General features: G+C 38.7%; 2 protein-coding genes and 2 pseudogenes across 3 annotated transcripts; 3 read left to right on the forward strand and 1 right to left on the reverse strand.

The window, feature by feature from the left end:
- Positions 1-20, reverse strand: part of LOC143554343 (auxin-responsive protein SAUR72 pseudogene) — a 362-nt pseudogene extending 342 nt beyond the window's left edge.
- Positions 21-40334: 40314 nt separating this feature from the next.
- LOC143554352 (uncharacterized) lies at positions 40335-41333 on the forward strand. Its single transcript, XM_077044124.1, has 4 exons — positions 40335-40703; positions 40758-40830; positions 40901-41071; positions 41185-41333. Exons 1-4 carry the CDS (start codon positions 40335-40337, stop codon positions 41331-41333), a joined length of 762 nt encoding a protein of 253 aa, XP_076900239.1.
- A 20908-nt stretch (positions 41334-62241) lies between these two features.
- Positions 62242-94124, forward strand: LOC143554348 (putative LRR receptor-like serine/threonine-protein kinase At1g56130; annotated as a pseudogene). Its single transcript, XR_013138998.1, has 23 exons — positions 62242-62429; positions 86516-86708; positions 86793-86864; positions 87470-87541; positions 87631-87702; positions 87793-87864; positions 87974-88045; positions 88509-88580; positions 88664-88735; positions 88848-88913; positions 88996-89067; positions 89183-89254; positions 89393-89458; positions 89697-89762; positions 89938-90047; positions 90146-90513; positions 91214-91436; positions 91515-91685; positions 92103-92221; positions 92295-92505; positions 92587-92818; positions 93264-93414; positions 93527-94124. The product of XR_013138998.1 is annotated as a putative LRR receptor-like serine/threonine-protein kinase At1g56130 (transcript).
- Positions 94125-97151: 3027 nt separating this feature from the next.
- LOC143554347 (uncharacterized) lies at positions 97152-98141 on the forward strand. The gene has a single exon (XM_077044121.1). The coding sequence runs from the start codon at positions 97337-97339 to the stop codon at positions 97961-97963; it is 627 nt and encodes a 208-aa protein (XP_076900236.1). The 5' UTR covers positions 97152-97336; the 3' UTR covers positions 97964-98141.
- The last annotated feature ends 46038 nt before the right edge of the window (positions 98142-144179 follow it).

The following is a 144179-nucleotide window of genomic DNA, read 5'->3' on the forward strand; positions in this document are numbered from 1 at the left end:
ACGAATTAGTTTTTTCATGTTGTGTTTGGGGAATGTTGATGGTTTGGGGGTTATGTATAGATGTGGTACATGAAAGGTACAATTGTCAATAGTTTTTGGATTGATAAATGTTATGTATCAACTAATTTACTTCATTGTTTAAAGTAAAAAATGTGATTAAAGAAGATTCCAAAGATAAAAAAATTGTAAACTTATTTTTTATAGCTTTATATATTTTTTTAATATGTTAATTTAAGTATATTAGAATGTTGGAAAAATTCTGAAAATAAACGTTTATGAAAACAAATTTCAAATTTTATGTGTCATTTGCAAGGAACTCCAGAAATATGTTTTTTAAATTAGCGTGACGAGTATATTATGATAACACCTAAAACTTGAAATTTTATAATACCTATTTATAAAACTTGGGTAAATTACTCGTCACAATTAGTTTATAATATCAATTTCTGGAATTTTTTGCAAATGATACCTAAAATTTGAAATTTGTTTGCATAAACGCTTATTTTTTGAATTTTTCCCTAGAATGTTTAGCGCCCATTGACTAATTCTAGTTTTAAATTTAATGGTTTAAGCTAGGACTCAAACCCTCAAACTTGTGGAAACAAATACAACCATTTTACGAGGAAGATAATAAATAATTATTGAAGGATCCAAAACCAAACTTAGATTTAAACGTGAATGTTAATGAATGATAGCTGCTTGGCCTAGTGCCATTTGGTGTTTATTCTTATCAAAATGATGTAGATTAAAATATCATAATTGAGTGTGTTTGTTGTTAAGAAAATATGAATGAATAAACTGAAAGTACATGTAGTAATACAAGTGTTAACAAAGTTTGTTGGTGAAATTGTGAAATGAAATAAACTTGTGATTGATTGGTGAACAATAATAGGAAGCATATACATAATTTCTAAAATATAATTTATAAAAGATTTTTAAAAAGGTACAATAAGTGTTTTCAAAATAGTAAAATTTGAATATTTAGTCATTCTATTCTAGTATAAATAAAACAAATTAGCTTAATGGCTTGTAAGTTGTAACAACCTGAAAACAAATAAAGACATAATTATTTTATTGAATCATCTTATATGTACACACAAATTTGCCAGCAAATTCTTAAATGGACCATAACCTATATTCCCAAATCTATATTTGCATTATTCCTTCTGTCCTGTTTCTTTGTAAATATCAACACCATTCAGTTTAGTACATGGACCCGACGCGTTTAAAGCAAGCAAGTAAGTAATAACTCTGGTCATTAAAATGGGGTCGAAACCGAAAACCAAAAACCACCATAGATTATATCAACGTACGTGGATTAAAACCAACCAATGCTTATATCCACAATCACTGTCTAAGTCTAGCCCAAAACCAAACCTCATGAAAATCTAATGAGTTTGACCGGTCAAAAACACTGCTATTAATTTGCATGTATGAGCCAGTGGTTTTAATATATACGTTGGTTTGTGAGTAGGAATTTGGAGTGGTACGGATGAATACGGGGTAAGAATTAATAATAATAATAATAATAATAATAATAATAATAATAATAATAATAATAATAATATTGTCAAAGAAAGAGGACACATTTGCGGTAACACTTTTGACGGATTCGATACATAAAAGTTGAGGCATGTGACTAAACAAAACGACAAGAAAACATAGGAAGCGTGATTGGCGATTTTTGTGACATAACGTTGTTGTCCTCTTCCCGTACGGAACGGATACAAACTTCGGAATAATTAACCTCCTTGTTTATTATAATTTGTTTATAGAAAAAGTGGCTACATAGTCTATGTATTTATTTAAAGATGGTGGCACTATTTTAAGGCTAAACGTAGTGGGCGAGAAAAGGGGCTATTTTGGGGCGATTTTTGGAGGAACACCCACCCCCCGGCGATAATTAGGCGAAAAGGGGCAGGGGTGGCATATATTTGTCGCTGCGAAGTTGGAAAGAAAATAATATAATAATAATAATGCCGTTACCCAACGGCTATATATAAAAAATAATAATTAAAAACTTAATATATATATATATCAAACTTTATCTAACCATTTTCACCTTATCATACACAAACATAAAAATACCAATCATTTTTATTATTTTCATACTTCTTCAAACTCAATGAGTTCCCCGGATTCCACAAACTCTGCCGAGATTTTGGATCAATTAATAAACGAGAGTCGAAGAATTCATCAGATTCATCGACAAGTGGCGGAAGAGCATTTAGAGGTCACGAACGCGATTCGGGCCGTCGTCAATAACATGGTGTCCGGCTCTGCTCCATCTACGGCACCACGTAGACGGTCATATATCATTCGGGATCGTACGCAAGCAAACACTCGTTTGATGAAGGACTACTTCGACGACTCACCTACATTTAACGACGCTATGTTTCGACGTCGTTTTCGGATGTCCAAGCGTTTATTTTTGTGCATCGTTGGAGATATGGAGCGGGAGTATGAGTATTTTCAACAGAAACCCGATGCAAGAGGATATTTAGGATTCTCCGCCATTCAAAAGTGTACTTCGGCTATACGCATCCTCGCATACGGAAACACGACCGATATCAATGACCAGTATTTAAAGATGGCTGAGAAAACAACGAGAGATGCGTTGGAGAATTTTTGCATCGGTAATATTTAAATTGTTTGTATTAACTATTTTTTTTATATAAATATTGTTTAATAATTTATTTGTATAGGGATAATACAATTATACTCTCGTTGTTATCTGAGGATTCCTACTTCAAATGACCTGACTCGCATATATGATGTACACGAAAGCAAACATTCTTTTCCAGGCGTGATCGGGAGTATAGATTGCATGCATTGGGAGTGGGCCAACTGTCCAACCGCATGGTCAATACACTCGTGGTGACCATGGAGTGCCAACGGTTAGTCTTCAAGCCATTTGTTCACACGACCTCTGGATTTGGTCAGCCTTCTTCGGCTCAGTCGGGTCCAACAACGACATAAACGTTCTCAACGCGTCACCCGTGTTAGATTACATCAGCCGTAGCATACCGGTCTTACCGTTTTATGCCAACGATACCTTCTATCGTCACGGATACTATTTGGGAGATGGGATATATCCAGAGTACTCGATCATCGTCAAGACTTTTCAAGACCCTATCGAAGAAAAAAGATATTATTTTAAGAAGAAGCAAGAGTCCGCGAGAAAGGATATCGAGAGGTGTTTTGGGGTTCTAAAAAAACGTTGGCATTATGTGAAAAACCCTTGTCGTGTATGGACTTTGGCAAAAATGAGCGATGCCATGTATACGTGTATCATATTGCATAATATGATTTTAGAAGACGAGGGAAAAGCAGTATGTCAACACTACATACCAGGAAGCGTTCCAGAACAGTTCTGAACCAACCCAAGACCAACGAACGTATAACATTCAGCAGCTAACATCAAGTGATATACATAACCAATTGAAAGCGGATTTGGTTCAACACGAGTGGGATAATCGTCCCGTTGAGGAGGACGAAGACGAGTACGAGGACGAAGACGAAGACGAGGAGGAGGACAATGACGACGACGGGGACGAAGACGAAGATGAAGACGAATAGATTAGTTTTTTTTATGTATATTTTTATTTCGGTGTGTTTTTTTATTATAATTTATTTTTATTATTCGTGTATTTTTTTTAGTTTATGTATTTTTTTGTATTTATTTTTTAATTTTAATACATTTTTATTTAATTATTTAAATAAATTGGTTTTTATTTAATTAGTTTAGTTATAAAAAGAAAATAATAAAAAAACACACTGTGGGCCAAACTTGTAGCCCCCACACCATTACACCCCAAAAACAAATTACCACTCCACGCTGACTGGGCGCCACATGTAACACCCCGCAACCGCAGCGGAAACGTAAACGGGATGCGACAGACACCTCTGATATCAACCATATTGTTTATAAAGAAAACTGAATGCATTAATATACTTCAAAATTACATTATCTAATCTTTCATTACCGTCTAGGTGATACACCCATCATACAATACGTTTCATAATTCTATCTGTTATAATGTATCCTGCACACAAATCTTACACACATCAAGCACTTAGCACGTAAGCAATCACTTCATCTAAATTGTACCTGAAAAGCATGTGAGAAAACGGGTCAACTACGAATAGTTGGTGAGTTTCATAATTTTAGTAAACCATGATAAAACCATATCATAATATAATATTATCTGGGGACACTGTTAACCCAGTACTGTACTCACTCCTGGGACACTGTTAACCCAGAAACACATCCAATAACCTCTGGGGACACTGTTAACCCAGAAACACATTTAATAACCTCTGGGAACACTGTTAACCCAGAAACACATCTAATAACCTCTGGGGACACTGTTAACCCAGAAACACATTTAATACCCTCTGGGGACACTGTTAACCCAGAAACCCATTTAATAACCTCTGGGGACACTGTTAACCCAGAACACTGTTTCGGGCCTTACAATGTTAACAACTCAGACAATTATCATCTTAATACATTACCGTACGATTCCCGTACAATAAACATTATATAAATACATTCATTTCCATGCGATCAGCATGTACTTAAACATTTTGATAGAAACATGCTTTCCGCCCCGGGAAAATATTTAAAACAGTTCAGTAAAAAGGGGCTCGTGAAACTCACCTTAGCACATGCAAGCAGGTAACAACAATCATTATCAGTTAACACGTCCAATCTGTAATATGATCCCTACGATCGTTACTATACGCTTATTATTAATATAACTTTAACCAAGTTAACCGGTACATCTGGGGGCACTGTTAACCCAGCACTGTACTCGTTCTGGGGGCAAGGTTAACCCAGAAACACTTCTCCGGACTCAGATTGTGATGTCGTTTAGAGTTCCATGGTCACAACTACTATTAGTCGTTTTTTCTCGTTTTGCGTGTCTAGCACGGTTATCCGTTTTTATGTTTCAAAAATGAGTTTGGTCACACACGACCCGAAAATAGTGGTTGTCTGATAATTTAATTAAAGATGTGAAATTATAGCTCGGTTTAGACGTCCCGATTGGCCGCGGGACCCGTTTCCGTCTTTGGCGTACCGGAAACTGTTAAAATAGGTTAAAATTACTCAAATCATCCGAATTATTTTCGGATGATTTATTTTTACTTGTTTAACTCATTTATATGAAAATAGTTCATTTTTAGGGTTTTTATACACCAGTCAGCTCGCTTAAGCGAACTTCACCGGTTTATGCGTTTTAACTTTAAAAGTTTGATAATTAGCACGATTAATTATCCGTTTACTCTCGGATCTTGAAATTTTGCACAAATCACTTTTTAACAGTGGGGAATTTTATAAAAATATTTCCAGAATTAATTTCTATATTTAAAATTTATTTATCTATTTTTAAACACCATTTAAACACTAAATATGTCGTAAATACCAAACGATCTTAGAAAAATCCCAAATTTTTCCTGGATGTCCCCTGCCAATCACATAGTCCACTGTAATTTTTCCAGAACCAAAATCCCCTTTTACAAGCCATTTTCACTAAAACCGAGCTAGAATCCCTAGAACTCGTTTAACCGAAAATCCTACTTAGACTTCTCCAACTGACCTCAAATTTTGTGTGTGACTTATACATGATATAAAAAGCTTATCTGCAATTTTCCAGAATTTTTCATGATATTTAACTATTTTTCACCATTTTTGGCCAAAACCGAGCATTAAATTCACCAAATACTCATCCTTTATCCAAAAATTACCAAAAATTCACAGAACTCTTATTCTCATGTGTAGAACATCCCTGTAAAATTTCATTATCTAACTCTAAACGACCAACAATCTGTCCAAAAACACATACACCGACATAAACCGAATATACCTTTCGTTTTCCGTCATTACAAGCTACAAACTCGTCTTTCCGCCTTATCTACCACTAAACACAGATCCTACAAACAATATACCACAATACCAAGCAAGTCACACTCACGATCAAGCCATTTCTTTCATGGTTACGGTTATGATACAAAAACAAAGATTTAAACCGTAAAAATTCGTTCTTGGTTCGTTTAACCCCTTTCTTGGACCAAGATCCCTTGTATAACCCGTATACATCACTTGATCATGCAAGAATCGGTTTTCATCTTTGAAACCTCATTTTCTTGCAAATAAACTCAAGAAACGAAGATGAAAACGTGATTAACTCGCTTATTTACCTTGTTTTCTTGCTAAAAACTCTCGGTTTTGGGTCATGATCTTGAGAGGATTGGAGATTGTTGGATGAGTTTGTGCGAAAAAAGAAAAATGAAGTGGGTTTGTGGGGGTGGTGGTCCGATCGGTCTCTTGGAGGGGTGGGGTGGGACCCACCTCTTCATTTTAGGCCACATGTTTGGATTCTCGTAATCCGGATAATGTTTTGGATAATCTGGTTCAGTTCGTTTTTCGGTTAAATGTTTAATTCGGCTTAAAACGAGGCTAAAACGGTCGTTTTTCGGCTAAAAAATGAAATTTATATAAAACCGATTTAAGAACTTTAAAAATTAAACCATGACATTTATTAACTTAAAACATCATATCATTAATTATTGCACATCTTTTTCGGCTTGATCGATCGTCTCTTGCTCGGTTTGGTATTAAAGGTTTCGTTTAACGTACCGACGTACATTAAATCGAAATTCTTTTTCTGTGCCGTACTTTACTTATCCCGAAGCATTAATGCTTCGTAAAATCACTACATATCATATATCTCGTCTATAATTGAACCCTAGATTCGTTCGGGTTTTCAATAACTATCGATAGATTGATCGCATATTCAATACGATGAATTATATATTCACGTACAATCCATACAGTGAACCCTGTATTCTCGTATAATTACTATGGTAATTCATGTATCCGACATTAAATATGACGTAACTATTATCTACCGGTTAGGGTATACCGGGTTTCGTCGGAATCGTTACATTCTCCCCCCGTTAAGAAATTTCGTCCTCGAAATTTTACACGCCCACTAACCCCTTCCGAGATAAAGGTGGGGGGGGGGGGTTTCCTTCAGAATTCACCCTCGCGTTACCATGTATAATCTGGTCTTCGCTATGAGTTCCACTTAATCTTAATCAATAAAGCTTGGTGTGTCCAAACTGTTTAGTTTTCCCGTCTACTATCTCAACGGAATTATTTATGATATCAAGTATGTCTTCTATGAGTACTTCCATTACTAGTACTTTCGTTGCCTCATCGTTTAGGTACTTTTTAATCCGTATACATGGCAAAACATCATGTATAGTACTTAGTCCCTGGAGTACTTTGATCGATAAACTAAATGACCTATCGTGGAGATAGTCTCATGAGGTCCAATATATTAAGGGCTATATTCGGTTTTACCAAACCTCATATCACCTCTCTAAGGTGATGCCTTAAAAATGCCTAGTCACCTCTTTCCAGTGACAATGGTTTCCTATGAATGTTGGCATAAATCCTTTGCCAAACTCGCGCTACTTTCAACTTATCTTAAATATTATAAATCCGATTGGTTGATTCTCGAATCAATCCAAATATTATGGCTTGAGTGACGCCCATTTTCGATTTAACAAATTGGTGATAATCACTTTACCCATAGAAAGCTTCAAGCTCTCGATGCTTCCTTCCCCGTCTTCCAATATTGGAAGTAGGATGACTATTTCGATCTGAGATCATTGAAAATGGTACTCCACGACGAGATACCATCTCACCATCAGGAATTTGGGCGAGAATTCTTTGTGGTAATCGTCATAGATTGGAATGAAATGCGAGGATTGGTTAATCGATCCGCGATTACCCAATTTTCCTCATGCCTTTGACATATCTTGGGAATTTGCGTCCCGAAATCCAATGTAATTTATTCCCACTATCATTGGCGAATTTTCTGTCGTTGTGGCGTTCCCAAGGGTTTTCGGTATGCAGCCTTATCTCTTGCATAACTTAAATTTTCACCAACATACGTAGCCATATCTTTCTCCACTCTCGGTCATTAACAAAATCCTTTCCGATATTCGTAACATCAATAGTCCAATCCGATCCCGGATGTATGGAATATTTCGATCTATGCGCTTCGTCCATGATTAATTCACTAAGGTCATGGAGGGTCGGGATCCAAACCCGATTTTTTTGAAGTAGAGAATTTCGTCCACGCGCTGTTCGACATTCTTCTCATTGCCGTAAAGCTCCTCCCTTTCAAATTGTTCCTCTCCCAACGCCTCACGTTAAGCGACTCGAATTAGGTCCGAAAGGTTCGACTGAACTATCATCCCCAGCGCTCGCACTCGCAATTGCTTAACCCGATCTTTCTTACTCAAGGCATCGGCTACGACGATAGCCTTGCCAGGGTGATAACGGATGTCACAGTCATAATCGCTTAACAACTCGATCCATCTTCGTTGCCTCATATTCAGTTCCTTCTGATCAAATATGTGCTGCAAACTTTTATGATCGGTGAAGATGGTGCACTTCGTATCGTAGAGACAATGTCTCCACATTTTAAGTGCGTAGATAACCGCTCCCAGTTCTAAGTCATGAGTAGTGTAATTTTTCTCGTGTATTTTTAACTGTCGGGAAGCATAGTCTATAACCTTATTATTCAGCATTAACACGCATCCTAACCCTCTATGCGATGCGTCACAATACGCGACAAAACCATCGTCTCCATCGGGGAGACTTAAAATCGGCGCTTGGCACAATTTTAATGGTTTCTATCTTATTTGGATCTTTGTGAAATCTTTGTTGCTTTACAACATGACCAAGGGATTATGCCTTCTTTATTCAAAATCACATTTTGAAAACTTCGCGTATAGCTCTTCTTGTTTTAACACTTCCACAATTTTCCTTAATCGTCGTTCGTGCTCTTCTTTACGTTGCGAATATATCAAAATATCATCAATGAATGCTATGACAAATTTGTTAAAGTAAGGTTTACAGACTCGATTCATGAGTTCCATGAATACTGCCTGCGCATTTGTTAACCCGAACGACATGAATAAGAATTCATAATGGCCGTAGCGAGTCCGCAACGCTGTTGCTGCAACGTCCTCCTCTTGGATTTTTTTATTTGGTGATAACTATATATAAGATCAATTTTCTAAAGATAAATCGCCCTTTGCAGTTGGTTAAACAGATCATTTACTTCGAAGAAGTGAATACCTATTCTTGATCGTCACTTTATTCAATTCTCCCTAATCAACACATATCCTAACACTTCCGTCCTTCATTTCCCAATTAAAACTGGTGCACCCCATGGTGACTAACTAGGTCGTATAAAATCTTATCCCACAATTCTTGTGACTGATTGGATAATTCTTGCATCTCGGACGGTGCATGTCGGTAGGGTGCTTTAGCAACAGGGCCAGCTTGAGACATTAATTCGATTATGAATTCGACCTGTCGGGTTGGCGGTAATCCAGGGAGTTCTTCTGGGAAAACTTGTGGAAATTTGCGTACCACCGGGATATCTTCTATATGTTTTCTTTTAAATACTTTGGCAATTACGTTTGTTAAATACACCACGTCTTCTTGTCGTAAATATTATAACATCTCAAGATGAGATTTGAGTGGCAACATAATACCGTACACTTTTCTCTGTATTTAATCGCTTCATCGTCCGAAAGAGAGCTTCTAATCATCTTATTTTCATATTTGATTTCAGCTTCATGTTGAGTTAGCCAATCCATGTTAGCTGTTACGTCAAACTTCTTAACTTTACTGGTCGTAGGTCGATAAGGAAGGATTAATCGTTCAGTATAATAGGGCAATTCCGAACAATTTAGTTAACCATTAGGGATTTACCGTTAGCGATTCTACAGTATAGGGTTCTATAGTTTCACTAATCGGTATCTTTCCAAATGATAGGAGGTTAACAGGAGCTAACTTCTATCGACGACCGTAAAAATATCGCTGAAGTCTATTGATTTAAAACTACAACGTACTTAATACCACTTTTGGATCATAACGTGCTTTATTCGGATTACTCACAAAAGCACGGCTCCTTGCTTGATCAGAGGTTGATGCTTGTCATGAGGTTCATCTTCCAACGACACCTTGGTTCACTTTGGGCAATTTCTCTTGAAACGTTCTGTACTGCCACATTCATAGCAAGTACAACTGTTTGGCATAATTTGATTTCTTTGGATGGATTGTTATTGAAGTTGTTGGGTTCGGAGTGGTTGTACACGAATGGGTTGGGGTTGTCGGTTCACATGGCTTCACTTGGTTCTACAATTGTGGCATTACGTCCATCTTTACTACACCTGTGGCCTACTATCACTCGACATTCTTCTTCCTGCCGATAACCATATTTTCCACATTTAGGGAAGGACCCTTTATGCGGTTCATGTTTTCACACCAAAACTAGTCTTAGTATAATTCTGGGTTGTAGGACTTACCTACTTATTCAAAGGCCTATCTTGCACTATGCCTATCACTTCTCTTCTTTAACACCCGACGTCTCACCTAACGTCCTTCCAGTCCGCTTCCCATAGAGTTAAGTATATCGATGCTGGCTTGTGACACCACCCTTTCAAAGGTTGTATATTTTACCGGATTGACTATACTCCTTATCGATGGAGTTAGTCCCCAATATAGCGCTCACTTCGCTTAGTTTCAGGGGTAATTAGCCATGTTACCAGACATGACAATTCCTTCAAACTATTAGCGTGTTCTAAGTAATCAGCACGCAACATTTCTATTTTTTTTATAGCTCAGTTCCCAATCTCTGAACTTAATTACTCGAATAAAAGTGCTCTAGCACAAGAATTTTAAATTCCGACCATGTCCTCTGAGCAAAAATTTTCTAACAATAATTTTGTACCATCGTGTTCCATCACGATACAACATAATCTACCAACATATCTGTAGCATATTTCACTACACAATGTTCTAGTCTCTTACCAATATCCTTAACCATTTCGAGCTTTTCTATCCACTCGCTAATCTATTCCTCCCTTTACCATCAGTAACTATTATTGATTTCCTTACCACAAACAACAACATATCCTTCATACCGGATCTAATTCATTACGACTACTATTCATGTTTAGTTTATAACTAATACTTGTAGTCACAATAGTATCCGGTGGGACATTATCACTCTTAGTAATAACACTAAGAATTGAAATATTCATAATCATGTGATTGCTCGATCTATAAGTCTGCGATCACATTTGCATCAACACTAGCAGTGATCTGTGATACAACATTCGGTATCATCATCTGCTATCTTTGAGCAATCAACTGAATCATATCAATCTCCATCATTGGAGTTACTCTTTTTATGTCATTCTGCCATACTCATCCCGTACGTAGTAATCAATACTAATCTCACCATATAACTCGTTACCAGCTCAATCATAACAACAGGTACACATACACACCAAATATTATCATATATATTACACATACCGGCATCTAGTATATATGTCCCACAAATATAATAACATATAGACTTAACCTGACGTCGGTTAACGTCTAATTATGGTTCATAACCCTTGTCACCATCTGACATATAGATCTTTCTCAACAAAAATCAATGTTTAATATTCATGATTTCAATATCCTTCTGCATGTCAGCATAACCGATACATGCTCACCGTGAGCACCAAATGATTACGTACCACGGAGTTATAATATCCGTGTCTATTTGTATATCCGGCATACACGGTATACCATCTACGAACGAACAGCCAACTATGCTATAATGACTCCAACACCTCTTTGTGTATGGGTAATCATTCTATCCGAGCATACATGGGCGTAGGCATCTAACGGATATAAGGATAACATAGGGAGTTGCAAGGTTCAAGGTAATCGCGCAACATGGGTTGCCTTCAAATATTATTAATTACTATTATGGGAAATTCTATCACTTGCTCAGTCAATGTCCTCAGGCGTTCTAGGTTCGTTGAAATCGGTAATTCTCGATTTGGAGGTGGTATGACTCATATGTTTGAGAGTGAGAAATACACATATATATTTCTATACATTATTTTTTTATTTTTTTTTATCTGCTGATTTATTATCAAATTTATTATTATTATTATTTTATTTATTTATTTACCTTAATGGAATAAGAATGGGTTCAGGTACAGATCCGTCCGTACGTGAGGGTCGACGGTTCGAGTGAACATCTGGGGTTATTAGGATATACGGTACCGGTGCTGGTAGGGTAAGGGATTCATCAATTTTGGTTGGGAGTGACGGTTACTAGATATTTCTGGTTAATGTCAAACGGAAGATCTAACTTGGTACTATCATAACTATGGCCCGATAAGTCAGACTCATTATCAACCGATGCTCTAGAAATCTCAGCATCCTCGGTACTTTTTATTATTTCCTTCCCCGGTTCCTTATCCGGGTCCTATTTCTCAATACTTGTACCCACAAGATACGCACATATGTATATACACCTTAGCACGTATAAATAATATTATATACTTTACACATATGTTGCCATTTTTACCTATTAATGTACCCCGTGACTTCCCCTGAATTCCCTCGTGCGGACAAGTCTGTTATTATGTTCCGGACCATAACAACTCACTTGTCCATCCAGACCTCGTCACTATAAATTATTAGTTGATATTCAGATCCTCTAATACTTGAGCTACTAGTTATATTTTAGGTATCTTTTAAAGACATCCTAATTCTTATATAACCAATGGCTCTGATACCAAGTTCTGTAACACCCCGCAACCGCAGCGGAAACGTAAACGGGATGCGACAGACACCTCTGATATCAACCACATTGTTTATAAAGAAAACTGAATGCATTAATATACTTAAAAATTACATTATCTAATCTTTCATTACCGTCTAGGTGATACACCCATCATACAATACGATTCATAATTCTATCTGTTATAATGTATCCTAACATCCCGCACACAAATCTTACACACATCAAGCACTTAGCACGTAAGCAATCACTTCATCTAAATTGTACCTGAAAAGCATGTGAGAAAACGGGTCAACTACGAATAGTTGGTGAGTTTCACAATTTTAGTAAACCATGATAAAACCATATCATAATATAATATTATCTGGGGACACTGTTAACCCAGTACTGTACTCACTCCGGGGACACTGTTAACCCAGAAACACATCCAATAACCTCTGGGGACACTGTTAACCCAGAAACACATTTAATAACCTCTGGGAACACTGTTAACCCAGAAACACATCTAATAACCTCTGGGGACACTGTTAACCCAGAAACACATTTAATACCCTCTGGGGACACTGTTAACCCAGAAACCCATTTAATAACCTCTGGGGACACTGTTAACCCAGAACACTGTTTCGGGCCTTACAATGTTAACAACTCAGACAATTACCATCTTAATACATTACCGTACGATTCCCGTACAATAAACATTATATAAATACATTCATTTCCATGCGATCAGCATGTACTTAAACATTTTGATAGAAACATGCTTTCCGCCCATGGAAAATATTTAAAACAGTTCATTAAAAAGGGGCTCGTGAAACTCACCTTAGCACATGCAAGCAGGTAACAACAATCATTATCAGTTAACACGTCCAATCTGTAATATGATCCCTACGATCGTTACTATACGCTTATTATTAATATAACTTTAACCAAGTTAACCGGTACATCTGGGGGCACTGTTAACCCAGCACTGTACTCGTTCTGGGGGCAAGGTTAACCCAGAAACACTTCTCCGGACTCAGATTGTGATGTCGTTTAGAGTTCCATGGTCACAACTACTATTAGTCGTTTTTTCTCGTTTTGCGTGTCTAGCACGGTTATCCGTTTTTATGTTTCAAAAATGAGTTTGGTCACACACGACCCGAAAATAGTGGTTGTCTGATAATTTAATTAAAGATGTGAAATTATTAGCTCGGTTTAGACGTCCCGATTGGCCGCGGGACCCGTTTCCGTCTTTGGCGTACCGGAAACTGTTAAAATAGGTTAAAATTACTCAAATCATCCGAATTATTTTCGGATGATTTATTTTTACTTGTTTAACTCATTTATATGAAAATAGTTCATTTTTAGGGTTTTTAAACACCAGTCAGCTCGCTTAAGCGAACTTCACCGGTTTACGCGTTTTAACTTTAAAAGTTTGATAATTAGCACGATTAATTATCCGTTTACTTTCAGATCTTGAAATTTTGCACAAATCACTTTTTAACAGTGGGGAATTTTATAAAAATATTTCCAGAATTAATTTCTATATTTAAAATTTATTTATCTATTTTTAAACACCATTTAAACACTAAATATGTCGTAAATACCAAACGATCTTAGAAAAATCCCAAATTTTTCCTGGATGTCCCCTGCAATCCACATAGTCCCCTGTAATTTTTCCAGAACCAAAATCCCCTTTTACAAGCCATTTTCACTAAAACCGAGCTAGAATCCCTAGAACTCGTTTAACCGAAAAGCCTACTTAGACTTCTCCAACTGACCTCAAATTTTGTGTGTGACTTATACATGATATAAAAAGGTTATCTGCAATTTTCCAGAATTTTTCATGATATTTAACTATTTTTCACCATTTTTGGCCAAAACCGAGCATTAAATTCACCAAATACTCATCCTTTATCCAAAAATTACCAAAAATTCACAGAACTCTTATTTTCATGTGTAGAACATCCCTGTAAAATTTCATGATCTAACTTTAAACGACCAACAATCTGTCCAAAAACACATACACCGACATAAACCGAATATACCTTTCGTTTTCCGCCACTACAAGCTACAAACTCGTCTTTCCGCCTTATCTACCACTAAACACAGATCCTACAAACAACATACCACAATACCAAGCAAGTCACACTCACGATCAAGCCATTTCTTTCATGGTTACGGTTATGATACAAAAACAAAGATTTAAACCGTAAAAATTCGTTCTTGGTTCGTTTAACCCCTTTCTTGGACCAAGATCCCTTGTATAACCCGTATACATCATTTGATCATGCAAGAATCGGTTTTCATCTTTGAAACCTCATTTTCTTGCAAATAAACTCAAGAAACGAAGATGGAAACGTGATTAACTCGCTTATTTACCTTGTTTTCTTGCTAAAAACTCTCGGTTTTGGGTCATGATCTTGAGAGGATTGGAGATTGTTGGATGTGTTTGTGCGAAAAAAGAAAAATGAAGTGGGTTTTTGGGGGTGGTGGTCCGATCGGTCTCTTGGAGGGGTGGGGTGGGACCCACCTCTTCATTTTAGGCCACATGTTTGGATTCTCGTAATCCGGATAATGTTTTGGATAATCTGGTTCAGTTCGTTTTTCGGTTAAATGTTTAATTCGGCTTAAAACGAGGCTAAAACGGTCGTTTTTCGGCTAAAAAATGAAATTTATATAAAACCGATTTAAGAACTTTAAAAACTTAAACCATGACATTTATTAACTTAAAACATCATATCATTAATTATTGCACATCTTTTTCGGCTTGATCGATCGTCTCTTGCTCGGTTTGGTATTAAAGGTTTCGTTTAACGTACCGACGTACATTAAATCGAAATTCTTTTTCTGTGCCGTAATTTACTTATCCCGAAGCATTAATGCTTCGTAAAATCACTACATATCATATATCTCGTCTATAATTGAACCCTAGATTCGTTCGGGTTTTCAATAACTATCGATAGATTGATCGCATATTCAATACGATGAATTATATATTCACGTACAATCCATACAGTGAACCCTGTATTCTCGTATAATTACTATGGTAATTCATGTATCCGACATTAAATATGACGTAACTATTATCTACCGGTTAGGGTATACCGGGTTTCGTCGGAATCGTTACACCACGTGTCACAATTCGCCCCCAATTGTAGCCCCTCCACTACACATAGCCTAAATAGCATTAGCAACAAGTTAGAAAATATTATAATAAATTATAAAGAGAAGCAAAAAAGATTTCTAGAAGAAGAAATTATTTTTTTATTAGCATTTGTCGAATAAGGTAAGGCCATGGTACATTGGTAATGGTGGTGGTTGTGATGAGACTTTAAAGTTCAAGATAAAGCATTAAGTCGTGTTATAGCCTCACCTCTTTAGTGTCGGGTAGTAGTTTAAAGCTTTTAAAAGCGGCCCCGTCACTTTAACATTTGGGCCATATCATATGTTGAAGCCCTTCTTTTACCCCCTGATGTGGTGTGTTGGGCTTTAAAGTCATACCATATAAGCTTTTGAAGGCTCGAATACCACCCATATGAAGGGTCTAAAGGTTAATGCTCCATAATGGATATTTTTCGCCGCATTATCATATTTTTTTGCCAAAGACATGTGTAATGAATAATGCTTCTTATGCATTCATTACACTTCAAGATACAAATGAGCTTTATTATATAAATGTCCATCCTCTTAATGCTTGAGATGATGGTGTAGGAGTTTTATCCAATCATATAATGTTCCTATAAATGTCTCATTACACATGATCTAATAAATTTTTTAACACTACCAAATTAACCTATTTGAAGTTGTATTTATAGCCTCTTGAACCTATTCCAATCATTATTTTTCTCGAGAAATGAACCAAAAAAGTTCCCTGAGACATCTCATATCCATCTCCGTTGTGTTCCGAATCTCATTTAATGAGAGAAAAGAGATTTTGAAGGATGTCCGTAGAAGTCGTGTTCTGTTATTTTTAAGCTAAAAACATGAAGAGAAACTAAATTAAAAATTTATATTTATTTCCTTCATTTCAAATCCTTTCAAATTAAAGCAATTCATAAGGATATAATTTTTAACATATAAAATCTTTCATCTTCTTTGCCTTTTCTTCAAACTCAACAATCCTCCGCTTCTCGGGTCTCTTTTCCATCAAAGATAATGATATCCCAAAATAAAAATATTAAGTTGATAATGCTTGTAAATAAAAAAAACATTTATGATTGTAAAACGTGCAAGATATTAAAGACGTATAAATATATATAAGCGAGACACAGGTTTTTCTTCATCTTATATGATTCCTGAAAATCACATAATCATTTTGTCACTTCTCACATCTATCATGCTTTATAACCAACTTACGTAATGAACTTGTACTTTACAAACATAATCCTCTACATTTGTTATTTTGCAGGTCACACTTAAAAGGCCCACAAACAAATTGAGAAGAAAAAAAATCGCGTCTTCTATATAAAATTTAGTGTTGGATACTTGATGTATTGACGAGTAACCGAGCTATTATAATATACTTTTAAAAAAGAAGAATCAAATTTGGAAATATAAATAATCAACTGACCCAAATGTAAATGATTCAGATATATTTAACCAGACTGGTTATCCAAACAAACACTGATCCACACGCAGTCTAATCGGTTATATAAAAGAAGATTCGCGGCATGAAAAATCATATACAAACAAAGTCGAAGAAAATGCCAAATTTGAAAATATAAAGTCACGAGTCGTTGTTTCGTTAATTTCTACAAGTCAATAGAGAAGTGGAAAAAGAAATTCTTATTTGAAGATTCAACAATTAACACTCTTTTGAAGGTATATATATAACTTTATAAGCTCTTTTCAAGGTCATCTAAGTCCTAAGATATCGTTTACTTCAACTACTTTATCATTGATAATTCTATGATCATGTATATAAGAAAACCTTGATAGTATATGGGGTTTGTTGATTTTTCTTATTTCTTTTTATAGGTTTCTAAAAGTCGGTAATAACTTGTAACACTAATTAATTTCAAAAAGACTAGTCTTAGTGAGACATCAACATCAATATTCAATCAACATAAAGAGACAATGGGTGTAAGTTGCAAACATTTATTGGCATGGCTTATATATATATTTGTGATAATAACATTTCTTTACAAAATAAAATATTATTTAATCTTTATAGAAAAATAACTTCATATTATCATAGGTAAAACCAAAGAACACTTATGTGCAAAACTCGGCGACATTCCTTCAAGGTCACCAAACATGAGGAACCGGCTCTACGTAGCCAAATTGATAAGTCCGGTTCTACATTCCTTGAAGAATGAAGGAGCACAAATTAAGAAAAACCAACACAAATCTGATAGGACTATTGGTTTTTATTGGTCCCAAGTATTTCATTTTTGTCGGCGCTGGTCCCAACTATCACTTTAACTGCCAACGGTCCCAACTTTCACACATGTGTCTGCCACCAGTCCACGACTAACCGAGTACTAACTCCGTTATGTTTTAGATGACGTGTCCATCCTACGTGTTAAAAAACCTTGACGTGGCTGCCTGCGTGTATATTAATAACAAAAAACCCTTCTCCTCCTTGAATATATAATAATATCAGCAGATGACAATTTAATACAAATCCCCAAATCGATATCTTCAATCGATCGAGAACCCAATCGATCAAGAACAACCCCAGCAGCCTGCGCACACACGAGCCTCGGAATCCTATCAACCAACCCCAACTCTTTACACATATGAAACCCTTTATAAAACGCGTAAATATTCCCCAAATTACCCCCGGGAACAATAACCCAATCCGGCACCTCCCAGTCAAACTGCTGCAAGATCTCGATCGCAGCAGTCTTTTGCCCCTCTAACCTCAAACTATTCAACGAATTCGCTAAATAAATCGGTAACTCAGACGTAACCTCCCTAACCAACTGCATACACCCATCGAAATCCGTATCAAGACTCAACACAAACGCCCCATTCGCAATCGGCTGAACCAACTGCGCCATGGAAATCTTGTTCGCAGGCAAGAAAACAATACTCGGAATACCTGCGGACGCGCAGTAGGCCGACAACGCGGCCGACGTGTCCCCGGTCGACGCGCAGCCCATCCCGACAACGGGCCGGTTCATTTTACGCAAACGATTAACCTGACTAACTAACACAGTCATACCCAAATCCTTAAAACTACCCGTGTGACTAATCCCGCAATGCTTAACCCACAAATCATTCATACCCAAATGTTGTTTCCCAAACCTTTCGGCCCAGAACATATTCGAATTACCTTCGAAAGCCGATACGATATCATCGGAATCGATCTCGGGCAAGACCCATTCTTTTTTGGACCAGACACCCGACCCGTATGGCCAAGTGGTCTTGCCGATGCGTGAATCGAATAAAGACTTCCAGTAGGATCCGTCGAAGGCTTTTAACGCTTCGATGTCGTCTTGGACGTCGAGTAAGCCGCCGGAGCGTGAGCGGTAGACGATCGATTGGGTTGTTCTTGATCGATTGGGTTCTCGATCGATTGGAGATATCGATCGATTGTCATCTGCTGATATTATTATATATTCAAGGAGGAGAAGGGTTTTTTGTTATTAATATACACGCAGGCAGCCACGTCAAGGTTTTTTAACACGTAGGATGGACACGTCATCTAAAACATAACGGAGTTAGTACTCGGTTAGTCGTGGACTGGTGGCAGACACATGTGTGAAAGTTGGGACCGTTGGCAGTTAAAGTGATAGTTGGGACCAGCGCCGGCAAAAATGAAATACTTGGGACCAATAAAAACCAATAGTCCAATCTGATAAGATAAAGGCCACCAAACAGTGGAGTTAGAAAAAACTTTATTTTATGATTGACGAAGTTTTTATTATTAGGATGTCTATGGCTCAATTATATATTGTTTGATCTGATTGATCGGATGGATCAAATTTTTAAGCATTAATCATCTAAATTCTAAACGTGATTATATAAAACCATCAAAATACCAAATAAACTAATTTCCTCCCTTATATTATAATACCTATTAAATATACGTTTTTGGGTGGTCTCTGTTGTAATAGTTTTGCATTTAGCCTTATTTGATGTTGTAGTTGGATAGTTGCTTGTTATTTTGTCCTTGGTTTTTTCCCCCAATATATATTAATTGATCGTTCAAAAAAAGAATATATATATATATAAAAAGAATATATATATATATATACATTCACACACATTTTTGGAACTTTTGCCCAACTTATTGTTAAGGTTTAAATATGAATGGTTCCCCTGGTTTGTTAATCCCATGAAAGGACTACTATCTGGACAGGGGTGGCCGAGTGGGTAAGGTGCCCCCGTTCACCCTAGCTGAATATCAAATGTGGCATACTGTTTCAATTATCAGAGTTTAACACTTAAATAACATTATTTAATAAAAACAGTAGTAGTATAATCAAATAACAAATTATTCTTGATTTTTATAAGTTTTAATTTATGTAGTAAGAAATATTTACATCAGAATAAAAATTCTATGAGGCTATATTAAAAAAAAAAACAACAGTTTTATTATTTTAGCCGGTATTTAACTTTATCTAATTACAATATTTTCTTAGTCATCTTAAATACTAAATTGATAAATAACCATATCCTTTCGTGCCTTTCCAAAACAAAAAAAAACAAAAAAAAAACCATATCCTTTCGTTTCATATGCTTTCTACGCTCAAAAACGTTTTATTATTTTTTTTATTAAAAGGACGGCCCAAACTTTAGTTGGTTTAGTCACAAATTAAATATAGGGGCCGAATCGGCTTTGTAACTTGTATGAAAGTTTTTTCATGGATGGCCCAGAACAATGGAAAGCCTTCTGAAAGTTATGGTTCCTTTTCTATATCGTTGTTTTAAAAATTGTAATAATAGGATATGTGAAGACGGTAGAGGTGAAAAAAAAATCTAATTTGAAAAAAAATCCGGAACCAGTTTTTTTTATATCCGGGTTTTTAATACCCGAACCCCTAACCCTACCCGTAGGGTACGGATAGGGTATACATTTCAGTACCAAAGCCGTACCCGATTTGTTCCCGGCAATACCCGAAAACCAGAAGCGGTTCGTGGCGAAGCTTGGACTGAGGCACCCGGGGGGGAGCTCAAAATGTATACAAAATTTCACAAACGAGGTGGGCGGGGGGGGGGGGGGGGGGCTCAAATTTTCGGCCGAAAAAGGCTAAACTTACACTACGTATAAAAATTTTCGGCCGAAAACGGGTAAATTTACACTACTGCGCAAAAAACAGGCGGCGGAACATGTCGGGGTGCAACGGATTGCCCAAAACACAAGATACTATTAAAGTGACATATTTAATCATCTCATTTATTTCATAAATAAATAAACAAAACATCTTGTTCATACAAATCAAATTGGATAAAAGTAAACAAATATATATTGTTCGTTTTGCTAATATCCTAATTGTCTTGATAACGTTTTTTCGTCAAGTCCTCGAGTCAGCCAAAGTCAAACCTGTAATATTGCATAAAATAAAGTTTGTCAACACAAAGGTTGGTGAGCAATTTCATAGTTTTTGGACAATAAGTATATAATAGGAAATTCCACAACTTGTATATGAAACAATATATAATAGCAACAATTTGGATAAATGAGATCGCTAATAAGCATACATTAGCGACACCGTCTATAAGAGAATACCAAATAGATTCCAATTTCTATGAGATCGTTAATAAGAATACATTAACGACACCTTGCTATAAGGGTTTGCCAAATAGTCTAGGATTTATATGAAATCGTTAATAAGAATACATTAACAACACCTTGCTATAAGGGGATGCCAAATAGTCTAGGATTTATGAATCAACCAACCAAAAGCGGTAAACACATTAGCATATAAACATGTAAGCATAAAATACCAAATCGAGCATTTATTTAAGTAGAGTATACAATAAAGCTTGTTGTTAATTTGCAGTAAGTCTTATATATATATATATATATATATATATATAGGGGAGGGTTATTTTGAGAACCATGGTGAGTTTTAAGAACTTTAAGAACTCAATTTCAAACCACACGTTTAATTAAATGATTTGAAATATGTGGCTGAGATTAAATTTGATTAAAAAATGAAGCAGGAGAGAGAATAAATATTTTTGATAATTACATAAGTTTAAACGTTAGTTACACATGTGTAAAAAGTCGATTCGGTGTGTAAAAAAATACCGTAATTTTTTGTACATCACTTACACTTACGTATTACACATGTGTAAAAAAAATTCGAAAAAAAATTGTTACGTTGAGTTCTTTCGAGTTCTTAAAACTCAAAGTGGTTCTCAAAAGAAATCAATCATATATATATATATATATATATATATATATATATATATATATATATATATTAACATAAAACCCTTTATTATAAAACTTTAACAATTTTAGCAAATATACATATAAATATCTATATATAAGTATACATATACGGTTTAAACCCGATTCGGGAAAGTGTTCAATTGTTATGACGGTTTTATAAAAATACAAGTCATTTAATTATATTTATGATATAATTTAATTATATTAAATAGATTAAAAAATGAATTATATGAATTAAAAATTGATTTAAACCTAAAAACCCTACAAAAACGGGCTTGGGGGGAATCGAACCTGCGCCCCCAGCCGCTCCTGAGTTTTAAACGAGTTGCAACAGCCAACTGAGCTGGTTGTTTATTCAAACATAACATGAAAACAAACATTTAAAGAAACTCTACAAGAAATCCCCATTTCATTAGAATCCCTAGAATCACAATTGGTTTAATCCGTTCCTTATAATCAATTAGATGTTAGGGTTAATGTAATACGATCAAAGGTGATCCTAAAACACCATTTAATTACCTCCAATGAAGAACAGAAGGGGAAGAACGATGCAAGAACAGGCCGGCGCTTGAAGGCTATGAACGGCGATATAAACAGCTATTAAAATCCAATTGAGCAGAGGGTTAAGGACGGCTAGGGTTAGGATATGATAGTTGGGAGTTTAATTGTGTTATTGTAATCGTTTATATTACAACTAATACGAGTTAGGGTCGGCATAGTTAAAAAGGGTAAAAGGAATCATAATTGATTGATTAGCCATAATTATGGTGTCGGTTTAGCCGTAAGTGGAATGTATAATACGATATTGATCCAACTTTCCATATCAATTACGGGAATTGAGGTGCAAGTAACAATAATTATAAACGGGTTTCACTGAGCGGGTATGGATTTGGGTATACGGGTCTGGGTATACCAAATTTTGGTGGGTTATGAAGTAAATTTGCACTTAAGACCCTAATGATTGAAGATGGGTACCTAAGGAGGTAAAAGTTTATATATTGGGTTAAATATGCCAAATTGAGAAAGATATAATTATATATAATTAAATAAATATAATAATAATTAAACAAGTCAACTCGATAAACGAAATACCCCGAACATTGAACCGATTTGGGTAAAAGTATAAGTTTGAAAACCAGAGTTGTTACAGTCTCCCCTACTTTAGGGAATTTCGTCCCAAAATTAAAGGATACTATAACAAATCATTAAATTTTAATGGAAATGAAAATTTTAAAATAAAATTTAAAAATTTATCATAGTAGAGAACTTTGAGTAGTTAAAATAACGCGCCAAATGAAATCCGATAAGGGCACTTATATATAGGATGTATCGGCGACGTATCCACCATGTCCTTATCATTTTACATTTGTACCGTTATCCCAACTACTTTCAATTCTCTATTATGACACACAAGTTTATGCTTCATGCTTTCCATGCGAGGACTTCGATAATTATGTTCCGGACCATAATTATTGTTATCGTCGGATGGTTCACATGATTTGTCTCATCGTGTGGGTTTATAAAACGTTGGTTAAAACATGACTTTAAGGAAACTAAAGTTTTAAGGAGTTTAAATATAGAACACTAGAAAGTCACCAATGTATAATCTCAAAAGTTAGAGTGAATTTTAGTAAAGCAAAGAAATTTTAAGACGACTTTTAAACGTAAAGATATAAGTATTTAAAGTTGAAGAAAGGGTAACTTATAAATAGTTAAGGTTAATGAAGATAAAGAAATAAGATGGAAGTAGGCTTCAATAAACAAATTTTAATCAAAGGAAACTTTATTTATTAGATAAAAGGTAAATAGTTCAAATTGGAAATAATTAAGGCCATGAAGAGGCGTTACAATACGTAATTAAGAAAAAGACAAAATAAGGTAAGATAGATATAGGAAACGACAAAGGTCTTCATGATCGTTGAGTAGCTTATTTGGCGTGACTTGAGGCACCATAAGGAGTTGCAGGATTAAGAGCAGTTGAGGTAGGTTGATTCGATATTGCTTGGAAAGCTGGAGCTTGAACGGTTTGCAAGAGAGTTGTCTGGTGAAAATATGTCTGGTAAACTTGAGCTTGTGGTTGCGGGGTTTGATAGTGTTGGGTTAAGTAAGGTTGACCTTGATTGATGGGAGGAGCTTGAGGGACATGTGGTTGATGGATTTGAGCTTGGTAAGCATGGGTCAAGTAGTATGGTGTAGTCGTGGATTGGGCTTGATGAGTTTGGGTAAGTTGAGGGTACGCATTACTGAGGTGATTAGGGTCCTTACAATGGTAGCAAGCACGAGTATTAGGAACATCAGGTTGAGCATGAGGGGTAGGTTGTTGCGGAACAACTTGTGCAGTAGGCGGGATACGGCAAGTTTTGCAAGGTGGCCATAACGATTACATTAGATGCAACAACGACATAGGGATATAACCGTGTGATGACGGTTACAAATGAAGCATGACGGAAAAGGACCGAGGAAAGGTTCCTTGTTTGAGGAGCCTTGCGGGTGGGTAGGATTTGTTGCAGCAATGTTCTTACGTCTCTTGTTGTGTGGATGAGTCGAGGTAGATGGTTTGTAGTCACTGTTGGGTGTAGATTTTTTATCCTCGGGATTGACTACGATTCGATAATTCCTAGCTATCCTGTTGACACTGATATTCCGAGGATGGTATTTGACTAATTCAGTTGTCCTATATTATTTTTATTTGTTTTGCAAATAAGACAACGTGTTAAATATGCTAATATGAACGTGGGTTTACAACGACTAGTGCTTGAACTTCGTCAACTTGAACGTGGGCAAGCAACGGATTATGGAAGAATTAGTCTAGGGTTTTCGGATTATTCAGGATTTCAGTTGTAACTTTTTCTTATTTAAACGAGTTGATAGATACGTTTAGAACACACACTCTCACTACTTAGCTACTAGCAATCACTGTAACACTTAGCTCTCGATATCCTATCAGCTCCACCATTTGTAATCATCTTTTTACTATTAATAAAAGTGACGGTGATAGTTTTCACCGTCCGGGGGGGTTTTTTGTGCCGGAGATTATCATAATCAAGGGTTTCTCCCTCCTAATCAAATCACGGTGTTCATTCATTTTACCATCAAGCACTCTACCTCACGTACTAATTTGATCAAAAGTTACTTTGTTAATTTTTGACCGAAACAATTTGGCGCCCACCGTGGGGCAAATGGTGCTTTGATCATTATCAATTCTCAAACTAAACCCTACTCGCAACATCCACAACATGTCTTCCCAACTGAAGATTGTTCTTCTTCTGTCGCGGCTTCGGATTCCACTGTGAGGCCTTCTATGCCTCCTCCTCCTGCTGGTGTTATTCTGAAGAAACCGGAAAACACTCAGAAGAAAGCTGCCACTCCGGTGTTTGCGGGAACGAGACCATCTCCCCAGGATCCCATTACGGTATCTAATAATTAACTTTTGTCCATATATAAGCGATTACAGGAACACATGGATCGCCAGAACAAGGCCAACCAGATGCTGGTGAAGGAACTGGAAGATATCATAAAAGTTAAGAAGCCCGGCAGAAGAATTCACACCATTAATCTCGAGATCTCTGGATTTCACTCCACCAGGATCCTCAAGATTGGTACGTCCGGAGTCAACCCCGGATCCTCGATCTTCCAGCACTCAGGGTCTGCAGGATTGTACTCATCCAGATCCCAAGGATACTTGCAAGCATCCTTTGCTGGGCCGTTTCAACATGCAGGATCCTCAGGATTATCGCAGCAGGGAGGATCCTCAGGTTCTTATCAGCAGGCGTTATCCTCAGGTATGTCGCAGCATGGAGGACCCATAGGATCGTTCCAGCAGTCCGGATCCTCAGGATTGTCCCACCAGTCAGGATCCTCGGGTCCTTATCAGTAGGTGGTATCATCAGGATTTCCGCAACAGGCAGGATTCTCAGAAGTGCCTCCATCAGGGTTCTTCAATCCTCAGCAGCTGTTTACTCAGACTCATCAGTTTGCAGGATCCTCTGAGGTGCACCAGGGAGACTTTATCTCGATGCAGGCTAACATTTCTACCACTCCATTTGTCACTCCAGGATATACTATGTTCAGGAATGCAAGCTACAACCCCCAGACAACTCATTAGAATACTAATCAGGGTAACACTTTCAATACAATTCTCTTTAACGCTAATCAAGGATTTTTGCAGGATGCAGGCATAAGTTTAAGTTTAGCCCGGGAATTACAGAAGCTTAAGGACATGATATCAAATGTTCCTGGTGTAATCCGCCCCATAGCTGAAGTTCCCACTGATAGTCACAGAATATCCCGATTTGTGCCATCAATTGGTGATGTACAGATCCCAAAACGGTTTCAAACCCCAAATATGAAACTGTATGATGGTTCAACGGATCCTGAGGAACACGTTGCACAGTATAGAGAGCGTATGGAGATCAACCCAATCCCTATAGAAATCAAAGAAGCATGTATTTGCAAGGGGTTTGGATCTACCTTGACCGGAGCAGCCATGAAATGGCTATTGAGTATTCCTACTAATACTATCACTTCCTTTTCTCATTTAATTAACTTGTTCAATAACCAGTTTTCTTGCAGTAGAACATTTGAGAAAATGACAGGTGATCTTTACAGGGTTACCCAGAATCCTGGGGAATCCTTGAGAGATTTTATTGCCAGAATTAGCAAGGAGTCACTGGAAATTCCAAATCAAAACCCAGCTTCAGCAGTGGAAACTCTTAAGTTGGGGTTAGAAAAAGGGTCATCTTCCTATGATGATCTTGTTATGACTCCATGTAGATCATTAGATGAATCAAGAAGCAGAGCTCTGAGGTTTATCAGGCTAGAAGATGACAAGAAAAACTATAAGATCGGTATCCCGAAGTACGATCAGACGAACAGGAAGGCCGAATCCCCGGGAAAATCATACTGATCAAAGCCTTACTATAAGCCTGATAACCCGAGGATCAATGCAGTAGATGATGAAGAATATCCTAAGGTATCTGAATATTGTTTTTCTGTTGATATTGGTGGATTAATGTGTGCCATGCAGGATTTAGGTGAAAAAGCCAGGTGGCCAAAGAAGATGGAAAAAAAAGGAGACTACAAAGACAAATCAAAGTGGTGTGCCTTCCACGAAGACTTTGGGCACTTGACTGATGATTGCATCGCACTCAGAATGGAGATTAGCTATCTTCTCAGCAAATGCCATTTGAAAGAGCTACTTGGCCGGAAGAAGGGAAAGGAACAAAATCCTGAAAATATTCTTAAAAAGGCTAATCCTCCACCAACAGACGCAAGAACAATCATGTTCATTTCCGGAGGATCTGACATCTGTGGAACCTCTTATTCTGCTGCAAAAAGAAATTCTGATCAAAGGAAGTTAAAAGTGGCTGACAGACCAACAAAGACATCCATTCTCACTCATGAAAAGACCATGACCTTCGATGAAAGCGATAGAGTCGACATTCAGGATCCTCACCATGATAGTTTGGTAATAACATTATATGTGGCTAACCGTTATGTGGAGAGACTAAGAGCACTATTGGGGAAATAAAACTCCCAGTATACGTCGAAGGGGTAAATAAAATACAAAAATTTTGTGTTATTGACTGTTTGTCTTGTTGCAATATTATATTAGGCAGACCCTGGATACACGACATGAAAGCAGTCCCCTCCACCTATCACCAATGTGTGAAACTCCCAAGTCCGTAGGGAGTTATCAAAATCATCAGCGATCAACAAGATGCAAAGAATTGCTACACCTCTTCTATGAAATGTACTGCCAAACCCCAGCAGGCATAGCAATTACAGAAGCCAGCACGAGACGTAATGGAGGCCAGGGAACAAGAAATTAATTATCCCGAGGATCCTGAAGTCAAAGTGCTGGTGGGAACGAGCATTCCTGAGGATATTGAGTCGAAATTGCTCGATTTCCTAAAGTCGAGACTGTCAACATTTTCATGGAAACATGAAGATATGACAGGTATTTCCCAAGATATTATAACACATAAACTTGGAATTGATAATTCTTTCAGGCCAATCCATCAAAAGAGAAGAAAGTTTGCACCTGAGAGAAACACAATTATCCAAGAAGAAATTGAAAGACTTTTGAAGGCAAATATGATTAGGGAAGTCCAATATCCCCGATGGTTAGCAAATGTGGTGGTTGTGCAGAAAAAGAATGGAAAATGGAGAGTTTGTGTGGATTTCACAGACTTGAATAAGGCTTGTCCTAAAGATCCATTCCCTCTACCACACATCGATTCAATAGTAGATGCTACAGTCGGCCACGAGATGCTGACATTTATGGACGCATCCTCAGGATTTCAGCATATCCAAATGGATCCCTCAGATCAAGAAGACACAGCCTTCATGACTCACATAGGTATTTATTGTTATATTGCTATGCCCTTTGGACTTAGAAATACAGGTGCAACCTATCAAAGGTTAGTTAACATGATGTTCAAAGACCAACTGGGGGACACGATGGAAGTATATATTGATGATATGGTGGTGAAGTCCAAGAAAGCTGAGGATCATCTCCAGGATCTCAAGACTGCATTCGATATCCTCGACAAATATAACATGAAGCTGAATCCTACAAAGTGCCATTTCGGAGTAAAGGCTGGCAAATTCTTGGGATACATGGTCACCAAAAGGGGGATAGAGGCGAGTCCAAAGCAGATACCAGCTAACCTAAATCTGAAATCCCCAGCATCAGTCAAGGATGTTCAAAGGCTAACTGACATGATAACGGCACTCAACAGATTCATATCCAAATCCTCAGAAAAGTGCAAAGAATTTTATGATATCCTGAGGAAAAATAAGAAGTTCGAATGGACCAGTAAGCATGAGGAAGCTTTGACGTCCTTAAAAGCTTAACTTTTCTCTGCTCCTCTATTGGTAAAGCCCGAAGAAGGTGAACCTCTATCTCTATATGTAGTTGTATCAAATAATGTTGTGAGTGCAGTTTTAGCCAAGGATCTAGAAGGTCAACAACATCCCATCTATTATGTAAGTAAAAGTCTATTGGATGCTGAAACCAGGTATTCCTATATTGAGAAATTAATTTGAGCACTTATTATGGCATCTACTAAACTTAGACATTATTTTGAAACTCATCCTATTCTTGTTAAAACTAATTACCCTATCAAGTCTGTTTTGAGAAAACCAGATATGTCAGGTAGGATGGCAAAATGGGCTGTAAAGCTGAGTGCATATGATATAACATATGAACCTAGGACTTCCATCAAATCCCAGGCATTAGAAGATTTTGTGGCTGATTTCACCAGTGAACTTAAAGAAGAAGCAGACTTGGAAGTCCAACAACTGGAAGAAACCAAAGATAAGTGTACTCTATACACTGATGGTGCTTCATATGTTACAGGAACAGGTCTCGGAATCCTGCTGAAATCGCCACAGGGGGACATTATAACTCAATCCATATCCTGCGGATTCCAAGCCACAAACAATGAGGCAGAATATGAAGCTTTGATAGCAGGATTACAACTAGCAATCGACATGAAAATCAGGTTTATTCAAGTACATGTTGATTCATTATTATTAACTAATCATTTTAATGGTTTGTATACTGTTAGAGGAGAAAAACTAATGAAATATTTAGAGCTAGTTAAAAAACTAGCAAAGTGTTTTGAAATGTTTAATATTTCACAGGTACATAGAGAAGAAAATATTGAAGCAGATGCCCTAGCATATTTAGCTTCATCCTTCAGGATACCGGAAGGTGTCAAGATTCCTATCATACATATCCTGAGCCCAGCAATAGGAGAGCAAGGTGTCAACGAAATATCAGAAGATGTTGAAGATATGGGAGTCAAAAATCCTGAAGATAATGAAAATTCTTGGATTATCCCAATCAGGAGATATATTCAGGATGGTGTTATCCCCAAGGATGAAAACCCAAGGGCTTTTCGCACAAAGGTAATCCCATATACTATAATGAACAATATATTATACAGAAAATCTCTTGCAGGAACATATTTTAGGTGCTTGGAGAAGACAGAAGCTCAAGAAGTTCGTCAGGATATCCATGAAGGAGACTGTGGGAATCACACTAGGGGCAGAGCACTAATCTCCAAAATCCTGAGGACCAGATACTTTTGTCCAACAATGAAGAGGGATGCTATGACTTATTCCCAGAAATGTGATGCATGCCAGAGACATAGAAACATTTTGCACCAGCCAGCAGAACCCTTGTATCCTATTATATCCCCTTAGCCTTTCATGAAGTGGGGAATGGATATTGTGGGGAAACTACCAAGAGCTCCAGGAGAAAAAGTCTATATGCTGGCCATGGCGGATTATTTCTCGAAGTGGATTGAAGCAGAAGCTTTTGTTCAATTCAGAGAGAAAGAATTTATCTCATTCATCAAGCGCAGTATCCTCACAAGATTTGGAATCCCGGCAGAGATATTGTGTGACAATGGCTCGCAGTTCACTGGAAGGAGAACCACTAACTTCTGTGCCAGTTGGGGAATCAAAATGATCGTTTCAACACCTGTCCATCCTCAGGCTAACGGACAGGCCGAATCAAGCAACAAAGTCATTATCAATAACCTGAAGAAAAAGTTGGGGTCTAGGAAAGGAAAGTGGGCCGAAGAACTACCTTTTGTTCTTTGGGCAGATATGACCACTTCAAAGAATGCTACTGGTCAGACTCCTTTCTCATTGGTATTTGGAGCTGAAGTAGTTATCCCGACAGAGTTGGTTATCCCTACAGCTAGAGTCAGTCATCAAAATCCCGAAGATAACACTCAAAGTCTACTTGAAGATCTAGATGCAGTAGAAGAACTCGGGGATTTAGCAAAGATCAGAATGGCCTCTTATTAGCAGAAAATAGCAAAGTCCTACAACTAGAATATCAGGGTTCGTAGATTTCAAGAGGGAGATTTGGTTCTCCGAAAAGCTTTTCAGAATACTACAAATCCTGCGGATGGAAAGCTCGCACCAAAATGGGAAGGCCCTTACTTGATTGAGTCAGAAGCAGGAAAGGGGGCATATAGATTGTCTACTTTGGATGGTGACTCACTGCCAAGGGCTTGGAACGCTATCCACCTCAAAAAATATTTTATGTAAGACTTCTAAGGAATGTAATTGCTATCCTAAGGAATGTAACAGTAATGTTAAACAACTAAGGTATGTATTCGAATTTACATTTTTATTCATTTTTCAATATTATTATTCCTTTATCATGGTACTGAATTAAGCATCAGAGGGGTGTTAGCAAGGCTAACACCCACCCCTCACTTAGAGTTGACTGTTTTGTAGCCTGGAGACATATGGTATCCCCACATGGGATGAAGTATATTTGGGCCTTGTCGCCAGTATATTTGGGCCTTGTCCCCAGTCTTTTTGGGCCTTGTCGCCAGTTTCTTCGGCCATTGTCGCCAGGTAAGGTATTATTCAATGCCTTCTAAGGTTTAAGGGGTTTTCACCTCTTCTTAAGATCTCATGTAGCGCACGTTTATTCAGCCATAGTTTGAGAGACGGGGCCAGCACATGAAATATAGTGACTTGTTACCTCGTTATCCTCAAGTATTGGTTTAAATCTCAAGTTTATGGTAGACGTACCATTTCCTAAGGTTTAAGGGGTTTTCACCTATTCTAAAGGGCATTGTCGCCAGTTTATTCCTAAAGTTTAAGGGGTTTTCACCTCTTTTAAGGGCCTTGTGGCCAGTTTAAATAGGCCTTGTCGCCAGTGTAGGCCTTGTTGCCAGTTTGTTTGGGCCTTGTCGCCAGAAATTCTGAAATTATTTTCAGGATAATAATAATATTGCAGGTCCATCAGTATATCTTTATGATTAGAAAGCATCCTGAAAGGTAATCTTATTACAAGGATGAAATGCTCTATACCTTATCAGGGTTAGTTGTTATATGATTCTGGTATGACTTCCTATTCATGAATATTCTTTATTTCCTACCGCTTGCCTTATTTATAAAATAAATTTTGTGACTTCGTGTTGGTTTATTGAATTAAACCTAACTTGTTAAGAAACCTCACCTAGATTTCTAAATTCTAATTAAATCAATTTTGTTGTGAAGATTCAATGACATGAACAAGGATAAAACACCAACATAAGTCATAAAAAGTTATTCTAGTGATACTAAAATGCAGGAAAAGACAATTCAGGTTTCACTCAAAAGGAGCCCATCCACCTGAATCATCATATTGTTCAAAGACAGGAAATTAAATCAGTTTGGGCTTCGTCTTGAACCAGGATCCCTCCACCCAAACTGCTATCCTTAGCATGTTATATTATCCTTATACAACCAAAATAAAAATTGTTCAAACAACCATCAGAAACACATTAAAACAACCTGGAAACAAGGTTCAAACCTTGTCACCTTCGCCATGATACCCTCCTTCTTCCCTGACTCCGTCACCTCACTAGCCTTGGTCTCCTTCATCTCCTCACTAGCACCAGCCTCCTTAACCACCTTAGAGGTACCTGCCACATCAACTTCCTCAACCTTCTCACCCCTCAGCATCTTCAGCTTCTTCCTCCAAGCCGTAGAATTCCAGGAATCCATCGTATAGCCCTTCGCTTGCACCTCCTCTGACATCTTGAGCATCGACTCCAGGATACTGGTGGCTGCAGACTTCTTGGCCTCTTCAATGAACTTGGTCTTCTCCAACTCAAATGAGGCTCTGAGATCCACAATCTCTTTGTCCTTCCTTTTTAGCAGCTTGTTCTTTATCTCAGCAGCATGTAGAAGATCGGCATTCTTGATCTCAGCCTCTTTCAGAGCCAATTCGGCATCTTGAGATATTTGGTGGTAACCTTCAATTTTCTATTATCCCCAAAATTAACATAACTTTTTCTGCAGATTACTATTTTCAGGATACGCAAAGGTACTTACTGTCCCAAGAAAATTGGCAAGAGATTGCAACTTCTCTACAGCATCAACATTACTCATGTCGGCAAAGGGATCGGTTTCGGCTGAAGTAGTGGCCTTCCTTTTCTTTTGCGCAGCGCTCTTCTGATGAGTCGTTGGAACTCTCACCTTCGGGGAAAGGGTCTTGGAATGTTCTTGCTTCAACACGGTCCTATCCTCAATGAGATCGTCAAGGTCTACTAAGCTGAAGGAAGATTTCGGCTTCGGGATCTCTGCACAATGATTTATCAAATTATTCCCAAGAAAGTAAAATCCTAAGAATTCTATAAAATACCCGAGATACTTACCAGAGACCTGCTTTCAAGAGATTTCGCAGCAGTCACACTTGTTTCCCCTGTTTCTTCTTCAAACCAAAATTCCCTATCCTCTGCCTGAACTTTAAACAATGCCCTGAGCCTTTGATTCGTATCCTTCCTATACCTTATCAAATCCTCAAACACAACTGCCAAAAAAGAAACCGTATTAACACAGATCATTAGCAAAAAGAGATTCTATCCTAAGAATTTCCTACCCTTGTGAACCCATTTAATAGGCAAGCTCATTCTGTCGGGAATAGAGTCGCGACAGACGAAAAAGAATTTTTTCTTCCAATCAGGGTCACTACCGGACACCTTGGGAACCATATAAAGACGGCTGGATTTGGATTGAAGGCAGTAGCAGAAAGACCCGTGTGTACGGAGGTTATAGGTTGCGGCTATATGAGGTACACCTATCGACAACCCATGGTTTTTATTCAATCGATCTACGGTGGCCAAGACTCTCCACACCATTGGCATGACTTGGGAGTAAGAGAATCCGCTGACATCAAAGAACTCCTTGATAAGTGGAGAAAACGGATATGAAAGGCCGATGGAAAAGGGGTAATGGAAAAAGCAAACCCAGGTTTTAGAGGAGAAGTCATCCTTGACTTTGGGGTCATATGGTCTAATAATGGCTTCAGCAGGCAACAAGCCTGAGTCTTTCAGAAATCTAATGTCAAGATCTCTAAAAAGACACTGGTCTTCATAGGTGGCGGGAATGTGAGCTTTGTTAACGAAATCTTCAGAGGTTGCGAAGGAGAAAGGATTGGGCACTCGAGGGGTTCTCTTCCTCATTATTGTTCGAATCGGAAGAAAAATTTCAGAAAATTAAGAAGACAAGAGAGAGGAACTGACCTGATTGTGAACCGGTGGAGAGATTATTATTTTGAGATTGGGAAATGGCTTGTTTATAATCTAAAAGGACGGTTATAGGGTCTCCTCAATCCGCGTGCATGTCCTTTCAGTTAACAGAAGATATTTTTACTTTTTGAAATTTGAAATATTTACAACTGTCACGCGCTATCTGTAAAAATTGGGGGCAATTGTAGGGTGTAAATTTTTTTATCCTCGGGATTGACTACGATTCAAGAATTCCGAGCTATCCTGTTGACACTGATATCCCGAGGATGATATTTGACTAATTCAATTGTCCTATACTATTTTTATTTGTTTTGCAGATAAGACCACGTGTTAAATATGCTAATATGAACGTGGGTTTCCAACGGCTAGTGCTTGAACTTCGTCAACTTGAACGTGGGCAAGCAACAGATTATGGAAGAATTAGTCTAGGGTTTTCGGATTATTCGGGATTTCAGTTGTAACTTTTTCTTATTTAAACGAGCTGATAGATACGTTTAGAACACACACTCTCACTACTTAGCTACTAGCAATCACTGTAACACTTAGCTCTCGATATCCTATCAGCTCCACCACTTGTAATCATCTTTTTACTATTAATAAAAGTGACGGTGATAGTTTTCACCGTCCGGGGGGTTTTTTGTGCAAAGAAATTCTCAAGAAAATTTCCGATAAAAAAAAACAATTTAATAAAATTAAATTTCAAACATAAGTAGTTGAAATATTTTGAGGTTGAGGCGTAGCCTTAAAGTAATAAAAATATTTTGAGGATAAGACATGGTCACGGAGTAATAAAATATTTTGAGAGTGAAGCATAGCTTCGGAGTTTTGTGTGTGTGCATGACAAATAAAATAAACAATTAAATAAACAGTTAAATAAGTACTTAATCTGGCAAGTAATTACATAAGCTGTAAACAATCAAATAGAACACATCAGGTAAACAAATAAGCACGTATGGGGTTCCTAAGCATGTTACTAAGGCACCACTAACGACCTATCTTAAACCTTCGGCTCTGATACCAATCTGTCACACCCCAACCTACGGCGGAAATGCGGGGGCGAACTGATTGCTCACAACATTTCAAAGGTTACTATCATGCAACATTATTTAAATGACAATATCTATTTAATTCGATTTAGTAATTCAAATATTTCAAGTACAAAATACAACTTATTAAACAAACAACAATTACAAATTAAATTCTTGATTTAATTATTTTCTAACTTAAATTCTTCACTAAGTCTTCACCAACCTGCATTAAATTCCTACGATAACCTGCATATGCGTATAAAATAGAATTTTGTCAACAACACATGTTGACTGAGCAACACACCAGTTTAGTTGTACATATAGTATATAAAAATATGTAGCTGCAACAAGTCATATGAGAATAACAAAATAACCAATGAGCAAGTATAACTGAGATGTCGAGAAGCACAAAGGCTATAACGACTGGCGTATGATCATACTAGACTGAGATTATGTTGGACCTCTCCGAATGCGGAAGCATACAAAGCAAGTAAGCACATAAACAGGTAAGGTATAATTTGTTAACACATCAGACAATAGTTACAGTTTTGTGTATAAGTATATATATGAGAAAGTATATTTACGCATATGTCCCCAAAACGTGGAAAAACAAGTAACATGGGGGAATGTGGTACTCACCTTAGTGATTAAGCAAGAGATATGGACTCGTTAAGCTATAAAGACAGATCGAACTCTTCAGGAAACATGGACGAGATATCCTAATAAGGAATAATTGCGGAAAATAAATATAAATTCAACAACGTATATACAACTAGATAAAGACTCGGGAATTTATGATCGAGTAAGTTCTTTGCGAAAATTAAATATTACTTAGTTTTATTATAAATTTTATTATCAAAGTTTTATTGTAATAAATATGATTTAATTATATAAAATACATATTAATGCTCAAATAAATATTTATAAACTTTGGGTGGATCAATAAAGAGATTTTTTTTTCTTAAATTAAAAATGCACTTAATATAGTTATAAATATATTTATTATTAGTAAAGATATCTTTTATATTAGTATTGTAAATAATAAGTAATTGATAATAAATAATCATGTTTGTATAAAATAGAATCTTTTATAAATACTTACACTTATAATTATATTATGTTAATTTGCAATAAGTCTTATATATATATATATATATATATATATTAACATAAAACCCTTTATTATAAAACTTTAACAGTTTTAGCAAATATAATAAATATCTATATATATGTATACATATACGGTTTAAACACGATTCGGGAAAGTGTTCAATTGTTATGGCGGTTTTATAAGAATACAAGTCTTTTAATTATATTTATGATATAATTTAATTATATTAAATAGATTAATATAATGATTTATATGAATTAAAAATTGATTTAAACCTAAAAACCCTACAAAAACGGGCTGGGGGGAATCGAACCTGCGCCCCCAGCCGCTCCTGAGTTTTAAACGAGCTGCAACAGCCAACTGAGCTGGTTGTTTATTCAAACATAACATGAAAACAAACATTTAAAGAAACTCTACAAGAAATCCCCATTTCATTAGAATCCCTAGAATCACAATTGGTTTAATCCGTTCCTTATAATCAATTAGATGTTAGGGTTAATGTAATACGATCAAAGGTGATCCTAAAACACCATTTAATTACCTCCAATGAAGAACAGAAGGGGAAGAACGATGCAAGAACAGGCCGGCGCTTGAAGGCTATGAACGGCGATATAAACAGCTATTAAAATCCAATTGAGCAGAGGGTTAAGGACGGCTAGGGTTAGGATATGATAGTTGGGAGTTTAATTGTGTTATTGTAATCGTTTATATTACAACTAATACGAGTTAGGGTCGGCATAGTTAAAAAGGGTAAAAGGAATCATAATTGATTGATTAGCCATAATTATGGTGTCGGTTTAGCCGTAAGTGGAATGTATAATACGATATTGATCCAACTTTCCATATCAATTACGGGAATTGAGGTGCAAGTAACAATAATTATAAACGGGTTTCACTGAGCGGGTATGGATTTGGGTATACGGGTCTGGGTATACCAAATTTTGGTGGGTTATGAAGTAAATTTGCACTTAAGACCCTAATGATTGAAGATGGGTACCTAAGGAGGTAAAAGTTTATATATTGGGTTAAATATGCCAAATTGAGAAAGATATAATTATATATAATTAAATAAATATAATAATAATTAAACAAGTCAACTCGATAAACGAAATACCCCGAACATTGAACCGATTCGGGTAAAAGTATAAGTTCAAAAACCAGAGTTGTTACACAAATAGTCTAGGATTTATATGAAATCGTTAATAAAAATACATTAACGACACCTTGCTATAAGGGGATGCCAAATAGTCTAGGATTTATGAATCAACCAACCAAAAGCGGTAAACACATTAGCATATAAACATGTAAGCATAAAACACCAAATCGAGCATTTATTTAAGTAGAGTATACAATAAAGCTTGTGGTTTAAGACTTAATTATAAAACATATAGTTTGAATAAGTATGTAATATCACCCCAAAATGAAGGATGGAAAACGGGGTATGAAAAGTACTCACGTTCAAGTAATAAACTTGATTCGGTAAAATGACGAGTAACCGGGAGGATGAGGTTTAATGAGCAAAGTCTAGGTGAAAGGAAGTCTTGTATTAGAAAGGTTGTCTTAGGAAGTCTTTAAATAAAATGAATGCTAGGAAATGTAAACAATTTAAAGTTTAAGGTTTAAAATGTAAATATTTATGAAAAACATAATAATAGTCGTTTAAAATATAAGTTTGTTCGAAACTAAGTTAAAGTATCTAACCCTTAATATTTACTCAACCTATGTTAAGTAATAAGGCGGGTAAAAATGCAAGAATGCAAGCCCCTTTTATAATGTAGATACTAAAACGGGTTTTAACGAGTGTTTCGGGTTGTTGGTTCGGGTCTTGATAATTGATCAACCCAAAGTCAACTTTCCAAAATAATGAATGTTATGAGATAACTAAATAAAATTTAATAAGACTTAACCAAGTATGTAGTTATATTGTTTTAGAACTAACAACGTCCGTTAAGAGAGTTTTCGATTTTGTCGGTCCAAACTTTGTTATGAGATCAAGTTGGATCCAACATTCCAAGTACTTTAAGAAAATATTTAAAATCAGTTTGTAAAGTATTTTTAAAGATTTATGCAAGTCTTAATAGCTAAAAACACACTTGTGTGTCTTAAGCGAGTGAAAATCGGTTTAGTTCGGTTTCCATCTCCCAATAAGTTCATGGATGGTTGCCACATGCCCAAATATCAAAGAACTTATATAATTATGTATAAATGATGATACGTAAGTTTTACAACCAAAAAGTTAACAATAAAGTCTTTAAACGAAAGTTCGGTTTTCGGTTCGGATCTTGCTTCGGGTTAATACCGAGGTAAGATTCTACAAACCCATAACCATAGAACTTATAAAAATGATTTTAGAACTTTAAATCTACATAAAACATGTTTAAACAATTATTTAACAAAACTAGTGAACAAAGTTCGGTTTACGGTTTAGAGCAGTTTACAGTTAAACCGAGACTAGTCTCTATAAACCCATAACCATAGAACTTTATAAATATGATATACAAACTAAGATGATCATGGTTAGTAAGCAATAATAAAGTTAGATGGTTAGATGCGGAAAATATATAACAAGGACCACGAAAGTCCTCCATGTAGCATTGCCTTACGAGGCCCGACACTCCACCGACCGAGACCGGAGAAGTGACCACCAATTGTAACAAGGGGTATATATTATATATATATGTTGTATAACCATATTCAAGTATTAACAAGACTATATAAGTTAATTAAAATGTAAAAACATGGTCATTTTGACTTTTAAAAGTCAAACTGCCAAGAACATGAAGAACAAGCTTAAAGACCCTTGAATTTGAGTGAGGAAATGAAATGAGAGCAGGGATTAATGAAGGATGATGGAGTGTATAAATAGGATAAGATTGAAAGGGTTTTACATCAGGTCTAACGGGTAAAAATCGGATTGGATAAAAGGATATAAGCCACAAACAACAACAAACAACATACTGATCTGATGCCCACCGCACCACGCGACCGCCCTAGCCCTCATGGCCATGCGGAGCGGCGCCCATGAGGGTGGGGTTTGGTCAGCTCGTCATTCGTGGTTCGTTTTGCGTCCCGGATGTTCGTTTTCGATGTAATTTGAGCGTTTTAAAGTCGTTTTCGAATCCGTAAAAGGGGTTTTTCAAATTGAACAAGTGGGAATGATTTAGTAACATAAAAACTAATATTTTATATGTTTGAAATGTTTGGGATACAAATCGGGTCAATTTACAACATAAAAACAAATACAAAAACGAATACACGATTGACCCGAAATTGACGAATGTAACATAACTCCATTTTAATTCCTAAATTACCCTCTTATCTGATCTTTTTAAATAAGCATGATTATCTCCATTCACGTTCTTCGTAGTCCATCAGTTTTTTTGGCAACTGCAAAACATTTTGGCGTGTAGTTGAACATTCATCGTCTTCCTCAACCTCAATCAGGTTAGTTTAATTTTTAATTGATTATTCATTGTGTATCCCTAGATGATAAATATGCAAGGTGACGGATAAGAATTGTGTGATGTTTAGTTGAGGCCACCACAATTTAAAGGGGCCATTTTTTCTTATAGATAACTCATAATTTTATTAATATGGGATTCATAGTACTGAATAATAGTAACTAGTTTTATTATTCAACTTAACTAACAAATACTTAAACACTTTTTGGTTACAACATCATGAGCTATATTAATTTGTATTATGAATTTGACAGTGCTAGGATTTTCGTTTTCTATTCATAGAAATCTAGGTTAATTATTTTTTTGTTTATTACTTTGGGCTTTGTTCCTAATAATTAAGCACCCTTAAATATTCATAGATGTTTTGCTTTTGTTTTTTAAAGTGAATTTTGGCACTTTGTGATCAACTCCGTATTAATCATGTTGTGCGAGTTATACAATTGCAAGCAGCTAGCCTAATATGCTTATTGGTAGCTTTCATTACACGACATAGATTATCTACCAAAAAAACATGCTAATATACCTACTAGAGATGTAGTTTTACAACGACGATATGTATGAGAAGAGATGTTACATGACCTTTCATACAACGGTAAATGTTGTGAACTTATTCGTATGAGTGAGAGAGCTTATATGACATTGTGCAATATCTTAAAGCATGACGTTGGTCTTCGATATTACACAATGTGCTACTCAACGAATGTCCGCTGAAGAGCAAGTTGCAAGATTTTTACATATTGTAGGTAATGACATGAGAAATAGGATAGCCTCTTTGATATACCGCCATTCTAGATCAACAACCAGTCGGTGCTTTCATAGAGTTCTGAGAGCGATTATATCTTTAGAAAGTCATTATATTCAACAACTTAAAGGTGATATTGTCCCGAAAGAAATTCAAGAGAAAAAGAGATCTTATCCTTTTTTCAAGAATTGCATAGGGGCAATTTATGGAACACATGTTCGTGTCAAAGTACCAAATAAAGATGCCGCCAGATATCGTGGTCCTAAAGAATACCCAACAATAAATGTATTGGCAGCTTGTACATTTGACTTGAAATTTACATATGTTATGATTGGTTAGGAGGGGATTGCATCGGATTCGAGAATAATAAAAAATGCACTTAGTAGAGATGATAAACTAGTAATTCCAACAGGTAAATTCTTAAACGAAATTTACTTAATTGTTATAATATTTTAGAAATACTAACTACAATTTAATTATAGGTAAATATTGTTTAGTAGATACGTGGTTGCCTCATACAAGTTCACTAATGACACCTAATATGGGCGTTAGGTATCACTTGAAAGAGTACTCCACTCGTGCCCCAGAGAACTCAAAGGAGTTGTTCAAACTTGGCCATGCATCATTACGTAACGCAATTGAACGGGCATTTGGTATCCTAAAAAAGAGGTTTCCTATCATTAGAAGTACATCAGAACCATTTTGCTCTTGTCAAACACAGTCAGACATCTTTTTGGCATGTTGTATTTGACACAACTTTTACTAGAGGAAGATCGTGACAAAGATCTTGAAGAGGGAGTCTTACATGAGGTGTTAAATGGACCAGTAGAAGAAGAACGTCATAGTACTAGAGGCATAGGAGAGAGTAGTACCAAAGCAGACCAATCAAGGAACTCAATTGCAAATCAAATGTAGACTAACTATTTGATGTTACAAGAAGATGAAATAGATATGCCAGATTAGTTTCAAAACAATACAATAAAGTAGAAGGATGATGGCACTAACACAGAAACATCTCCAGAACTAGATGAATTCTTAGTTGCCAATGATGTAATTCTAGAGAGCCAATACAATCTTGATGATGATGTTCATGAGGTTGATCTTACATCTTCTCTGCCTGAGCAATCTTCAATTGCAAAGATGTAAGAGTAGAAAAAGAAAAGTCGAACAAGAAGATGATAGTTTAACCTTAGTGATTATGGATAATGTTGCCAGTGTAGCTAATGTTATTGCTGAAGGTAATAAAATTATTCAAGAGAGCAATAAAATACATGAATGAGTTAATCATCGCGAGTACACGGGTGATGAAATTATTAGAGAATTGGAACCGATGGGTTTGGGTGTCACACCCCGACAAGGTAATTGGGGAAGCGTAATACGAGAATGTAACAAATAACCCTAGTATCAACCACATTGTTTATAAAGAAACTTAACAAGCTAATTTACATCATATTACATTGGCTGGTACCAAGTTTACAAACTAAGTGAAAACACATAACCAGTTCGTGGATGCTTATTCTTTAATATATACTTGTATCTATCTACAGCGATTCATCTTCACTCTTAACACCGAGCACATAAGCAATTCATTCCAACTTTGGCTCACCTGAAAACCATGTTAAAACGAGTCAACTACGTCTAGTTGGTGAGTTTCAAGTTTCACAAGTACGAACGAAAACCAGTATACGTAATCATAGTATTCATTTTTTGTAAATATGCGATGTAATTATACTAAGTCACGAGTGAATCCTCGACCAGTTTCTATTATGTGGCCTCTACTGCCCACACACTTCCTATGCCACATTGGCTCTATTTGCCTCAAGCATGTACTATGTCTAACACCACATAGCATGTTATAAAAGGTTCGCATGGTCATGTGCAATTGTAAAAACATGTTCTGGCATACCCCTCCGGCCCTGTCAATTGGGTTTGTCAAACCAATAGTACTATTCACATGCCCTCGGCTCGTAGTTAATCACTCGTGTGGGAGACCTTTCAAGTGTTAGCACTTTGATAATTCACATCATAAAAAGTTTTCAAGTACATAAGTATATGTAAACATGTTTTCCACCCCAAAAGTTCGTAAAACAGTTTAGAAAGTGGGGTCATGAAACTCACCTTAGCATAGTAGTGATCGGTTACACGTGTACTATGTATAATGCCTTAACTATAGCTCGTATCCTATAATTGGTATATTACGGTTGTCACACCCCGACCAAAGGCTGCGGAACATGCCGAGGCGTAACGATTGCCCATAAGCGCATGACACTAATTAAAGCGACAATATTTAACAAACTCATTTCATTTCACAACATCGAAAATGTCACATAACAATATTCAAGAGATAGTCAATAACTTAATATAACAAAATATAGCAATTCAAATATTGTTCATTTTTGCTAATAACTTAAAGGTCTTGACATTCGTTTTCTCCACAAGCATGGATTCAACTGAGATGCAAACCTGTAACATTTCATAAAATAATGTTTGTCAACACAAAGGTTGGTGAGAAAATCATAAGTTTGAGCAACAATAGTATATAGTAAGAAAAGCCACAAAACTAGTATACGAAACAATAAATAAGAGCTATAAACTTGGATAAAATAGTTATCGCTAACAAGTTAGCGACACCCAACTATAAGGGGATGCCAAATTGTTTAGGATTTTATAGTTATCGTTAATTGCATTACGTTAACGACACCTTTCCATGAGGGGTTGCCAAAATGGTCTAGGATTTATAGTTCCACCATCCAAAAGCGATAAACACATAAGCAAATAAGCATAGAACACCAAATCGAGCAATTATTCAAGTAAAGTATACAACAACGTTTGTGGTTTAAGACCCAAGTATAAAACATTTAGTTTAGATAAGATGAAATGTCACCCCCAAAACAAAAGATAAAAAACGGGGTATGAAGTTACTCACGTTCAAGTAATAAACTTGAAAGATTGATTATTTGGAGATTTGCCGGAACGACAAGTTTAACGTATGAAGCCTAAATAAAAGAAAGTATTGGATTTAGAAAGGTTGTCTTGAAGATCTTAAAATAAAATAATTGTTGCAAAAAGTATACAATTAAAGTTCAAGGTTTAAAATGTAACTATTTAAGACTTTATAACAATAACCCTTTAAAAATGTAAGTTTGCTCGAAACCGGGTTAAAGTATCTAACCTTAATATTAACTTAACCTATGTTAAGTAATAAGGTGAGAAAAATGATAAATGCATGTTCCTTTGGGACAAAGATACTAAAACGGGTCTTTAACGAGTGTTCGGGTTGTTGGTTCGGGTCTTGATAATTGTTCAAACCCAAACTCAACTTTCCAAAATAATGAATGTTATGAGATAACTCAATAAAACTTTATAAGACTTAACCAAGTATGTAGATATATTGTTTTAGAACTAACAACGTACGTTAAGCGAGTATTCGGTTTTGTCAGTCCAAACTATGTTATGAGATCAAGTTGGATCCAACATTTCCAAGTACTTAAGAAAATAATTAAAATCATTTTGTAAACTATTTTTAGAGAAATATACAAGTCTTGATAGCTATAAACACACTTATGTGTCTTAAGCGAGTAAAATCGGATAGTTCGTTTTCCATCTCACAATATGTTCCTTGATGGTTTCCACATGCCCAAATATCATAGATCTTGTATAATAATTTATAAATAAAAAATATTTAAGTTTTACAACTAAAGAGTTAACAACAAGTTTTTTAAGCAAAAGTTTCCGTTTGGTTTGGTTTCCATCTCCCAATGAGTTCATAGATGGATTCCACATGCTTAATATCAAAGAACTTGTAAAAATGATTTTTGAAACTCGAATATAACATTAAACATGTTTAAACAACTATTTTAACAAAACTAGTAAAAAGTTCGGTTCATGGTTTGGACTATTTACGGTTAAACCGAGGTTAGTCTCTACAAACCTCCACCATGGAACTTCATAAATATGACAAAAAACTAAAAAGAGTATAAGTTAGTCATGGTTAGTATGTGCAAACAAGTTATGTGTGTGTGTATATATATCAAGAACACGAAGTCCTCCATGAAGCCTTGCCTTACGAGGTCCGAAACTTAACCAACCGGAGTCGGAGAAGTAACTACCAAAGGTAACAATGGGTGTGTATTCTATATATGTTGTACCACCATATTCAAGTGTTAATAATGTTATATGAACAAGTTAGAATGAAAGATTATGGTTAGTTTGACTTGAGAAGTCAACCTTCAAGAATACATAAGAAAAAACAACCTTGAATCTACGGAATTTTGAGAGAGAATTCGGAGTAAGAGCAAGTGTACAAATGAAGTAGACGGGTGTGTATATATAGGGTAAGAGTCAAGGCTTCTTTACAAGGTTCCTTTTATGTTTATATGAAAATAGGTTAGTTAAACAAACAAGCAAAGCACAAAACACAAGAAAAATCCGAAATATGTGTGCAGGTCTTGCTAGGCGTCGCGCGGCCTCCTCTTTCCTTCTGGTCGCGCGGCACGGCGTGCTCAGGGGAGGGGGGGCTGGCCCAGCTCGTCTTTTGTGGTTCGTTAGTGCGTCCGGAAGTTCGTTTTTGATGTAATTTGCTCGTTTTAAGTCTGTTTTCGAATCCGTAAAAGAGGTTTTTCAAATTGAACAAATGGGAATGTTTTGGTAACATAAAAATCCAATATTTTATATATAATGAGTTTCGGTTTACAAAACGGGTCGGTTTACAACATAAAACAATACAAATACGAATACAAACAAGACCCGAAATTGACGAATGTCACAACGGTTAACACTAGTACAGTCTTTAAACTAAATCGGGCTGTTTATGTAGTCTGGGTATAGCTGTTACACCCAGAACATGTCAGTAGTCTTAGATTGTGACGTTGTACGTTATGAAATGTTTAAAACCAGATTTGGCTCAGTTGCATCGTTTTTCGTGCCTAGACAGGTTGATCGTTTACGTGTTTCGGAAATAGGTAAGATCATACAAACTTAAGTATACATATTGTTTGATAAAATGTTTTGATTTATAAAAGAAGTTTAAAGTTTTGGTACCTGGATTGATCGCAGGGTTCGTTTCCGTTTTCATACGGGTTTGATTATACAAAACACGTACAATCCACCTGAATTGTTCGAAAATCTCGTAAAAAGTTTTTTATCGAATTCATCCAAAACTATGATATTTGACCACTTTTGACGTTTTGACATACCAGTCAGTTTGTTAAACACCAAACTGTCGGTTTTGTTAAAACATATATAATTTAAACCTACAAATAATCTTAACTATCTATGTAATTATTTATAAATTATTAGAATTTTTGGAAAAATAAATTAAAATCTCTAGAATTTCATATAAATATTTTCATAATTTTCATACTTAACTATTTATTTATAAAAATTCATTTTATGTGTTATAATTAACCGATAATTAATCCGTTTATAACAAACGAATCCTGAAAAATCCCATAATGTTTCTGAGTGATCAAAATACCATAAAATAACCCCTGTAAAGTTTCCAGAACCTAATTATTTGGCTAAAATACCAATTTGTTTTCGACTGTTAGAACTCGATTAAAATGCAAATGAACAAACTGTACTTAAGCATCTCCAAATGATCCCAAATTTTACCAGTGATCTTACCATCAGATTTATGAGTTCCAAACCAAAGTTCATAATTTTTAAATAAGTTTAGCTATTTTTTGTAAAAAAAAACTCCACTAAACGGTAATAAAGTCGCCAAATATTCTCTGTTTATCAAAATATTACCAAATTTGAACAGGGACTCACTTATATGATCCCTAATCTTCTTGCAAAGTTTCACAAACTAAAAATGTAACATCCTAAAATATTCTAATAATAAATAAAGAAAGTTGCGTTAAATTGTCGTGTGTTAAATAATATTAACTAGCATCTAATAAGGAAAAGATCATGGACTTGGACTAATTAAGATGGATTAAAGGGAATGGGCCTTAGGTCCATGGGCTTTAGGGGATATAAATATCCTCTTAAACCACCCTAAAACCCTAAATCCTCATTTCTTTCCATCCTAATATCTACATTCTCAAAAACACACACATCACTAAACCATATGTGGCCGAGAGGGAGGCGAGAGAGATTTGAGACCAAACGGACGTTAGCTTGTATTATATCTTTATTACACGAGCTATATACAAGATCTAGAGTTCATAAACGAGCTAAACGAGATCCAAACGAGCACTAAAGGTATGTTCTTGACCCTTTAAAGTTTACATTTTTATAAGCGTTTAGCCTTGGAAATTAGAACGAGAATAGATAGGGTATAGACGAAACGTAAAGTTCTAAACTTGCTGCAAAAACGAAGCTAATGAACTTATAAACCTATGCGGCTCGAATAAATGAACCCCTAAGATCTAGTTTTGAACGTTTTAATCTTAAAGGTCCAAACTTTATGCACTTTCGGGTCGTGTTTTATCAAAAAATGGCCACGGGAACGCTTGCGAGAATTATTAACCTCTTATCAATATATTACACATTAAAACTGAATGATTATAGGGGTTTTGGGATGAGCCGTAGCTGCTGCTGGGTAACTTCGCCCGCAGCAAGTTCGCCTAGCATGTTCGCTTGCAAGCAAGTTCGCCAACTGTGAACTTCGCATGATAGTTAAGTTTGCCAAATGTTAAGTTCGCCACTGGTTAAGTTCGCTACTAGCAAAGTTCGCTGATGTTAACTTCGCCAGTAGCTAAGTTCGCTGATGTTAACTTCGCCAGTAGCTAAGTTCCCTGATGTTAACTTCGCCAGTAGCTAAGTTCACTGATGTTAACTTCGCCAGTAACTAATTTCGCTTAAGTTAAGTTCGGTAATGAATCAGATAGCGAATCAGACTTAATACGTTATGAAGAATGAGTTAACAAATTTGAAACTAAATTAAAATCCTAATAGAAAATGTGTTAAGATAGTTAATGAAGATAGCTTAACCACAGCCAGGGGCGCTGCCCCCGGACCCCGCTAGGGGCTGCCGCCCCTAGAACCCCTTGGACATTATAACGTATCAGCCCCTTGGACCCCGCTAGGGGCTGCCGCCCCTAGAACCCCGCTGCCAGAGGCGCTGCCCCCGGACCCTCGTTCGTTGTGGGTTATATAAAGATAGAAATACGATACGAGTAGTAATAGTTAATTGATACATGTAATTGTTATACACTTAGTCGTGCACAGCTCAAGAAAGGGATTACCATAAACGGTGAACGTAATCGCATTCAGGTGAGTTTCTAACCCCATTTCCTTGTTATGTTTTCGGGGCTGTGTGCATACTCGATGTGATAGTTAATACACTTACCTTAACTGGTAAGTGTACGCCTTATATGGTTTATATGTTATGTATGTATATCTTAAATGTGAATGAAAGCTTGTCGGTATGTGAACGATCTTCGGATATTGCACATGCTAACAAGGGAGGTATGTTTATGATAGATGAATGTGTATGATAGATATATGTACAATATATGAGTATGTATGAATGGCTAAAGAAAGTATGTATGTTATGGGTATGTAAAGACGGTATGTACGAAGATGAAGAAAGAGGGACCAGACCTAATAATATCTGAGATAGAGAAGTAAAAAGGGACCAGACCCTAATAATATCTGAGATAGACAAGAAAGGGATCAGACCCTAATAATATCTGAGATAGACAAAGGAAAGAGGGACCAGACCCTAATAATATCTAAGATAGAAAAGGACAATGATTTATATAGTATGAAAGTATTAAAGTACGAACGTATGTATGACTTATGTAATAAACGTAAATTAGTAAATTAATTATCACGTATCTTTGGATGCATAATTGAAGGTAAGTGTATGTATCGTATAATATGTGATTAACTAGAACTCACTCAGCGTAGCTGACTTTTAGTATGCACGCAGGTGAGTAGATTGAGGCAGTTCGCTTGATGAGGACACATGGCATCGAATTGAAGACACTGGCGTCTCAAGGGAATGTTATGATGTTTTAAAGACTATGTTTTGTTTTTAAATGACTATGAATGTTTGATAAGACAAGATTTGAAAGTTATGTAATGTTTTATGGTTGAAGTTTTATATTCCGCGTAAAGATTTAATTAACTCTGATATTTAGAACTGCGTTCATGAGTAAATACAACACCCAATGTAGGGCACCGGTAACGGGGCCTTACAAAAAATAAGCATGTCACAATCGAAGCACAAACAACCCCTAAACGATTAAACCAGCAATACCTTGTCGGTTTTTCGATCGGTTAAGCTTTCTATCTACATATCATATAACACAAAACCAAGCATAAATAATACATAGTCCAGCCTTGTTAATTAGGGTTTCGATTAGAGTTTCAAACCGAGCTTCTAAACGGTAAAAACATTATATTAACATTCTAATCCTTGTTTTTGGTCAAAAATCCATATGGTTCTGACTTGTAAACATATTTAACACCAAAACATAATTTTAGGTATTTTTATGGTTTTTGGATGGTTAAACATGTTTAATACTAATAAAGACGTAAATTTCTATGTTTAAATGAGATTTAAACATGATCCAAAAAAAAACAACAAAAAAACAAAACAAATCAAGTTCTTACATGGTGTTCTTCCTGGAATACGAAAAATAAGATGGCCAGAATTTTTTTGTGATATGTTGGTGTGAAAATGGCCATGTAATAAACAATTCATAAACCCCAAATATCTAGGGGTAATCCCCAAGGTTAGTGGCCGCAAAAAGGGAGGGGTTTTCTAGGCCCCTCTTTTATCATTTAATGCCTCTTTTTGCGTGCTCAAAGTTCTTTCTCGGTTTCAAGTTTAGTTCGGGTTCGATTTTTCGCGAGAAAAATAGTTCGGGTTTAATTAACAGCGCAAAAACGAATGTTTTTCGGCTTAATTTTGCAAAATAATAAAAACATTAAAAGGTTGTAAAAACCTATAATATTTTCACGGATTGCTTAAAACATGTCATATAAGTGTTCCATAAGTCTTTTTCGGATGCTACAATGCTCATTTTTATGTTAATGATTGCGTTTAAACTCATAACGTATTGTTAAACGAAACTTTTTTCGTTAAAATGGTTTTATACGTACCGGGGCCTTAATATCAATATGTTAGCCACTATAATATATATATATATATATATATATATATATATATATATATATATATATATATATATATAACTCATATATGATCCCTCAGTATATATACGGATCATAATCAGTATCGATCGGTTACTCGTTTAATCACTACGAATTAACCGATTTATCGTGTACTCGCTACGTAGTGAATAAGGTATACATCATTTTGTCACAAATGTCACATTGGGACCTGATTACCACTGGCTTTCAATTATTTGGTGGAGAATCAAGCTAAAGCAAGATCATTATTAAGTTGTTCTCCTAATATGCAGTTGCGCTTGCTTAAATGTATGATGGGTTTAAGTAATTAATGGGATGCATTTATCTAGTAAAGTTATGATTCGGTTTGTTTTTTTTTTTATATATATTTTTGACATTTTTATGTCTTTATTGTATATTTGACTTTTTGTTTATGGATTTTGAAAGAAATTAATGGTTTAAGGATTATTTTTTCTAATTGTTGTTGTGTTTATCTGGTTTTATTGTCTACTTTAATATACTCTATCATTGATGTATTTGTTAACCATAAGATTTGTGTTGAATGGCAGTTTAGGAATTTCTAATAATATGATAAAGTATTTGAAAGTGCATGTAAAATTTAAGTTAAAAATGTACACATGAAATAACTTGACTGTTTGTGAATGTTATGTGATTTAACAACAATAGCATCTTGGTGGAGTGGTGGGAGACAAAACGTTACTTAGGTGTGTTATCTAATAATGAGTGAAAGTTGAAAGTATTAAAAATCAATATCCCTATAATTTATCAAAAAATGATTGGTAAACTAGTTGAAAATTGTGACTGTCGTAGCATCGCATGAGTTCAGCTACAAGCTACACAATTATAACACCAATAGTCCTAACTATCGACCAAGACTTCCTTGATCAACTCCAAAGCTACATTCCTTGTGGGGGAGGAAAACGATGGTAGTTGGGAGAAGTAAATACGTTGTGTTATATACAGTTACACCCATAAATACTTTCCATAAAATAGAGCATGGAATAAAGAGGACATAGGATGGAGAAGTTATTTTGCTGCTTCTTTTTTCTTTTATGTTTTTGTTTGTTTTTTTTTTTTTTTTAATTTTCTTCTTATATTAGATATATGGTATGGGTAGAGTCGTAGAGACATGGCTCATGGCTGGGGCCTGGGAATGGTTCGGTGGCTTTTGGTTTAAACTGTATATTGGGGTCGTACAATTTAGAAAACTTGGTCATCTAATGAAGTTTTACCGATAAACTTTTGACTTTCACTTTTCATTTCTTCTTTTTAATATGTTTTTAAATGATAATTATAGTGGAGTTTATTCAATAATTGTTAAGAGGGGACGAAGTGGTCACGGGGTGGTGGGCAGTGTCACCCGGTCCTAGTGGGAACACCACGTACCCCACCCTCATCGGCCTTGAAGAAAAACATGCCAATGCGGCACATGTTTAGCGCTTCTCACCTCCAACAAAGAAGTTGATCTATGTGGGGTGAAATTTCGGGGTGAAGGAAGGATATTGGGTAGGGAGGAGTGAGAATGCCCATCGGTATTGATCGGGGTGGTAAACCTACTCCCACCACCCTTAGGGCAGACAACTTCTCATACGACTAGAAAATATTCAGGGTGTGAGTTATCATATATGTAGTCATTTAATAAATGAGTCATGTTTGAGTTGATATGTCTAACAAATCGGGTCTTGTTGACCCTTTTAATCACGCTCGCCTGTTTACAACTCCTTTAACACATGTTTTACAACCCACTAAGCCGAGTACATGTTAGCAACTTGCTTAGTACCCGTTGACGCATTCGAGGCCTTTAGATAAATGGGTTAAACGGATCATGTTCATGTTACATGGTTTTAGGTGTGTGTAGGTTGGTTCAATAGGGTTGGCGGTTTTTACACGAATAAAATTATAGGTAGTGTTGGGTCGAATAATTTAACATGGTAACCCGCATACCAAAACCCCGTACAACCCAACAACATTCGATGACACACCCCTTGACTTTGTTGTAAGTGATGTTCTTTATCAACCATATTAAGTTTTGGATTTTTGTCTCTCTTAAAAAGTAAAGGTGTTACTGTTATTAAAGTGTTTGAATGATTCAAAACACGTTTTTGAAAGGAGGCATTGAAACTAATAATATATATTTATATATAAATATGAAGCTTTTTCTACCTATCTAAAAGCTTGAAGCTACTCCAACTAAACAAAGCTTTTTATTAAATATGAGTTTTTTCTTAAAAGCTTAAAGCTTTAAGCTTTTAAAAGCTCCTAAAAGCTCCTTGCCAAACATACCCTTAGACTTAACCATTTATTTATGTGTTATGATGGCTAGAAAAACTTTAGCTTTGCGGACCAAGCTTATTTTTCATAATTCACATATTCGTTTATTAAAAAGACCAAATATTTTATAAGAAAACTGAACAGGTAAATATTGTCAGCCAAAGTCAAAGTTTCAAACAAACAATTGACATAGCCCAATAAGCGTGAGATGCCACAAGAATGTGACCCTTGTATCATTTGGGTCGAGGGATGGGTAAATACGTCCAGCTAAAAATGTAAAAATTTGATAACGTAGACACATAGGTTAGGTGCACCGTTGTATGTGTTAAACACGTTGTGCACTCGACAAAGGCTTGAGTTAGATACATTGTAGTTTAAAGTCTCGACAATGTGTTGTGCATATGTTGCATCAACCCATATAAAAAGTTAGTCGAAACTAAAATCAAAATTGTCTGGTAGTATAATGGTTAACCTGTTTTTTCGTAACATTAAATTATTATTATTATTATTATATTATACATCTGCTATCTTTTTTGAAAGTTTTTTTTTCTTTTTGTTAACGGTTCTATATTACTATAGGAATTTTAATATACATAATTTAAGGGTTGATGTGTCCGACTAATAAAATACATAAGTTAGATGCAAATTTATATGTGATCGTGTGAACTTTAGGTAGAAAAGTTAATTCAACAAATTGAGTAGTAAATGCTTTTAAATATTTTTATTTCTACTTGTAGGTACTAAATTTGCACAACTTTGATTATTCACACCATTTGATTTTATTACATGCTTACTTACAATATAGTTATAAAGTTCTTTCCCGATTATTTTTCTTCCTGAAATTTTAAACAACATAATTCAAAACATTATTGAAACTAATATAAGCATAAACTGATAGCAACTTAACATCATATTATTCCACAATAAGTGGTTGAAATTTATTGCATAAATTGACACCCACTAATATGTATGTTTTAAAAACTGTTTTTTAACCATACGTACCGCGTTGGACATAGAATTCAATTGTTTGGCTACTTAATCTATAATTTGATGAGAATACAACTTTAACTAAAAATTAATCGAAAAGTATATGATTCTATAATAAAAATAATCCAAAAGTAACCCAATTATTTTTTTTATTGAAATAACTAAAAATTGTCTAAATACTAAGAATTTCCCTAAATCCATAATAAAAAAATAATCTAAAAGTTGCTCAACGATAATACTGGCATCAATTCGATTCGTTGATTGAAGGTCGATGATAAATTGATCGAAGGTCATTGGTTTAAAACTTAAAATTTGGAGGTACATGATTCATGAATGGGCTGCTAAAAGTCTTTGGTTAAAGTCTAACCCCAAACTTCTTTATTGGGCTTAAACCGATACAACGGTACAAACCGGTAATTTCGGCGCTTCAAACTACAAACCCTTTGTCCAGTTTGCACAATTTATGCTTCTATCGACTCAAGGGGCGAAGGATACCTTGGGCCACCCCCCCCCCCCCCAACCCACCCTTTTTTGTCTGAAAATTTGAGCCCGCTCCCTGCCCATATGTCCAAGTTGCGCCACTAATCGACTCCATTACAAGAATTAAAGGTTTTTACTTACCCTGTCATTATTTAGTTGATAACATATTGTTAGATGTTAATCATGACTCAAAATCTGTAAATCATGAGAATATGAGATATTTAATACTAGATGTTAGAAGGTTCGAGTCTACATAATAATTTACGTTCGAGTTCCATTCGACCTTGAAAATTATGTAAATCATGTTGATAGACATCGTAACATCAAAACTTATTGTTTGTGAAATAAATTCCTAGTTTCGCTAGTGTGTGCACGATAGTAACTTGTAATTGATGTTAAAATGTTAACTAGCTGTGGTAAAAAGTTATACTTTTACAGTTTTACCCCATCAAATTTTGACTTTTGAGTATTGTATCCCCTTTTATAGGTGATGATTGTAGGGACCTTTTAGTAAATAGACAATCGGTCGTTGCGTGGAAGTTTGGATCCATGGGCCATGGCTGCCTATTCAGCCAACTAGCCCTGATCCTACCAAGTTGGATCACTCATATTGACCAATTATTAGATATGTTAATCACATGATTCACTCATAATCACGCAAGGGTTGTTACTGAATTTTATATAACCTACTTGTAGTGTTTACCATCATTTTAAGAATCAAATTAATAGTTTAATATCAGTTGCACCTAGCTACTTCTGTATATTACAAGAAGGTGCACTCGTTCGATAACATATAAAAGGTATAACAAGTGGATGCAGTTCTTATATTCCTCAACATGTCTCTCGTCTCAATTGCGAACGGTTTTGCTATCAGAAACATTCAAAATAACAATTCTAAACATATTGAGCATACATACCTGTGTGAGCATATACTTACGTAGTAATCGATCGATATAATGGTTGGACTAATATTAATAAAATCTATGTAAATAAATTGATACAAGAGGTTATTGAGGTTTGGCTCCTATGATTATGAAACTAGTTGATTTTGAAAAGTGCATCAATTCGATTAGGGTGAGAAAGACAAAGAAAGAGGTTATTGAGGTTGTTATTTTCACGAGTTGACGAGTTATTTAGAAGACGAGAAATGAGACAATATTTCAAGCTAGTGACATGAAGAGGATGCTTATTTTGAGTCGATTGCTAAACTATACTTTTCTTAGGATAGCTAATATAGGAACAACAAAATGACTATCACTTGGGTCGAGTGGTTAAAAAACCTACTTTTATTCATATAGTTCAATGTTTGATTAGGTTTTCCTAACCATCATCCAATTTGATAACTCTTTTGTTTAAGAAAAATATATTTTACAAGTAGCTTAATTGTATATCATAGAATAATAACACTGAGAGGGAATACAACATCACAATAACTAAACAAATATTTCATTGATATTAATAATTATCTATATAGTATAATTAAGAAGTTTGATGTCATAAAAGATTTTTTTAAAATATTTTATTAGTTTTGTTTTGTTTTTGTGAAAGTCATTTTAACATTTAAGTCATACAAGTACAAGCTACAAAAAAAGTCAAAAGTATACGTCAAAACTCTCTCTATGGGCTCTCGCCGGAAACCTATTCCGGTGGAGATATCAGCTAGAATAACCAAGTTTTTCGTTTCAAATCTCCCAGACAGATGCAGTGGCGCTGATTTGGCTAAGGAGGTAAGGAATTTTGGGTCGATCTTTGATATTTATGTGGCGAGAAAAAGGAACTGGGAGGGGAAACGGTTCGCATTTGTCTCTTTATTGGATGTCAAGGATCGTCGTGAGATGGAGAAGGTTCTATCTTCCATTCGGTTGGGAGAATTCAAACTGAAAGTTAACGTAGCAAGATTCGTCTTGGAGGAAGGAGAAGTAAATGAGCAACGATCTTCTCGTCCTTCCAAGAATGCCGGGACGAATATTCAGCTTTGTACGGATGAAGGGAACAGGAATCAGAATGTTTTTGCTGCTAATACCATGTCGTTTAAGGAGGCGTTTTCTGGGGCATCTAAAGGGAAAACGATTGATATTGACGATTCCATTTGTGCTTTTGAGAATCTGCATGGGAGATCGTTAGTTGTTAAACTCTGCTCTTTAGAGGTCCTTAAGAATATTAGGTGGTTGTTGAATGAGATGGGGCTACAGGAAGGATTGGTGTGATGCCTGGGTGGGTTGATGGCGCTGATCTATTTCCGGTCGAAGGAGCATGCAAACATGGCCAGAGATGAAATGACCGGTAGATCTGATTTGTTTAGTTCCGTGGCTGTTTGGGAAGGTCAAGTGGTGCCCTTTGAACGTTTTGCATGGTTGAAGGTGGCGGGGATTCCGTTGTGCATGGTAGACGATAGGGTTCTCGATAACATTGGGAGCTTTTTTGGAGCGGTGGTCAAGAAACCGTTGCTGGATAGGCTGGAGTTGGACTCGTCGTTTCATTACATTGGTGTTGTACTTAGTCATGGAGCTCGAGTCTAAGAGGTAGTTTATTTAAAATGGCGCGGTAAAACGTTTAAAATTTGGATTGAGGAAGACGACAAAGATTGGATATCTGATTTCGTTAATGATGCCGATGGTGTGTGGTCCGGTGTTCCGATGAATGTAGTCGATCAGGAAGATGATCCGGTTGTGGATCCGATGTGTTCTCCGGTGATGGAACCTGTTTTGGAAAGGGAGGATTTTGAGGAAGTAGTTAATGATAAGATTAATGATAACATGAGAGAGATAGCTGAAGACATGGGATTGACTTCCAACGACACTGATGAGGACAATCATAGTCCTATCATTGGTCAAGGGGTTTTGGGTATTGATTATGGTATTGACGGTGGCAATCATTGCCATAATTATGGGGTGGAGAACTCGGTCAATGTGCTAAAAAGGAAAAAGTCCAAACAAAAATGTGTTGAAGTGGGCTGTGAATCTGGGGGGCACTATTCTAGCAGCAACGATAGGCCCACTAAGGGTTTCAAGAATGATGGGCTGTCTGATGATGATCCATTTAACTTAAATCCTTTTATATTGGGCCACGATGTAAATGTTTTAAAAACAAGGGGTATGGGCCCAATCCACACTTCTAATTCTTTTCAAGCATTGATGGTCGAGAATGAAGAATTGCCTGAGGAGAATGAAACTGAAGACCCGGGTGTCGCTGTAGATACATCTACGAAATCAAATTCGGAAGCGGAATCAAAGGATAAAGAAATGGAAGTTACTAAGGAGTTTGGTGGTCGGCTTGGTGTCGATCTACAGGGCTTTGATCAGTTGGTTTCAAACACAATTGAAGGTGAAGGTTTACAGTTCGATAAGCGATGAATTTTTTATCATTGAATATTAGAGGGGTAGGGGCGGTTGGGAAAGCTCCTTGGTGTAAAGGGTTGATTTCAAAGTTCAAAGTTGATTTTTTGGGTATCCAATAAACTCTTCTTGTCGATCCTGTTAACTTCGATTTTTCTTCGATTTGGGGAAATAGGGTTTGTGATGTTGATGTTGTTGGGGCAAGGGGGAAATCTGGTGGTTTAATTAGCGTTTTGAATCCTAGGAATTTTAAAAAATTAAAACTACCTTGGATCAAAATTTCATAGTGACGACTGGCAATTTGGTTGAAGATGGGTCTGTGTTGAATGTGGTTAATGTCTACGCTCCGCAGAAGGTGGGGGAAAAAAGAGCGCAGTGGGAGCGTCTCTTGGCTGATATGCAAGGGATTTTGGGGATGTGGATTTTTATAGGTGACTTTAATTCGGTTAGATGGGATTGTGAAAGAAAAAATTCAAAATTCAACAACAGGGCTGCTCGAGATTTTAATAGTTTTATTGACGAGGCTTGTTTACAAGAATTTAATATGCAGGGAAGTAGATTCACTTTTATGACAGGTTATGGTAAGGAAGCGAAGATGAGCAAAATAGATCGTATGTTGGTGTGCCAGGATTTTTTTAATAAATGGCATGGAGCTTGTCTTAGAGCGTTACCAAGGGAGTTGTCTGACCACAGCCCTCTATTATTAACTGTTAGTGATTCGAATTATGGGGCTAAACCGTTCAAGTGGTTCAACTCGTGGCTTGATCGGGAAGGTTGTGAAGATATTGTTCGAGACGCATGGAATAAGGTTTCGTTTGTAGGGCCGGCAGATATAGTGATCTCTAAAAATATATGGCGGTTAAATTGGATCATAAGAGTTGGTGGAGGTCATTATCTAAAAAAGAAGGGGCGGAGTTAGAATGCTTAAAAAATGATATTAGGCGGTTAGAGCTGATTATGGAGTCTCGTGATCTTGAGGAAGATGAGTTGTGGGTCTGGTAGGAAAGCAAGAAAGAGTTGGATAGAATGGTTTTTTTTGAAGAATAAGGACCTAAAACAGAAATCTCGGGTGAATTGGGCGTCATTGGGGGATGAAAACCCGGCTTATTTTTATCGTTGTATCAACGGTAGGAAAGCGTCTAATGATATTCCGGGGGTCTTGGTTAATGGGGATTGGATTTCTAAACCTCCGTTAGTCAAACGAGAAGTTCTTCGCTTTTATAGAGAGATTTTTCGTGAGACTAACTTTAGGAGACCGGCTTTTATTTGTGATAATTTGAAGCAGGTTCCCGTTGAGAAGATAGAAGATTTGGTCGCCCCTTTTTCTAAGGAAGAAATTAAGGAAGCCGTATTGGATTGTGGTTCTGAAAAGGCGCCTGGTCCAGATGGGTTTAATTTTCATTTTATTAAACACTTTTGGTCGTTGATGGAGGAGGATTTTTTGAGGCTTTTTGAAGAATTTCATGATATGGGCTACATTAGTAAAGAATGCAGCTTGTCTTATATTACTCTTATAGCAAACAATAAAACGCCTATGGGGTTGAAAGATTATCGACCTATAAATCTTGTGGGGGTTATTAATAAAGTGATCTCTAAGGTGATAGCTGCTAGGATTAAAAATGTCATGGGGGATGTGATTTCCGAGTCGCAATCCGCTTTTCTTAAGGAGCGATTTATCTTGGATGGGCCCCTGGTTCTTAACGAGTTGATTGGGTGGATCAAGAAGTATGATAAGAAGGCTTTCTTTTTGAAGATCGATTTTGAAAAGGCGTATGACAACGTGAACTGGGATTTTCTAGTGTCCATTATGGCTCAGATGGGGTTTCCGGACAAATGGTGCTTGTGGATTAGAGGTATTGTTCATTCTGCTCGTTCTGCGGTTTTGGTGAATGGATCGCCTACGTTTGAGTTCAACTGTCAAAAAGGGCTTAGACAGGGCGATCCTCTATCTCCCTTTTTGTTTCTTATTGTGATAGAGGGTTTGGCTAATTTGATTACAAGGGCTTGTTTCTTGGGAGATATTGAGGGGATTAAAATGAACAGGGGGGTCCGTGTATTTCCCATATGTTGTATGCGGATGATGCTTTATTAATGGGTTCGTGGTCCCCTAATAATATCACAATGACCAACCGGTTGTTGCGTATTTTCCATATGATTTCTGGATTGAAAATTAATGTTCAAAAATCCCATATTTTGGGTTGGGGGTGTCCTCCTCGGAAGTGGCCTCCATGGCCGAGGTGTTGGGATGTAAGGTAGGCGATTTACCTTTCATTTACCTTGGTATAAAAATTGGTGCGAATATGAATAGATCGGCTCATTGGGGATCGGTCATAGATACGGTGAAAAGTAGACTTTTATCATGGAAGGCGAAGTTGTTATCTATGGGTGAGCGTCTGACGTTGATTAAATCGGTTCTAGCTAGCCTTCCGGTTTATTACTTTTCTCTATTCAAAGCCCCAAAGGAGGTAATGGAAGAAATCGAAAGATTGATGAAAAAATTCTTGTGGGTTGGGAATAAAGTTAGTAAAGGTATTCATTGGGTCTCTTGGGAAGTGGTTACGAGGCCCAAGAAATATGGTGGGTTGGGCATTTCTAAGCTGTGTGACGTTAACGTGGCTTTATTGGTCAAATGGGCTTGGAGATTCAAATCTAGTTATGAAGGGTTGTGGAGAAAACTGGTGATTAGTATCCATGGAGGCCGGAGTAAGTGGTCTTTTTTACCGGTCAAGAGATCTTTGCCGGGTGCTTGGAAGGCAATTGTAAATTTATTGGAGAAGTTTCGTATTAATAGTCAGCCTATCTCTAGTTTGATTACTTGTAATCTGGGTAATGGGGAACGAATCAGCTTCTGGAAGAACGTTTGGTTTGGCGAAACACCCTTATTTATTAGATGGCCAACTCTATTTTCTTTGGAAAAAGACAAGGATTGTTCAGTCAGCTCCCGGGTGGTGCGCGATGGGATTCAATATCAGATGTCGGCTAGCTGGTCTTCGAATGTTCATACAGTTGAAGGTATTTCGGAAAAACAAGATGTATTGTATATGTTATCTCAGGTTGGAATAGTCGACAACAAAGACAGGTGGATTTGGGATAAAAAACCTGCAGTGGAGTTCTCGGTGGCTACGGTTAAAGACTCCATTCGACAATACCCAGTCGTTTGTTCCAGTCACGTTTTTCGATGGTTTAATTGGGTCCCGATCAAGGTTAATACGCTGGTGTGGAGAATAGATAAAGGTAGAGTCTCAACACGAGTTGAACTGATCAGGAGAAACGTCGTCCTGCCTAGCGCTATTTGTCCGATGTGTAATTCAGCTGACGAGTCGATAAGTCATGTTTTTTTCAGCTGTTTCGTAGCCTCTGGGGTATGGTTGTTGGTTTGGAGCTGGTGCAAGATGGGTGTTGCTTCTTTCGCTGACTATGATTCGGTTCTTAAATGGCCAAACTCGAGTTCTAGTTATGCGAATGAAAAGAAGATCATCGGTGGGATTTTTTGGGCCACTAGCTGGGCTATCTCGAAAGAGCGGAACAAGGTGGTTTTGGTTAAGTCTATGACTTTCATTTGGTTAAAGTATAGATCTAAGTACAATAGGATTGTGTGGAACGATTGGGTTAAAAACCCGTTGTATATGTTGTAATTTGTGGTGTGTGTGGTCCTTTTTCTGAGGACTTCGCTTTTTTGTTTTGAATGAAGTTTAACTTTCAAAAAAAAGTACAAGCTACAAATGAAGCCAAATTTCTTGGTATTATTATTAATATTATTATTATTATTACTACTACTTGGAGAACTTCATTCTTCATACAAATTTTTTTGGTTTTCTTTTTTGTTTTTTAGTTATTTTATATGTGTTTTTTTTAAATATAATGTACGAAACTGAAATCCGACCGAATTTGTGTCGACTTACCGCTTCAATGCTTGGATTTTATCACAACCCGGTTTTACCAACCCGTCGGCGCAACGCGCCGACTCTAGTTTTTATCTAAAAAAACATTTAAGTTTATCTTACTTAATTAGACTTTCTTGTAAAGTAAGTGACATAAACGAAATAAAACTCGGTTACTTTCACTGTTTAAGTAATATGTTTTTCAATTTATAATGTGTAGTCAAAACGTCTCACCCTTGGGCATTTTGCGCCATTGGCATCCCCGTCATCAATGGAAAGTTTTGCAAAAAGTGGCTTAATGGGCAATACGCCACAACTCTCCTACAATAATAACATATGTTCATCTCTCTCCCCTCCCCACACACAATTTTATCAAAATTCGTGCCATTATAACGTTTTGTAGAAAACGCTTGGCCCAAAACTCCAAGCCAAAAAGCCGGGAAGGGGGGCGGGGTGTGCCCCCGACGTTTCCACTCCAAAACGCCACAACTTGGCTGGAGTACGCTTGGTCTAAGTACGAAGCATGAGGTAATTGTGAGAAAAAAAGGTAGCATTAAATAATAATAATAATAATAATAAAAATAAAATTTCATAGTCATTCCATTTTGGTCATACAATTTAAACACTTATTGAAAGTTTTACAACAATCAAACAATAATGAAACTTTAGCGGCTTTGTAAAATTAGAAAATTTCACGATTATATAATAATGAAAATTGAATGATTTTATAATTAGAAAAAGAAGCGTGAGAAATTTAGTATAGCAATATGAAAACTTGATTTTCTTTCATGACTTATATACTAAATCACAATAATATCATTTTATACATTCATTAAATGTGGTCTAAAATCTATAATGTAACACAACAATTAGATACATGTGCATAATTTTGAAGCGGAGACATCGTTGAAACTTGTAACGTGTATCTCGTGGAACCATTATAATCAAGAGATTTGTTCGGTTCAACCACATAACATCAACAGTGAAAGAAGGCTCCACGTCAGCTTGTCCATCTATAGAAAACACATACTTTCGTTCTCCAAAAGTCATGATACCGTCGTACGTTCCCTCTCTTACCCTCCCACATCTCTTTATCTCTCTTTTAAAGGACGTTCTTAACCCATTCACCAAAACTATAAGCAGTATCAAAGTATATTAAAATGATCTCCCTCTTCTCCTAGTTGAGGACGCCAATCACATGGTGAACGAGTATCTAGATTTAATGTAGTGTGAGTTAGCCGTACATAAAAGAATAATTAGAAAAAAGTAAACTAATTTTTTTTAAAAACGACAGTCTATGGTAATACTGGATGGTCACAAGTCAGTTTGCGACCGATACAAGTAACCAAAAGAACAAACGAATAATTATTAGGCATGGGTCAATGGTCAATTTTTCATACCCAACAGGCCAACAAGGACCCCTATCACCAATCAGAAATTAGGCATGAAATCATCAATATGTCATACAAGGACACCTCTCTCCAACAATTGAAATTCTTAGCCTAATATTGAATATCGAAAAGTGACATATTGACCTTTTCAAATAGCCTATCCATGTCAATTCATCATGCTTTGAAGATTTTTATATAAAGTATTAAGAAAGTGTATGTTTTATAATAATAATACAATTAGTACACCAATCTTGGTGTAGATAATATGTGCCAATAATAGAAGATGGAAATATTTGAATTGTAAAGCTGTTGTCAACCCTCAACACCAAGTAGATTATTAAATAAAATTATCTGCTTCCACACTTATATCTAATTTCATATTATAGAGCTGTTAAAGTGGTCATAGTTGATCATTTTGTAATATGGAACGCGGTGGCAGTGACGGCAAAATCAAGCTAATGGTTTCTAAGGTGGCGTTATGGTCATGGTTGTGGTTGTGGATCATGATCATGGCCACTGTGGCTCAAGCTCAAAACCGAACCGATCTAGCTGAAGGTTTAGTTATTATACTCTTTATTTTCTATTCGTGTGTGCAATTATAATTAATGATCTCCTATTCTCCATGGCTGATAATCATTTCTGTTGATCCTTCCCTCTTATCTGAACACCTAACTTGTTAAGCTCATGTATCGAGTGAAGAAACACCAGTCGAACCCCGACCGATTACTGGTAACCTAGGGGTTGGAGAGCTGTTTCCCACGAGGGGTTAGACCCTTGGGAGATGGTTCTTCTGATAACCTGCAAAACAGACACCGTGAGCTCGTCACTGAGAAGGGGGGGGTTCCTCCTTGTGACCACCCTCCGGTGTGAGAATCAGACTAGATTGCTCTTTAAATATAAAAGTATATTAAGAGATTGCTAGAGCAGATATCAGGTATATATGATGATAATATGATAAGATGAGATGATCATACCATTTGGGGTATTTATAGCCGAAGGTAGGTTTCCAAGGGGTTTAGCCGGCCCAACACGCTACCAACTGTAACCTATGCACGTGCCCTGCCTGTGAGTGGTGGATAGGTAGCGGCTGACACAGAGCAGGCGTGTCGTGCACTCTTCCTCTTCTGCCAACAACAGGCTAGGCACGTGGTATGGCAGGAGTTGGTGGGTAGGCGGCGGCTATTGGTCACAGTGCTGTGGCGTGCTGTCTGCCATGCTGCTGTCAGTGAGCTGTCGCATTCTTGGTCAGATCTTTTGTCTGTACCTCGTCAGGTATCACACAAAAGATCCTCCATCATACGGACTGGCTCATTTAGGCGGGAGTTTTCCCCCTCCCGCCTTTGCTCATTCCTTCAGGTGACACTGGGGAGAGTTAAGTGCCTAGTGCGTGTAGCCATGCTGCGCGGGTGGCCTTCACTCATGGCTTGTATCCGAGGCTGCGGGAACAGGCGGAGTCCTTCACCATGGGAGGCATTTCCTGCGGGACCAGCTTGCATACTGCGCGTAAGGACGTCACTTCTCTGAGCATGGTTGGTCCTGCGGATCCAGTTGGTCTCTGCGCAGACGTCCCTGTTTAAGGTGAGTCTTGCGGGTCCAACTGGGCTCTGCTGGGACCTACCTCTTCAAGTCCCCCCAGTCCAATGTTCTTCTCATGCGTGTTTAATAAAGTGAGGTGAACTTTTGGACTTAAAAGGGGTTTTGAAAAGGGTTTTGTAAGGTTTTCCACGGGAAGTCCTTGTCACTTGCAGAAATGCCCGAGTTTCCTGCTTGGTCTTTGGGTATGATGCGGGTAGGTCTGTAACCTCCTCGCAAGTCAGGAGCATTGAGTCCCAGTTGTGTGGATTCTCCATGAGGTTTTGGTAGTTTTGAACATAGTGATCAATTATGTTAAAACCACCAATTCCATCCTGGAGCTTTAAACAACGTAGTTCTCGACGTTTCCGCTATGCGGGGATGTTATTTCCTTTTCCGCAAGCATTGCCCAGAAGATCCTTCTTGGTTTCAATTCCCAGCGGAGCGCTAGGTATGTGAAGGGTTTTGCCTTAACACTGTACCTGCGCTCGTCTTACGGTTACTTTACTTCCAAGGTATTCCTGGCGTCAATTCCCTGCGGGTGCTAGGTATGTGAAGGGTTTTGCCTTTACACTGTACCCGCACCTGTCTTATAGTTACTTGGTTGCCGAGGTACTTGGCTTCAATTCCCTGCGGGTGCTAGGTATGTGAAGGGTTTTGCCTTAACACTGTACCCGCATCCGTCTTATGGTTACTTGTTCGCCAAGGTTTTCTTGGCTTCAATTCCCTGCGGGTGCTAGGTATGTGAAGGGTTTTGCCTTTACACTGTACCCGCATCTGTCTTATGGTTACTTGTTCGCCAAGGTTTTCTTGGCTTCAATTCCCTGCGGGTGCTAGGTATGTGAAGGGTTTTGCCTTAACACTGTACCCGCATCCGTCTTATGGTTACTTGTTTGCCAAGGTAAGGGGGTATTTTCCCGCTTCTTTTTAAATTTTGAATTTTGAAATTCGAAAGGTTGGTGGAAAGATAGGAACAGTCCAAACCTCTGAAACGTCGCGCGACGGTTTCTTCTGACTGTCAGGACGTGCAGGAAGTTATGGTGACGTGACATTATATGGTCATTCCAGACGCTTTTTCAGGCGCGTGGGCGCGATTTTTCGGGCGCGTGGCCGCGAAATTACTGGCACACGTCCTGTCAACAGCTGTTGCCAGTCTGCTTTTTGCCACGTGTCATAGTTTCATTGCACCTTCGATTTCTCTCTCCTTCGCATTAAATTCACCGCATTAATTGCGATTAGTATATAAAGGGGGAGAGGGTTATTTGCAATTCACACTTTTCACTTTCATCTCTTCTTCTCAAGTAATTTCCGGTGAATTTTTCTGTTCAGTAAAGCATTACCCTGAAATCTCTTTTCATCTTTCTTCCACTATGCCTTCTCATGATGCTGATGACCAGAAGACTGCTGGCGAATGCCAGTGCTCTCTTCCTGTCGATCTGTACCAGTATATCGTCAGGAAGTTCATGCTCGAGTCTCTCGAGCCTGAGTTTCCTGAACCCCACCATACTGTGTACGATGCCCCTAGTGGCAAGATCGGGGTTTATGCTGCATTCTTTGTCTACGGAAACCTTAGGTTTCCGTTGATAAAGTTTGTGTACCGTGTTCTGGAGAGGCACGGTGTGCACCTGACAGAGGTGCACCCCATGGCCATTGCCAAGGTCCGGCACTTTGAGTGGGTGTGCCGGATACTGGGCCTTGAGCCCCTCGTTGACCGTCTGATGACCTTCTACACTTGGAGGTGCATCCAGGGGTGGTACACTCTTACAACCCGTATCAAGGGTTTAAAGATTTGTACCACCGAGCGGAGTCTTCGCTCGTGGAGAAGAGAGTTCTTCTTCATATCCGCTCGCGCCATCCCCATCGCCATGAAGTTCAAGAATGGCCAGGCGCTTCCGAACCTTCCCGCCCTCAACTACGAGGAGGCGGAATGGTTCTCGAAGATATCCCGGGTCCATTCCCCGGTTTTCCGTTTTCCGGAGTCGGCGATGGTGATGCTGGGGATGAGCCGGGTGTGGAAGGCGGCGAATGCGGATAAGGTTCCGATCGTCCTTGAATATGGTTCGAACTCTGTCCCTTATGGTACGTCTTGTTTCATTTTGCTGACTTCGATTTTTTCTAACTTTCTTGTTGATTTCAGAGGGGAACGATCTTCAGTCGCTCCTGAACCCGCGGGAGGAAGATGGTCCCGCGCGGATGGGTACTCGTGCTCTGGACGAGAACGAGTTGCCCATCTTAGAGCAGACCGCGGGTCGGTTCGTGGAGGTTTACCCGCCAGGCCAAGAGATCCTGAGCCACCGACGGCCAGGTAAGCCTATCTTCTACCCTGAACCTCTCAATGCTGTGCCTGCTGCTGGAGTTGACATTTCTTCTTCTGAGGAATCCGCAGAAGGTCCTCCACTGGTGCGGAAGAAAAAGGCTGCCGTCGGGAAAGGCAAGGAGAAGGTGGCCTCTACGGCCGACCCGGTAGTCCTATCTGACTCGGAGTCAGATAGTGCAGAGGTGGCGGGGGAGCCCGGTGGTGAGGAGACCACCGCTCCGGAGGCTGTAGCGACGACGACGGTTACCGGTGTCAAGAGGCCGGCTCCATCGGGTTCGCCCCCGCTCGTCCGTACGTTCAAGCTCAAGAAACCCCGTAAGTGCCCCCATAATTCTTGTCTAGATTTGTTGTTTCAAATAAATTTTTCTAACACTTTTGCTTGTGCAGGTGTGGATGTTGACGCATTCCAGGGTGGAGTTGGAGCAAGTATTCCTCCGCCAATGAGGGAAGGCTCGGTCAGCCTTCCCGAGGCGTCGACCCAGGCGTCTGCGCCTGCTTCCGTTGGTTCCAGCCTTCCTAAGGCTGTTCCAGCTGAGAAGGTGTCTCCGCCGGCCGTGAGTGCAATTTTTACAGCATCTTTCACGGAGCCGGCGGTTACTGTTGCTGAGGAGGCGACGCCAACAATGGCTACCACAGCGGCTGCCACTATACCTGCGCCACCGGCACCGACGGCCGGACCATCAGGTACGCGCCGGGCTTCCCGCCGATCTATGCCACCTTCCCGTCTGCCTGACCTGTTGGATGGATTTCCTTTAGGTTCAGGTGATGGGTTTGGCGGCTATCGGCCTGTTATTGACCCTACAGGTACGTAGGGTTCTTTTTCCTTTGTATATTTTTGTCATCTTTTCCTAACTGCCTTTGTTTCTTTTGCAGTGTCGGATTCCAATGAAGTGTATGTTCCAAGATGGAACATACGCCGAGGAACAACCCTTCGCACCCCTGTGGAGTGCGTGGATTGGGCTCGCCACGCTGCTCCTCATGGTGCGTTGGGGGAAGCCATGGCTAGCTACCAGGAGGGTAGGCTAACCAATGAGCTTCGGGTTCTCCAGGCCCGGACGCAGCCCCGCGTCGAGCTGCTTTGTCGTGAAAACGACAAGTTAAAAGCAGCTCGCGCAAAAGATGTATCTGAAGCGCGGGCTCTTCGGGAGGAGAACCGGCAGTTGGCCGCTGCCGCAGCCGAGAAGGAGAAGGCATTCAAGGCCCTCGAGGTTGAAGTCCAGGCGCGACTCGAGGCCCTCTCCAAGGCTGCCCAAGCTGTGAATGAACAGCTTCGGCTGGCCAAGGAGACTGCGCGAAACTCAACTGAGAGGGCTGCCAAGGCTGAAGCTGTTGCTGAGCCGCTTCGCGAAGAGAATGAGCAGCTTAAATGCAAATTAAAGGCTCTTCAGCATGCTCATGACGCCTTGGCAATGGAAGATGCCAAGAAGCTGCAGGAGATCCTTGACCAGAGGGGGGTGCTTGACCGCACTGAAAGGAAACTCAAAAGCGTCGAAGAGGCTGCCGCCAAGGAAGTTCAACTTGCCAACCTTGATAAGAGCGGAGCCGAACGTGCTTACAAAGAAAGTCAAGCTACCCTCCAATGGCTGCTTCGAGAAGCGTTGCCTCAGGTATCTTTAACTTTTTCTTTACGCTTTCTGCTCGTAATTAGAAAATGTTCTAACTTGTATTCTCTTGTAGGTTGTGCGTCGGGTCCTTTCGGAGACCTCTTATGACGATGCGATGAGCACAGCCCTCAACGCTTCTCATGAGGATGGGGAGAAGACTGGCTTCCTGCTTGGTCTAGGGTTTGCTGAGAGAGGCTTTCCGCCCTCCAACTTCCCTTTATTCAATGTTAATACTGAAGCTGCTTATGACCAAGCTGTGAACCAGTACGCTGCCTTCCCGCATCCAGTGGTGGAGAAGGTGAACGAAGCTGCTGCTGCTGATGATGGGCTAAACATCCTTAAGGCTTTCCTTGGGCAGCCGCGCTCTGACGGTGCTGGTCCAAGCGGAGGTGGCCCTGAAGCCTGATCCTGAAGATCCCTTCCCACTGCTAGGATAGACTTAGCTTTGTATAGATTTCTTTTAGGCGGGTAGTTACCCGGCCACTGTTGTAATATATCATTGAAATATACGATTGTTATTCCTTTCATTGGATTCTTTGCTTTATAAACTTATGACTTGCATACTTAGTTTAAAATAGCAATTTTCCAAGTGTTTAGAATAAGAACCTTCGAACGTGGTTGATAGTGGGTTAAAGTTTCGCTTCCTCCTTCGTGATTGTGCGGGTAGAACCGTCACTTGCACTTGGTAGGATGGCTAAACTTTAACTTTTATCTAACCTGCGTGTAGGTTTTTCTTACTTTTTGAGGATAAGTTAACCTTTGAACGTGGTTGATAATAGGTGTGAAGTTTTGCTTCCTCTTTCGTGATAGCGCGGGTAGAACCGTCACTTGCACTTGGTAGGATGGCAAAACTTTTACCCATACCTGACCTGCGTGTAGGTTTTTCTTACCTTTTTAAGAATTTTGTTTTGAACCGTTCGACGCGCGGCTGTCGATAGGTTAGTGTTCATCTTCCTTTCATGATTCGTGCGGATAGACCGGCACTTTCATTTAATGGAATAATTGAACTCCTTCAACTGACCTGCGTGAAGGTTTGCCACGTTATTGGGTTCGTGCGGGTAAGACCGCCTTCCCATGCAACGACTTCACGTAATGTGAATGCCGTCACCAGTGTTGGATAGTTTTAACCGTTCGACGCGCGGTTGTTGATAGGTTAGTGTTCATCTTCCTTTCATGATTCGTGCGGATAGACCGGCACTTTCATTTAATGGAATAATTGAACTCCTTCAACTGACCTGCGTGAAGGTTTGCCTGTTGAGGATAAGTTAACCTTTGAACGTGGCTGATAATAGGTGTGAAGTTTTGCTTCCTCTTTCGTGATTGTGCGGGTAGACCCGTCACTTGCACTTAGTAGGATGGCATAACTTTACCCATATCTGACCTGCGTATAGGTTTACCTTTTCCTCTTAAGAATTTTGAACTGTCCCACGCGCGGTTGTTGATAGGTTGGTGCAGTTCCCTCGAATGATTCATGCGGATAGGCCAGCACTTTCATATGGTAACTTTTTTCTCCTTCAACTGACCTGCGTGAAGGTTTATCATGCTTTTTGGGTTCGTGCGGGTAGGACCGCCTTCCCATGCAATGACGTTTTTTGTAATTATGCGGTGAAAACCGGCATATTAGTGTGTACAAAAGTATAAATGTAAATCATCAGCTTCGACGTTTGAAAGAGAATCATTTCCATTAGAAGTGGCTCTTGGCCTTTTCTGTACAAATTGGAATTGATTACATGCAAACTGTGTAATTGAACTCCCTTCCATGTTGGGACAGGAGTGCCATCGAGCCGACACGCACCTGTTTCGGGATCTCGTTCTTTATGCAGCATGTAGTCTCCATATTGAAGCTGATTTTTTATTCATGTTTACCCCAGCCATGGTTCCACACGCACCTGCCTGCTTAGCTTTTATTTCGCCACGAGGTGTGCGAGCGTCCCATCTCTGACGAATGTTTCGACCATGTCTTTTACGTCTATGCATTCTTCAGTGTTGTGGCCTTTTGTTCTGTGATAGTCACAGTACTTGCTCCGATCAGCATCGTGACGATGTCGGATTACTGGAGGCTTTGGCCATGGGAGCTCTTCAGTAGCAAATATGTCAGTGACGCTTTTGGTAAGTGGCGTCCATCTGGAGTTCCGGTGCAGCTTTACATTATCCCTTTCACCCAATCGATGCTGTAAGCCGGATGAGGTGTCAAAGTTTACCCTTGACTGCCAAATGCCTTGCTTCCGTTTTTTGTTCAATCGGGCGGTGAGGATGTTGTCCTCTCTCGTCCTCTGGGTGTAAAGGTTTGTGCTCTGCGGAAGGTCTCTACCCAGTTGCTTCTCCGTTTCCGCATAGCGTTTAGCTGCTGTCATGATGCCATCCCATGTGGATGGCATTCCATCTTTACCCGTTAGGGTGCGGATAAGCTCTGGGTCCTGCGCGCCCTGGATGAAGGCTGCGCGAACAAGATCCTCGCTGATATTGCCCAAACTTAACTTCTTTGAGTTGAAGCGAGTGATGAAGTTTGGTAGAGATTCATCTTCTTCCCGTATGCATTTGAGGATTGTCCATTGCTCCTCGGTATACTTTCGCTGCTGGCTGAAGTGTTGGCTAAACTTCTGCTGGAAGTCTGCCCAGTCGTAAATGTGGTTAACCGGTAAACGATCAAACCAAACCCTAGCAGCCCCCACCAGCGTCATTTGAAACATGTAACACCACGTGGGTTCCGTCCAGTTGCTGACGGTTGCCCCTGCTATGAACCTGTTCAAATGGTCGTCTGGGTCGGACATACCATCATAAGTGCCTATGTTGGGCATTTGTTTGGCACTTTTTGGGGCAATTGCTTCCGCAATGTCCCTTGCAAATTTGGACGTTCCCGCATTTGCAACGTTCGGTCTGTACGTTTTGGAGAAGTCTCGTGGACTTCCACCTGTGCTTTTTGGTTTGAAGGCTTGTCCAAAATGCCTTCTCGGTTGGGAATCCGTTTCCTTACGCTTCCCTTTTGCCCTATGGCGAGGGTTCGCGTCGGAGTCGGATTCCTCCGAGTCATTGTCCAAGTATTCTTCGAATTCGTCGGCCTGTTGGACGGAACGCAAGCGTTCGTCCAACTCAGCTTGGAATTCCTTTTGTCGTGCCTCCGCCCATGCCTTAACTTCCTCGAGAGTTTGGCGGGGGAGTCTTGTTCGTTTTTTAAACTGGGTATCGGTGAATCCCAGTGGGCGATTATTTACTGCACTTGCCCCAGCTTGGGTAACTGGGGTAGTGTTCGTAAAATTTACTTCACTTGCCCCGGCTTGGGTAACCGGGGTAGTGTTTGTAAAAACTGTGTTGCCGGTATTCCCTCCAGTAGCTGGGGTTGTGGTTACCGGAGTCTCTTTAACCATCTTTCTAGAAGTTTGAAAAAACTGGAGAAAAATGAAGTTCTAGCTTTATGCACGGATGGCGCCAATGAAGAAACACCAGTCGAACCCCGACCGATTACTGGTAACCTAGGGGTTGGAGAGCTGTTTCCCACGAGGGGTTAGACCCTTGGGAGATGGTTCTTCTGATAACCTGCAAAACAGACACCGTGAGCTCGTCACTGAGAAGGGGGGGGTTCCTCCTTGTGACCACCCTCCGGCGTGAGAATCAGACTAGATTGCTCTTTAAATATAAAAGTATATTAAGAGATTGCTAGAGCAGATATCAGGTATATATGATGATAATATGATAAGATGAGATGATCATACCATTTGGGGTATTTATAGCCGAAGGTAGGTTTCCAAGGGGTTTAGCCGGCCCAACACGCTACCAACTGTAACCTATGCACGTGCCCTGCCTGTGAGTGGTGGATAGGTAGCGGCTGACACAGAGCAGGCGTGTCGTGCACTCTTCCTCTTCTGCCAACAACAGGCTAGGCACGTGGTATGGCAGGAGTTGGTGGGTAGGCGGCGGCTATTGGTCACAGTGCTGTGGCGTGCTGTCTGCCATGCTGCTGTCAGTGAGCTGTCGCATTCTTGGTCAGATCTTTTGTCTGTACCTCGTCAGGTATCACACAAAAGATCCTCCATCATACGGACTGGCTCATTTAGGCGGGAGTTTTCCCCCTCCCGCCTTTGCTCATTCCTTCAGGTGACACTGGGGAGAGTTAAGTGCCTAGTGCGTGTAGCCATGCTGCGCGGGTGGCCTTCACTCATGGCTTGTATCCGAGGCTGCGGGAACAGGCGGAGTCCTTCACCATGGGAGGCATTTCCTGCGGGACCAGCTTGCATACTGCGCATAAGGACGTCACTTCTCTGAGCATGGTTGGTCCTGCGGATCCAGTTGGTCTCTGCGCAGACGTCCCTGTTTAAGGTGAGTCTTGCGGGTCCAACTGGGCTCTGCTGGGACCTACCTCTTCATCGAGTTTGCGTAATCAAGCTCGATTATGAATCGGTTTCAATGAATAAAATTATAACGTTGGATTTGTAATTTTTTCGGTTAGAACCAAATACTGAATCCGAAGTCAGTGACTCAGTTGCCGTTTTTAACCGGATAGACCGAATAACTTATTTTACTTTAACAAGTTTTTTACCAATATTTGTTATTGGATTGGGTTTACGTTTTGATTGTACTTAACAAAATGACACAACCTAAATAACCATCATTAATATTCGGTTTCCTTAGTTCGAGCAGATCAAAAACCCAGTTTGGTTTCGACTAAAAACCAACTATATAATTCGGTTCAGTTTGATTTTCGATAAATCAGTTGAAACCAAATAAGGAACACCCTTGTTTACATAAAATTTCCCGGTCAAGGATTCAATCCTACGAGCGTTCTTTTTTTTTCGAACGGTGACTTTCACAGTTAAGCTATCTCAATGCGCGAACACGTCGCGCCCCACCACCCCACTCAGGCCAACTATGTTGACATGATCGAGATCCACGCTGGCATCCGAGTTTGGCTTGGCGTTCCCGGTAAAACCCAGTTGGTTCACCCCACCCAAAGGGACGACAGGTTTTAATGCTCTGGTAAAATCCGGTCGGAATCAGGATTCGAACCCGAGGCATCCGGGTCATCCATCATGTTCCTGGCCATTGGGGCAAGCCCCTCTGATTCCTACGAGCATTCTTAATTATCACCTATTTTTGATTTTATATTAAATATAATAAATCTTTAAAGATTACATAACTTTTTACGTTTCAATATATACAAACTTTATACATGTTTAGTCATTTTTGAAAAATTATAAATTAATAATTAAGTAAAACAAAATGAAACATAAAAAAGGTTTTCTTAAAGAGCTCAACAGATCGAGTTCGTAGCCACATGTTTTATGAAACATAGAATATTGATGAATATCTATTATGACGTGTAGAGGTAGGGTACCAAAAAAGACCCAAATACCTTTAAGTATCACCCGCGGGCCACAGAGAATCCTCTTATAAACCACCCGCGGGGCACATGGACCACCCGCATATCACGAATGAGGAGGAACGTCCCCACAATACGCGTGGAAGCGTCTTGGCATCCTCAAAAGCCGTCCGAGGACGGGATATTTGTCCGCATAAGCATCCGGAAGACAATTCCAGCGGGACAACTGTCATCACTCAAATACTCTCTAGAAGAAGGTTCATGATTCTTACTTGGGGAATACGTGACTAAGCAGCCAATAAATAAATGACACCTGGCCAGTTTGTTATAACTGTGCACATGGCCAGGGTGCAATCCTTCCTATCATTAGGCGACGCGTGTCCAGGTTGTTATACCCATGCACATGGGACGTATAGCTCAACCTATCACAAGAAGCCACGCGTCCAGGCAGTTATCAGAGGTCTTCTAGAAGAGGACAGCTGGCCCAATCATCTTCCCACATCCTTCGGCTATAAATACCTTGTCAAACGGTATGAGGTATTCATTCACTCATCTACATTCTGACTACACTTAGTTTATTTACTTCAGTACTTTCTCTATTACGAACGATACTGATTCTCACGCCGGAGGGTGGTTACAGGAAGACCCCCTCTTGTCCTTCCTGTAACGAGACTCACAGTGTTTATTTTGCAGGTTCCGGTCATTGGACTTTGGGAAGTTATACTCATATCTTAGTTGTAATTATCGTACTTTACCCTGTTGACTCATTGGATCTAGGACCCATACCCGGGGAGTAGATCCGTGTTTCTTCATTGGCGCCATCCGTTTTTGGTGTTAGAACAGCAGTAATTTCAGTTGGTTTTTTGGTTCGTTTGATATGAGTAACCTCCCTGAAGGGCCGACGGGAACCCCTGCACCAGATTCACGTGTAACTAACACAGAAACACCTACGGGTCTCAGTATTTTTGCACGGATTACGACTCCAAGTGGCCGTACTCTTGAACGTGTCACAGCACCGGGGTCACAAATCACCAATGTAACACCTGGAGAATTTACTCTAGAAAATGTTATAGCACCGACCGGCCTCACTCCCACAGACATGAGACGTGCCTCAGCTCCGGAAGGTTCCAATTTGGGTAATTTCAAACAAATTGCAGAAGAGACCCGCCGGAAAACAACTCAGGCGACTCCGATAGGGCGAGATCCTAGCAACGTAACTCTAGACCTAGAGGAACGTTAACTCCTGAAGAGTGGCTCCATGCACAACAACAAAGTTTGGTGGCTGAGTATGAACGCAGAAAACGTAACGAAAGGTTTCACATTCGTACTTTGGATTATGAGGAATCCCCCCGGAGATCTCTTTCCCCTCCACCAACAGTGAGAGGAAGTCAGATCCGTTACAGTCAGCAGGAGGAGCCAGAATTTGGTGAGATACCAAGGTTACGCCCTCGTCCTCGTATAGATATGCGGATGCCACCCTACTTGGAGGAATTTGATAGCTATGATTCAACTTATCAACCGGGTGAATACAGTACATATACCGGAGATAGTGGGATGAGCTCCAGAGCAAGGAGTAGTCTTCCGCATGACGTAGTTCGCCACACCGAATACCACAGCAATGCCGAACGAGACTTCACTAAACCATACCGCCCCGCGGCTTTCGCGGAAAAGTCAAAATTCATAGCAAGTATTGCTACAGCACCCTTTCCTGTTAATGCTAAGATACCTACATCGGTAGGTAAGTACAATGGTATGACTGATCCAAGCGATCATCTCCAGAACTTTGTGACGGTAGGCGGTGTTAAAACCCATCCACGCTCCAGTATCAGGATTCGGAGGAGAAATAATGCATCCGCGAGGGGTAATTTCATTCCCAGTCACTTTAAGTGATGGAATTCATTCTAGGACGGAAGAGGTCGAATTTTTGGTTTTGCGGGCAACATCAAAGCATGACATTATTCTTGGGCGAGAAGCGATTGGTGACTTCAATGCTCACCCGTCCACAACACACGGAGCAGTAGGAGTCCCAACTCACACTTGCGTAGCAATAATTTATGTTAATCGACACTGCTTTGCAACAGAGAGCTCAAAACCTAGCAAGATTCCAAAACAAACTATGAGGACTGAACCAGAGAAATGGGCTTTGAAAAAAAATTTCGTGATCAAACTGTAACAATAGGACCTGCTATTTCCGAGATAGTACGGACTTTCTTGAAGCAGTTGTTGTCAAAGAATGTTGATGTTTTCCCATGGCAACCCGCGGATATGACCGGTGTCCCGAGGAGTATTGCGGAACACAAGTTAAGAGTAAACCCGTTTTTTACGCCAATTGTTCAGAAACAACGTAAGATGGGTCCGGAACAAACAAAAGCAATGAACGAGCAAGTACAATACCTCTTACAAGCTGGAATCATCCGCCCAATTCGTTATCAGACCTGGGTTGCCAATCCAGTTATTGTCCCCAAAAGCAATGGGTCATGGCGGATGTGCATCGATTTCAAAGATCTAAATAAAGCATGCCCCAAAGATTGTTATCCCTTACTCGAAATAGATCTCAAGGTTGATGCGGTGGCACCATTCAAATTCAAATGCTTCCTGGACGCTTACAAGGGCTACCATCAGATCCGCATGGCAGCAGGCAATGAGGACAAAACAGCATTTCGCACTGATCATGGCACCTTTTGCTACAAAATGATGCCTTTCGGATTAAAGAATGCGGGAGCCACATATCAACGATTAATGGACATAGCGTTCAAAGATCAAATTGGTCGAAATTTAGAAGTGTATATGGATGACCTCGTAATAAAAAGTGTTGAGGAAGATCAAATGTTGATAGATATCGAAGAAACTTTCGAAACTCTGAGGAGCATCAATATGAAGTTGAATCCGGCCAAGTGTTCATTTGGAATGGAAGAGGGAAAGTTTCTGGGGGTAATTGTCACGGATGCGGGCTTTAAAGCTAATCCAGATAAAGTTCAAGCTATAGCCTGCATGCCTTCTCCATCTTCCCTCAAAGAAGTTCAGACATTAAATGGTCGATTGGTTGATTTGAATCGTTTTTTGGCAAATCATGCAGCTAAGTCCCATCCTTTCATTTCAACCTTAAGAAATTGTCTCAAAAAAGCACAATTTAAGTGGACCGCAGAGGCCGAAAAATCTTTTTTGGAGGTTAAGAAATGTTTGATGGAACTTCCCACGTTAACAGCACCCCACGCGGGAGAACCTTTAACGTTATATCTGTCAGCTTCAGACATCGCCACTGGGGCCGTCCTTCTGACTGATCGCAAGAATGTTCAAACACCGATCTACTACGTCAGCAAAAAATTATCGGACCTAGAAACAAGATATTTCATGCTAGAAAAACTTGTTTTGGCACTAGTCTATGCTGCTCGACGCCTCCGCAGATACTTTCAGGGATACCCCATCAAGGTCTTGACTGGATACAAGCTCAAAAACGTTCTTAGCAAGCCTGAATTGTCCGGACGATTGGCCAAGTGGGCCATAGAGCTAGGTGAACACGCAATAGAATACAAACCTAGGCCAGCAATCAAAGGACATGTATTGGCGGACTTCATGACAAAGGTCCCGCATCACAAAGAAAAAGAATGTTTGATTGAGCAACAACCCCAAGCACCCCCGGAATCAGGACAGATTTGGTCCTTATTTACGGACGGAGCTTCAAGCGGTGAGGGATGTGGCGCAGGCCTCAGGCTAGTCAATCCCGAAGGCCATGAGTTTACGTATGCCATAAAGTTGGACTTCAAAAGTACCAACAATGAGGCAGCGTATGAAGCTTTCTTGGCAGGCTTGAGGATAGCGAAGAAGCTTAGGGTTAAGCATGTGGAAGCCCGAGTGGATTCCATGTTGATTGCGGGACAGATCAACGGCACATACGAAGCAAAAAACGATATCATGGCTTCATATATGTCACAGGCGAAAGATCTGATGCTCCAATTCTCTTCTTGCAAAGTCATTCATATAAAGAGAAGTGAGAACAGATCAGCGGATGCCCTCATTAAATTAGCCTCAACAAACTTCGAACACTTTGCCAAAGACATCCGCATCAAAATATTGGACCGCCCGTCTGTCCCGCAACATCAGGTCTTAGTGATCCAAACGAGAGTAGAATCCTGGATGACACTGATTACAGCATACTTTTCATCCGGAGCACTCCCGGAGGGAAAAACAGCAGCCCGGAAGATAAAGCACAAAGCCTTGAACTATCAAATACTTGACGGTGTCTTGTATCGACGTTCCTTCTTCGAACCACTACTGCGATGTGTGGATGCTGAGGACGCGAACTACCTAATCAGAGAGGTTCATCAAGGCATTTGTGGTCTTCACGCTGGTCCACGAATGGTCGTGGCAAAGTTAATGAACGCCGGATACTATTGGTCGGGGATGCAATTGGATGCTGTAAATGAAATCAGAAAGTGTGATTCTTGCCAACGGCATGCCTCTAACACGCTACGACCAAAGAACGAGTTAGTTCCAGTCACTTCAGCTTGGCCGTTCCAAAAATGGGCTATTGATATCATGGGACCTTTCCCTGAAGCCCCTGGACGGGTCAAATTTCTGATAGTAGCCATTGACTACTTCACAAAGTGGGTGGAGGCTAAACCGGTTGCTTCCATAACAGCAGCAAGTGTTAAGAAATTCCTGTGAGAATTCATCATATGCCGGTTCGGCCTCCCCCTAGAGCTCGTTAGTGATAACGGAACACAATTTTTCGCGGACAGTGGGTTACAAGAATGGTTAAAAGAATTACACATTTCTCAAACCTTTACCTCTATAGCTCACCCGCAAGTGAATGGTCAAGTTGAACGAACTAATCGGACCATCAAAGAAGGAATCAAGGCCAGATTAGGAACTAAAAGGACGGGTTGGGTGGAGACTTTGTCTTCCGCAGTAATGAAGCCTCGGGGCAAGAGCCTTCAGGCAAGTTGGCCCCGACCTGGTAAGGACCTTATAAAATTCAGGAAGTTCTATCTAAAGGCGCTTACAAACTCGAAAGGTTAGACGGGACAGAGATCCCGAGAACCTGGAATGGGGCCCAACTGAAAAAATGTTACATTTAGTTGGTTTTTCTTTTGGCCTGTGTGCCTAACTAGATGCTAAGAACCTTTGTAATTTTGTTTCCTGTAATTTGGCTTATGCCTTAGTTATGAAAAATTTTCATTTCAGTCATTGAAGACTTGTATTATCACATAATCCTTTATTCGCATACAAAGAAGATCCGCCGAAATCACTTATATTAAAAAAAATATATATAAACAAAGTGTGCCGGATACAATAAGAAGCCTTCTTTATTTATACAAAAAGGGATTACAAAGACATGGAGGAACTTAATTAAGAAGAAAAGAGAAAAATCTATCTAAGGCGCATCATCGTTTCTCCCACCTTCTTCTTCCTTTTCCCCGTCAAGATCTAGAAAAGTCTTCAGCTGCTGGATGTTGTCTTCCTTATCAGCAAGTTCGGATATTAGATCTGTCAAGGAGAATTTCAATGAATCAAAATTCTTTGACTTCTGTTTAAGGATGGCAGCAGTATCCTGACTAGCTAAGACATACTCTTCAGGAGGCTTGGAAGATGAACCAAATTTATAGCCTTCTTTAAAGCCTAGCTGGCGACCAGCCTGCTTCGAAGCTTTAAGGAGGATAGCAACACAATTCCCAAGCTCATCACTAGCCCGGACGTCAGCAATGACCTGTCAAAATTATCATACTTAAATAACTCTAAAAACACTTAGATTGTTTATAGCAAGTAAACAATACTTACCTTGGGAATAGCTTCTGCTAGTAGCCACCTCTGATCCGCCTTGGCCCGAACAAGCTCCATCTTATGACCAGCACACTCCAGAGCTTGATCACGGTTTTTGGCATTAAGATCAGAAAGACGCTGGTCTTTGGCCGCCGATTCAACTTGCAGAGCCTCAATCAACTTAGCTTGTTCAGCCATTGCTTTGGCCTGTTCTTCCAGTTGCCCCTGAAGGACAACCTTAGCCTCCTCGGCTGCGGAGCGGGCAACCTTCTCCGCTTCGAGAGCCTGGCGGACTTCTCGTGATTCATTCATCATTTTAAGGGTTTCCTCCTTAGCAGCAGAAGTAGAGGCCGCCAGCTCATCCCATTGTTCATTCACTGCTAACCAATCCCTGGTTATTTCATGGGTAGTGGAAAGAGAGTTCGCCAAATAATAAGAATGGGAGTTTAGCAACTCTTGGCGAACACTAAGGCAATGTCTCTCCCTTTCACCAGGCGGAAGACACTCCCCCAAGAAATCAAAACAGACGTCCACGTCACGGAATGTTGAATCCCGGCGTAAAGACCAGTTAGGTTGATGTGGGGTGGGGTCTTCCCCCCCAGGAGGAGGAGAAGTTGGGGAAGCATAAGGAAATGTGCTTACACCTCCTTGATCCCTGAAGTGGTGTACATTTTGAGAAGCCGACACCTTGGCGTGAACAGTGGTGTCGGCGTCATCCTTCTTCAATGGAGAATCGTCCGCCACAATAACCGGATCTTTAGCAGTATTAGGACGTGGTGGTGGCGGACGAACAAAAGACTCCTTCAAACCGGAGATACCTTCAGAGAAGTTATCCAGGTTCACTAAAAAACATTAGCAAATGAGTTAGACGCATTCCAATCCATAACAATTAATGAGAGAAAAGATTTAGCTTACCCAATGAAGGATCATCAGAGTCGAGTTGATCCAAACGGGCTTCCAAAGCGGCAGGGTTTGTCTTTTTAGATTTCTTCTTTTTTAAGACAATCTTGACTGGATTAGCCTTGCGCGTTCCAGCCGCTTTGGAGACGCCCGCCTCACTCGCTTGACGATCACCCTCAGCAGTGACGTCATCAGACGCAGGTCTCTTGCCTTACGCTTCAGCTGTAGCATCATCTTGATCCGCCGTTTGGCTAGACGCAGCCCTCTGGCGAGTGAGACCTGCAGATGAGTCCACAGCTCTATTAACATCAGTTGGATAAGCTTCCTCACAAAGCGATGACTCCTCGCTAGATGAGAAGAGCACAATCACTCCGCTGGAAGTAATAACAGTCATAGGTTTGGGATTCAAAACGCCCTCACCTTTTAGTACGATGTCTTGAATGTATTTCTCACCTTTGGCTTACATAGGCTCGGAAACCAAAGGTTCCGGATGAAACGCAGTGGGAAATACAAAGTTGAAACTGGTGCGCTCAATAAAGGCCGCATCCTTTTTATCGATAGAGCGGCACACCATCATTCCCCCTTCATGATCCAACAAAGTGCTGAAGGCGGAACCCTCACCTATATAAAGAATAAAAACAAGTCAGGCAGTGGATATTTATAATAAAGGAAAAACACATATATCATATGAAACTTACTCTTGTTGGTCATTTCGTAATACGGTTCCAACTTGGGAAATGGCCACAAACGGCTCATCTTGGCGCTTACCATCGCCCCTTCATGAATGGGGCGCAGGGGAGTTGGCATGGATGTCAGCGTTTTATACCACGCCTGGTCCTCATGAGCAATGGCGGGAACCACAGGCATAGGAGCGTCCGCCTTACGTTTGGTCATCTTGAAGGGAATGACGTCCTCATGAATCCAAAAAAATTTGGGCTTCCAGCCGTGAAGACTGCGGAGCCACTCTGTTCCGATGGTCCTCTTCTCGATGGAGGCAAAACTGTACCATCCATCGCGGAAGGTCATCTTATAAAAAACGGCAAACATGCCAACAGTCTGTTCTAGATTATGAGTTTGACAACAAAATTCGAAGTGTCGAACCCTCAGCATCCCAAAGGAATGGATCTGGGACAGATGAATACCATAGGTGGTCAGGATTGATTCGACAAACTTGGTCACCGGAATCCGGAAATTCCCTGTCGTAAAATGGTCCACGTAGACAGCCATTTTATTCGGAGGAGGGCTAGTGGCAATAGAACCACTAGCATGACGTTCTGGCTCCCACTCTGTCGCCAACCCATATACGTTAACAACGTCGTTATAATCTTCTTCTTTAAGACAGACGACGACTTCACTAATAGTGGGGGTATTTTTCTTCTCTTTCACCATTGTCACAGAAGAAAGGTGAAGAAATCTCAGAGAGAGGAAAAGATCTCAGAGAAAGTGAGAAAGTCTAGAGTGTTGGAGAGAAATTTGAAAGTGATAAAGATCAAATGGAAACTGCAAAGGCTATATTTATACCCATCGCAATTAATGTGATCCATAGAGCGACAGAAGAGAGAGAAACGGCGGACCGCTAGATGGTTGACACGTCGGGCGGGAAATTCAAGATAATGAAAACAGGCTGTCATAAGACGCCAGACACGTCTTCTCAGTTGTCCTCAAGAGATCTCTCTCTCCGCCACGTCATCATAGTTATCTATACGTTTAAACATTTAAAAAAAAAAAGGGCGGTAAATGTCAAAAATATCCTTTAGAGATATTTTCTCCAAACAGTTGAATGCCCACAAAATTCAAAAGAAATTTTCTCATTAATTACTCAACAGATAATTACAAAACGTGGAAGAAAAATTACAAGTGACAGAAATCTAAGAATATCCTAAGGGTTCGAGCTTGACGGATCCTCCGGAGCCTTCTGCGAAGTATCTTCTGAGGAGTCATCCTCGGATTCCTCTCCAAGGTAATTCTTCAAAAGTTGTACGCCGTCATATACAGAAGCAAATTCCGAAAGTGCATCTTGTAGAGGAAACACTAAAGTATCATGTTCTTTGACCCGGCCCGCACGATTTTGTTTAACGTTTACACCATATAGCGGATGGTCCAGAAATGAGCGGTTGCTTTGAGTATAACTCACCCCTTCATGGAAGCCCGCCACACGCCCAAGCTAAGATGAGGCAGCCATCACATTGGCAAAGCTATCGTTCAGCTCCTTACTTCCTTTAATATGGCGGACGACCTGTTGAGACAAAAAACATAAGTTCCTAATATCAAAAGAATAAGAGTGAAATAGTAAACGATAAAGATTAACTTACAGCATCAACGCCCCGAGTAAGGAACCACTGGCGGTCCTGCTCCGCGCGTTCGGCTCGCGCTTGGAACTCCCTCGATTCCGCGATAGCCTCCTCATGAGCTTGAAGTAGAGAGTCATAGGCACCTCGAATCTCAGTAGAACTCTGATCCTTAAGTTTGGCATGCTCTTTTTGCAACTTTAGCTCCTCCTTAAGCTCATGAATTCGGACATCCTGAAGAGCAACTTGATTCTCTAACAAGGAGTTGGTCTCCTGGGCACGGGCTAAATCATCTTTATCCTTCTGAGCTTTGGCCCGATCTGCCTCACGAATGGAATTTTGCCTTTCACAGGCTTCTTTCCATCGTCGAGCAGCGTCCACGTTACGGTCCTTCTCACTCTTGAGGGCGTTCTCCGCGTCGGCTTGTTTCCATCTAGCAATCTGGGCAGCAATACAATGCCCCTCGGCCTCTTTTTTGGCAGCCTCAGTGGCCCGCCGAGCCTCTGCCACTTTCCCTCCAAGAGTACGCCATTCACTTAAGACCTCCTGGCTACCGGCCAAAGCATTAGCTAGATGATAAGCTACGTTTGTGTGAAGGTCATGGCGGGAAAGATCACGTTGAACTGCCATCTCAGCGGGTGGCGTACAAAATCCATACAAGTTCTGGGATGGGAGAACCATGACCCGTTAGTAATCCCCCATGGGGGGACGAATAATTCATGTGTGTCACCAAGGCTCGTATCCCCATAGTAACGAGAACCCGAGGGTTTAAGGCGAGCTGGGGTTGAAAAAATTTGTTGAGGAAGAGGCTGAGGAGGAGACTCCTCAGTCCTGTAACCTTCTTTATTAACAGCAGGATTGTCCTGCTGACCACCAGTACCACCCCCAGCCTCAAAAAGGTAATTAAAACGATCATCAGTGTCAGACTGGACGTTAGTACCCTCTATAGTGGCAGTATCAATCGGAGGGGTAGGCACTCTCTCCTCTACCAAAGGTGAGGATGGTTGGTCCTCCGCGTTAACATTGCTAGGAGGAGTTGGAGACTTATCCTCCACATTCTTCTCTGGAGAAGGTTGTTTTTCAGTTTGAGGAGTTGGTGTTGGCAACTTCTCAGAGATATCTTCACTAAAGATCAGTGGGTCTACAAAAACAAAAGCTATTTTTAGATACACATTTATATGAAGTATAACACTTGAAAGGATTGATATATACCTTCCACCGTGTCAATACGATCGGCAAGACTATATTGTGGCTTCTTAGGACGATGGGTTTTTCGCTTCTTCTTTGAAGATCCCGCCTCAGCATCCGCAGTCTTGCCACCCGCTTGTCCTGCTTGGAAAGCCATAAAAGCTCTCTTTTTCTCCAATTCTGCCAACAAACGAGAGACAGATGAAGGTTCAGACGTATCGTCATCAGATTCTCCCTCTCTTTGGGAGATCGAGAAATCAGAACTATCGCCGTCATCATCACTCAACAATAAAGTGACGACCGTTCCGTCGGAAGTAATAGCAAAAAGCGGATGATGGTTCAAAACATACGCACCTGTTTCAAAGGTGGCATTCGAGACAGTCGGCTCAGCCCGCACCTTCTTTGGAAAAAGAAAGCGGGACTTGGTTTTCTCGAGAATAGGCGTGCCACTGGCACCCCGAATGCCATGTCAGACACACCCCCTGTCCTCAAAAAGGCCATCGAACATCGAACCACGACCTGAGGAAACAAAAATTTTTTATATAGAATGCATTGCAAAAAAAAAACAGTAAGAATAACTTACGTTCATATAAGTCAACAAAAATGGGCTCCATAAATTCTGAGGCCCATAAGCGACTCGTGCCTGCCCACACCAGGGCTTCTTCTGGCAGTGCTCGCATTGGTGATGGTTCCATCGTAAGTACACGATACCATTCTTGACCTTCATGATTAGCAGTGACAAGGTCCGGAAGAGCAGAATTCACCGGACGGCGAACCATGTTTAACGGAACCACATCCTCAGGAATCCAAAAGAACTTATTCCGCCAATCTTTGGATACCTTTTCAACCTCATATCCGATGCTTAGGTCAGAAAACCCCTGACACGTGTACCAACCATCACGAATGGCAAGATGGTAAAAAACTAGAAATCGATCAATATGTGGCACCATGTCACGTGCTATGCATACGAATTCATAATGACGAATTCGCATCATAGCACGAGGATGCAATTGAGATAAATGGATTCCGTAGGCAGTTAACACCTTCTGAAGGAATCTCGTTATGGGTAAACGGAAGTTCCCATGAACGAAATAATCAGCGTACAAAGCCATTTTCCCAGGTGGTGGGAAACTAGCTATAGAACCGATAGACAGAAACTCTAGTTCCCACTCAGGGGGAATACCATACGTCTCTAGTAACTTTTCATATTCTGAGTAGTCCCATGCAATCTCTATCTCATCAACTTCAGTTTGAACATTCGACATTTTAGGAAGATTTGAGAAAGACATACAAGAAAGAATTCGATGCTCTATCAGAGAGAAAGCAAGAAGATAATCAGAGAAAACGAGCCATAAAACTTCTAAAGAAAGGAGTCTCTCCTTATTTATACCCATCGCAATTAATGCGATGGGATATGAACAGTAGAGAGAGAAAAATATCACCCAACCAGTGACTGCCACGTCACGCGGGAAATTCGAAAAAGAGAAAAAGTTGCACAGTCGGGTACAGTGACAGCCGTAAAAAACGTCCCATCACCTGTTCACGCGCCTGCGAGTGGTCAACTTGTCCTTTTTCATGATTATCCATACCATCAGAAGATATTTTCTATCTAATTTCTGAACAATAAAAATTCCCAAAACGCATTAAGTCCATAATTTCACCCGCATAAAGATTTCACACGGAATAAAACACTGGACTGGGGGGACTTGTAGAGGTAGGATACCAAAAAGACCCAAATACCTTTAAGTACCACCCGCGGGCCACGAAGAATCCTCTTATAAACCACCCGTGGGGCACATGGACCACCCGCATATCACGAATAAGGAGGAACGTCCCCACAATACGCGTGGAAGCGTCTTGGCATCCTCAAAAGTCGTCCGTAGGACGGGATATTTGTCCGCATAAGCATCCGGAAGACAATTCCAGCGGGACAACTGTCATCACTCAAATACTCTCTAGAAGAAGGTTCATGATTCTTACTTGGGGAATACGTGACTGAGCAGCCAATAAATAAAGGACACCTGGCCAGTTTGTTATAACTGTGCACATGGCCAGGGTGCAATCCTTCCTATCATTAGGCGACGCGTGTCCAGGTTGTTATACCCATGCACATGGGACGTATAGCTCAACCTATCACAAGAAGACACGCGTCCAGGCAGTTATCAGAGGTCTTCTAGAAGATGACAGCTGGCCCAATCATCTTCCCACTTCCTTCGGCTATAAATACCTTGTCAAACGGTATGAGGTATTCATTCACTAATCTACATTCTGACTACACTTAGTTTATTTACTTCAGTACTTTCTCTATTACGAACGATACTGATTCTCACGCCAGAGGGTGGTTACAGGAAAACCCCCCCTCTTGTCCTTCCTGTAACGAGACTCACGGTGTTTGTTTTGCAGGCTCCGGTCATTGGACTTTGGGAAGTTATACTCATATCTTAGTTGTAATTATCGTACTTTACCCTGTTGACTCATTGGATCCAGGACCCATACCCGGGGAGTGGATCCGTGTTTCTTCATGACGGGTCTTAAAAATGAATCTGATATGTTTATATTCATTATTCAATGAGTGTCAAGTGATGACATTTTGGACTTCATCAAACATTCGAACTTATATAATTTTATACTCATGAATCTATAGAAATAGATAAGATGTTGAAATATTATTGCATTTTGATAATTGTGTGGTATTAATAAAAAAAAAGTGAAAAACGTTATGTCACTTCATTACACATAGCCATGAGGGTTTTCACTAACTTTATCTTAAAAAACGTGTAATGGTTTAAGTAACAACAAAATTATTAATTAATCCTTTTTTTTAATAAAAAAGATGAGTGAGTTAAATTTGATTGTGCCTACACACGTAAACTCTTTCTCTGTTAATGCACTCATCTATGGACGTTAAGGATGTTCCTATAAAGTACCATGAAAATAAAAGGGCTAACTAAATCACATTGGTAACTGTCACTCTATCAGTTTCATGAAAAAATAAATAAATAATCCATGGGAGGACTCTTGCTATAAGCGCGTTCGCATCAAACGCATTACCACGCCATCATCGCATTATAATCTATAAAAGCATTAGTTTAGTTTTAGTGAGAGTGGTGTGATTTTATAAATGTCTATCAAGCATATATAAATTTTATAGGTCATATACTTATATATTAAAATCCTTACTCATGAATTTAAATAAATAATTAGATTTCGACATATGATTGTATTTTGATAACATATTGAAAGTAGAGGGTTACGTTCTACAGTTTTATCACGTTCCGTTACCATTTAAATATATATTTTCCCGCCTGAACGGGCAAATACCGGTGGCGGTGGCAGCACGGTGGTTTACGGCGATGGATCGTAGATTTTGGCCGGCGTGTATCCATCGGCGTCTTAATACCTGGTGATAAGACAGTGTATAACTCTATTTAAAACTGATTTATATTCACGTTAAACATGATCTCGCATATTCATTTTTGAGTTGCTAGGTAAATGCTTGTTGAGTTTTAATAATTTGACAATTAGGTTAGGGTAAAGTTAGGTTTAGAAACGAAGTTCAGTATCCGACTGTGTGCCGATCTCATCGGTGACTCGGTGTGTGTGAGTTTTCGATTTTGACATTTTGAATATTAGGAATTAGGGTTAGTAGTAACATGATTATGATAATGATGTTAATTAGAATGAAACTGGTGTTGCAGCGCGAGTATTAAGCGAAATATTCAGCCAATGGGGGATTGCAGAAAGTACAGTAGCGAGGATGAGGTGGAACCTAAGCGGAGATCCATGTACTGGCGCTGCGGTGGACTCTACTACCTTCGATTCGCAGGCGTACAATCCCGGCATCAAATGTGATTGTAGTTTCCCCAATTCTACTTGCCACATCACTCGACTGTAAGTCTTTTACCACTTAACTGTGTGTTACTTGTATGTATTCTGCATTATTATTATTTTTTTTGACAATTTTTGCTTTAACAGGAGAGTTTATTCGATGGACGTGACGGGGCCAATCCCCGAAGGACTCTGGACCTTGGTTTACCTTACCAATTTGTATGTATTCTGCTATGAATTTCTTAAGTGTTATGTTTGGTTTTCTAGATTTGGTACTTTTATTGTACACTTATAACTACTATTTATTCCATACTTTTAGAGATACATCTCTTGGAAACAAGTGATTTTCTTTGATTGATTTAAATTTATTTACCAAACTAATGTGTAATTAGATCAAGAAAGCCATTGATGAAACTGGCATGTTCTAACATTATTGTGCTTATGGATGTGTATGGATATAGTTTGCTTTTTAAAATAACTAAGATTGAGTTAGTTGTTTTGCCATCAGAATTATTGTTCTGTACTTCTGTTGCAAACCAACCATTATACGTTACCAAGTGCGAACAGCATGCCAAAAGTGAGCGAATGCAGATGTTTTTGTATTTTTTTTTCTTTTGAATGAAACTACAAGTATAATACTTGGTTTATTTTGTTTTTACTTTTTGTCTGTCAGCAAATTCCATGTTTAGTTGTAACGAATACAACTAACATGGTATTATTAACTACTTTCAGTAGTTTTTGAAACTTACTACCTACAACTGGCTATGTGTGTGTGTGTGTTTTGTTATGCTTGTATTGTGCTAATAATCAAGTATTTGCTACAGAGATTTGGGGCAGAACTATTTGACAGGTTCCTTGTCACCTTCAATCGGCAATTTAACTCGGATGCAGTGGATGTAAGCCTTTTTCTTTTTTATACTTTTAACCTCAACATCTTTTAGAATAAAGCTGAGATTTGTGACAATGATTTTTAATTTATCCTTAGGACTATGGGCATCAATGCTTTATCTGGGGAGCTTCCACCAGAGATAGGACAGCTTTCTGACCTCAGATTGCTGTATATTTTTTCTCCTTGTTTACCTATCATCAAGCACACATTATTTTGTTTGATTCTTTTATGAATAAAATATTAAATTTTATGTTGCAGGGGAATTGGCACAAACAATTTCAATGGTTCCCTGCCATCTGAACTTGGAAATTTGCGAAGATTAGAACAGCTGTAAGAGCATACATGATTATTATCTTTAAATTTTTTCTCTAAATAAGTTGGATTGCAGAATGTCATTGAACAAATCTTATATCATCTACATATATGCTCATTTTTTCAGTTACATTGATAGCTCTGGACTTAGCGGTGAAATACCCTCTACATTTGCTAGGTTACAGAACCTGGTTACAGTGTAAGATCACTTTTATTCATGATGTTTCAAAGTAGTTCTACATTCTGTTCCATGTAAACTGTAACACTTTCTTTTTTAAGATGCTGGATTGTGAGATGCATTAATGTAACAAGTTCCTAGTTGTTGAAGGGACTACATTTTAAGTTAGTCTTGTAATTAAATTGGAGGGAGAACCCTCAATTTTTATACAGGAAAGAAACCAGAAACCTTAGAGAAACCTAACTCAGGCCGGTGGGCTAAATACAAACTAACCCTAATTATGCAATACTAATAAATTAATATCTATATATAACACTAGCTTTGTATCGTCGTCATTACGAGTGAATTTGTTGTAGATTTCTTTGTTTTGTTTTGTCCTGTATTGAAGGGCATATAAGATATTTAGCAAGTAGTAATCATTTGCACTAGGCACCAAGTCAAAAGTTGCAATTTTCATAAATTGGAAGAAGCGCTATTTGTTCAGATGGGCTTCTGATAATGCATTCACTGGGAGAATACCTGACTTTATAGGGAATTGGACATTGTTACAATCTTTGTAAGTTAGCTTCTATGTCATATTCAAGGTGTTATATATGAGATGAAACTTTATAATTATTTACATGCTTTATGTTCATACAGGAGGTTTGAGGGGAACTCTGTTGAAGGTTCAATACCACCCACATTTTCTAATCTGACCTCATTGCAGGACTTGTAAGTTTCTTTTTACCTTTTAAAGAATCCATTATTATACTTTGCAAGCTGTTTGATCTTGTAATTTAAACTCTCTAAAATCACCTGCTCTCTGGTATCATGAATGTTGCAGGAGGATAAGTGGTTTATCTAATGGAACTTTGAATTTTATCAGGGATTTGAAGTCCCTCACTGTTCTGTGAGCATATATTTAATCTTTCTCAAGGTTACCCATGTTATTATTGTGATAACAAAAATATAATTAGACACATTTCCTGCAGAGTTTTGAGGAATAGCAGAATTTCTGGCCCTATTCCATCTGACATTGGAGATTACCAAAATTTGACATGACTGTGAGTAATTTGCATTGATATTGAAGTTATAAATATATAAGCTGTTCAAGGAAAGCTCTCAGACGTACCTGTTTGGTCTTACTGCATCTTTTAACTTTGGGTGTATACTTCTCAGGGATTTGAGTTTCAACAATTTGAACGGACAGATTCCAAGAGGATTGTTCAACTTGAGCCAACTCTCTTTCTTGTAATACACATTCTCTTTCCATGATAAACAATATATTTCATGCAATTAAGGCAATAAGTATCAACGTTGGAAACTTGGAATTTAATAATTGGGATAAATAATGACATTTAAATCTTATTTGGATGTCATCATACTCAGGATTCTTGGAAACAATAGCTTAAATGGTACCCTTCCTGATGTAAAGAGCTCAAGTCTCGGGAATATGTAAGTGAAATGCATGGCCAATTTGGAGTTTATATATAAGTATGTGTATATGTATGAGTGACAGCCTCTCTATCCTTATGGGGTAGAGGTAAGGCTGTCTACATCTTACCCTCCTCAGACCCTACTATAGCTTTGCTATTGGTGGGATATACTGAGTACGATGATGATGATGATGATGATGATATGTATGAGTGTGTGTCATGTGTGTGTGTGTAACTTTACAATTTTCTTCATGCAGAGATGTATCATACAATGAACTATCCGGAACACTTCCGTCTTGGGTCAACGAGGCAAACTTACAACTGTAAGTGCATGATGTAGAGTATTACATTATTATTATTGTTATTGTTATTGTTATTGTTATTGTTATTGTTATTGCAAAAGCGGTAGTTTGTGACTGATTTTGAAATTAGTTTTTACTTTGTAAGCATAATAGGTATTGGAACTAATGTCATATCTCTAATGTGTGCAATTTGCAGTAACTTAGTAGTGAACAACTTCACTTTAGGAAATTCTGGAAACACTAGTTTGCCTTCAGGTACAGAGTGTCTCCAAAGGAATTTCCCTTGTAATCGTGGGACCCCAAGATGTAAGCAAAAACATAAGTTTCTAGTTTGTTTTTTTTTTTTGTTTTTGTTGAACGCCAACAGCCAACTCACACACCCCCTTAACTTTTGGTTTTTACAGATAGTGACTTTGGAATCAATAATGGTGGTCCTCCAATCACATCGTCTAACAACCTACTATATGCGGAAGAAACAGAAACGCTTGGACCAGCAACATATTATGTGAATTCTGAAAGGAGGTGGGGAGTCAGCAATGTTGGTCAGAGGGACCGCCTGAAATATATAGTTTCCTCTTCAAGCCAATTCACAGGCACTTTAGATTCAGAACTTTTCCAAACAGCACGACTCTCTGCTGGATCGTTAAGATATTATGGTTTAGGATTGGAAAATGGTAACTACACAGTGACCCTCCAGTTTGCAGAACTAGAGATAGAAAATGGGCGCACTTGGAGAAGTACTGGAAGACGTGTCTTTGACATTTATTTGCAGGTTTGCGTTAAACATACATTTGTGAAGTTTGTACGTTGACCTCAAAAGTCAAAGTCAAACAGTACCCCCTTTTCGTAACACATGGAATTTGCTATTTTCAAAAGTCATTTACTAATGAATAGGTCAATTTAGGTTATTGCATTCAAACGGATCAAAAACTTGCTAATAGGGAACTGATAAAACAGGTTGAAAGTCTTCCAAAATCAATTCTTAGTTCATACAACCTTCTAACTTATTAAAGCATATAAAAAAATGGAATTAATTACATAGTTAGTCCTTGTGGTTTTCCCATATTACGGTTTTGGTCCTTAAGTTTGAGAAATTACAAGTTTAGAGCGTTAGTTTATATTCTGTATTTAAATGGGTCCCACCTTTACTTATATTTTTTAATATTCTAAGGGGCATTTTAGTCATTTTTAAAAATTGACATAAAAGTTAACCTCTATCCATTTTAGGGACCTAGTTTGATTTCTCAAAGTTAGTGACTAAACGTGTGGTTTCTCAAAGTTAGTGACTAAAAAAGAAATATGAGCAAACCACAGCGACTATCTGTGTAATTTTAATTAAAAACTGCGGGGTCAAACTGGATCGGCCTAGCCTGTTTTGACCCATACTAAGAGTGTCCCATTTCAACTTGTTTCTCAACCTGCCACCTTTAGTTAAGTATATAGTTATTGCTTTGCCTAATTTCTAACATTAGTTTCTCAAATCATGATTTTTTTGGGGAAACCGCGTGTTTCAAGATTTTGATATAAAAAGGGCAGCAGGAGGGGCCTCCTCTAGTCCTGTTACAAGGCAAGCAACGGTTCAGGTTTCAGATAACTACCTTGATATTCATTTATTCTGGGCTGGAAAGGGGACTTGCTGTGTACCTGAACAAGGGACTTTTGGACCTCTTATTTCAGCAATTAGTGCTACCCCAAGTACTAAACTTCTCTCTTAAACTTCAAGTTCTTGATACTTGACAACTACTAATCTTTACTTCACTTATTTTTGTACAGACTTCATCCCCACTGTGAGAAATACCGCACCCTCCACAAATAAGAAGAATAATACCGGTTTGATTGTGGGGATTGTGGTTCCTATTGTAATTATAGGCTTTCTATCCTTATTAGCATTATATATTATTCGTCAGCGGAGGAAAAAACAGGACGCATCTGATAATTATGAAGGTATATACATAAAAAGTGTTTTTCATTTGCATAAAACCTAACGTTAATCATTTAATTTTAAAATTTTGATTATTGTTGAAATAGTGTTAGGGTTTGATATGTGATAACTGTGATAGATGAGTGAAAATCGGTTAATAGGGATAAGATGGAAGAACGATTGTATTAACGAACACGTAAAGGTTACAAGTTCCGGGCCTAGCCCTATCTCACTGCATAAGCAGGAACCATGGCAATGCCATATTCAACATAAACATACTCCCCTCTCCCTATTAACTATCAATACCTATTTATAGAGATATAAGTTGCACTTGATCCCCTCCTAAAATAGACAAACGACATTTAGACTAGAAACTAGATACGATTCCTATCAAATAGTATGATGATTATAATCTCATTTGGCACATTAATTGTTTACAGAGTTTTTGGGAATTGACACCAAACCATATACCTTTACATATGGAGAATTGAGAGATGCAACCGATGATTTTAGTCTTGCAAATAAGCTTGGTGAAGGAGGTTTTGGACCTGTTTACAAGGTAGTTTATTTTTGCTTCTTAAACTCCAACCATGGTTAGGTGCTTATAATAATAATCTTTTCATGGTAAACAGGGAACACTTGATGACGGGCGAGTAATAGCTGTTAAACAACTGTCTGTAGCCTCTCACCAGGGCAAGAGTCAGTTCATTGCTGAAATAGCAACAATATCCGCTGTCCAACACCGCAACCTTGTTAAATTATACGGATGCTGTATTGAAGGAGACAGACGACTTCTTGTTTATGAGTATCTTGAGAACAAGAGTCTTGATCAAGCATTATTCGGTAAGAATGATCACCTTACATTCATCACAACTAATTGTAGACAATAAAACTATAATGTTACATTTGGTGTCTATAATGTAGGAAAGACCAGGCTATCTCTTAATTGGGCCACACGATTTGACATATGCCTCGGGATAGCACGCGGTCTTGCATATCTGCATGAGGAATCTCGAATACGGGTTGTACACCGAGACGTTAAAGCTAGCAATGTTTTACTTGATGCTGAACTCAACCCTAAGATCTCAGACTTTGGTTTGGCCAAACTTTATGATGACAAGAAAACACACATGAGCACTCGTGTTGCAGGCACAATGTAAGATTTTATATAACATATGTGATATGTGTGAACCCTTGGGTGGGCAAAAGTAAAATTGCACTAATTTTGACGTTATTTTACTAATCACGTGAAAATAACGTTAAAAGTGGCGGAAGGTTAATCAGGCATCATGTGGTGGCGTTGATAGCCGAAAGACAAGGGCACATGCACCAATCAGCCGGTGTCCCGATGATTGAGTGTTATGTGTCTTATGTCCAAGGCTTGATTCAAAACTACTATCGAGCCGGGGGTCTCACCGGAAGCAGCCTCTCTATCCCTATGGGATAGAGGTAAGGCTGTCTACATCTTACCCTCCTCAGACCCTACCATAGCATTGCTATTGGTGGGATATACTGAGTACGATGATGATGATGATGATGATGATGATATGTGTGCATATATATGTATTTGTGTTTGATTTGTATTTGTTTGTGCTTTGTAGAGGATATTTGGCACCAGAGTATGCAATGCGCGGACACCTTACAGAAAAAGCTGATGTGTTTGGATTTGGAGTAGTAGCTCTAGAGATTATAAGTGGAAGGCCTAATTCTGATTCATCTTTGGAAGATGAGAAAATATATCTTCTTGAATGGGTGGGTATCTTTCATTTTCTTAATCATTCCTTAAAAAATATTTATTTAGTTGTAAATTATTTATATTAATAATTCTATCTGGTTGGTTTCTTTGGTGCGGTTTTTACTTTAGGCATGGAACCTACATGAAGCTAATAATGAACTTGAGTTGGTAGATGAAGAACTGTCTGAATTTGATGAGAATGAAATAAAAAGAGTGATGCGAATCGCTCTTTTGTGTACCCAAACCTCACCAATGCAAAGACCTACAATGTCGCGAGTGGTGGCAATGCTTTCTGGAGATATAGAAGCGGGTGGTGTGATTACTCGGCCCGAGTATTTGAGTGGTTTTAACTTTAAAGACGCAACTACTTTCAAAAGTGTTGTTCCAAGTTCGGGTACCGATTCTATGCCGAGCACAAGTCACTCCATTGTTTCACCAACCACACCTGATAATGTTTCGAGACCCATGCTTAATAATTTTATTGGAGAAGGTAGGTGATGATGGTGTTGGCGACGGCTTAGTTGTGGATAATCTTTCGTGTCTTGTGTTTTTTCGTTCGAGTAAATAATTAGACATACTGGTTGAGATGTTTATATTTCTCTTGATTTAGATTGTCATTTGTTAATTTTGAGAGTGGTGACTGGTGAGTGAAGATGTGATTGTAAAGAAATAAAGAGTACAGGAACAAATTTTGGGATTAGAATTGCTAAAAGTTGAATTTTCGTTATTGGTTGTCATGATATTGTGGTAGTAGAATAAGGTTGTTCACTAGCCGAGCCGAACCGAGTGCAGCCTTGCTCATACTTGGGTTGGTTTGAAAGCGAGCCGAACCTAGCGGATTGAATTTAAAGAAACGAGCGACATTTTCATGCTTGGACTTGGTTTTGCTTGATTTCGTACAAAGTTTTCAATTTAAATTTTTCTAAAACTCCATAACATCACTAATTCAAGATTCTCAACTCTAAATGTATAAACTTTTAACTCTAAAATGACTAAACTTAAAGTTAACAAGCAAACATATATAAAACGAGCGGTTATGGTTTAAATTTGAACTTTAAATTTTAAAAACTGTGAAAAATAGTATATTTTTATTATACATAAAAAATATATATAAAAATAAGTAAAAAACAATTCGAGCAAAACGAACCGAACCGAGCGAGACTTTGCTCGTGTTTGGCTTGCTTTCAAACCGAACAACTCATTTCCAAACCGAGCTGAAATCGAACGAGCATTTTTTGAGCAATTTTCGAGCAAGTAACGATCATTTTGGACAACCCTAGTAGAATGATGTCAAGAAGAGGACAATATCAGTGCTCTAATACCATGGGAGGTAACAAAAGATCAATGTTATGATACAATGCAAAGAAATAAGGAGTACAACGATGATACATGATTTATACACGTTACAAAAATAATTTGTTGTAATATATTACTTAGTTTTAGCTATTCAAATATTGACACAAGCAGTGGCGAAGCGTGGAAGAAGATGTCGAGGGGGTGGATGAAAATACGCATTAAAAAAAACCGTAAACGGAGGGGGCCGGGATTAAATTTTTCGGTTGAAAACGGGTAAATTTACACTACGTATAAAAAATGTCGGACGGAAACGAGTAAATTCACACTACTGCGCAAAAAACGAAAGGCGCCAGGGGCCAGGGCCACCCCTGGCCCCAACTATCCTTCACCAGTATTGGACACAAGCAATTAACTAGACATTAGTATTCTAGACCGCAATGAATTTTATTATAACGCGCAACCACCAAGAAGCAATAGTCACAAAAATATGTCACATGTATTTCATAACAACATGAAATCGCAAAATGAAAAAGAAACACCATGATGACCACCTTATATGGGTGGATAATAGCATACAATAAAATATTAGTGATTGTCTGATTGATAGGTATATAAAGATTTGTATTTGGCATGATAGATGATAAGTTAGTTTTTGGCTTACTTTTGTTTTCTGTCTATTTATGATAGTGTTCTCATATTTTTCAAATCTACTACTATTATTGTTCTGTAGTATACTATTTTTATACGATTATTTTATTTTATTTTTTATACTATTTGTTATTTATTTATTATTGTTGTTTTCTCTATGTTGTTTTAGAGTTTTTTTTATATATAAAACCGTATGTTTATTTTACATCGTCCATGCTGTATAGGTTTTTGGAGTTGGTAGTCTTCCTGGAAGCAATCACATAATCCTTCTCTTTCAGGATATAGGTAAAATATGTTTATATCCTACCATTCTTAGACCCTACTAAGATCACGTGTAATGATTAATGGCCCCACATCATCACCTTTTTTAGTAAAAAAATATGTGTAACAGATAACGCTCCATAATGCTCCATGAGTGGTATAAGGGCTTTATCCAACATCCACCCATATAATGTCTCTTTAATTTCTTATTACAATTTACACATGGCCTAATGCAGTTGTTGTTGGTGAGACTTTTGATTTGGTATGGTTGTTGTATGTTAGGTGATAAGTTATGTTTGGCTATTTAAACATTATGAAGTTTATAGGTTTTACTCACTATTTTATTACGTATGGTGTACACTTTGAAAATCTTTAACATCTGGTCCTTAAAGTGAACATAACGAATAAAGACGAATAAAGACATCGTTTGTTCGTTTTGTTTGTTTAAATTTATCGAAGAAACAAAGGAACATGAATAATTAAATAAATGAATTTTCTTATTCGTGTTCTTTCGTTGAAAATTAAATGTTTGTGGGTTTGTTTATGTTTATTTCTTGATATTTAAACGAACAATTCACAAATATTAGCATGAATATCTAAATTAAAGTCTAAACTAGCATGCGAGATTTCAAAAGTAAACAAAATATCTATACCAAGAATTTTTAACTTGAAATCAACTGGATTTATTATTCATAGTTGTAACAAATAAACTTTTAACTGGACATTTAAACAAGCAATTGTAATAAATACATAAATTAACGAACGAGACATGTGTTTATGTTCGTTCTTTTAATTATATGAGCAAAAAGTTGTGTTCATACTCGTTGATTCAATTAAACGAACAAAAAATGTTGTTTATGCCCGTTCGTTTATTAAATATATGAACAAAAGCAAACTTCCAGCCGAACGAATCACCAATGTTTCACAAATGTTCGCTTCGTCACACATCTATTAAGAAAATTTGAAAATCTACAAGTGCATGGAAAATGATTTAGTTGACTAACAGAATTCGTTCACACATAGTGTAACACTAGTAGACAAATGAGTATCATCGACAAATAAATTCATAGATAATTACGGCCGGTAAACCATGAGTAACAACCATTACAGACAAATGAATTTGTCTGTCGATGATACTCATTTGTCTTTAATGGTTGTTACTCATGGTTTACCAGCCGTCGCCAAATCTATGACAATGAGCAATCCCATTTGGGACAAATTACTGGTGGATTTTACCAAAGCGTACCAACATAATTTTCTGATGGTTTGTCGCAAACCAATAATTGCAGTACCGACACATTTTTACCTCCATACTACACTAAGTTTGCCGACAGAGTAGCGCGCTCGATAAACTATCAGTAATAATTCCAAAAAAAATAATTTTATTATCTTTAAAAATTTCTTGAAGATTAAAATAAATTATAAATTCCGTTAATTTAATCCATTTACAAAATGTACTAATAATATTTTAAAATAAACACAAAATATTTTAATATAAAAAGTAAGCTAAAGCATGGAATCTGGATTGGATCCAAGTATCAAAACTAAATACTCTTCAAGGGTGCAAACTAAAACTTTTAAAAATCCGACCGTTGGAAAAAATAAATTCAAATACCCAAACCAACGCTCCAGTAATCAATCTACCGTTTCATTCTTCTTCTTTCACATTAATCACTAATAATAATAATAATAATAATAATAATCAATACTCTCTCATTCTCAAACACCAATATAATGTCCGACGATGCCGCAACGATCAACACCTCAATCATGGTCCCGATCTCCAAATCCCTCCACCCGCTCCACGAAATCGCCATGACTCCCACCCACAAACTCCTCCTCAAACAATGGCTCAAGGAAGAAGAACTCATCCTCAACCGCATCGCCTTAAAAGAAACCCAAATCGACTCCGTCCGTAAAGAATTAACCCATCTCTACTGCTTCTTCTTCCTCTTCCACTCAATTTCCCTAATTATATTATTCACCACCACATCAACTTCTGCATTTCCAATGTCCTGTACCCGGTTGTGGGTCCCGAGCCTATGTTCCGTGTTGTGCTCGTTGGGGTTGATTTGGGCGGTTCGGTATAAGATGGAGAGCGAGGCGCATATCGAGAAGCTGTTGGAGAGGGAGAAGGAGGATGGGAGGTTGTTGGGGAAGTGTGTGGAGGAGTTGAAGAAGAAGGGGTTGGAGTTTGATTTGTTGAAGGAAGTCGACGCGCTGCGACGGGCCAAGAGTTTGAGGGTGTGTGAAGGGAAGGAAGGGGTGAAGAAATGGTCTGGGAGGGATTTTGTGACTTTGTTTTTTGTTGGTGTGGCTTGTTTTGTTCTTGTGCTTACTAGGGTTATTTTGTGTGACTGATTGATTCATGTTTTTGGGTTTTTAGATTTGATTGGTTGGTTGGTGTTGGCAGAAACTGTTGGTTTCTAATTTGGTAGCTTAAGTTTTTGTTGTATGCTTAATCTTAAAAATCATGTATACTCAGGGTCATATTCAGATTCAGATATATAATAATGGAATGTTTTGGTTTTAGATGTTTGTTTTTTTTTTGTGCATTTTTATTTTTGGTTTGATTGATGATGATTCCAATTTTGTATTACTGTTATGTTACGTCGACAGGGCGAAAAGACATGTACAAATCGGTTTAGAAACCCAAACCGACCCGGGTTAGTCAAATCGGGTTGGAACCAGTTTAGATGCAAAATGTTCAGTCCAATCTGGACCGGTTTGGATCAGGCTGTAACCGGTTTGGGACAAAAAAGGAAATGGTTTTTTGGCGTCTTTTTCAAATCGGGTCGGGTCTAAACCTGTGAAGGAACGAGACTTCTAACTGGCAGGTTGTATTGGGTTGACAACCAAACTGGTTTTTCTCGGGGAGGCTCTGAGAGTGTGCGAGCCGCACCATCGGCCGGGGCACCAACTTTTTTATACATATTGCACATATATGTTTTTTGGCGTTGAAAATAAGGTTATTTGCGATGGTTTATGAGATAATTACATGCTCAGAATGGTTTATGTTTATAATAAATCGGTTGATAAAAGTTTTATTCATGTACATTAGCGAATAAAAAATTTTCGTTAAAGCCTACGAGCCTTTTTATTTTAGCTAAGCCGAGGTATTTAAATTCTCGGAGACGGCTCTGGTTTTTCTGGTGATTGGTGAAGTGGGTTGGCTTAACCCTGTCAAGTTATATATATTTACTGACCAGAAAAGTCTAGTGACACAACCATGGACTAGTGTTATGTTTATTGGATTTGGTTTAGAATTATGATAATTAGGGGTAACCTTAATTTCTCAACGCACTCTTTATTTATTTTTTAGAACGGCGACAGTCTGCGGTATGACTGGGTGGTCGTAGGTTGGCTTGCGGCCGACCTACAGTTTGGAACCTCTGAATGTGTGATATAGTTAAATGAACTTTCTATATGTTAATATCAAAAATTTTGGCTGTCAAGCTAATTAACCAATAACATGAATTATGTTCCGGCTTCAAGAATTTGATTTATAATACAACATGATTTGACGGATTTAATTTATAAGTTGTTTAGGATTTTAGTACGAGCCGAATGATATTGGTAACATGATCCGGTAAAAGTGTCTCAAACATCCAAAGAATAAAACATGATGACACAAGTCAAAAAGAACTTGTTCTGTCACACATCAACAGTCTCAGATGATATGATCATGAAGTATGGGTTTGGTAACATATTGATCAGGTGAGGTTGGTGAAACAATGGGGTGACTTGTGTTTGGCACAGAATCTATAGTTGAACTTGTAAAGGCTGTAACATCTTTAAAATCAAAATCTGTCAAATACCCGGGCCGATTGATAACAGCTTGTGCTTCCACGTCTCCTGAAAGCATTGCCACCACTCGGGACATTGACGGTCTTTGCATTGGTGAGGTTTGCGTGCATAAAAGAGCGACTCTCATCACTTTTTTTACTTCATTCTCATCAAATTCAGACAACTCTTCATCCACCAGCTCAACTTCGCTATTAGCTTCGTGTAGGTTCCATGCCTAAAACCACACACCAAAGAAGCCAACCAGATAGAATTATTGATATATAAATACTCAAAAGTTATATAGTTTATCAGGAATAATAATAATAATAATAATAATAATAATAATAATATACCCACCCATTCAAGAAGATATATTTTCTCGTCTTCCATAGATGAATCAGAATTAGGCTAAGGGTAATGGGGTTTGGTTGAGTCCCAAGTGAGCCAAGCAAAATCTGACACGTAGGCGTTGATGTGGCACAGGATCAAGCCCCTCAACCAAGCCCCAGAGGGTGTAGTAGTCCAGGTGATCAGGGGCTTGGTCAGGGGCTTGATTGATTTTTTTTTGTTATATACACAAATATAAATTAAATTACTTCATTAAAACATAAATAAAAATGAAAATAAAAAGAAAAATAAAAAGGAAAATAAAAAAATACATATAAATAGCGCTTTTATTTTTGTGTTGCCAATTCCTTCCAAATACGTTCTTTTTCTTCCTCCATTAGCGTTTGGTCGTATGACGGTAGGTGGCTAAAGTCTTTGGCTAGAAAAGCCAAACTCTTGAAACAGTTTCTTTTGTGTCGAGCTTCACCAATCGAGTGGATGCCACTTGACAATTCCTTAATTTCTTTTTTATAGTCGCCATCAACAACCGTTTTTTTCCCACGACCCCTACCCGGAGGGCGGCTACAACCTTGGTCTTTCAAATGACCTTCGGACAAGTTTAGGTCGAAGTCAATATGATTCTCCGACCCGCTCGAAGAGATGTATGTGCCGGACGCACTAGTTTTTGTACGTTTTGCCCCATCGCCCATGTCCTCTGCACATAGTTCAATCCATTTCGAGCACTTTCTTAACACCTCCCACAAGTAGCCATCGTCAAACGTCTTCACCACCCCATACCTCCGCAACACCTCTTGTTTCCATTCATCACAAGTGAATTGGTAAACCGCGAGATCATCGGACCCACTCGGCCGCATTCGGTTAGCATTGCGGTTATGTATGTTGGTAAACAATCCTACATATTTACGAGTATCGGTCCACTGACCCGATATCATATTTTCGGTACGAGCCCTACTCCCCACTTGTTCATAAAAATATTCCCGAACCTTGGTCTAAAAAACTCGAGCTTTTTGAAAGTCGCCGACAAAATAAATAACAAAAAATGTAATAAGTACACATAAAACTTAAAAGAAATATCAAACAATAAAATTCACGAAATAATTTACCCGTGTTCCGATCTTGGGATATTTCAATCCAAGCTTTCGCCAATGCAAGCTTCTCTTCTTTAGACCACGGAGTAGTCTTCCGCTTCTCCGGTGCCGAGGGACCATCCGCTTCGCCGGTCTTCTTCCCCTTCTTTTTGTGGGATCGTTTTGCCGGCTCCAGTTGTGTTTCCGGGACCGAAAAATCAGGTTGTGACATCCCAATGAACTCTTGAAACGAATCGTCGTCCATGTAATTACATTCCTCGGGAAATTGAGTGTCGTTGATGTTGCCCCAACCCGACATGGTTTGTAACTTGATAAATTCTAAAATTATTAGAGAAAAATGAAGTGAGAATGGTGTGTTATTGTTATAAAATGGGGTAGTTATTTATAATGTGTTATTTAAAAAAAAACAATTTAAACTAGCCAACGGCTAGTTTTTTGAACCCCAAAAGCCCAACGGCTATTTTGTGTCCCGCGACCACAGTCACGCCGCCCAACCGCGCCCTGGCTCACCGGACCGGTGTAGCGGTGTTCGCGAGCCACATCACCGTCCACCTGGACCGCGCCCCACCCCTCACCCCCACTACCCATAGTCTTAGGCCTTCCACTTATAACCTCTAGAGCTACTACTCCAAACCCGAACACATCAGCTTTTTCTGTAAGGTGTCCGCGCATTGCATACTCCGGTGCCAAATACCCATTACAAAACATACATAAATACATATCAAATAAGCATACACACATGCATGCCTTATATGGAATCTTACAATGTGCCTGCAACACGAGTACTCATGTGCGTTTTCTTGTCATCATAAAGTTTGGAAATTCATCTTTCACGCTTTTTAATCTTATTCGATATGAATGATTCTTATTAATATAATAAAAATGCCGATATACTGTATCAATATAGTTACTTTATTTTTATATTTGACATCATTTCCATATAAATTTCGTATCTTCTTTATTTATTTTTATATCCATCTTTTTATAGTTCATGCCAAAAATATTTTAAAAAATTGTAGTTTCTTCACTTTGTATTATCGCATCTTTTTATAAAAACTAACTCAAACAGTTGCTTTTTTTTAGATCAGTCAGCTTTTAAAAATTTCAAAAACTAATTTCAAAATTAACAAAGTCAAATAACAGTATTTTCTACACAATACAATACAATAATAATAATAATACCTATTATTATAATTATTACTGTTACTATTTAAGGGGTTCTTACATAACTTTTATGTCAATACCGTACTGGTAAACACACGAACCGATACCCGACTTAACAACATTAATACTTGTATAATAAGAATCAGTAAAAGTATTTTTTTATGTTGTCAATTGATGTTATATATATAGTTTCTTTTTAAAGTAAACTGCGGTTTCGTTCCTGTGTTTTGTTTAAATTTACGGTTTTAGTCCAATAATTTTAAATCTGCGATTTTCGTCTATGTGGTTTTAATTCACTTGCAATTAAACCTACCACACTAACCCCGTTAAGTCCGATTGTTAACCAATTGGTTTGCCCCTCACGTGACGGGCGCTTTTGTCCCTTTTCCCTCAAATACACCTCAGCCCCCATGCGAGGGGGCTTGCGAATTAGGGTTGGGGTTTATTTGAGGAGAAAAAGGACAAATTGCCACTCATGTGAGGGGCACGCTGATGGGTTTAACCACCAGACTTAACGCAGTTAGTGGGGTCGGATTTAATTGCAAGTGAAACGAAACTACGGGCATGAAAATCGCATATTTAAACTATTGGACTAAAATTGCAGATTTGGACAAACCACATGGACGAAAACTGCAGTTTACTCTTCTCTTTAAGAGTATTGTTTTATAAAGACAAAATGGCAAAACTCGTCCTTTACGTTTGCATGTTTTTTCAATTGTTGTCCTTTAGCAAACTTAATAATAGAAAACATCCTTTATGTTCAAGAAACCTTGCACGGTTCGTCCTTTTCACTAACGAGGGTTAGTTTTTCTTGTTAAATCCAGTCATGTACACCTCATGTGAGGGCAATTTTGTCTTTTTACCCTATCGGGGGTTATTTGTGTAATTGACTTAAAAGTTTGGTCTTTAAATAAATAAAAGTTTCTCATTTTAACCCACATCTTCTTCCCCAAATATTCATAACCCACCAACAACACCACAATCAAACACCAGTGCACCACCGTCAACCCTTTCTTCTTCCTCTTTCTGCACCTCAAAACCACCACCCCCTACCATCACCAATCAAACAACCAACGCCACATCTGAAAATCCCGTCACCCACCTCCACAAACTCCGCCACCACACCAGACCTCACCACTGTCTACATACCTCGGCAAAGGCGATGACACCAAATTAAATCTACTCGCCGGAAACCGTTAACCGGAAAATTGATTTTGTTGTTGGAATACTTGAAATGGTGCTTGGTCAGTGAGGAATGCTTGTGCAAGTCTCAATCTATCATTCCCCTAAACTACCGCCGCCATCAAACCAACCCATTCTCTTGGCGGCTGATCCGTGATGTATCACCCCACTTAACGCAGTTAGTGGGGTCGGATTTAATTGCAAGTGAAACGAAACTACGGGCATGAAAATCGCATATTTAAACTATTGGACTAAAATTGCAGATTTGGACAAACCACATGGACGAAAACTGCAGTTTACTCTTCTCTTTAAGAGTATTGTTTTATAAAGACAAAATGGCAAAACCCGTCCTTTACGTTTGCACGTTTTTTCAATGGTTGTCCTTTAGCAAACTTAATAATAGAAAACATCCTTTATGTTCAAGAAACCTTGCACGGTTCGTCCTTTTCACTAACGAGGGTTAGTTTTTCTTATTAAATCCAGTCATGTACACCTCATGTGAGGGCAATTTTGTCTTTTTACCCCTTAGGGTTTATTTGTGTAATTGACTTAAAAGTTTGGTCTTTAAATAAATAAAAGTTTCTCACTTTAACCCGCATCTTCTTCCCCAAATATTCATAACCCACCATCAACACCACAATCAAACACCAGTGCACCACCGTCAACCCTTTCTTCTTCCTCTCTCTGCACCTTAAAACCACCACCCCCTACCATCACCAACCAAACAACCAATGCCACATCTGAAAATCCCGTCACCCACCTCCACAAACTCCGCCACCACACCAGACCTCACCATCGTCTACGTACCTCGGCAAAGACGATGACACCGAATTAAATCTACTCGCCGGAAACCGTTAACCGGAAAATTGATTTTGTTGTTGGAATACTTGAAATGGTGCTTGGTCAGTGAGGAATGCTTGTGCAAGTCTCAATCTATCATTCCCCTAAACTACCGCTGCCATCAAACCAACCCATTCCCTTGGCGGCTGATCCGTGATGTATCACCTAAGCCTAGACCTACAATAACCGAATCTCTAGATCTATGTTAGAACAAACTAAACTCCACCATAAAACCCTATTTTGAATCGATGATTGTAACATCCTGCTTTTGATAAGAATTAATAAAATAAATTTCTTTCATTTTATAAAGTGTCGTGTGTCAGTTTAAATAAATAAACTAATAGAAGGTGGGCTTGGACTTTAGAAAATGGAAAATAAGGAATGGAATGGGCCTTAGGTCCATGGGCTTAAGGGAGTATAAATACCCCTTAAACCCTAAACCTTTCCATTTTTATCCATTCTCTACACCATAGCCTACACCTTGGAAAACACACACACCATCCTATAACCCGAACCAAGATCCGAAGTTAAAACCCAAGATTGTTGGTGCTAGATCGTTGTGACGAACCAAAACAACATCAAAGACCAGCTCGTGTTCGAATACCGACTCGTCTATGGTACGTTTATATTTAGAAATCGTTCATATAGGTTCGGTTTGATTAAGGAAATCATAGATCTGTGTTAGTTTGTTATAAACGAATCCAAAACAACAAATCTTATGGAAATTGGTTAACATTTGATGGGTTAATTGTAAACCTAAGTAAACCCGTAACCTATATGCCTAAATCGCACCCCTTAAACATCGATGTTAGGCCGATTTGATGGTTGGGGTTTGTAGGAGCTGGTCAGACGATTCCGTTGATACCAAAATCGTGATATTTGGTTAAGAAACGAAAGTTTAATTGCAGATCTAAAATCTGTTGACTATTTGCTGTTCTTGACGATTTTGACTTTGACCCTTGAGTCAAAGTCTGGATAAGAACTATTGGTGATTCGTTATGGGTGATTCTTTAGCTAGTTCGTTATGGGAGCTTAGCGAATCAGAGGGTGATTCGTTAGCTAATTCGTTATGGGAGCTTAGCGAATCAGAGGGTGATTCGTTAGCTAGTTCGTTATGGGAGCTTAGCGAATCAGAGGGTGATTCGTTAGCTAGTTCTTTATGGGAGCTTAGCGAATCAGAGGGTGATTCGTTAGCTAGTTCGTTATGGGAGCTTACCGAATCAGAGGGTGATTCGTTAGCTAGTTCGTTATGAGAGCTTAGCGAATCAGAGGGTGATTCGTTAGCTAGTTCGTTATGGGAGCTTAGCGAATCAGAGGGTGATTCTTTACCTAATTCGTTAAGGGCAAAGTAACGAACTAGGAGTTTAATATAAAGACAGAATGGTCCCTGGACTTAGAAAAGAATTATATAATTACATAACAGCCCTTGGAGTTTGGCAATTTATGAAAGATACCTTTAAAGGTAAATGAGTAACGATTAACTAACCAGGTAATTATTTAATGAAGTAAAACAGCTTAGACGTGTACGACTAATTAAGTAGCAATGAGATGACTAGAGCGGTACTTAATACTGTAATTATTATACAGTTAGTCGTGCACAGCTCAAGAAGGGAATAACCGTAAACGGTGAACGAAACCGCATTGAGTTGAGTTTCTAGCCCCACTTCTGTGTCATGTTTTCGGGGCTGTGTGCATACTCGATATGTTTGTTAATACACTTATCCTAAGTGGTAAGTGTATGCCTTATATGAATGATGTGAAATGTATGAGTGATTGCTTGTTAGTACGTGAACGATCTTCGGATATTGCACGTACTGTCAGGTTGTAGTGTTACGTATAAGGTAAGTATAATGTATTTGCTTATATGCATGAATGCGATAAAGTTAATAAACGAAGGAAAGGCATGGTTGTTTGGTAACGAAGAGGGACCAGGCCCTAATAATATCTGTGATGTTAGGGACCAAGCCCTTATAATATCTGTGATGTTAGGGACCAGACCCTAATAATATTTGTGATGTTAGGGACCAGACCCTTATAATATCTGTGATGTTAGGGACCAGACCCTTATAATATATGTGATGTTAGGGACCAGACCCATATAATATCTGTGATGTTAGGGACTAGACCCTTATAATATCTGTGAGGTTATAGGGCGAAAGGCTCTTTAAAAAGTATGATTATGTATGTAAAGAAAGTATGAAGGTAAGAATGAAAGTATATGCACTTATGTGTGTATGAAAGAAAGTTAAGAGGTTAAGTATGAAATATAAGAAGGTATTGTATGATTATGTGATTAACTAGAACTCACTCAGCGTAGCTGACTTTTAGTATGCACGCAGGTGAGTAGGATGAGACAGTTGGCTTGAGTGGGGACACACGGCAGAAGAATAAGATTCTGGCATCTGAAGACTTATGATGTTTTAATTTTAATGCTTTAATGTTAAAAGACAAAGGAAGTTTTGAGACAAGTTATGAATTATGTAATGTTTTATGAAAGTTTTATATTCCGCGTAAAGTTTTAATTAACTCTGATATTTAGAACTGTGTTTATGAGTACATCCAACGTCCAATGTGAGGCACCGGGAACGGGGCCTTACAAGTTGGTATCAGAGCAAAGTTCGAGAGATTTAAGAATCCTACATGCTTAGACTCGAATAGAGAATGGGATTTAAGTAAGAAAAGAAAGAAGATGCCAGTTCAAGATAGCCATGTGTCACTCAACAAGCCCAGTAACGGTAAAGTGTATGGATAAATATGTATGTTAATGTTAGCTTGATTGCTAAAGAAACGATATGTGAATGTTAGGGATAGGATTATTTGATTGATTAACTGTTTGGAATAGAACCAGCACAAATAGACTCATAAGGGGAAGTGTATAGGACACGGAAAGTAACGTGATCAGCTAATCACAATTGGCCACTGTTATTACCTGTTAGCCTTACTATCCTTGTACTAAATAGTTCCTTAAGTGATGACGTTTGTGTTTTCCCTTTTTTTTAGAATACGATGGCTGGTACAGGAGGAAATGTGGAAGCGGGAGGTCGAAGACGCGGCAGGCCTCGTCGTGCCCAACGACCTTCGGTAGAGACAGCTTCCAACACCGAAGCTGAAGGAAGCACAGCTGGAAGAAACCCGGAGAACAACGAAGGAGTCCAACTGGGAATGATGTGACACTCGTCAATTTCAGGTTAACTCCGTTAATTCAAACGCAAGATCACACGAACTATGTCATTCCAGTCAACGCATTTCAAATTGCATTTAATTAGGATTAAATGACACATGACAATCGTTACACAAGTAGTCTTTCAGAATTTCACCAAAACACACACGAGTCGACTCAAACCGTTGGGGAACAAACAATAAATATTATAAACAAGTAATTTATATAATTATGTGTTACGTTTATGTGAAATGTGGTGCTTACATGTATAACCTCATATCATGAAGAAAATAAACTAGTTATGCTAGAATTATAGAAAATAGAAGTTGAGGGTGCTAGTTGTAACTTGTAATTTATTTAATTAATATATATATATATATATATATATATATATATATAACCTTAACCATAAACCCTAACCCTCTTCTCCCTCTCCCTCCCTCTTGCGATCGGCAGCCCCCCCCCCCCTCCCCCTTGGTTCGACCGAAACATACCACACACACATACGTACAATCAATTTTGCAAGCTTCTTGAATGTTTAAGGTGCTAACTAGGTAAACTAAACACTATATCTAATCTATTCTATGAATATTTTCATCATTAAACATATTAATCATAAACCCTAAGTTCTAAATATATTGATTATTTATTGAGTTAGGGGTGTATGCATGATTATTAGTTCATAGATTAATAGTTTGTTAAGTTTTTGATGAAAACTGATGCTGGACAGATTCATAATTTCGTGTTAGAACGACTGTAACTTGATGTTAATGATGTGTTTTGAAGTGATTATTGATTCTATGATGTAGTAGGTCTAGGATAGTTTCTAAAGAGTCTGAGTTTGTAATTTTTGGACGTGTGAAAGTTGGTTTTTATTAATTTACAAATTTTTTGTGCGAGTCTGTTTCGGGAAGCCTTCTTGTAGGCTGTTTTGTAATTAGTATATCTCACAAAATACAAGACCAAGTGAGTTGATTCCACTTCTGGAAGTTAATTATTTGATTAAGGAATCTAACCCAATTGTCCTTGCATTAATTGGATTAACCATGTAACGGGAACAGTATATACCGTTTTGTTGCGCATGATAATGACTGTTGTGTGCTTACTGTGTTGTTTTGATCATTGTGTGTAAACCATATGTTATAAAAATATAATAAAAGTATTTTTAGAAACCTAACTCAGTTGTGCTTCTGTGTTAAATTTTTGGTGATTTTATATACATGTATGGTTAGTAAAGTAGAGTCATCTTGACGTGTTAAAAATCTGTCTTGGTAACTTAGCTGCTGAATTCTTTGATTTAACATGAAAAGTGATGATTTGATCGATGGTTGCTATGTGTTTGACTTATTTGCCCTTGTGGGAGATAGTTTACCGATGATGTACCATAGTAACGTTTAACACTATACTTGTTCTCACATGCAATGTAAGGCCCCGTTACCGGTAGCCCTACTTTCGTGTTGGATTTACTCATAAACGCAGTTCTAATATCAGAGTTAATTAAAAACATTCGCGGAATATAAAAACTTTAATAAAACATTTCAAAACTTGTCTTAAACAACCAACTTGTCTTTCGAAAACTAAGTAATTAAAACATAACACGCCCTGAGCCTTCCGATGCTAGCCTCTTATTCAATGCCACGTGTCTCCTCAAGCGAGCTGCCTCATCCTACTCACCTGCGTGCATACTAAAAGTCAGCTACGCTGAGTGAGTTCTAGTTAATCATGCATTTTACAATACACACAAACTTATATTCTTTCATTCATACTTTCATACTTTCTTTTGTACTAACTTGCTTTCATATCTTACGTTATAAAGAGCATTACGCCCTACATTCCTCGAGTATTATTAGGGCTCGGTACCCTCCTTCCTCGAGTATTATTAGGGTTCGGTACCCTCTTTCCTCGAGTATTATTAGGGCTCGGTACCCTCTTTCCTCGAGTATTATTAGGGCTCGGTACCCTCTTTCTTCGAATATTAGTAGGGTTAGGTTCCCTAGTTCTCGAATATTAGTAGGGTTCGATTCCCTCTTCGTTACCATACAACCATACCTCATACCTCGAGTATTATTAGGGCTCGGTACCCTTTTTGTAACCATGCAACCATACAACCATCCTTTCCTTCTTTTATTAACTTTATCACGTTCATTCACATAAGCATTCATATCATACTTACCTTATACATAGCGTTACAACCTGACAGTACGTGCAATATCCGAAGATCGTTCACGTACCATCAAGCAATCATTCATACATCTCACATTATTCACATAAGGCATACACTTATCTCTTAGGATAAGCGTATTAACAAACATATTGAGTATGCACACAGCCCCGAAAACATAACACATAAATGGGGCTAGAAACTCACCTGAATCCTGTTACGCTCTCCGTTAATCGTTATTCCCTTCTTGAGCTGTGCACGGCTAACTGTATAATATTTACATGTATCAATTAACTACTACTACTCATGTTGTATTTCTATCTTTATATAACCCACAACGAACGGGGGTCCGGGGACAGCGCCCCTGGCAGCGGGGTCTAGGGGCGGCAGCCCCTAGCAGGGTCCAAGGGGCAGAGCCCCTGGCTGGGGTCGAGCTGCCAGGTCAGCTTGGAAAAATTTTATTTACATTAACTGTCTTAACACATTTTTCATTAGGTTTTTAATTTATTATCTAAGCGAACTTAACTTTAGGCGAAGTTAACTAGGAAGCGAACATAACATCAAGCGAAGTTAGCGATCAGCGAAGTTAACCCTAAGCGAACATATGCCATGCGAAGTTGTTACTAAGCGAAGTTAACCTTAGGCGAAGTTATCATGGGCGAACTTATCACCAAGCGAAGTTATGGCTTGGCGAACTTACTCAGCGAACTTATCTACGGCGAACTTGCTGCAGTTAACTTAATCCATCAGCGAAGTTGATCAGTTAGGCGAACTTGCTTGCAAGCGAACTTGCTTGCAGGCAAAGTTCGCGTGCAGGCAAAGTTCACTTGCAGGCGAAGTTGTGCAGCAGCCGCCGCTGTACGTCCTTAATCCCCAAAATCATCATCGTTTTACCGAGAAATCCATGGGTATGGTATTTGACTAACCCGCGATCATTCCTATGGTCGTTTTTGGATATGGTTTGACCCGAAAACACGTAAAGTTTGGACCTTTAAGTTCAAAAACGTTCAATACTAGTGTTAAGGGTTCATTAATCGAGCCGTTTCCATTTTCGGGTTCATTACATTCGTATTTATCATCAAGTTTACAATTTTATGTTTCGTTTATACCCGATCTACTCTCGTTCTAAGTTTCAATGCTAAACGCTAATAAAACGTAAACTTTAAAGGGTCAAGAACATACCTTTAGTGCTCGTTTGGATCTCGTTTGACTCGTTTATGCACTCTAGATCTCGTGTAATAAAGATCTAATGCCAACTAACGTTCGTTTGGCCTCAAGCCCCTCTCGTCTCTCTTGGCCATGTATACGGTGGTGTGTGGTGTGTGTGTTTTGGAGTGTGTAGAGATTAGGATGGAAAGAAATGAGGGTTTAGGGTTTTATGGTGGTTTAGGAGGATATTTATATTCCCCAAGACCCATGGACCTAAAGCCCGTTACCCTTTAATCCATCTTATTTAATCCCAATCCATGATCTTTTCTTTATTTAGCATAAATTACTTATTAACACTCGATAACTAAACGCAACTTTCTTTATTTAATACTAGAATCATTTTAGGATGTTACATGCAACTTATCACCAACGTGTTTATCGAGTCGCACTTATTTCATAAATGAAACACGAACGCATCTCATGCATAACTTTTATGTGTCGAGTCTAGAGACTCACTCGTAGTTCAAACACTTAGAAATCTCATTCTTGTTTTAGAGCACTAGTGTGGATTTTTGTGACGCATGCTTTTTCTCGGATCTTTTTGTTAACTTCGCAAACAGTGAGTTTCACGGCCCCTTTTACTCTTTTAACGCTTTTATTAGGGGGAGATAACATACTCCAACGATTTAGATTTTGTTGCTCATTGTATATCACTTGTAAGGCTAAGTGGCAACAAACCAACTAAGTCCTTCTGAACATCAAACCGGTTAATATTTGGATAATAGCGAGTCACCTTTGAGCAGTACTACTGGGTTTGACAAACCCCATCCAACTCTAAACTCGACTGTAGGTCGAGTGGGTGTAATTTTGGCTAACACATTACCATGGTCGTGGTTGACATGGTGGCAAAGTAATTGTATAAACAGTCAGCTTCGGTGTCGAACACTTAGTAATACATGCTTGATAGGTTAGCTACCTATTGATATATAATTGACATAACACTATCTGGTAACGTTAAAACGCAACGCTTAATTTATGTAAACCTGTGAACTCACCAACACTGTGTTGACACTTTTAGTATGTTTATCTCAAGGGGCGGACTTACTTGAATGGGAGAGATAACACCCGCTACCCCTCAACTTTTCCGGCGAAGTGGAAATTTTTTTCTTTTTGTTACGTTTTATGAATTACGTTACACCTGAAATTATATTATGTTACCCCGCAACAAATTTTGAAACCTTTTGAAACCCCACAACAATAGTTTTCAAAGTTTTAAAACCTGTTTGGAATCCATGGTGGTTGAAAGAGAGAGAAAGAGGAGTTGGGGAAGACAAGTGATAGTGGGTTAAAATAAACTAAAAAAAGTAAATTAGATGTAAATTTGTTATTAACTCCTTTTAGTTTAAAAATGTTACAAATTGTACCCTTTAGTTAGATTTGAATTTATAATTTAACATTTTATATTTCTTATTCATCAAACCTAGTTAAATTGAATAGATAAATAATATATTTGTTTTCACTTTTTCGTTAACTGACTTATAATGTTTTTTTTAATTTGTTATTTTTTATTTACAATTGTCTTTTATATTTCAATTTAATTAAGTATTGAAAGTTTGAAACTACCATCAATAATATGTGTTTGACTAGTAGAAAGATAGTAACATAATTAATGTATTAGAGGTGGAACCTCTAGGTAGTTTGACAACTTATAACCCTGGGAATGGAAATAGGAAGTTTGACAACAAAAGGTCCTTATCATCGAACCCCCCCACAGCAAAACACCACCGTAAACCCAAAGTCGCTCGAAACTTCAACAATCAGAGTTCCAACAAAAGCAACAGTGGCGGACAGGGTTCGAGTAACTATGTTGGAAAGTACCCGAAGTGTAAAAAGTGCAACTATCACCATGCTGGCCCGTGCGACCGTATCAAATGTCTGCGATGCGGTAAACTAGGTTATCAGGCTAAGAACTGTAGAGGAGAACTTGCGGGAAAAGGCGCTCCTAAACAGCCTGCAACAACGAAAATGTGCTTTGAGTGTGGTCAGGAGGGTCATTTCAGGAAGGACTGTCCTAAACTGAAACAAAATAAGGGCAACGGAGGCAATAGCAGTAACGGAGGTGGCAGTAAGGGTAGAGCCTTTGCCATTGGATCCTAACGTGGTTACACGTAAGTTTCCGGTAAACGACTGCTTTGCTTCTATTTTGTTTGACACCGGAGCTGATAGGAGTTTTGTGTCGCAAGCCTTTAGTAAACTCTTAGACTTAACTCCAACTCCGTTAGATGCTAAGTTTCCTGTTGAATTAGCTGACGGTAAGTCTATAGAAACAACTCATGTACTAGCGGGATGCAAGTTGAAACTGTCGGGTTATACTTTCGATATCGACCTCATACCATTTACACTTGGTAGTTTCGATGTCGTTGTCGGCATGGACTGGTTATCCGAAAATAGAGCTGAGATTATATGTCACGACAAGACAGTTCATATCACTACCCCTTCCGGCGAAATCATCTCGATACAGGGCGAGAAGAGCGACATGACTACTAGTGTCATCAACCTCATGAAGGCGCAGAAATATTTACGAAAGGGGTCATCCGGCTATTTTAGCTCATCTTATCGAGAAACCCGCGGAGGAGAAGCGGATCGAAGATATACCGATTGTGCGAGATTTTCCCGAAGTCTTCCCGGAAGATTTGTCAGGACTCCCACCCGTACGAAAAGTCGAGTTCCAAATCGACTTAGCCCCCGGCGCGGCACTCATAGCACGAGCCCCGTATCGGTTCACACCGGCGGAGCTTCAGGAGCTGTCCACTCAATTACAAGACTTGTTGGATAAAGGTTTCATCCGACCCAGCTCATCACCATGGGGAGCCCCTGTCCTATTTGTCCGAAAGAAGGACGGTACTTTCCGCATGTGCATCGACTACCGAGAGCTGAACAAGGTGACGGTCAAGAACCATTATCCCCTACCCCGAATTGATGATCTTTTCGACCAGCTTCAAGGATCGAGTTACTACTCGAAAATCGATCTGAGATCTGATTACCATCAATTAAGAGTGCGCGAGGAAGACATTTCAAAGACGGCGTTTAGAACTCGGTACGAGCACTATGAGTTTTCGGTTATGCGTTTTGGCTTAACCAATGCACCAGCCGTATTCATGGACCTCATGAATAAAGTATGCAAGGCGACATCCTGCCCCTCGCACCACCAATATTGTCCGCTCTGCCCACGAAGAGCTCACGGATTTGTTTTTGATTGCCCAAAACGCGTTGGTGATTGAAGAGGCAGGACATTACTTATGAACCAATTATCTCTCTTGTCCACGGCCGATGTGGGATAGCCTAATAGTGGGACGATGTTGTGTTTGCCAAGGGTGTTACAGACAACCCCCATTGGACTTATCGTCCTCGATGAGGCGTGTCACATCATGTGACATCTGCCCCGATCCGACCCAACCCAGGTACCCGTTTCTCCGATCCGATCTCTTTCTTTTATCATTTAATATTTATTTATGCTTATACTTTACTTTTAATAATAATAATATTTTCCTTCCCGCCTCTTCCTCTCTTTTCCTTCCCGCCGTCCCGTCCCTCTTCTTCTCTCCGCCTTCTTTTCTCTTTTGTCGCCGTCCCGCCCTTTAGCCTTGAACCCCCTTTTTCTCTTAACTCTTTGCTTGTCCTTTGATTCTTCCCGCCTAAGGTTGTCTGCGCAGCTCCACGCGCCAGACTCCTTGCAAGGAAGCCTGCGTGAAGACCAGTTGTTCCTGCGCTACGCGAGGCGAACTGTTCTCGCAGCGCGCTAAGAATTGTAGTTCTTCTCGCAGCGCGCTAAGAACGGTAGTTCTTCCCGCGACGCGCTAAGAATTGTAGTTCTTCTCGCAGCGCGCTATGAATGGTAGTTCTTCCCGCGGCGCGCTGTGGACTGTTCTCTGTCTGCCTTCGCGCTCAAGCTTTCTCGCGCTATGTCTTGAGTCTTTTCTTCTGTTTAATCCAGCCGTTTACTTTTGTGATGTCTTATCTTCTGAGCTTTTGACCTGACCTATCTTATGTCTGAAAAGCCACTTTTGGCGCAGCATGCGCACCAACCCCATTGGTTGACAGAAAAAGTGACTGACATTATCTTTTGAGATCTGCTTTTCCATGCTTGACCAGTACCTTTATCTGACCCTCCCATGCCTGTTTACTGTTACCTGTCAGCTTTTCCTTTGCCCCCTGCAGCTGCCATATCTTTTGATATCTTTTGCTTTTGGAATCTTTTACTTTATGGAGATCTTTTCCCCTTTTCTAGGGATTGTGTTCCCTAGGGTTTCCCTATAAATAATAATGTTAATTTCCTAACACTGCACACACAAATACTTATTATCTTTATCTTCCTTTGCTCCTTGCCGTTGTTCTTCCTCTGCCGTCTCCTCTCTCTTTGCCTTCGTCTTCTATCCTGTTCTGCCCTGCTTTTCCGGTAATATATTATATATAATAATTTACTTATTAATTATGCTAACTTATAATCAAGACTTAAATCAAATCATTAAAACAATAATCTTATTTATAGGTTAACTTGTGCTTGTTTAAAGTTGGTTCTTGCTTTATCTTACACCGCATCGTTTATCAAGTGAGTAATCTCGTACCTAATCCCTTTTTATTTTTAATGTTTTGGGATGTTCATGTGTTCATACAAACTTAGAGTCTTAAACTTGTTTATGAACTTTAGTCGCGCAGTATCCCATGTGTTGAGGACGTAGACTTGGCTGTTTATTTGTATGTGTGGATCATTAACCGTCTTGTCGGTCTATTCCGCAGTTCTCATGGTACCATTAGATGAACACGGGAGAACTATCGTTTATGATTTTCTCTTTTGTTTACACTTGCACAGTCTTTCTTGTTTGTGAGCTCAATTGTGAGCACTGGCAGTCTATGAATCTTAGAGTTGGTCCCGATCGGATTACACCCTTGTTGAAAACCAGACATACACATGTTGCGCGCAGATTTATTGTTATCTATGTATTGTAATTAAACTTGATTTCTCACCAACACGCAAGTGTTTGACGTTTTATTTTAACACATGTTCAGGTTTGCTGTAGCTACATTTGGAGCTTGTGGACACGTAGGACGTTTTTACTTTTGGACCTAGATTAAAATGTATCAAGACAAGTTATTATTGTTCGAATATTTTGTCTTATAATATAATGATTTATGTTGATTTATGTTATCTTGTGTTTACGTTGTGCGTGCGCGAATGAATATATTTATTAAATATTGACACCCAATAGTGTCACGAGTAATGAAACAATATGTGGCGCCCCGATGTATAATCCGCCTTTGGTCGGGTTGTTACAGATTGGTATCAGAGCTTGTTGACTTTAGGATAGGTGGTTAGACGTAACGGCCTAGAATACCTAAGAGTCCCTTCTCGCGCATGAGAGAAATCTCATGTTTGCGCGCTTATTGTTAATTACTCGTTATTTATAAATATGCTTGCGCAGACGCAGCGTATGGTTTTATGTTTTATTTCGCGATATTTCGATTTTTGCTGAATTTCATTTTTATTGATTTTACTTACATATTCGTTTGTTGGGATTGAAAATCCGAAAAGTCTTGGTGATACATGAATAGTTGATTTTCAATTTCCATCTACGATTATGTACTGAGGTTGGAGACTTGAAAAGTCATGGTGATACATGAATTGTCAACCTCCAATACTCATTTTCTTGTATATTTTATATTGAAGATTGAAAAGTCATGGTGATACATGAATCGTCAATCTCCAATACTCGTTTACTCGTCATTTTAAATTGAGAATTCGAAAAGTCATGGTGATACATGAATTGTCGATTCTTGATTCGAATTTGTTACCTTTATTAAGTCTGCATTTAGGGTCAATTATTTTACTTTAACTTTTGACAGTAACTGACTCCGCGAAACCAAGCTTTTCGAGGTTATACTTTGCGCTAAAACCAAGATATTAACTAAAAATTAAAACTTTTATAGAATGCCTCCGCTATCTCGCCGTCATCAGAGGAGAGAAGCCTCGCGCAGGCGTAGACAGCAACGTTCCCAGGAAATGGCCGCCGCAATAGCCCAAGCTTTGAGCCAAAACAATACCTCCGGTTACAACATTAAGTCCTTTAATGCGGGTAACCCTCCGAAATTCACAGGGCTTGAAGGAGCCACCGTGATGCTCCAGTGGCTCGAGAAGATTGAAAACACTTTCCTCCATACCCAATGCCCTCCAGACAGACGAACCCTATATGCTTCCAGTGTCCTGGAATCTAGAGCGCTTACATGGTGGAATGGAGTAGCTCATGCGCGTGGCGCAGAAGCTGCTTCTAGCATGACATGGGAGGAATTCAAGGAAATTCTGACGCGAGAATTCTGCCCTCCCAACGAAGTTAAGCGCCTGGAGGAGGAATTTTGGAATCTTAAGCAATACAGCGGTGAAGCGCGCGAGTACGCGACGCGCTTCCATGAACTAAGCCTGCTTGTCCCTCACCTTGTTACCCCTTCCCGCCGAGCCATAGAGAAATTCCTTGGGGGTCTCCCCATGGAAATTCAAGATTCTGTATGGGCCAGAAACCCAGCAACCCTCTCTGACGCCATCGAATTGGCCGCTGTGCTCAGCGACAACCATGTCAGAGCAGGAACCCTGTTCCTGCGGGGAGCTGAGAAGACCAAACCCACCAAGACTGCCCCTGAACCAACAGAAACCAAACCAGAACCCTCAAACCATAACAACCAGAAACGTAGGCGCAGACAAGTTTACGCGCTTACCAGCCCGCCCATAGTCCAGCAACCCGCCTACCCACCTCTAGTATACGCTCCTAACCCACTGTCGACTTACCCAACACCTCCTGTAGTCCACAACTATGCCTTAACCAATCCCGCACTCCCTGCCCCGCCAACTAAGAAACCCTACACAGGAAACCACCCCTTTTGCCCAACCTGTGGACTCCACTACCCACCTCAAGTCCCATGTCAACTTTGTAACCGATGTGGCCGCGCTGGTCACCTTGCAGAAAACTGTAGAGTCCTTCCCGCCAATCCAATTGCGCCAACACCACCAGTCTACCCGCAGAACCCACAACCAACCTACCAAAATCCACGACCCAGATCGTGCTTTAACTGCGGTGATCCCAGTCATTTCCGGAACGCATGCCCGAGGTTACAAGTTCAGATTACGCAAGCGAATCCGGTGAACCAGATTTCGAACCAAGTGACGCGGGGCCGAGCTTTTAATATAACCGCGCATCAAGCGCAAGCGAATAATGACGTAGTTAATGGTACATTTTTGCTTAACGGATTTTATGCTTCTGTACTTTTTGATACTGGCGCCGATCGAAGTTTTATTTCTCGCGCGTTTGAGCAGAAGCTTGCGCGACCGCGCAACGACTTAAAAGAAAATTTTTCAGTTGAATTGGCTAATGGCGAAACTGTTTTAATTAACTCAGTGATTAAAGATTGCACGCTTAACCTTAACGAAAACGATTTTCTGATCGACCTCATCCCCATGTTTCTTGGAAGCTTTGATGTTATTATTGGTATGGACTGGCTCTCGAAGAATCGCGCCGAAGTTATTTGCGCCAAGAAGTTGATTCGCATTCCTCGAGAAAACGGTGATCTTCACATCTACGGCGAGAAACCCTCCCGCGGTCTTAAGCTTATGTCTTGCGCCGAAGCCCGAAGGCTCATGCGGAAAAGGTGTATTGCATTCTTAGCCCATGTGGTTAAACCTGCTGAAGAAAAGAAGCTTCGCGATATCCCTGTTGTGCGTGAGTTCCCTGAAGTTTTTCCTGATGATCTTCCTGGTATCCCTCCCGCTCGTGAAGTCGAGTTCCGTATTGATCTTGTCCCTGGTGCTTCCCCCGTAGCCAAATCTCCTTATCGTCTTGCACCCGCTGAGATGCAAGAATTGGCAAGCCAACTTCAAGAGTTGACCGCTAAAGGATTCATTCGCCCTAGCTCTTCGCCCTGGGGTGCTCCGGTGTTGTTCGTTAAAAAGAAAGATGGTACGTTTCGCATGTGTATCGATTACCGCGAGTTGAACAAACTCACCATTAAGAACCGGTATCCCTTACCGCGTATTGACGACCTCTTTGATCAACTCCAAGGTGCCTCTTGTTTCTCCAAGATTGATCTCCGCTCTGGCTATCACCAGTTGCGCATCCGCGATGAAGATGTTCCGAAGACTGCTTTTCGAACTCGTTATGGCCATTTTGAATTCTTGGTCATGTCCTTCGGTTTAACCAACGCACCCGCCGTTTTCATGGATCTAATGAATCGGGTGTGTAGGCCTTTCTTGGATAAATTCGTGACTGTGTTTATCGATGATGTTCTGGTGTATTCTAAGACCAAGGCCGAGCATGAGCAACATCTTCGGTTGGTATTGCAAAAGTTTAGAGCCGAGCAGCTTTTTGCCAAGCTCTCCAAGTGTGAATTCTGGTCTGATGAAGTACAGTTTCTTGGTCATGTTGTAAACAAGATGGGTATTCATGTCGACCCATCCAAAATTGAAGCAATCAAGAACTGGATTACGCCGACCACTCCTACCGAGATCCGTTCCTTCTTGGGCTTAGCTGGTTATTACCGGCGATTTATTTCGAACTTCTCAAAGATCGCATTGCCTTTAACAGCTCTAACGCACAAGGGTAAACCGTATATTTGGGGCTCGAAGCAAGAAGAAGCCTTTCTGACGCTCAAGCGTTTGTTGTGTGAAGCTCCTGTTCTAGCGTTACCTGAGGGTAATGATGATTTTGTCGTGTATCGCGATGCATCCAACCAAGGTCTCGGTTGTGTTCTTATGCAACGAGGCAAGGTTATCGCTTACGCATCAAGGCAACTCAAGGTTCACGAGAAGAATTATACAACTCACGACCTCGAACTAGGCGCAGTGGTATTTGCCTTGAAGATCTGGAGACACTACCTTTATGGTACTAAGTGTATCCTCTACACTGACCATAAAAGCCTTCAGCATATCTTTGATCAAAAGGAACTCAACATGAGACAACGCCGATGGAACGAACTCATCAGCGATTACGATTGTGAGATCCGGTATCATCCTGGTAAGGCTAATGTGGTAGCTGATGCGCTCAGCCGTAAACCCTGCCAGCTTAACTGTATCTTGCCGCGCACGCAGCTTCACTTTGCGCCGATTCAGAGCAATCTTGAATCACGCATTCGTGACGCGCAGCGCGCATCCATCAGTAATGATAACCTTCGCGCCGAGTTAGCGTGTGGCGCGGAAGCGCATTTTGTCCCTAATCTGAGTGGAATTCTCTGCTATCTCAATCGCATCTGGATTCCCTTTGATGAGAATCTTCGCGCTGATATCCTGAGTGAAGCGCATAAATCTCGGTATTCTATTCATCCCGGCGCTGATAAAATGTACAAGGATTTGCGCATTACTTATTGGTGGCCCGGTATGAAAAAGGATATTGCTGTGTTCGTAGCTAAATGCCTGACTTGTTCTAAGGTAAAAGCTGAACATCAACGCCCATCTGGTTTGCTCGAACAACCAGAAATTCCTACGTGGAAATGGGAAGGTATAGCGATGGACTTTATTACCAAGTTACCTTTGACAGCAAGCAAACATGATAGCATTTGGGTAATAGTGGATCGTTTGACTAAGTCTGCTCACTTTCTGCCCATTCGTGAAAACTACCGTGTTGAGCAACTCGCGCAGCTTTATGTCAAGGAAATTGTCTGCCGCCATGGTACTCCTTTGAGCATCATATCCGATCGCGATGGCCGTTTTATATCTCGCTTTTGGAAATCTCTCCAATCTGCGCTAGGAACTCGCTTGGACATGAGTACGGCATATCATCCTCAAACTGACGGTCAGTCTGAGCGAACTATTCAAACTCTTGAGGATATGCTCCGATCTTGTGTTCTTGATTATGGAGGTAATTGGGATTCGCACCTGCCTTTGATCGAGTTCTCTTATAATAACAGCTATCATTCCAGTATCGGTATGGCCCCATTTGAAGCACTTTACGGTCGTAAGTGCCGCTCCCCGATTTGTTGGAGCGAAGTGGGTGAAGCTCAAATCACAGGACCCGAACTTGTTCAAGAGACAACCGATAAAATCGCCAAGATCCGTGATCATCTGCTGACTGCCAGAAGCCGACAGAAGAGTTACGCAGATCGCAGGCGAAAGCCTCTCGAATTTCAAGTTGGTGATCTTGTTCTCCTCAAAGTATCGCCCTGGAAGGGTGTTGTCCGCTTTGGGAAGAAAGGTAAGCTTGCTCCTCGTTATGTTGGTCCATTCAAGATTATCGCGCGTGTGGGAAAAGTTGCCTACAAACTTGACCTGCCGCCCGCGCTCAGTAATGTGCATCCAACGTTCCATGTATCCAATCTCAAGAAATGTTTAGCTGACGAGAACCTTCACATTCCACTTGATGAAGTTCAAGTTGATGAATCTATGCATTTCGTTGAGAAGCCTGTTGAGATTATGGATCGCGAGGTTAAGCAAACCAAGCGCAGTCGCATCCCTATCGTGAAAGTTCGCTGGGAGTCCAAGCGCGGAGCCGAGTTTACATGGGAAAGGGAAGATCAAATGAAGATCAAGTACCCGCACCTGTTCTCTGCGCAACCTACTTCGAGATAAATTTCGGGACGAAATTTCTTAAAGTAGGGGAGACTGTGACATCTGCCCCGATCCGACCCGACCCAGGTACCCGTTTCTCCGATCCGATCTCTTTCTTTTATGATTTAATATTTATTTATGCTTATACTTTACTTTTAATAATAATAATATTTTCCTTCCCGCCTCTTCCTCTCTTTTCCTTCCCGCCGTCCCGTCCCTCTTCTTCTCTCCGCCTTCTTTTCTCTTTTGTCGCCGTCCCGCCCTTTAGCCTTGAACCCCCTTTTTCTCTTAACTCTTTGCTTGTCCTTTGATTCTTCCCGCCTAAGGTTGTCTGCGCAGCTCCACGCGCCAGACTCCTTGCAAGGAAGCCTGCGTGAAGACCAGTTGTTCCTGCGCTACGCGAGGCGAACTGTTCTCGCAGCGCGCTAAGAATTGTAGTTCTTCTCGCAGCGCGCTAAGAACGGTAGTTCTTCCCGCGACGCGCTAAGAATTGTAGTTCTTCTCGCAGCGCGCTATGAATGGTAGTTCTTCCCGCGGCGCGCTGTGGACTGTTCTCTGTCTGCCTTCGCGCTCAAGCTTTCTCGCGCTATGTCTTGAGTCTTTTCTTCTGTTTAATCCAGCCGTTTACTTTTGTGATGTCTTATCTTCTGAGCTTTTGACCTGACCTATCTTATGTCTGAAAAGCCACTTTTGGCGCAGCATGCGCACCAACCCCATTGGTTGACAGAAAAAGTGACTGACATTATCTTTTGAGATCTGCTTTTCCATGCTTGACCAGTACCTTTATCTGACCCTCCCATGCCTGTTTACTGTTACCTGTCAGCTTTTCCTTTGCCCCCTGCAGCTGCCATATCTTTTGATATCTTTTGCTTTTGGAATCTTTTACTTTATGGAGATCTTTTCCCCTTTTCTAGGGATTGTGTTCCCTAGGGTTTCCCTATAAATAATAATGTTAATTTCCTAACACTGCACACACAAATACTTATTATCTTTATCTTCCTTTGCTCCTTGCCGTTGTTCTTCCTCTGCCGTCTCCTCTCTCTTTGCCTTCGTCTTCTATCCTGTTCTGCCCTGCTTTTCCGGTAATATATTATATATAATAATTTACTTATTAATTATGCTAACTTATAATCAAGACTTAAATCAAATCATTAAAACAATAATCTTATTTATAGGTTAACTTGTGCTTGTTTAAAGTTGGTTCTTGCTTTATCTTACACCGCATCGTTTATCAAGTGAGTAATCTCGTACCTAATCCCTTTTTATTTTTAATGTTTTGGGATGTTCATGTGTTCATACAAACTTAGAGTCTTAAACTTGTTTATGAACTTTAGTCGCGCAGTATCCCATGTGTTGAGGACGTAGACTTGGCTGTTTATTTGTATGTGTGGATCATTAACCGTCTTGTCGGTCTATTCCGCAGTTCTCATGGTACCATTAGATGAACACGGGAGAACTATCGTTTATGATTTTCTCTTTTGTTTACACTTGCACAGTCTTTCTTGTTTGTGAGCTCAATTGTGAGCACTGGCAGTCTATGAATCTTAGAGTTGGTCCCGATCGGATTACACCCTTGTTGAAAACCAGACATACACATGTTGCGCGCAGATTTATTGTTATCTATGTATTGTAATTAAACTTGATTTCTCACCAACACGCAAGTGTTTGACGTTTTATTTTAACACATGTTCAGGTTTGCTGTAGCTACATTTGGAGCTTGTGGACACGTAGGACGTTTTTACTTTTGGACCTAGATTAAAATGTATCAAGACAAGTTATTATTGTTCGAATATTTTGTCTTATAATATAATGATTTATGTTGATTTATGTTATCTTGTGTTTACGTTGTGCGTGCGCGAATGAATATATTTATTAAATATTGACACCCAATAGTGTCACGAGTAATGAAACAATATGTGGCGCCCCGATGTATAATCCGCCTTTGGTCGGGGTGTTACACATCATCCAGAATGGCGCAAGAGTGGCTCTGATACCAACTGTAACCTCCGGCCCCTCGCACCACCAATATTGTCTGCTCTGCCCACGAAGAGCTCACGGATTTGTTTTTGGTTGCCCAAAACGCGTTGGTGATTAAAGAGGCAGAACATTACTTATGAACCAGTGATCTCTCTTGTCCATGGCCAATGTGGGATAGCCTAAGAGTGGGACGATGTTGTGTTTGCCAAGGTTGTTACATATCTCGACAAGTTTGTTATTGTCTTTATCGATGATATCCCCGTCTACTCCAAGAACAAAACCGACCATGAAGAACACCTAAGGCTAATCCTGGAATTACTAAAGAAGGAACAATTGTACGCCAAGCTCTCTAAATGTGAATTTTGGCTTCGCAAAGTTCACTTCTTAGGACATGTGATCAATGAGAATGGTATCCATGTCGATCCAGGCAAGGTAGAGGCCATCAAAAACTGGGAAGCACCTATGACTCCGACTGAGGTGCAAATTCCTAGGACTGGCTGGTTACTACAGACGTTTCATCAAGGGATTTTCAAAGATTGCTCAACCCCTCACCGCACTGAGACACAAGGGTACTAAGTACAATTGGGGTGACGCGAAGGTGTCTGCCTTCCAACTTTTGAAAACAAAACTCTGTAGCGCGCCTATCCTAGCCCTCCCCGAGGGAACAGAAAATTTTGAAGTACATTGTGATGCATCGATACAGGGTCTCGGCTGCGTGCTAATGCAAATTGAGAAGGTTATAGCCTATGCCTCTCGAAAACTACGGGTACACGAGAAGAACTATACGACCAATGACTTAGAACTCAGAGCTGTGGTGTTTGCCCTTAAGATATGGAGGCATTACTTGTACGGTACCAAGTTTACCATTTACACCGACCACAAGAGTCTCCAACATATCTACGATCAAAAGGAGTTGAACATGCGACAACGTCGTTGGATAGAGCTACTTAAGGATTATGATTGTGCCATCAAGTACCACCCTGCAAGGCCAATGTAGTGGCCGATGCTCTCAGCAGAAAGGAAACCCTTAAGCCTAGACGGGTGCGAGCATTACAACTCACGATTCATGCCAACTTACCAGATCAGATTCGTGAGGCTCAACTCGAAGCTTTGAAAGACGAAAACCTCCCATCAGAACTCATGAGAGGCATGGAGAAGCAGCTTAAAACCAAATTGGACGGGGTCCGGTATTTTGAAAACTTGATTTGGATCCCCCGTTACGGAGACTTGAGAAATCTAGTGATGGACGAGGCTCATAAATACCGATATTCCATTCACCTTGGCTCAGATAAAATGTACCATGACCTAAAGGTACTTTACTGGTGGCCAAACATGAAAGCCGACATTGCCACCTACGTGAGAAAATGTTTGACTTGTGCAAGAGTCAAGGTGGAATATCAGAAGCCATCTGGTCTATTACAGCAACCGAAAATCCCAACGTGGAAATGGGAACACATTTCCATGGACTTCATCACAGGGTTACCAAAAACACCGACGGGATGCGATACCATCTGGGTGATTGTTGACCGGTTGACTACATCTGCGCATTTCCTGGCGATCAAGGAATCAGACAACATGGAAAGACTGACTCGCATCTACATGAAAGAAGTAGTGTCTAGACACGGAGTGCATGTCTCAATCATATCTGATCGAGATTCCCGTTTCACTTCGCACTTTTGGAAGTCACTACAGAGCGCACTAGGCACCCGCCTTGATATGACCACAGCATACCATCCTCAAATGGATGGGCAAAGTGAATGCACCATTCAGACCTTGGAAGACATGTTGCGTGCATGCGTATTGGATTTCGGAAAGAGTTGAGAACCCCACTTGCCCTTGTTAGAGTTTTCGTATAATAACAGCTACCACGCCAGTATTAAAGCAGCGCCGTTTGAAGCGTTGTATGGACGAAAGTGTCGGTCGCCTTTTTGCAGGGCAGAAGTGGGTGACAACCAAATCACTGGCCCAGAATTAGTGCTCGAAACCTCATAAAAGATTGTCCAAATCCGGAATCGCATGGCAGCAGCACGAGATCGCCAAAAGAGTTACGCCAACAAGCGCCGAAAATCTCTGGAATTCCAAGTGGATGACAAGGTTTTGCTGAACGTCTCACCTTGGAAAGGTGTAGTTCACTTTGGAAAGAGAAACAAACTCAATCCACGATACGTTGGCCCATAACAAATAACTGAACGTATCGGCCCGGTAGCATACAGATTGAATTTACCAGAAGAAGTCAGTGGCATACATAATGTTTTCCATGTATCCAACTTGAAGAAATGCCTTTCTGACGAAACACTAGCAGTTCCTTTGGGCGAGTTGCAAGTTGATGAATAGTTACGCTTCGTCGAAGAACCAGTCGAAGTCTTGGATTGGGAAACCAAAACGCTCAAACACAGCAAGATCCTCATCGTTAAAGTTCGTTGGAACTCGAGACGTGGACCAGAGTTCACGTGGGAACGCGAGGATCAAATGATGAAAAAGTATCCTCACCTTTTCGAAGGGTTGACCAAGCATCGAAAACCGCGAAAGCCGAAAAACCGTCAGAAAACACCAGAGTTACGAATTAAATTTTGGGACGAAATTTCTTTCTACAGGGGGATGATGTGACAAACTGAAAATTTTTTCATTTTTCAAACAGCCATCGCGACATGACACAAATTTTCGAGACGAAAGTACTTTCAACATGGGAATGATGTGACACTCGTCAATTTCAGGTTAACTCCATTAAATCAGACGCAAGATCACATGAACTATGTCATTCCATTCAACGCATTTCAAATTGCATTTAATTAGGATTAAATGACACATGACAATCGTTACACAAGTAGTATTTCGGAATTTCACCGAAACACACACGAGTCGACTCAAACCGTTGGGGAACAAACAATAAATATTATAAACAAGTAATTGATATAATTATGTGTTACGTTTATGTGTAATGTGGTGCTTACATGTATAACCTCATATCATGAAGAAAATAAACTAGTTATGCTAGAATTATAGAAAATAGAAGTTGAGGGTGCGAGTTGTAACTTGTAATTTATTTAATTAATATATATAACCTTAACCATAAATCGTAACCCTCTTCTCCCTCTCCCTCCCTCTTGCGATCGGCAGCCCCCCCTCCCCCTTGATTCGATCGAAACACACCACACACACATACGTACAATCTATTTTGCAAGCTTCTTGAAGGTTTAAGGTGCTAACTAGGTAAACTAAACACTATATCTAATCTATTCTATGAATATTTGCATCATTAAACATATTAATCATAAACCCTAAGTTCTAAATATATTTATTATTGATTGAGTTAGGGTTGTATAAATGATTATTAGTTCATAGATTAATAGTTTGTTGAGTTTTTGATGAAAACTGATGCTGGACAGATTCATAATTGCGTGCTAAAACGACTGTAACTTGATGTTAATGATGTGTTTTGAAGTGATTATTGATTCTATGATGTAGTAGGTCGAGTCTAGTTTCTAAAGAGTCTGATTCTGTAATTTTTGACGTGTGAAAGTTGGTTTTTATTAATTTACAAATCTGTTGTGCAAGTATGTTTCGGGAAGCCTTCTTGTAGGCTGTTTTCTAATTAGTATATCTCACAAACGACAAGACCAAGTGAGTTGATTCCACTTCTGGAAGTTAATTATTTGAGTAAGGAATCTAACCCAATTGTCCTTGCATTAATTGTATTAACCATGTAACAGGAACAGTATATACCGTTTTGTTGTGCATGTTAATGACTGTTGTGTGCTTACTGTGTTGTTTTGATCATTGTGAGAAAACCGTATGTTATAAAAATAGTTGTGCTTATGTGTTAAATTTTTGATGATTTTATATACATGTATGGTTAGTGAAGTAGAGTAATCTTGACGTGCTAAAATCTGTCTTGGTAATTTAGCTGCTGAATTCTTTGATTTAACATGAAAAGTGATGATTTGATCGATGGTTGCTATGTGTTTGACTTATTTTCCCTTGTGGGAGATAGTTTACCAATTATGTACCATAGTAACACTTAACACTATACTTGTTCACACATGCTACTTATCACCAACGTGTTTATCGAGTCGCACTTATTTCACAAATGAAACACGAACACATCTCATGCATCACTTTTATGTGTCGAGTCTAGAGACTCACTCGTAGTTCAAACACTAAATCTCATTCTTGTTTTTAGAGCACTAGTGAAGATTTCTGTGACGCACGATTTTTCCCGGATCTTTTTGTTAACTTCGCAAACAGTGAGTTTCATGGCCCCTTTTACTCTTTTAACGCTTTTATTAGGGGGGGAGATAACATACTCCAACGATTTAGATTTTGTTGCTCATTGTATATCACTTGTAAGGCTAAGTGGCAACAAACCAACTAAGTCCTTCTAAACATTGAACCGGTTAATATTTGGATAATATCGAGTCACCTTTGAGTAGTACTACTGGGTTTAACAAACCCCACCCAACTCTTTACTCAACTGTAGTTCGAGCGGGTGTAATTTTGGCTAACACATTACCATGGTCGTGGTTGACATGGTGGCAAGGCAATCGTATAAACAGTCAGCTTCGGTGTCGAACTCTAAGTAATACATGCTTGATAGGTTAGCAACCTATTGATATGTAATTGACATAACACTATCTGGTAACGCTAAAACGCAACGCTTAATTTATGTAAACCTGTGAACTCACCAACCCTGTGTTGACACTTTTAGTATGTTTATCTCAGGTAGCCGAGGCAGGCGAGCGGTATTGGACAAGCATTCACTGAACTCTATTGTTTTAAACTTTCTTTAAATTTGGTCATGATAACTGTTGCTTTAAGTCGTCATGTGTGGGCAACTATTTGCTTTACAGTTTACGCTTCCGCATTTTTACTTAAGACCAGTGGAGGAGCAGCGTTGTAGTTCCTATCTATAAGAACAAAGGAGACGCTCAGTGTTGTGGTAACTATCGAGGAATCAAACTACTAAGCCACACTATGAAGCAATGGGAAAGAGTGATTGAGGTTAGACTTAGACGAGAAACTCAGGTTACGGTGAACCAATTTGGCTTCATGCCGGGTCGTTCCACCACAGAAGCAATACACCTTATAAGAAGATTGATGGAAAAGTATTGGGAGAGAAGCATGACCTGCATATGGTGTTTATTGACCTAGAAAAGGCATACGACGGTGTGCCACGACAGGTGCTTTGGGAGTGCTTGGAGGGTAGAGGAGTACCAAGGAAATACATAGAGATAATTATGGATATGTATACCAGGAGTGCAACAAGTGTTCGTGCACCAGCGGGGGATAGTGAGTTCTTCCCCGTAGAGGTAGATCTTCACCAGGGGTCAGCGCTGAGACCGTTTCTTTTTGCAGTAGTCTTGAATGAGTTGTCAAATTCGATTCATGGGACACTTCCGTGGTGCATGATGTTCGCAGACGATATTGTGTTACTTGCTGAGACAAAACAAGATCTAAACATGAGGCTTGAGGAGTGGCGAACAACCCTAGAGACAAAAGGTTTAAGGATTAGTTGCTCTAAGACGGAGTACCTATACTGTGATTTTGGTGGGGTAAATGACAATGAGAACGCACAGATCACCATTGAAGGGCAGGTGGTTCTGCAGGTAACGAAGTTCAAGTATCTAGGATCTTTTGTTCAGAGCGATGGGGAATTAGACAGTGATGTGACCCATCGAGTCCAGGTAGGATGGTGTAGATGGAAAACAGCCATAGGTATATTGTGCGACAAGAGTTTCCCAACTAAACTAAAGGGAAAATTTTATAGAGTTGCAGTTATACCTGCAATGCTATATGGAACAGAGTGTTGGGCCATCAAGAAGGCACAAGTGCAGAATATGGAGGTAGCAGAAATGAGAATGCTACGTTGGATGTGTGGACACACAAGGTTAGACTGAATTACAAACGTTGTGTTTCGGGAGAGATTAGGGGTATCAAACATAGCAGACAAGATAAGATAGTGGAGATTGAGATGGTTTGGACATATGAAGAGAAGACAGAAGACAAGTCCTGTTAGAACCGTAGAAAATAATAATATAGAGGGGAAGAGGGGTAGAGGACGACCTAAATGACTTGGGGCGAAAGGATTAGGCATGATTTGATAGACCTAAACCTCTCCGAGGACATGGTTGAGGATAGGAATTCTTGGAGAAGTAGAATTAAAGTTAAGGATTTTTAGGGATAAATGATTACCCTAGGGCTTCTATTTTCCTTTTATGTCACACACCATAATGATATTTTCCTTACATATATTATTATTATTATTATTAATGTTTATATTACTGTTGAACTTTGATTTTTTTGTATTGCTTCATACATATGTAATTTAGAGCTGAGGGTCTCTCAGGAAGCCACCTTTTTATCCCTTTGGATAGAGGTACGGTGTGCCTACATCCCACCCTCCCCAGACCCTACTTATAGCTTTGCTGTTGGTGGGACTTCACTAGGTATGATTGATTAATTGATTGATTTTTACTTAAGACTTGATGTCTTGGTGTTTTAAAAACTTCAACTGTGGTGTTTGATATAACTAATGATTCCGATCCTGTTAGTTCACACCCTCTGATGATAAAACTCCGTTAGTGAATTTTGAGGGTGTGACAAATAAACATCCGATAAAAGCAAGATCTAGATCCAAACGGCTAGTTCGACATCCTGGGGCTGCGATGTCGGGTTCTACAATGTTGGGTCAACTGAGATAAATGATTTCTTACCTTCGGTTGCTCTTGGATCGTTGATTAGAATAGTGTGTGTGTTTTTGATGGTGTAGGCTAAGGTGTAGAATGATGGAGAAGGAAATGATTTAAGGTTTAATGGATATTTATACTTCCTTAAGCCCATAGACCTTATGTCCATCTTCATCTTAAGCCCATGATTAATTCCATCTATTTTAGCCTATCATCTTTTTATCATTATTATAATATTATTATTATTTTTCTACTAACTAAAATTAATTCTTCCAACATACTACTGTAAACACAGAAAGAGTTTCGTCATCACTATTGTAAACACATAAATCGGTTTAGTATTACTGGAACAATGACCAAATCTTTTGCTTAAAATTACATTTTTAAAACGGGAAGATAATTATTTATTAACTCCATACTTAAAACTTAACTGCTTGGACCAAATGTAATGCAAGCATTTAGCTTGTGGCTGTCCTGGATTTTATATATGGGTGTTCAACGAATCGAATTTCGAACATTCGAATTTATTCGAATTTTTAAGTTGGTTTCAAATTCGATTCGAAATAGATTCGACAAATTCAATTCGAATTCAAAATAGCTAATTCGAAGTTCAATTCAAAAATTAAGTTCGAATTCGAATCGATTCGATTCGAATTAGTTAAAAATATATATTTCAATTTCAAAACCGCTATAAATCTGAGTTTTCTAACAAAAAGTACATTTCTATAAATAAATAAAGGGATTACTCTGTAAAATGGTAACCAAGTTTCAACATTGTTCTAATAAGGTCACTGACTTAAAGTTTTGTTCTAATCAGGTCACTTAACTTTTAAAATTGTTCTAATCATAGATATTTGACATGAACAGCAGGTTATCCAAGTTTCTTTTAAACACACACATATTCAAACATGTAAACTATAACTCTTCTCCCGCTCTCTTCAAAGTTCATCCACAAGACCACTACCACCAGGTCGCCGCCAGGTCCATCTCAGGTTATATAACCAGATCTGGCGAGGGTTTCGAAACCCAAGAACACAAACCCTTCATATTTCCGATCGCAATAGTATAACCCCTTCGTTTTCCGATCTAGGCTTCACACCGCCTTGTTTTTAGAGCCTGAAATGGTTGCCGACGATGATGGTTACAATCTGTTGGAGACAAGGCGTCAGCGGTGATGGTTGTTGGCCGAGAAATCAATTTGTAGTTGTGTTTGGGGGTTGAGCAACGTAGCATACTAGGTGGTGGTGATTTTGGCCGGTGATGGTCGTTAAAGTCTTGGCAGTACTGGTTGGTGGTTAAAGAAGATGGTGAGTTCGGTGATACTGGGAATAAGAAGTTGAAGTAATTTTGTGATTTATCTTATCTTTATTTAATTATGTTTAATAAAACCAAAATAACCTGCTATATAGGTAAAATACTTAAAGAAAAAGCCTGAATAACTGGCTGTTCAGGTCAAATATCTATGATTGGAACAATTTTAAAAGTTAAGTGACCTGATTAAAACAAAACTTTAAGTCAGTGACCTGATTGAAACAATGTTGAAACTTGGTTACCATTATACAGAGTAATCTCATAAATAAATCATAAAACTTATCACATCCTAAATATTCAAAATGATGATATCCAATTACATTAATTATTAACCAAAATGATAAAATTTCAAATTTTATTACTATCATGAAAGAGTATAAATATGTTCAAATATGAACTTGAAGTGACATTTTTTCTAAATCTTATTATTGAAGGTTATAAAATATAGCATGATAAATCTTTACATGACTCATTCATGTAATTACTTCTCATTACTTGTTATATGAAGAGAAGATTAATTATGAGAAAAAATCGGATAAGACCATTTTTCATTTGTCAAACCTAATATGCTCCCGAAGTAGCATATCATTAAACCGTATGAAGGGTTTGAAGTGATTTTGTATCTATGTCCGAGAAAATTATGAATAAACATGAAAAGTGTTTGGTTTGATATCATTCCCCGAAGTGAATGTGAATACGCACTGATTGTTGCGATCATGGAATAATAGAATTTGTAACAATAATGAGATCGGCTATCAAAATTATAATGTTGGTCATGCTAATAATGAGATCGACCACCACATGTGGCAAAGAGATTGATCATATATGAGAACAAAATCTGGAAATACAAAAGTGAATCACATGATCGTTTGAAACGATAATACAATGTTCACTCATATTTACAATCTTGTACTAAATAAGCATGATGCATATACAATCATAAACCTGAAGTTTATGAATCATGATTATCTAATGGCATGACCGGTTAGACCACACCGAGTCAATGATGTGAAATATATTGAAAAAAAAAATGAGATTCTTCATGATGATTAAACATGCAAAGTTTGCTCTCAATGAAAATTACTTATTTATTAAATAGGCTGTGAATCCCTAAATATTACTGAATCTAATATGATACCATTTAGTATTTTCAAAATCGATGCATCGTCTAAATGGTTATCAAGATTGCAACTTCATGTTTGCATGATCTATGGCTTAGCTAATAAGATAGCAAGCATATTATTCCAAATTGGTATATTTACATTCGATTATAATGATGAATTTGATTCCGAAGTTAATAATGATCATAGTGTTGAACATCATAACAGATTACGTTTTTACATAAATTATTTTGTTAAAGAAGATTACTCAACGTCTATAATTGGTTGAAAAGGCAATTATCACGAGAGCAAATGTTCATGTTTGTATTTGAGTAAATATGATTTTACATGTCTTAAAAACTAATCCACATCAAGCCAACAAGTTATGATACTTTCTTCCCATTGTAATTGGTTTTTGGTCAGTAACCAAGTATTTCTCATCTAATTTATATACTGAAATTAATCCACCACAAGACACAAAGATGAGGCCACAAAGGAAGTTGGGAATTTATGTCGATATCAAAAACTATATACTTAGAGCTGTTAATGTGATATTTGTTTATAGCTCATAAGTTTTCACTTTAGTGAATCAGCATTCCTAACATTAAAGGAAGAAATAAAGCAGTTGGAAAACAAATTTAATCAGAATGAATTATCATTGATCCTCAAATTAAATTAAATGAACTAAAAGTTCAAAGGATAATTCATGTATAAAGATTAGCGAATCAATTACCAGACGATTCACTGACCAAAAGTGAGTGTCTAACTAAGACACCTATAAGAACTGCTAGTGCTCCAATTAATAAATGTCCAGGAAGGACAATGCATACTGATAATAAGTCTAACGCGCGCGTGTAGCGTGGTAGACTGATCGGTTCCAAAGGTAAAATTTCCTCGAAAATTGGAGAAAATAATGAAGATGGTCAAGTTGAGGTGCAGTAAAAGGTCTCTTGAAAGAGATTAGACATGATGGTTCACGAAGAACCTTAGGTACCTGAGAGCAAATAGCTCTTAATAAATTATATTGTATCATGTCTACAAAGATATATGGAATCGAAATAAGTCAATATCTCTATACTTTTATATATATGTATAATTAGCACTTGAAATGATGATGATGAGGATCAAGATTCTAAACCTGCCTATAAAATGATTGGCCAAAGTGGAAAGACGCACACATGACAGCGTTGAATTCTCTAAATAACGGAAAGTTTGTTGGACCGACAGTCCATACAACTAAAGTTGTAAAATGTGCTAGATACTATGGGTATCATATATAAGTTATGAAAATTCATCAAGTGATATAAAGCAAAATTGATGGCACATGAATTTTTGTTAGGACACATGATTAATTATCATGAGACACATTCTTCAATGGTGGAAGCAGTAACTTTACGATAACTAGACAGTCCGGTAATATAATGAGAGAATTGATATGCGTCCAATAAATATTATTATTCAGTTGATACTGAGAGTTTACAAGAAAATCTATGAAGGATTTGAATTATCAAATCATGTAAAGTAAGTTATCGAGAACATAAAGATTGTTGTGTATAGAGTCATATGTTGAACATATGGAACTCCTAAAGAGTTTCCTAAGATCATTGAATACTTGAAAGTTTAATTGATTTTGTGCATCAATAAGCATACACATATAAGAGAATGTACATGATGAGTACAATATCTCAATAAACAAAGAAATAGTACAATATGGATTTTTGATATGTAACACATTGATGTGTTAAATGAGCAAGTTTATGCAACAAAAATCCTAGAAAATTGAATACACATGCATAATTTGTCAAGTTGGAAAGAAGTTCACGATAAATTGGAAAATGCATAGAGTTACGCTTATTACGTATGGACTAGTATAGTCGGATTAAACGTGGTACAATCAATAGTTATTTTGATAAGGAGGGAGATAAGTTGGATGCCATTAGCCATACTTTTATCAAAATTTTACTCTTAAAGGTTCATATAATCACAGTTTACAGTGATGATGTTCACATCATTGAGCGAAACTGCAGAACTTTTAGAAAGAGAATTTTGAAATACCTTGACACGATGTGATTATTGCTCGACCTGCATTTTGAGTATATGTGTAATTATATGTGTATCAATCTATCAAAGTCCGTTTAAAATGTTGAGAGAATTTACCATAGACAAGATTCATTCTTTAAGTATGTTAAAGGATGTCCAACAATGCACTCTATATCATTTCCTATCATAATATGAAACATTATTGGTTCAAAAGTATCATAATTATATGCATATGCGCATTAATATGCGATGCTAACTATACATTATTTTTATATCTTTTATTTATATTTATCGGCTTGTGTCCAGCTAGGAGATATCAGAATGGGTTAATACATAAATTACAGGTATGAAATATATGAGTTTATATCTTACTAATCCACCAAAACAAGTATGGTTAGTCTTGTAGATACAGAAAACATAGCAGGGTCATAGATACAATTGTATATGTTTACAAGATGAGATGATAGAAGTTTTCACGTGAAGACCATGCAACATTGTTCGCTTCAAGATTCGCATTTATGGGACCAAGACGCAAATGATTGAGTACAAAAGTTATGAAGCTTTCACATAAGATTTTTGCTTACTATTTTAAATGATATATAAATCAGGGGGAGACAATACGGGCTGCACTTTTTTTCCCTTAGCTATGGTTTTGTCCCAATGGGTTTTCCTAGCAAGGTTTTTAATGAGGCAGCATCCCGAAGCGTATGAAGTTGATAACCAAGGGGGAGTGTTATGAATAATAGTTATTATGGTTATCAACGTCTAAAATAGATTAGGCTTCTTCTTCAAGTTTTCTCATCCCTATGTAATATTCTATTATATCTCATTGTATAATACACACCATATTAATGAAATCTTCATCTTTCTCCCTACATTTCTTTCTCACATGTTTGGCTATTAGGCTTGTTTCACAACAAATACATTATTATATTTTAAGATGATTTTTAAAAAACAAATATGCCATTTTGAGTAGTAGTGTTTAAGGTTGAATACGGAATTTTAATTAATAAAACTCTAAATATTATATAACAAGTCATTGTTTTTCATAATTATTTGTTAACATTCAATTAATCTATCCATCGCACCTTTTAAATAATATATTTTTATAAAATAAACAAATTGTATAAAATAATTTAATTATTTTAGTGTTTAATCAGCATTATTGTTTTAAAATAAAAAGATAAGAAAGAAATGTCATGGCCCATTTTAGGTTTATCCAATAAAATTAGGAGTGAGAAACAAAAAGCTTGTCAAAACACTATAGTGATAAATATTTTCTAGAGGACACCTATTTGGTAAATATTTTTTTCCACCAACGCTAGTTTGGGAAAAAACTCAACAATAATATCTCTTATTGTTTTCACTCTGTTCCAACATTCTTATCATAATATTAGATTCATTTCAACAACTAACCGTAACATAGTATATAATTAGGGGTGTTATTGGGGCTGTATTCTCGAAATTAAAGAATGTGATATCTAACATCTAGAATTAAAGAATATGAGAATAGTAATCGATAGATGGGTTTTTTTTTTGAAAGATGAACTTCATAAACACACGCGAAAACCAACCAAACTCCAAGAAGGAGAAAGGGGCCGCCAAACTACATCACATCAAATACATATTACACCACGACTTTCAATCTCTATCTTTGCTTTTGTGTTTATTACTAAACCATAAAAAGCTAATCGCCTTCACATCCGCTACAATCTCTACCACTTTACATCGTTTATCGTCAAAGATCCTCTCGTTTCTCGCTCTCCAAATCCGCCAACAACAAGTCATAACCACTCCTCTAATAATTTCCTTTCCCAAAGGAGATAATCCTTCCATCCTATGCATCTCCACCACATCTTTTAGGCTAAATGCATAAAAATTTGGTAAACCACACCACCTTAAAATACCCTCCCAAACTCCCATAGAAACACCATCGGTGAACACATGATCCACCGACTCCCCACTCTCGTCGCAAAAAATACACAAAGTATTACCAATGTCAATATTTCTTCTACTTAGCGTCGTCCTTGTAGGCAAGCGATCCAACAAAGCTCTCCACATGAATATGTTGCATTTATCCGGTAACCACTTGCACCAATCAAGAACATAATCACCACTTCCCACATTAATTCCGGACAACCACCCTCTCACCACAGCCACGGAGAAGCACCCATCAGCGTCCCCTTCCCATCTCCACTCATCCACACACATGTTAAGCGAAACTTGACAAATGAGTTCCGATAATTCCTCAAACTCTTCTAATTCAGTCTCCAATGTTGGTTCTGTCTTCCACGACCAGTGCACCGAAGGACCAAACTCCGATCGTATTAAAATATCGGACACCATGCACATCTTCCTAGCTTCCAATTTAAAAAGTCTCGGAAATCTATCCATCAACCTCCCTTCCGAAATCCATGTATCAACCCAAAACCTCACCGACCTCCCATTCTTTACTTTGCATGAGATTAGCTGGTTAAAGAAGGAGCCATGCATATTTAATTTGTTACTTTCCTTCACAATATTAGACCATACACTAGTCAAACTAGACTTCACAGGGTAAAGATCCCATTTCCTATTAGATCCATGAATAGCTTCAATAACCTTCTTCCATAAGGAGTCTGTCTCTATTCTAAAACGCCACACCCACTTGGATATTAAAGCCCGGTTACAATTAAACATGCGCGACAAACCCAAACCACCTTTATTCTTTGGTCGTGTAACCGTACTCCAAGCGACCCAATGGAGTTTCCTGACATCTTCCGTACCTCCCCAAAGGAAGTTTTTTAGTAATATTTCTATATTATGCAATACCTTCATTGGAGCCTTATACAAAGAAAAATAATAATTAGGCAAAGCTTCAAGGACCGACTTAATTAAAACCACCCTTCCCCCTATAGACAAAGAACTCGCCTTCCAGCTACTTAAACGAGACCTTATCGCCTCCATAACCGGCTCCCAATTTGCAACTCTATTCATATTAGCACCCACCTTAATACCCAAGTAAGTAAACGGAATTAAACTCGCTTGAAACCCCATCACACCCGCAACTCGTTTTACCTCTTGCCATTCCACACCAACGCCCATCATGGTCGATTTATTTATATTTATCTTTAATCCCGAACAAAGATAAAACACCCTCAATATTCGCTTCAAATTAAGGAAGTTAAATCTCGACCACTCTCCAAGAATCATAACATCATCCGCGAATAAGAAGTGGGACACACGCGGACCTCCATAAGGAAGAGAAATGCCATCAAAAGCACCCACGCATACTGCTCGTCTAAACATATCCGAAAAGGCCTCCATAACTATAAGAAACAAAAAGGGTGATAGTGGATCCCCTTGTCTTAAACCTTTCTCACAACCAAACTCAAAAGTCGGAGCTCCATTCACAAGAATAGAGAATCTGGCAGACTCAAGGATACCACAAATCCACTTGCACCAAATTGGAGGAAACCCCATCTGAGACATGATATCCAGCAGAAAACTCCAACTAACATTATCATACGCCTTTTCAAAATCGATCTTGAATAAAAAACGCTCCTTGCTAGCTTTCTAATATTTAAATGAGTGGAAGGTCATGGCTTAGGTTGTGAGCTCGGCTGGGTCATGGCTTAGGTTGTGAGCTCGGCTGGGTCATGGGATTATTTTAAAAAGTTAAAGATCAATTTTTTTAAATAATTCCTATACAATTCGTTTTCTTTCGTGTATATACGTATATATAATACCATTAAGTGTTTTAATGCAAGAATAAAATAGACGACTTAAAAAAGGAAATTGATATGTAGCGATACTCATTGAATAGACTAAAGCATGAGATATGATAATTGAATAGATTACTTAGTCAAACGAGTTAATCGGGTTTACTCGAAACCTATTATAAAGTACTAGGTACTCAGCTTGTATTAGTTCGAGTTGTGCTCGGGTTCGTTAGATACGGGTTCAGGTTTCATGAGTACGTGCCCTTTCGAGTTCTGGTCAATAGTTATTCGGGTTGGATTTCGGGTTACGGTTAAAAATGACATCCCTAGTATAATATCAGTTTCAAATTAAAACTAACACTAAAATTATGTTAATAATAAAGTCATGAAAACACTTCAAATTCATTTATTGTAATAGCTCAAATGCGCACAATTTGTTTATGTGTTGTTTGTTTTTTAAGACAAAAACTGTCTGCAATCTGATTTCATCTGATTTTATGTATGCAACTGAAGATGTGGTCTGAAGGTCTGCAATCTAAAAATATAATACTGTGTGTTTTATAAACTGGATATCGCCTGCATAAGCTGAAAAATTAGTTACTTATCATATATACCACAATAGATATAAGTCAAATAACGTTTGTAAACTGCTAAAATAATTGGTAGTGGTGTACGGACTATGGAAGTAGGTGGTGGTGTATGAACTATGGAAGTGGGTGGTGGTTGACGATTGGTGGTAGACGATTGTGGCAGGCGGTAAACGGTGGTGATGGACGGTTGTGGTGGGTGGTGGTAGTGGACTATGATGGTGGCCGACTATGGGTGGTGGTGGTGATGGACGGTGGTGGTGGGTGGTGGACTGTGGTGGCGGTGGTGAACCGTGGTTGTGACCGTCGGTGGGTGGCGGTGGTGATGACCGGTGGTGGTGTGGGTGGTGGTAGTGGGTTGTGGTCGACGGTGGGTGGTGGTGGTGGTGGTGACGGAAGGTGGGTGGTGGTGGTGGTGGTTGCAGACAGTGGGTGGTGGTAGTGGGTTGTGGTCGACGGTGGGTGGTGGTGGTGGGTGGTTGACGGTGGCGGTGGCGGAAGGTGGGTGGTGGTGGTGGCGTCGGACGGTAGGTGGTGGTGGTGGTTGTGGCGGACGGTGGGTGGTGGTGGGTGGTGGCGCACGGTGGGTGGTGGTGGTGGTGGACATTGGATGTTGGTAGGATGATAAGAAGTGTGAAGATGATATATATTAGCTTATTATTTAAGACCATATAAGCAGTTTTCAGATCTTTTTCTTTTTTTTTAAACAAACTGTCTTCATGAAGTTATGTATGCGCGCCCACAGACATACCCCTCCTGCAGACCTTTGAAGCAAAAACAAACACAACCTTAGTGTTTAAAATCTATTTGCTTCTCGCTACTATATTTGAGTATTTTAATTTTAATTATGTATTTATATGTAATTAGATATTTTCCCATCGCGCGTTGCGGCGAGAGCAAGTTTTATTACCACATACGTCAATTTTGTGTTAACCATTTGAAAACTTAAGATAGAAGACCTATTTTGTTAAAGAAGGGTTGATAATGCGGTTATAAAACAATAGTATAAAGTTAGGAAATTGTAAGGGTTAGAACTAAACCTATAACAATGATGTACATGGCATTTTTGTACAACTTTTGTTCACCAAACAAACACCAAAAAGCAACTACAAATGCCTCATTGTTGCTTTATCGAATGTAACCCAACACCCCTGCCACTTTGGAGCACCAGTATCTAAGTCAATGTAACCTGAGTATACGATTAGATATCAAAGGTGTGTTCACGAAGATAATAAAGATGCATGTATTATGTTTCACATAACATTGATGTACATGTCAATACAGAAAGCTTAAGCTAACTATCAAAAGGCAAGTATGATGCATATTAAAATTTTCAAGGACACATTATAAAACCAAAAATCAGATACACTAACAATCTGTCGAATGCAACTATGCTAATAAATTAATGGATGTTAGAATACCAAAGGGAAACTATGATGCAAAAAACACATGATAAAACAAATAATTATAGAATATTGTTAATTATTAGTAGATAATATAGTACTGTTAAAAGGCTCATATTTGTTTTGACAATCATAGCAGCACGGTTACGTAAACATGGCTGCAAGATAGGTTGCAAATGGAGCATCCAATTGCCATCCAACATATGCCAAGCCAAGTTTAAGTCCGATTGTTAGTCAAATAACGTGTATTCTACGCATATGCCAAGCCAAGTTTAAATCCAATTGTTAGTCGAATAGCGTGTATTCATCACAACCTAAAGTTTCAAGTGAAAACACATGAAATGCACATAACCTCGAAAGCCACTTATCTGATAAATTAGCAATCATATTTATACTTACATAAAAACCTCTCTAAAGACAGGTTGCAAAGAAAGTACCAATCGTCATCCTACGCATATATGAAAGTAATATCTGAAAAAACATCATGTGGAATTAAAATTATTAGCTGAACATCGAATAAAACCTGAACAATAATATAACTGAACTATAATATGAATCGCTGACCCACAACGTTTAACTGACCTTTTTCGGTAATTATTACAGTTGAAGTTCGCATATCAGGGTTCGATTTTGTATATTAGAATGTGAAAGTCTCAATTGAAACCGAGCATGTGATCTGCATTGCTAGCCCATGACGTTTAGCCGACCTTTCTCGGCACAGATATAGGTTCGATTTTAACCGAGCCTGTAATCTGAATCCCCAACTCACAATCACACCTGAAGGCAAACAAAAAATAATATACTTGAGGTAATCTGAATAAAAAATGGCATATCCAAATACACTTTGCATCATAAAATGGCATATCAAGATACACTTTGCATATAAATTGTTTATCCTTGTCATACCTACGTTTCCAGTTAATATAAATTTATAAATTCACATAAACCAGCTTATGTATTATGCATTTTTGTATGTACATGCAGAAGAGATAAGAGCAAAATAATACAAAAGAAATAAGGATAAGGGATAGCCAAAGATACCAATTATTATGATTGATTGTCGGCTACTTAGCAAGAAGATGAAAGTAGCTCCCTTGCTTAATCGATGGAGTGAGTCTGTGATTGCAAGATGAAATGACAGAGGAGCGACACGTGTAACCCCAGGTGGCAACATGAAGAAGCTGTATGTGCTTGTAACTAACGCATTAAAACTGGTAGCAGTAGAATAGTAACTAATTGAGCCTACAAAGCAACTTTATAATTAATATATATATATATAATTATTTTAATTATAGTTAATTTTTATTTAATAATGCTAAATTAAAAAAAATGTATGAATTATAAGAAAAATTGAGTATTAAAAATAAATGTAAAAAGTGTTGCTGATGTAGAATTGTAAATATTAGTAAAAATGTATGTGGTGTTGGAAATAAAATAAACGTTTCTGATGCATTTGTGAAAATCTGATGTGAAAGCTGACTATACATATTTTTTAGTGCATTTAGCACCTTGCACTGATGATGATGATCTTAAGCAACGTTAGAGTGAGACCTGACCATCATGAGAAGTCTCGATGTTTTATTTATTGTCTCGTGATTAAGATCCTTAGAACTAAACACTGAAAGTTATATTGTACCCGGTTTACATATTTTTTTTGCACACTCTACTTACCATGAATGCATAGAGTTAAACCGGCCACTTCCACAGCCATTTTGTGCATGGTTAGTGACTAGATGCCACATGGAATCCACTTTTTAAAATAAAATAAATATATAAGGACAACATTGTTTGACCATTTTAACTTGTTCGGTCTAAATAATACATGCAATAAAGGCTAAACGGCCGGTTCAATTCACTCGCCATTTTCCACACTCCATATGTGACATTCGTCAATTTCGGGTCACTTTTGTTATGTAAACCCGACCCGTTTGTAACCCGAACATTTCAAATACATAAAATATTGGATCTTGTCATTTAAAATATATAACATATTGTTTTTTTTATATTATGCATTGTTTGACCATTTAAACATACCCATTTTTATGCAAACCATAAAAGAATCTTTATACCCAACCCTTCACTCCTTCCCTATATATACACACCCATCTTCTTCATTTTACTCTTGCTACATCTCCAAAAACTCTCTCAAAACTCCATAGATTCAAGGTTGTTATTTCTTATGTATTCTTGAAGTTTTGACTTCTCAAGTCAAACTAACTATAGTCTTTCATTCTAACTTGTTCATCTAACATTACTAACTGTTGAATATGGTTGTACAACATATATATAATACACACCCCTTGTTTCCTTTATTTGTTACTTCACCGACTCTGGTTGGTTAAGTTTCGAATGTCATAAGGCAAGGCTTCATGGAGGACTTCGTGTTCTTGATATATATTTACACACACATAACTTATTATACATATCACTTATGACTAACTTCTAACCCTTTAGTTTGTTCATCTTATTTACAAGTTCCATGGTGTGGGTTTGTATAAGACTAACCTCGGTTTAACCGAAACTAGTCCAAACCGGAAACCGAACTTTTGTTTACTAGTTTTGTTAAAATAGTTGTTTAAACATGTTTGTTGCTAGATTTGAGTTTCAAAAATCATTTTTACAAGTTCTTTGATATTAAGTATATGGAATCCATCTATGAACTCGTTGGGAGATGGAAACCGAACTAAACCGAAACTTTTGCTTAAAAGACTTGTAGTTAACTTTTTTTTGTTGTAAAATTTAAGTTTTCTTCATTTATAAACCAATATACAAGTTCTATGATATTTGGGCATGTAGAAACCATCTATGAACTATTTGTGAGATGGAGACCGAACCAAACCGAACTATACCGACTTTTACTCGCTTAAGACACACAAGTGTGTTTTTAGCTATCAAGACTTGTATATTTCTTTAAAAAATAGTTTACAAACTGATTTTAATTATTTTCTTAAGTACTTGGAATAGTTGGATCCAACTTGATCTCATAACATAGTTTGGACCGACAAAACCGAACACTCGCTTAACGTGCGTTGTTAGTTCTAAACAATAGATCTACATACTTGGTTAAGTGTTAGTATGTTTTAATGAGTTATCTCATAACAATTAATATTTTGGAAAGTTGACTTTGGGTTTGACCATTTGTGAAGACCCGAACCAACAACCCGAACACTCGTTAAAAACCCGTTTTAGTATCTTTAGCCTAATGGAACTTGCATTTTAGCATTTTCCCCACCTTATTACTTAACATTGGTTAATTAAATATTAAGGTTAGATACTTTAACCCGGTTTTGAGCAAACTTACATTTTTTTAAAAGGGTTATTATTATAAATTCTTAAATAGTTACATTTTAAACCTTGAACTTTAATTGATTAGTTTTTGCAACAATTATTTTATTTAAAGATCTTCAAGATAACCTTTCTAAATCTAAGACTTTCTTTTATTTAGGCTTCATACGTTAAACTCGTCGTTCCGGCAAATCTCCAAATAATCAATCTTTCAAGTTTATTATTTGAACGTGAGTAACTTCATACCCCGTTTTCTATCTTTTATTTTGGGGGTGACATTTCAACTTATCTAAACTAAATGTTTTATACTTGGGTCTTAAACCACAAACGTTGTTGTATACCTTACTTGAATAATTGCTCGATTTGGTGTTCTATGCTTATTTGACTATGTGTTTATCGCTTTTGGATAGCGGAACTATAAATCCTAGACCATTTGGCAACCCCTCATGGCAAGGTGTCGTTAACGTAATGCAATTAACGATAACTATAAAATCCTAAACTATTTGGCAACCCCTTATAGTTGGGTGTCGCTAACTTGTTAGCGATAACTATTTATCCAAGTTTATAGCTATTATTTATGGTTTTGTATACTAGTTTTGTGGCTTTTCATACTATATATCTATTGTTCAAACTTATGAATTGCTCACCAACCTTTGTGTTGATAAACTTTATTTTATGAAATGTTACAGGTTTGCATCTAGGTTGATTATGGAGTTCGGTGAAGAAAACGTCACAAATACCGTTAGGATATTAGCAATAATGAACAATATTTGATTTGCTATGTTTTGTTATATTTTGTTGTATTTGAGTTATGAATATTTGGTTATGTGACATTTTCTATGTTGTGAAATGAAATGAGTTTGTTAAATATTGTCGCTTTAAATAGTGTCATGCGCTTATGAGCAATCGTTGCACCCCGGCATGTTCCGCTGCCTTTGGTCGGGGTGTGACACCATACTTAACCAAATCGTTTGGATCTTAAATTAGTCAAGCAGGCTGACTTGTTTTGAGTTGGTAGTTCAATCTGTTTCAA

The sequence above is a fragment of the Bidens hawaiensis genome, unplaced genomic scaffold, assembly GCF_021521415.1.
Source record: "Bidens hawaiensis isolate Kalapana, Puna unplaced genomic scaffold, B.hawaiensis_p1.1 tig00017612_1, whole genome shotgun sequence".
Classification (NCBI taxonomy): domain Eukaryota; kingdom Viridiplantae; phylum Streptophyta; class Magnoliopsida; order Asterales; family Asteraceae; genus Bidens; species Bidens hawaiensis.

Coding starts and splice junctions, on each gene's coding strand:
- LOC143554352 (XM_077044124.1), top strand. CDS start 40,335: ATGACGTTGGTCTTCGATATTACACAATGTGCTACTCAACGAATGTCC. Junction 40,704..40,757: donor AAGAATACCCAACAATAAAT/GTATTGGCAGCT, acceptor ATGATTGGTTAG/GAGGGGATTGCATCGGATTC. Junction 40,831..40,900: donor TAAACTAGTAATTCCAACAG/GTAAATTCTTAA, acceptor ATTTAATTATAG/GTAAATATTGTTTAGTAGAT.
- LOC143554347 (XM_077044121.1), top strand. CDS start 97,337: ATGTCCGACGATGCCGCAACGATCAACACCTCAATCATGGTCCCGATC.